This window comes from Rattus norvegicus, chromosome 2, assembly GCF_036323735.1.
Source record: "Rattus norvegicus strain BN/NHsdMcwi chromosome 2, GRCr8, whole genome shotgun sequence".
Taxonomy (NCBI): Eukaryota; Metazoa; Chordata; class Mammalia; order Rodentia; family Muridae; genus Rattus; species Rattus norvegicus.
This window is the reverse complement of record NC_086020.1, coordinates 220,725,827-220,870,005: the sequence shown is the minus strand read 5'-3', so window position 1 is coordinate 220,870,005 and position 144,179 is coordinate 220,725,827. Positions and strand designations below refer to the sequence as shown.

Genomic DNA, 144,179 nt, shown 5'->3' with positions numbered 1-144,179 from the left:
AATTGGATTGGTATTTTGATGGGGATTGCATTGAATCTGTAGATTGCTTTTGGTAAAATGGCCATTTTTACTATATTAATCCTGCCAATCCATGAGCATGGGAGATCTTTCCATCTTCTGAGGTCTTCTTCAATTTCTTTCCTCAGTGTCTTGAAGTTCTTATTGTACAGATCTTTTACTTGCTTGGTTAAAGTCACACCGAGGTACTTTATATTATTTGGGTCTATTATGAAGGGTGTCGTTTCCCTAATTTCTTTCTCGGCTTGTTTCTCTTTTGTATAGAGGAAGGCAACTGATTTATTTGAGTTAATTTTATACCCAGCCACTTTGCTGAAGTTGTTTATCAGCTTTAGTAGTTCTCTGGTGGAACTTTTGGGATCACTTAAATATACTATCATATCATCTGCAAATAGTGATATTTTGACCTCTTCTTTTCCGATCTGTATCCCCTTGATCTCCTTTTGTTGTCTGATTGCTCTGGCTAGAACTTCAAGAACTATATTGAATAAGTAGGGAGAGAGTGGGCAGCCTTGTCTAGTCCCTGATTTTAGTGGGATTGCTTCAGGTTTCTCTCCATTTAGTTTAATGTTAGCAACTGGTTTGCTGTATATGGCTTTTACTATGTTTAGGTAAGGGCCTTGAATTCCTATTCTTTCCAGGACTTTTATCATGAAGGGGTGTTGAATTTTGTCAAATGCTTTCTCAGCATCTAATGAAATGATCATGTGGTTCTGTTCTTTCAGTTTGTTTATATAATGGATCACGTTGATGGTTTTCCGTATATTAAACCATCCCTGCATGCCTGGGATGAAGCCTACTTGATCATGGTGGATGATTGTTTTGATGTGCTCTTGAATTCGGTTTGCCAGAATTTTATTGAGTATTTTTGTGTCGATATTCATAAGGGAAATTGGTCTGAAGTTCTCTTTCTTTGTTGTGTCTTTGTGTGGTTTAGGTATAAGAGTAATTGTGGCTTCATAGAAGGAATTCGGGAGTGATCCATCTGTTTCAATTTTGTGGAATAGTTTGGATAATATTGGTATGAGGTCTTCTATGAAGGTCTGATAGAATTCTGCACTAAACCCGTCTGGACCTGGGCTCTTTTTGGTTGGGAGACCTTTAATGACTGCTTCTATTTCCTTAGGAGTTATGGGGTTGTTTAACTGGTTTATCTGTTCCTGATTTAACTTCGATACCTGGTATCTGTCTAGGAAATTGTCCATTTCCTGAAGATTTTCAAGTTTTGTTGAATATAGGTTTTTATAGTAAGATCTGATGATTTTTGAATTTCCTCTGAATCTGTAGTTATGTCTCCCTTTTCATTTCTGATTTTGTTAATTTGGACGCACTCTCTGTGTCCTCTTGTTAGTCTGGCTAAGGGTTTATCTATCTTGTTGATTTTCTCAAAGAACCAACTTTTGGTTCTGTTGATTCTTTCTATGGTCCTTTTTGTTTCTACTTGGTTGATTTCAGCTCTGAGTTTGATTATTTCCTGCCTTCTACTCCTCCTGGGTGTCTTTGCTTCTTTTTGCTCTAGAGCTTTTAGGTGTGCTGTCAAGCTGCTGACATATGCTCTTTCCTGTTTCTTTCTGCAGGCACTCAGCGCTATGAGTTTTCCTCTTAGCACAGCTTTCATTGTGTCCCATAAATTTGGGTATGTTGTACCTTCATTTTCATTAAATTCTAAAAAGTTTTTAATTTCTTTCTTTATTTCTTCCTTGACCAGGTTATCATTGAGTAGAGCATTGTTCAATTTCCACGTATATGTGGGCATTCTTCCCTTATTGTTATTGAAGACCAGTTTTAGGCCGTGGTGGTCCGATAGCACGCATGGGATTATTTCTATCTTTCTGTACCTGTTGAGGCCCGTTTTTTGACCAATTATATGGTCAATTTTGGAGAAAGTACCATGAGGAGCTGAGAAGAACGTATATCCTTTTGCTTTAGGATAGAATGTTCTATAAATATCCATTAAGTCCATTTGGCTCATGACTTCTCTTAGTCTGTCGACATCTCTGTTTAATTTCTGTTTCCATGATCTGTCCATTGATGAGAGTGGGGTGTTGAAATCTCCCACTATTATTGTGTGAGGTGCAATGTGTGTTTTGAGCTTTAGTAAGGTTTCTTTTACATATGTAGGTGCCCTTGTATTTGGGGCATAGATATTTAGGATTGAGAGTTCATCTTGGTGGATTTTTCCTTTGATGAATATGAAGTGTCCTTCCTTATCTTTTTTGATGACTTTTAGTTGAAAATTGATTTTATTTGATATTAGAATGGCTACTCCATCTTGCTTCTTCTGACCATTTGCTTGGAAAGTTGTTTTCCAGCCTTTTACTCTGAGGTAGTGTCTGTCTTTGTCTCTGAGGTGTGTTTCCTGTAGGCAGCAGAATGCAGGGTCCTCGTTGCCTATCCAGTTTGTTAATCTATTTCTTTTTATTGGGGAGTTGAGGCCATTGATGTTGAGAGATATTAAGGAATAGTGATTATTGCTTCCCTTTATATTCATATTTGGATGTGAGGTTATGTTTGTGTGCTTTCATTCTCTTTGTTTTGTTGCCAAGATGATTAGTTTCTTGCTTCTTCTAGGGTATAGCTTGCCTCCTTATGTTGGGCTTTACCATTTATTATCCTTTGTAGTGCTGGATTTGTAGAAAGATATTGTGTAAATTTGGTTTTGTCATGGAATATCTTGGTTTCTCCATCTATGTTAATTGAGAGTTTTGCAGGATACAGTAACCTGGGCTGGCATTTGTGTTCTCTTAGGGTCTGTATGACATCAGTCCAGGATCTTCTGGCCTTCATAGTTTCTGGCGAGAAGTCTGGTGTGATTCTGATAGGTCTGCCTTTATATGTTACTTGACCTTTTTCCCTTACTGCTTTTAATATTCTTTCTTTATTTTGTGCGTTTGGCGTTTTGACAATTATGTGACGGGAGGTGTTTCTTTTCTGGTCCAATCTATTTGGAGTTCTGTAGGCTTCTTGTATGTCTATGGGTATCTCTTTTTTTAGGTTAGGGAAGTTTTCTTCTATGATTTTGTTGAAGATATTTACTGGTCCTTTGAGCTGGGAGTCTTCACTCTCTTCTATACCTATTATCCTTAGGTTTGATCTTCTCATTGAGTCCTGGATTTCCTGTATGTTTTGGACCAGTAGCTTTTTCTGCTTTACATTATCTTTGACAGTTGAGTCAATGATTTCTATGGAATCTTCTGCTCCTGAGATTCTCTCTTCCATCTCTTGTATTCTGTTGGTGAAGCTTGTATCTACAGCTCCTTGTCTCTTCTTTTGGTTTTCTATATCCAGGGTTGTTTCCATGTGTTCTTTCTTGATTGCTTCTATTTCCATTTTTAATTCCTTCAACTGTTTGATTGTGTTTTCCTGGAATTCTTTCAGGGATTTTTGCGATTCCTCTCTGTAGGCTTCTACTTGTTTATTAATGTTTTCCTGTGTTTCCCTAAGGGAGTTCTTCACGTCTTTCTTGAAGTCCTCCAGCATCATGATCAAATATGATTTTGAAACTAGATCTTGCTTTTCTGGTGTGTTTGGATATTCCATGTTTGTTTTGGTGGGAGAATTGTGCTCCGATGATGCCATGTAGTCTTGGTTTCTGTTGCTTGGGTTCCTGCGCTTGCCTCTCGCCATCAGATTATCTCTAGTGTTACTTTGTTCTGCTATTTCTGACAGTGGCTAGACTCTCCTATAAGCCTGTGTGTCAGGAGTGCTGTAGACCTGTTTTCCTCTCTTTCAGTCAGTTATGGGGACAGAGTGTTCTGCTTTCGGGCGTGTAGTTTTTCCTCTCTACAGGTCTTCAGTTGTTCCTGTGGGCCTGTGTCTTGAGTTCACCAGGCAGCTTTCTTGCAGCAGAAAAATTGGTCTTACCTGTGGTCCCGAGGCTCAAGTTCGCTTGTGGGGTGCTGCCCACCGGCTCTCTGCAGCGGCAGCAACCAGGAAGATATGCGCCGCCCCTTCCGGGAGCTTCAGTGCACCAGGGTTCCAGATGGCCTTTGGTGTTTTTTTCTCTGGCGTCCGAGATGTGTGTGCAGAGAGCAGTCTCTTTTGGTTTTCCAGGCTTGTCTGCCTCTCTGAAGGTTTAGCTCTCCCTCCCACGGTATTTGGGTGCAGAGAACTGTTTATCCGGTCTGTTTCCTTCAGGTTCCGGCGGTGTCTCAGGCAGGGGTCCTGCCGCTCCTGGGCCCTCCCCCACGGGAGCCCAGAGGCCTTATACAGTTTCCTCTTGGGCCAGGGATGTGGGCAGGGGTGGGCAGTGTTGGTGGTCTCTTCCGCTCTGCAGCCTCAGGAGTGCCCACCTGACCAGGCAGTTGGGTCTCTCTCTCACGGGGTCTGGGAGCAGAGAGCTGCTGCAGGCCGGGATCCGCGGGTGTGGGACTTCCGGTAAACACAGGACATGCCCGGTCCTAGAGGAATTCTGCCTCTGTGTGTCCCGAGCTCACCAGGCAGCTTTCTTGCAGCAGAAAAGTTGGTCTTACCTGTGGTCCCGAGGCTCAAGTTCGCTCGTGGGGTGCTGCCCACGGGCTCTCTCGAAAATTTTCTTTCTATATTATGCTTGCTTGCTATTCTAAGAGATCTCTGTCCATGTCCTGCTTGCTTGAGTGCGTGTGTCTCTGTGTCTGTCTGTTCTCCAAGCCCTAAAAACATTATCCTAAAAACATTCCCAGAATAGCACATCTCTTATCAATCAAGTCATTTACTCCAGAGTTCCTTTTGATTATCTTATGAATCAACATCCCATGACCCCAGCCCTTTGGTTCTCAGGTGGCAGCAAGCACACACCTTTTTTCTTAACATTGCAAAAGAATTCAGAGATTGCACAGATGATAAACTAGTTTTGTGTGGAACCCTGCCCTGAAATTACCATTTCTACACACCTGGGCCTAACTTCACTCTATCCTAGGCTGACCTTGAACTCAGGAATCAGCCTGCTTTTGTATCTTTCTGACAAGCTGGCTCTTAGTATAGCTGCCTTTGTTCCTTTAAGTTCAGGCACTTCAGAATTTATATTGCACCCTTATATTTTGCATAGTTGAGAAATTATATATACATTTGAACTCATGAATTTAGAGCTCTTTCCCATAACCCTAAGGGCTGTCCTTAAGGTCCCCGAATTTGCCATTTTTTGGAGACATTAGCCACACCTTCGATTCCTGAACTTGTGCTATCTCAGATTATCCTGGGGTCATTAGCATTAACGGGGACATTCCTCAGAGGAATGTAAAGTATGTGCATTATTATACAAACAAGCCTCATGCTCACCGCAGCCATCCACATTCCTGAAGGCTCACACAGGAGCCCTGTCCCAGGGGCAGGAAACAAGTCCCTCTGTCACCACATGGCCTTGCTGGGCACAGGGTGTCTCAGGGTTTCTGTGAATGTGTTTCTCTGCCGAAATGTCTATAGGTGGTTTTTATTGGCTGTAGTAGACACTGCCAAAACCAGGATGTTTAAATAGTTAAGCCGAGAGGGAAATGGCTTGGGAGAAAGACAATGCCAGCTAGCCAGTTTATTGAGAAGCATTGTATGGACTGGATCCCATGGTGAGATGGAGCTGGCTGGGCTGTGGGAGTGATTAAAGCAGGACTGTCTCCCAGCTGTTGCCCTGGCACTGCAAATACAGATGTGGTAATCATTGGCTTAGTTTCAGCTCTGCCAGATGATTGCAAGGCACTTTTTTTTTTTTTTTTTTTTTTTTTGGCAAATAGGCTGGAGAGATCAGAGATCAGGGAACAGAGTCATTCCTTCTCTGTGTCCTCTTAATTGTTGCTACTGAGATATCCAGGACCTGTGCTTCCAGGTCTCAGTCCTCCTTGTTACCCACGGCCTTTCATGAAGATCCTTATATCATCCCTTTGCCTGGACTAAGACTCCAGTAAGCATAGTTAGTGCACTCATCTGACTTCAGACATGTGGGCCATCTGGAAAAGGTGCCTTGCAATCATCTGGCTGTGCTAGAACTAAGCCCAAGATTACCACATCTATATTTAGTGACTCCCTAATCACAGAATCAATGAGTTTGCCTTCCCATCGCAAAGCTGGATAATCCCTCTCATTCCTGTTGAACATCTCACGTGCCTCAAAGAGCAGTTACTCCTAACGAGCAAGGTGAGACTCAGAGGTCTGTGCATGCTTTGGGAAGATGAGTGGAGGGTTCCCGGAAGTTATGGCTCAGGTCAATCACTGTGGGGTAGGTGGGGGTGGTGGTAAAGCTGTTTCCTTAACACAACTAAGTGAGGACTCAAGGGTTCGTTCTTGGTAGTAATTGTTCTAACTCTAAAAGACAGACACCTGGAACCCAAACTAATAGTAAGGCATACTAAGAGTGCTAAGGAATGAGTGAAACTGGGGACAGAAAGAAAAGATACAGGCGGGTAGACGGTTGTGTTAACCTGTGTTGGCTAACCAAAATGTCTTGGCTGTGGAACGTTAAATCCAAAGTGCTTCTGACAGGATGGTGTTTTGAATGCTTGTTCCCTAGGTGTAGTGCTATTTGGGGAGGAACCTTTGAAAGTGTGGCCCAGCTGGAGGAGGAAGGTCAGTGGGGGTGGACTCGAAGTTATATTCAACCCCTGCTTCCTGCTTCCTGATGTGTCATGTGAAAGCCTTCACTATATACTTACATCACCACAAACCCAGTTGTCATGGGGGTCTTCCACTCCGTGATGAGTGAACCCTCCGAAACTAGGAGCCAAGCCAACTCTTCCTTTCCACGAAATTACATGTCAGGTATTTTGATCACAGTGATTTTAAGTGTAACTAACACACAGTCCACGGGCATATTAGGCCATTGTGCTTTTTCTCCCTTAGCAGCCTACACAGGACCTCTCATGTCTATGAATGCTAGCTCACAACGAGGTAGCTTCCAGCTCAGTTCTAGGTTGATTTCTCCCTAAGCGAAGTCTTCAGCAATAGGGTCTTACCATTGAGTTCTGGTAGGCAACCAAGAGGCCTGGCTACAGCAAGTATTGTTTTGGGAGTCTCTCAAGTCTCCCTGGCCAACAAGTTATGGGAAGGTGTCTCCATATCAACACTATGACTTCTTGTCAACATTATCCACTCGTATACAGTGTTTCCATTCAATTAAAAAATTCTATAGTTGGCTTATAAAGTAGTAAGTTTCTTTTCGCCTTCTCACACATCTTTAGCTGTGGTTACCTCACCCTCCCTCCCGCTCCACCTCCCAACCTCATTCTTCCCAGACTCCTGAAATCCTATTGTTTTTTAAAACTTTCTTACGCCTACAGTTTCTCTTCTCTACTGTCATAGTGCATTATTTAAATGTCCCTACCCCAAAGCCCCAGTTCTCAAATGTCCTGATGCTACCACCCTTTAATACATTTTCTCATGCTGGACTGACCATAAAATTATCTCACTGCTACTTCATAACTGTGATTTTTGCCACTGTTACGAATCATGTCAGATATTCTGGTGTGCAGGATTTCTGATACGTAACCCTGAAGGGGTCATGACCCACAGATTGAGACCTGCTGCCCTTAAGGCTCTTTAACTCCCAACCTCCACTTTTTTTCTTGCTTGTAGCCTCGATAGAGGGGCACTTCAAATTAAGTAAAGAAATCTAAAAGTTCAAAGCCATGTCCACTTATGGTACAGAGGCTGTACAAAGGGATGCTGTAAAAGTGTCTCCTTGCAGGGTTCTAGTCCATCTGGAAACAGTTACTACGCTACTACGCTGGTTCTAACTGCTAAGACGAGTCACAGCTGAGGGTACTGGAGCTAATCCTGATAGGGTCAGCAAAGACCGCTCTGAAGACGTGAAGTGAATGAAGAGCAGGAGGAAGAGGAAAAGGAAGAGGAAGAGGCGGAGATAGAAGCCTGGAGATTCATGAAGGTCCTGATGCAGAATGGAGAAAAGGAGGGAGAATGGAGGAGGGGCAGCTGCCTCCTTGGAAGAGCTGAAGAGGTACTGGGTTGAGTGGGAAAGGCTGAGCTCTGTAACTGGAGACTGGTGTGAGTTTCATGGCACCGGCGCTTTCTCCACCAAGCCATCTCCTCAGTGTCTGAATAAAGACAGTAGCAGAAATTGCATGTTTCGCAGCCACTATTAAGAAGGGAAATTTCTGGAAGGATTGAAGGAAATGAAGAGGATGGCAACCTCATAGGAAATCCAACAGTGTCAACTAACCAGACCCCTGGGAACTCCCAGAGACTGAGCCACCAACCGAAGAACATGAATGGGCTGGTCTGAAATCCCCTCCCCCCAACCCCCGCACATGTGTAGCAGAGGGCTGCTTTGTCTGGCTTCAGTGGGAGAGGACACACTTAATCCTGTGTGTGTTCATAGGGGGACAACATTTAGGATAGAAATGAATTAAATAATCAATAAAAAAGATAACAAGGAAATTTCTCAGATTACAAAAGTCCAAACTTCCCTGATAATCTCAGTGATGATAACCAGTCAGTGGGTGTCAACTGGGCTGAACTTACCAATGAAGATCAGAGTTCAAATCCCCAACACCCACATAGAAACCACCCAGCAAGAGAGCCTAGCACATTGGGCATAAAGACAGTGGATGCCTGGAGTAAGCTGGCTCTTAGACTAGCTGGAACTGGTCAGCTCCCTAAACTCTGCCTCAAAAATAAAAACATGGCACTTGATCAAAGGAGATATCCATGGACATGCAAATACACACTTGTACCCCGCCCCCACTGCATGAACTTACATACAAACACAAGAGTCACACATGCGCACAGCACACACACCCACAAAATGTTGTAAAAAAGTGTGTGTGGTGGGGGGAGGGAGTTACTCTTTCTGTAATGTAAAACTGCGTCTAGGCACAAACGCCTGCCGGGCGGAAGGACAGATGCTAGCAAACTTCGCTAACTGGAAGTTAATCCGAGGCTCATAGACGCGCTCTTGTCTCACTTCCCAAAAGGCATCTTACACACACACCGCACACGTCGCTCTCCTAAGGACTGCGCTGGCTTCCTAAGCAACACAACTTTCCTTATTTAGTCTGCTGTAACCCAGGCAAGGGTTGCCAATGTGGAATGAGTCCACCATATACTGCTTTTGAGCAGCCAAGAAGGGTATGGCTCCCTATCATATATTCACAAATGGATGGTTTAATACAGGAACTGGAATTAATTAATGCCTGCTGTAGAAAAGTCAATTTTGCTGCAATCATTTAATCTTATCATCCATTCCCCCCACCCCCACCCCCGCAAACTTCTGGGAAATCCCCAGAGTGATCTATTGAACCATAAATGTAAATTTAATTATAATTTACAAGAAAATAAGCCTCAGGCATATTTTTATAGGTTTGGTCTTCTCCAGCCAGTTCTCACAGCGGGGAAGGGGGAAGGGGAGTTCTTTTGGAGAAGCCATTCTGATTCCCTTCCACACTTCAGAATACGTGAAGGAATTTGGAGAAACCTTGCATTTAGTGGTGCCCTTTTACCAATTTTTCTTATAAAAATATTGTAACTGCTGCAGCAAACATGGGAACAAGAGGCGCTTGGCTTTGGTTCAAGCTATCAATTATGAACATTGTTAAATGGAAGCCACACAGACACAGGCAAGCCTGTGGTCTCTGGGTAGTGAGCTATAGTATCTTGTACTCATAGATTTTGGCATTCACATATATTTCTAAGACCACAAACAGCTGTGGCCTTCCAGGAAAGGAAAAAAAAAAAAAAAAAAAAAAAACCACGAACGATGTGAGTGTTCTTCCTGCCAAAAACGATGTTGGGTTGGGTGGCTCTGTAAGAGCAAGAACGGCCAGCCCAGGGTTGACTGCTTTGCAGCTGTCTGGGTATCAGTTTGAAGAATGTGCTTGAGAGATATTTAGAAGTTATGGTCTCTTCTAAATTGCATTGGAAATTTAACCATCCCTCCAAGTGCTCTGTGAGCAGTGAGCTCTGTGGGAGCTCCTGGACGTCTAAATGGAGTGGTGAAGAGGGCATGGGATATGCCAAAGGCAAGTCAAATTTCTTGGGTTCTGCTCAAGAGTGGCTGGGTAAGGCAATACTAAGTAACACTCACTGACAGCTAAAAACTGCCAAATACCGAGATCCTTACTTATTTATGAGTAAGATGCTGTTACCGTCCACGTCTGATTGATAAGTAAATCGGGACAGCGAGAAGTAGCACAGCCTACTAGGTTCAAGGGTACATGCAGAAGGAATTTGTAGGCAAAGTCATACTAAACTCTTTTCCAATAAGTGAATCTGTCCACTCTGTTTCATAGCTTGTCTTTTTGGGTAAAAGTCAAGGTGGGGCTGGCTGTTTCTGAGTCCCCAGTTATGTTTCTAGAGTCTCTATTTGATTTTGTTTGAATCTGTGCCAGCTGAAAAGGACCAAAGTAGGGCGTACAGGTAAGAAAGTTGGCTGAACTTGACCTCAAGTGAGTCTCTGCCTGTGGGGATTAATAGAGGCAGGTGTGCTCCAGCCCGGAGAAAGAACTGGGGTCATTATTCTCCTCATGGGTAATTGAGAGATGAGGAATGTGACAGACGGAGGTGAGGTACTTAACTGGGAACACAGAAAATGGTCCGAAAGGAGTTTAAAGGGAATGCAGGACTCAAGCTGGCAAGAACAGAGTCCTTTAAAGCCACTCATGCCTGTTAACGTGAAGAAGCTGGCCAAAAGGGACACTTGAAAAAAGCAGCAGCACAAGTCTCTGGTAACAAGGTGTTCACTGACAACAAGGCAAAGCCAAACAGGAAGCTCCCTTCTCGAAGTTTCATTCTGCCACAAGTGAGGTGGCCAGGGCTGTGGGGGAGCGGCCATGACAAGATGGCAGCCAAAGGAACTTGACACAGATTTATGACCTGAGAGCAGAACCCATACCTCGGTGGAAGGCAAGAGGCTGACACTTACAAACGACCAAGAACTTTGGGGCTTTGTCAGCTGGATAAATCAGGCAAGTCCTGCCTGGGTCCATCAGGAAACTATCACTACACCCTACAGTATGGAAATAGCCTTGTGGTAATTGATTTACATTTCAACTCCTTCCTTCCTTAAAAGTCCCCTTTATGAGAGTTTCATGTAGCCCACATGTGCCTCAAACTCCTTCTATAGATGAAGCTGACCTTAAACTCCTGGTCGTCTTATTTCCACATTAGATCCCCTTTATATCCCATTACAGATATTCACCCTCATGTCCAGCTCGAGTACACGAAATATTTCATTTATTTAAAACTTTAAATTAGGGCTGGAGAGATGGCTCACAGTTAAGAGCACAGACTGCTCTTCCAGAGGTCATGAGTTCAATTCCCAGCAACCACATGGTGGCTCACAACCATCTGTAATGAGATCTGATGCCCTCTTCTGGTGTGTCTGAAGACAGCTATGGTATATATGTATATATATATATATATATAATCTTTGAAAAAAACTTTAAATTAATTCCTTTTTATAACTTGTAAAAAATGTGTGTGTGTGTGTGTGTGTGTGTGTGTGTGTGTGAGAGTGTGTCTGTGAGTGTCTGTAAACATTTGTGTGTGTGTCGGGGTGGGAGGGGGTGGGTATATGTGCATGTGTGTGTGCCTGTGTGTGTGTGCCTGTGCCTGTGTGTGTGTGTGTGTGTGTGTGTGTGTGTGTGAACCAGAAGAGGCAGAGTCAGGTCCTTCAGAGCTATAGTTACAGGCATTTGCAGGTAATGCACACACTAACTTATTACATACATGCTAGGATCCGAACCCTGGTCTTCGTGATTGCAGAGCAGAGTGCTCTTAACTGCTGAGCCATTTCTCCACTCCAAAGTGCCTACTTTAGAAATTAATTTTAAACCTCACCGCTATAAGAACCAAGTATGGGTGCTTTAGATTTCCAGGCACATAAATATTTATTGACTGAATAAATCAGTGTTTGCCCTTGCTGAGACTATCCTCTCATTGTTCTTTCTGCTTTATGTAGAATAAAATATTAAAATTATGATCAAACACTTCTTTTAAATTATTTAACTGAAGTGTAATTAAACAACTGTCACGAGCATTTGCAGGATGCTGTGCGGTGGGCTTCGTGAAATTTCTCTGAAGCCTGACCTGCTTTTGTAATGGCGAAAGAACACGTTTGGAGCCTCGAGCTTTACCTGCACCTGATTGTACAATTAGATCTCTGCCCTTCTAGTCGGCTCAGTGTGTTAACTGGGGATAAAGTGGTCTTGTAGGAATTGATCGGGAATATTGCAGAAGGGGAGGGAGATGCAAAGCTCTTTGGTGATCTTACTCTGTGTTTTTGGTACAACTGCTGACTGAAATAGGGATTTCAGCACGCAGACACATATAGGGGCTTCAGTCTTGGAAATATCCCTATTTTCAACCTGATGATGTATTTCAATGAAGACGGTGTCAAAAATATGAGTAATTTAGAGTTGTAGGAAATATTCACATTTTGCCACTGAAGGAAGCTTTTGGTCTTTGGAGGAAATGGTTGGGTCTGGGCTTTGGGCCTGCAAAGCACAGGAAATCCTGCTAGGCTAAGAAGAAAAACAGAAGTTGTCCCAGGCTGCCGAGGACATGGCGAGAAACTGTGGAAGCCATGCTCTCAGACAGGAGAATCCGAGAAGTCAAGCACCGGCAAGGACTCCACTTGGGTCAAACACGTTGAATACAGAGAAATCATTCATCAAAATGACGGAAGAGTCACAGAAACAAATCCAGGACTCATGAGCATTTACGGTGGCTGCGTTCAAACCTGGAAACTGGTTATGTCAGCAGAGTCAGAGCCTTGCCCATCCTGTGTGTATGACTGCAGGTCAGACTGGTGGGGTGGCACTGGGCAGTGGTTCTCTTATCTGTGGTCTGATATCCTGCATATCAGATATTTACATTATAGTTCACAACAGCATCAAAATGACAGTTATGAAGTAGCAGCAAAATAGTTTTATGGTTGGGTGTCATCGTGGCATGAGAACTGTATTAAAGATTGAGTCTAACTGCATTTGGAAGGTTGAGAACTACTACTCTACGGTAGGGAATGGTTTCTTTTGGTTAGATCTTGGTTCTTTTTTTTTTTTTTTTTTTTTTCGGAGCTGGGGACCGAACCCAGGGCCTTGCGCTTCCTAGGTAAGCGCTCTACCACTGAGCTAAATCCCCAGCCCCTTTTGGTTAGATCTTAATGCACAGGAAGTCTAGGTAATACATATGGGGAAAGGAAAGGCACAACACTAAGCTTGTGCTTCATCTTTTAAGGACACAAATGATTGAGGAAGTCGTCAAAACAGATACTAAGACTCTAGGGAGGATGTCAGGAGGAACTGACACACGGCAAAGGCAAGGTAGCGAAGTCAAGTTTATAAGGAGAGAGTTGGGGTTGGGGATTTAGCTCAGTGGTAGAGCGCTTGCCTAGGAAGCGCAAGGCCCTGGGTTCGGTCCCCAGCTCCGAAGGGGAAAAAAAAAAAAAAAAAGGAGAGAGTTGTTCCCACTGACCTGTGGGAACGGGCCTCCCAGCATGGGCACCGAAGCACACAGTGTGCCTCCAGGTAGAAGCAGCCCAGGCACCTAGGAATCACCTCCAGTGTTCTTATAAAATCTCTATGCCTGTATCCCATTCAATTCTCATTAATAGGCAATGCCAGGGAACAGAGAAATTAGCTAAATGATACCATGAGCTGACAGAAAAGCCCAGAATGGTGAACTCTCTTAGGAACAAGCTATTTTTGAAAAAAAATCTCTGCAAATGGAAAAAAGGGGAAATGTTGAAGCCGGGTGTGGTGCTGCCCCCTTGTCACCCCAACACTGAGACAGGATCACAAGTTCAAGGCCAGCTGGGAACTAAAGAGACAGACAGGCCTCTTGGGGATAGCCATAGGCTTCATTTTAAATTTTTGTTTCATGTGTGTGTGTGTGTAAGTGTGTGTGAATGTGTGAGTGTGTGTGTGTGAGTGTGTGTGTGAATGTGTGTGAATGTGTGTGTGAATGTGTGTGTATGTGTGTGTGAATATGTGTGTATGTGTGAGTGTGTGTGAATGTGTATGTGTGTATGTGTGTGTGAATGTGTGTGTATATGTGTGTATGTGTGAGTGTGTGTGAATGTGTGTGTGTGAATGTGTATATGTGTGTGAATGTGTGCATGTGTGTGTGAATGTGTGTGTGAATGTGTGTGTGAATGTGTGTGTATATGTGAATGTGTGTGTGAATGTTTGTGTGTGTATATGTGTGTATGTGTGAGTGTGTGTGAATGTTTGTGTGTGTATATGTGTGTATGTGTGAGTGTGTGTGAATGTGTGTGAATGTGTATATGTGTGTGTGAATGTGTGTGTGTGAATGTGTGCATGTGTGTGTGAATGTGTGTGTGTGAATGTGTATATGTGTGTGTGAATGTGTGTGTGTGTGAATGTGTGTGTGTGTGAATGTGTGTGTGAATGTGTGTGTATATGTGTGTATGTGTGAGTGTGTGTGAATGTGTGTGTGTGAATGTGTGCATGTGTGTGTGAATGTGTGTGTGTATGTTTGTGTGTGTATGTGTGTTTGTGTGTACTTGTTCCACAGCACGTGTGGAGAGTAGAGAACAACTTCTGAGAGTTTTCTCCTTTCACAATGTGTCTGTCCTGGAGACTCTAGTAACGATGGAAGGGTTGTGGGACGTGGCTATATCCATCTCTCCAGGTCAATTATAGACTTTTAAAACGCGTATAGGATGCTACATGATAGAAACTACTACGTTTGCAAACTTTTATAACATCAATAGCATGGTTATATAACAAGGAGAAAATGTCTCTGGAGGAAAATGCTTTTGAAGTGCTTAATGGTAGAATGTCATGCCTGAAGTTTGCTTCAAAATAAATATGGTAGGAGAATTAGTCATGGAGTATGACGGTGCTGTGCTCTACTCTGGCCATGCTCTCTACCCTTTCATTTCCTAAAACTCTCCCGATAGAAGGTTTGATTGCTGGCTGATAACAATACAGTTACTAATCGGACTATCAGGAGCATTTAAAAATGCAGTGGCTATGTCACGTTGCCCTCTATGCACAGGTAGCTTTTAGTGTGCACCGTTTAGTGAAAGCTGGAATAATTTTTGGATGTAAGATATGGTTTTCTTGACAATTAAACTTTATGTAGTGAAGGGGGGGGAGAGAGAGAGAGAGAGAGAGAGAGAGAGAGAGAGAGAGAGAGATATGGAAACATAATATTCTGTTTGCGCTGAGTATTGGACTGTGGGCTGTAGGCTGGACGCTAACGAAGGCTAAGCTCTAGTGACTCGTTGCCTGGGGCCAGCTATTACCATGGATAGTGCAGGAGTAGAAAGTGCACGGAGATCTTAGAGGAAATGTATGTCTGTCAGAGAGGAGCTTCATATATCTCCACAAGTTAGCGCCAACCGCCTGAAGAAAGCTCCATGAACGGCTCGCTGGCTCTGTGTGGATAAAAGCAATTCCTCGGCCGAGACCAGGGACAGTTTTCTTCCCATGGTTTCCTTACAGATGCTTAAAAATGGAAGATTAGCAGGTAGTGTGCGTCAAATCATACTTCTAAGTCACAGGCTTGGACGACAGGTGCATGTTTACCTAGCATTTTATAGGAGAAATCCCGGCTGGGATGCTTTGAAAATAATCATCTTCAGGGACTTGGCTATATCCAGGGGGGGGTCAAGTTTCTTTCAGCAGAAAGCAGAAAGCCTGTGTAGGAAGGATGCAAATGCAAATGCTCTCTCTTTCTCTCTTTCCCCCCTCCCTCCCCCTCCCTCTCTCCCTCCCTCTCTCTCCCTCTTTCCCTCCCTCCCGCCCCCTCCCTCTTTCCCTCCCTCCCTCTCCCCTTCTCCCCCTCCCTCTCCCCTTCTCCCTCCCTCCATGTCTCTCTCTCCCTCTCTCCCTCCCTCTTTCCCTCTCTCCCTCCCTCTCTCTCCCTCTTTCCCTCCCTCCCTCTCCCCTTCTCCCCCTCCCTCTCCCCTTCTCCCTCCCTCCATGTCTCTCTCTCCCTCTCTCCCTCCCTCTTTCCCTCTCTCCCTCCCTCTCTCTCCCTCTTTCCCTCCCTCTCTCCCTCTCCCCTTCTCCCCCTCCCTCTCCCCTTCTCCCTCCCTCCATGTCTCTCTCTCCCTCTCTCCCTCTCTCCCTCCCTCTTTCCCTCTCTCCCTTTCTCCCTCCCTCCCGCTGTCTCCTCATCTCCTTTCTTTTGTTCCCCCTAGGTTTGACGTCGTCGGTATCCTGCAGGTTGCTCACTGGGTATCGCAGAGTCTGACCTTCAACTCCCAGCAGTCCTGCAGCTTGACTTCCAGGCATGGATAAAAGTCCTGTTCTTGACAAACTTGCCCCATGAAGAGCACGCTAAAGTGGGATGGACACCCATTTCACTTTAAATCCGGGTGTTTAAATGTGTACAATGGCCTGGTTATTATAAATTGTGTTGTGCAGAAGTTTAAGCTACATAATACAGACGTTACTCTCTGTCGCCTTAAACATTCTTTTTTTTTTTTTTGCTTCACAATATTAATGTTAGAGGTGAGCCTATAGTGAAAATAAATAAATAATAAATAATAAATAAATAAATGATCATCCTGGGGCAAGTTAGAAAGATGTCAGTCAGTAGTGGACATTCTCGGAAGCCTCTTTTCCCCCCTCAAAGGTCTTGGCTTCTTTTTTGTGGATGAATGTACAAAACCAAACACTATACCACCCGCACTGAAATATGGTATAATTATTGAAACGTATTTGTGTATTGACACCTACATCTGATTCTCTAAGTTCTGACTATAGTTCCTATTTTGAACAAAGGATGGGTGGGGACTTTATTGGTGGATGTTTGGGGTATCATTGCTTGGAGTAAGTTGTAACAGCTGGAGAAGAGAAAGAAACAATAGGAGAGGTGACGATATTGACCAGCATTCATTCTTCCAGCAGTTCCAGGTATCGACAGCTATGATAAGGCCCTGCAGGTATTCTCTATGTCAGTCCTCTACCCAGTCAAACCATCCTTTGCATAAATGAAAAACTGAGTCCCAGAATGGTCAAATACCTACAGAGTTCTCCAGACCTACACTCTCAAGCCTGAAAGAGGGCGCTTGTCAATCCCAGACACTGCTCCACAGGAAATGGTGACTTTCCCAATAGGATAAGAAATGCTAATATGCAGAGGTCCCAAACACAGTTCTGCTGTCTAGAAGTGAACATTGTGAGGCTGGGGAGATGGCTAAGTCAGGGGAGCACTCCCGTGCAAGCCTGGGGACATTCGTTTGATCCCCGGCACGCACACACAATTAGCTAGGTGGGGTGGATCCCAGGGGCTCACTGGTCACAGCAAGCTCAGGGCATCTGTGAGATATCTCATCTCAAAATAGAGGGTGGCCAACTGGTGGGGAAGCAGTCATGGCCCTTAGCTTCCAGCTGCATTGCACATACACAAAGAACCAACAGGTGAGTCCTTACAATGGAAAACCACAAGGCCTCTCCTCCCTACACTTGGGCATGAAGAAGCTAGAGATCTACTGTGGCATGTATTGTATTCATAACCGCATATTAATATCCCTTAATTCTTCTAGCAAATCTTTAGTTCTCTACCTGTCCCTAGAAGTCTGGAGTAAAATGGACATGCTAGAACAGACAACCAATGCTGTTTCCTGTGGTAACAAGGTCACAGATGAGGGGCGTCTACTCTGCATACTCCAGCCAGGGAATGGGGCGCATGTGATGGCTCTGAGGAACAAATTCAATCTCAGTAATTGTCTGCTTGAGCTTTTAACTCAAAAAGCCAACCCCCCACTGCAAGGGTTGGACTTGTATGGGACTAAGTATGTTTTCACTCTATGATGTTCCTGTGCCTGTGTGTGCCTGTGCCATCTATGTGCATGTGAATGTAGGTACACACAGGTGACAGAGTCAGATCCCTCTGGACTGCAGTTATAGGCAGGTATAAGTCACCTGATTCAGGTGCTGGTAGTCAAATCCAGGTCTGATAGAAGAACAGTGCATGCTCTTAACTGCCGAACCATCTCTTTCTCTAGCCTCTACACTGTGCTTTTCTAAGAATTACAGCAGGGATTGGGAGTGCTTCCTATTGACCCTGGTAGACTGGAATCTCCTGTTTTGAGGAGGAATGGTTTGGTCCTTGGGGAGAAATCATTGCTTCTTTCAAGCTTCAGTTTGGATATACTACACTCCAAGGATCAGCTTCGAGTTGGTCTTATCTCTTGGTTGGAGGGGGTGGGGGAGGAGCCTGGTGGGCTTCAGTCTTTGGCCTCCCACTGAGCTATGTACTCCAAACCAATCCATGCCTTAACTCCTGGAGTCTGAGTGTTATAGACTCTCTCTCCTCTCTCTCTCTCTCTCTCCCTCTCCCTCTCCCTCTCCCTCTCTCTCTCTCTCTCTCTCTCTCTCTCTCTCTCTCTCTCTCTCTCTCTCTCTCTCGTAGTCTGGGTGATTTCAGTCAGTCTCAGAAATGTCTCTACCTATGATAAAGGTAACCTGAGTGGGAGAGCTGGGGCTTTGAGGAAAGGAGCCATAGACAAGGCCCCATTAGGGCAGGTGTAGGGAGCTGAAGAACTAGGTCCGTGAGCTCTACCCAGGAAAACCTCTGACCAGGAGTGGAATAGAGACCCCCCCCCCCCAACTCCTCCAAGAGAGAAGGAGGAGCTTCCTCACAGAACATCTAATCACAGGGAAGCCACAGCTTATGTCACTGCAGAGCCAAGGCAGAGGTGACTGATGGAGAGAAGCAGCTGCTGCTGGCTGGGAACCTGGCTCTGTGGAGAGGTTTCCAGGGCCACGAGAAAAATGCAATAACAGGCTTAACAAAGACTGGAGGAGGACACCTGATCGCCTGCAAGTCAGCGACCTTTCTTCTGGTGACTTCTAGAGTTAGATGGCAAATGTCAGGGGTATCTGTGGGACCACACACCAGCCTCGGAGGCTAGTGGCTCCCAGTCAGGTTACATACAGTGAACGGATGAGTTGGTAGGGTTGCTTAAGTCGGTATGAAAAGTCAATTTATTTATGTTTTACTGATTTTATTATTTGATAACTCAGTGGAAATCATAATTGCTTCTCTCTTGGAGACCGAGTGCTCATTTTACAAAAATGCTGATATTTTAAAGCAACTCATGTATAACTACGAGCTATGAGCCAGAGGATGCAGGGAACATTTTCTTTCTCCTCACAAGGATATTGGCTGCCTCAAACACCCACAGGAGTTTTCATGAATAAAACATAGCAAAGCAACAGCCTGGGCACACTCAGTGGCAGCGGCAGCGGTGGGGGGGGTAGTTTCCCCGGTAGTATGAAAGGAATTAGTGTAGTCGGTAAGAAAGAAAGCTGTGTGTGAAACCCAGGGCTTCCACCCAGGGAGGCCGAAGATAGCAGAGATGACAGAATCCTAGTGTGAGAGGCAGGCCTGAGTCAGGAGGAGGCTGCCACGTGGATTTAACCCTTCGACTTCGTAGTGTGTCACGTGATCTCTTCCATAAAGAACTGGACTCCGTAATTACATAATAATAGAGTAAAATCCCAGAGGCACCCACCTCCAGCCAAGGGCAATTTAAAGATGTAAAGGGACTATAGCAAGGAGCATTTGGTTATGATTGATACCTGAACTGATCAACTTAGGAAGAAGGAAGGTTAGTTCTGGTGCTTGTGGAGGCTGTAGTCTGGGACTGGCTGGTCTGCTGCTGTAGGAAGAAGCAACAGAGACGTAAAAGTCCAGTCAGTCCAAACCAGAAATACAGACAGAGAAGGAAAGCTGGTATTTCTGTGTGTTCCGTAGAATACAAGCCCACGCCCATTCACACACGCCTGTGTTTAGTCGCGTCTGTCAATCTGGTGTCAGAAACAGACATCACCCAAAGAAAGCCTCAGTACAGATGTGTGAAGTCTGGGGAGACACCGGCACAGCAGGCCACTACCGCCGTTTCGGTGACTGTAACTGATCTGATCATTGGTGTAGGCTGTCCACTGTGACCACTGCCTTAAGATACCAAACCAAAGTTCTGAAACAAAACCTGAGCCCACCCTAGTGCCTCACTCCAGTAAAGTGGTGTTGTGATCTCTCAGATTCTGAGTATGATTATTTCACAGCGTTAGGCCACTGCACTATCTATAGCTAGGCAGCGGTAACCTTTATATACTTTCGCTTGGTGTACTAATTTCTGAAACCTGTTTCTTCAGACACATCCGAACAGGAATTATATGTTCATATCTGGCTATCTTCTTACTCCCTCTTTTTATTCGAATAAAAATACTTTATATAATATGCACATACCCCTCATCAACCCCCAGTTAAGAAAGTACATTTAACAGGTGATAGCCGGAATTAAAAAGTTCTATCTTAATGATACATTTAGATATAAGGTGAATGGCATCCTCTGGCTGTGGAAAACCTCCACAGACATCAGGGTCTTGGGTTCAAAACATTAATGCCTTAGAGCAAGGTTCCAAAGAGCCATGAAGGATGACATAAACCACTGAACCACTAACTGCATGCCAGCAGTGGTTGAGCACCCAGCCTTCGACAGGTTAGAGTACCTTAGGGTCAGGGGTGCCTGACCTGGACTGTCCACTGAGGCCTTACTAAGGACATGCTGCCCACTCTCAATGTTTTCTCCAACCTATCGTGCCCTGAAACGTTACTCAGCCTAGTGCCCAGTAGGGGATTGTTTTATTCATTTATATTCAACTTCTTTTCAAATGAATGGCTACGGCAAAATCGCAGTGTCTGAGGGGACTGTATCTCCAGTCCCACCTCCCCCACAGTGGTTTTAACTGGGAGTCTTTCATCCGTCTCAGTAAAACTTCATGAAGAGACGTAAGGCACGGGAGCCGTGTCATCTGTAAGACGTCGTAACCAGGATAGGCATTCTGGAGGAGTCACGCACCTTGTGGAATCGACATCCCCGTGTTCGTAGTCCTTGAGTGTCATCAGTGGGCTGCCAGGGAAAGCAAGTTCAGTGTTAGCCACTCGTGTATCCTAGCAACACATGGTTTATTGGAATGATTTTCCAGAGAATTCTGGAAAGTCCTCTTTGGACGGCTCCAGACCAGACGAAAAACAAAGACAAACATACAAAACCAGAAACAGTTTTAAATCAAAAGTTATGATGACTTTATTTTAAATCTTAATACACCAAAAATATTTTTCAATGTTGTGAGATAAGCACTTGAAAATAAGAATTCCAACACTGCTGTGATTCGCTGTGAGGCTTGAGAGTGAATTTTCCCTCTGGATATGAATCTAGGGCCTAAGAAGCAGAATGCCAGTCATTTTCAGAGTAGCAGTGAGCAAAGCCCAGCCCGATCATGCTCAGACCCACACTTAACTGAAACACATTCACACTAGTAGGAGGCACCGCCAGGCGACATCTTGATCATTGTCAACCAGGAGAACCAAAGGCTTGAGCGCCATCAAGCACTGGGGAAATAATATTGTTCAGATGCTAGTGAGTCAGGCTCTTTCTAACGAGTCCTAACTGGGTTGCAAACGTGGTTGCAATCTGATCCAACAGACCAATCAGCTAAGTATACTCCAGGAAAACTCGACTATAATAATGCTGTTGTTTTGTGGGTGGGCATGGACAACTGGTGAGTGACACAGAAAATACCTGGATTTGGCTTTGTCTGACTTGCAATCGGAGTACAGTTTCCAAGACCGCCCCCACCCCAAAACAACCTAGATGGCTCTGCACCACCAGAATAACTGTAGGAAACGATTGCTAGAAAATAGAAACGTGGGTATCTACCGCTCTGAGAACCCTAACTTTCCAAGTATCTGGGGGATGGGGACAGTACTGGGTTACACGACAGACTTTTGGGTTTTCTGGGACTGCTCCGAGTAGGTGAACGTCAACTGGCCCTTTCACCTGTGGCTCCTGCTTTTATGGCTCATGCACGGTTATAAGCACAGCCTGTCCCAACAGGCACTGAGAATTCTCTACAGGTACCGACATCTGCTTTGGGTCACTATCAGGTACAGAGGACGGTGGCTCAAATGACCGACTAGGATGCAGAGCTTCATACTGTGTGTTCAGACCAAACGGGGCACCCTTGCTTCATGAGTTGCCACTCCGATATGCAGAAGTAACATAGGATTATGTTGTGAATCCTCACTCAAATCACTTTCTGACGGCAGGGATCTCAGGCACCAGAAATGGGTGCTGGATATAAGAACAGGGACAGAATCATCTTAAGCAGTAGGTCACATGACCACAGACTCTATTGCTGTCCCAAACTGATAGCAAACTATTTATTATCAAAACAAAGACTGGACAAAGGATGCACTGGAAGGCTAGAAAGCTCTGGGCTGCCCTCCAGCACTGACACCGTCACAGCTTTTCAGAACCATGTCTAGACATCGATCCTGCCGATGCACTCAAAGCTTGGAACACAAGGGGTGGGGGTCTACTTCGTCTCCGTTCTCCTAGGAACTCACTTGACACAGGCCATCCAATAGTCAAGGACCCGTTACCTATGCCTGGAAAAGGCTCTCAGAAAAAGGGCTGACTCAGTTTCTGTACCTTGTATTTCCTGAGCAAAAGCTCCTTCTATCAGAACAAGATAGCAAGTAACCAGACACTCTCAGGTAACTGAGCAGCCTGGGAATATAGCCAGACTTCTGGAACATTCTACCCCAGTATAATAGTGCTTTGTAACTCTGTGACAGGCTTATCTTACCATGAAGATATAAAACAAACAAACAAACAAACAAAAAACAATCTGTGGTTATCTTCTCTGGAAGTGTTCTCCTAGGCTCCTGTAGATATTCCACCCACATGAAGCTTCTGACTGAGCTACATTGGTAAGTGGACCAATCGGTCTCATTTTATAAATAAAGACAGCCAGAGGACTAGTAAACGTGCTTTCTCCTACAGCAATCCACTTGTTGTCCAGTCCCTTCCAGTCTTGACTTTCTACAGTGCAGAAGCATAGAGCTATGGAAGCTGGCGGGGAGAAACACTGCTTGAAATATGCTGTAATTTTAAATCAATACTTTGGCCTGGCATTGGAGTATAAATACAATAAATAAATAATAAGGATAGCTGTTATTTTCTCACAAGTGACACTAGAAGGTCCAGATTTTAAAAAAACAAAAAACAAAAAAAACCTCCTACTGTGTGAATGGAGTGATTCTCACTAGAATTTCATTGCAAAACTCACACATTTGAGTTGATGCTCAGACCTAGTGAACGCAACTGCATTTGTATGAAATCTCGGATTCGTGTTCATTCAATCCAGGAATTAAGTTTTCACCACACCGGGATTGGAATGCAGTGAGAAGAAATCTTCGATAGAAAGGTAATCTATTGCAGCATAGTGGGGCAGCTACAAAAACTTGCTTGCCCGGAATGTTCACCGACAGTAGCACTATCTACGTGGCAGTCAAATTCCCTGGCAGGTTTCAGATGTGTCATAGGCCAGTGGTCCAGCCTCGTATCTTGATATAATCAGAGCAGCTAAGCTGATATGTTAAAAACCGTGTGCTGAGCCTATATCAGAATTCTGTTTTTTGTTTATTTTTTTTTTTTAAAAAACATGTGGCTTTTTTCTTCCCATGATGAACACTGGAATTGCCTGTAGCCATAGTTAGCTGGTTTAGAAACTATTCATTATATATTCATCCTGCGAATGAAAAGTCTTAAGTTATTTTACAAGTGAGGAGAGCGAGAAGCAAGCATTGAGATTAAAGTGCTTTGGAAGCATAGCTTAGTCTCTCTCTTTTTTTTAAAAGTTTATGCTTATGATTTCCATATGGTAACCTGTATTCTATGATAAATATCTGAATTAAACTGAGCCAACCAGATGAGCCTCGGGCTGGCCTTTTGATTTAGACTCAAGTCAACTGGTAATGTGGCCCTCTTGGTTCATTATCTTGTTCACTTTCTTCTATAAGGCAAGGGGAAGGTTTATTATTGTACACTACTGTGCATTTACAAAGCTCGAAAGGAACAAGTGTGTCCTAAGACTCCGCTGGACGGAGCGGCTTCTGGACTTTCTTAACTTCTACCCTCATGGCAGAACATCCCTCCAGCCACGACTCATTTCATCAGCCGCCACACAATATTAGCATGGATACCACAGCTGACTCCAGCCCCTGCTTGGCTCTCTCCCCTGGCCTTTCAGTCACGACTCGATCTGCACGGATTCCTTGCTCACCCTTGATCCCATTCCCGCCGAACAGAATCAAATTTATTCTTTCCCGATTCCACACGTAAACAAGCCACACGAAAAACACCCATGCCACCTCTCACGGAAAGGCTGAGCAGCTGTTTCATGAAGGACAGCACAGTTAAAGCTAAAATAATATAAAAATAATTTGAGGAAAAAAAATCCCTTTTACTGTACACTCTCAAGTAAGATAGGTGATAGCTTCTGCTAGCCAAAAATTGTGTTACTACTGATCCGAGCTCTACAACTCTGTGTACCTCACAGTTCTGTGCGTATGTGGCTACACGTCTAATCTACGCAGTGTAGTAGCCTAATTGTTCCTCTAGTTTGCCTAATCATTAAACTACTTAACCAATTAGAATACTATTATGTCACATTGAACAACTTTATGTAATTGCATCTTTGAAATATTAGGAACATCGACACATTTATTTGGCTTGTAAAGGACTGAAATATTACAGATAACATTGTCTAGCTTTCTTCTTCTTTTCTTTCTTTCTTTTTTTTTTTTTTTAAGAATATGGCTCTTAATACATTGACTTTCTGAGTTCCCAAGTGAAAGTCACTTTAAAAATTTTTTATGAAGCTTACTTGAAGCATAGAGGTTCTCTCTCTTCTGATTTGGTCAAATATATGTCAGGTGTTTGACAGCACTTAGAACTTAACTTAGGGTTTAATCTACGCAGGCCCTTTGTGGTCAGCTATTTCAACCTATTATGAAGTGTTTGTTGAAGCTTCTCACTAAGCCAGCAGAGGGCACTTCTCACGCCTCTGCATTGCTGAAGGGAGCGAATGCAGAGGCTGCAGAAACACAGTGTTTACCCCAAATGCAGAGCCCTGCGGATCTGTTTTTGAAAGTCACAAAAATATAGAAAACACAGACTGGGTCATAGGACCTCATTTAGAAAGCCAGGACTATGTGTGAGGTCAAACGGGGAAGGAGGCGAACATGCCATCTGTGTATTGGATGAATCTTCAGTTCTGGTCTCTTCTGATAGTCCTTCCAGCTCCAGGGACGATGGGCTGAGTTTTGTTATAGATAGTACAAGATTCCATTTTCAAGCCAACCAGTCGAGCTTCTTTCTTTTCAATTCCGTATTTACTCCCCCATCCTAAAGTTTGGGGTAATTGAACAACGGCTGCTTCAATTCTCACCGAAGAGCAGAAATAACAGCTGTCAGTGTGATGCTTCAACTGCAGGGTTAGCTATGGGCCGCCTTCTCGGGATTTGGGCTGCATGGTTTTCTTTCTCCCAGAAATAAAGTATCACGGAAGAACTGTCCTCTGCTCCGTTGTAGCAAACGAACAAGCCCGAGGCTGTGCAGTGAAGGGGAAGGTATCTACCTTTTTGACTTTCAGTTACAGTAAAAAGAATTAAGACATCTTTTGTCAAGGAGTTACAAGCTAACTTCTTTAAAAGGCTTAGGTTTTTGCAAAAGCATTGCTGTCCTAGATAGAAACCCTGTCGCTTACCGTTTATCTTTTCTACCAGCTCTGGTTTCCTGTGGAAAAGATTGTGTGTGTGTGTGTGTGTGTGTGTGTGTGTGTGTGTGTGTATGTGTGTGTGTGTGTGTGTATGTGTGTGTGTGTGTGTGTCCGCATGCGCGTGGGTGTGCTCACACAGTTTGAAAAGGGGAAACTCCTTTATCCTTAGAGAAAAACAAAACAAAACAAAACAAAAAACTCTGAATAGATCTCCCCCCTCTTCCTGCAGTGTTTTGCTTGCTGTCCACTAATCTCCTTGCCCATGGCTGCCTTGGCTTCTAGTGTGTTCTAGAGTTGACAGGTAAGAGGGAAGGGGGTCCCTCAGCAGCAGTGCTCTCAGTGAGTCCTCACCCAAAAAGGATCATAAACTTACAACCTAATCTTCACTCCCAAGCTGCCTTGGGCTTAGCGTTTGCTCATAATGTTTTGTTTTGTTTTAGCTGCACCATATGTGATTCCTTGTGCCATTTTCTTTTTGTCTATTATTTTTCGTGATGACCCTGAGCTATGTCTTCCTCCTCAGCTCTGACACTACTCGGCCTTCGTCGCTTTCTTCACTTTGCCGATGTAGGCCTCAAAGAAGAAATGGCAGAAGAGCAGAAGGTAGCTGAGGTACATGAGTGAGGACCAGAAGATGTTCTGAAAGTGGGAGTAGCACTGGTCATTGTCATGCTGCATCCAGTTGAAGACCAGGTAGTTAATGACACAGCCCATCAGCATCTGAGTGATCTGGGACAACGTGATGAACATGGCAAACTTCCGGGAGACCCGGAAACCCGCAGCCCGCAAGGCGTAGTAAGAGTACATGACGGCGTGTACGCCATAGTTCATAGTCATGAACCAACCACCCCCAGCTACCATGTCTTTGTAGGAGTACCAAGAGTACAGGAGCACAGTGATGTGGTGGTACCAGTGCAGGAAGATCAGCTTCTGCTTCCTCAGAATGATGAATATCGTATCACCTGGAAGACAAGGAGTGGAACAAAGCTACGTGAGTGAGGACCAAGGCTGGCTCTAAGGAGTAGAGCAGACATCTTGAACAAGCAAGACGGGCTACTCTTCAATATCGTCAACAGAACATTGTATCAGCTTCTGATCTGAAAAATGGACATTACCAACCAGATTCAACCATCCATAACAGGAAAAATGACCAGAAGAGGGACAGGCGACTGGTCTCAGCAAGCAAAACCAGGTGGCAGACTGAAGTACAAACTCAAGTGCCCAACAAAAACACTCCGAGATTTCATGACAGACAAACGGAACCAGTACAACCCAAGGCTTACCCCTCACACACTTGGTGAATGGCCTGGAGTTCTTGGTACAGACAAGGCCAAGTAATGCTGGACCTTGGGAAGCTTCAAGGTTCTGATGGCTGTGGTAGCGTCAATACAGACATTCACCAACAAGTATTATTTACTTCCCTACTGAATTATTAAACCCAATAACTTTGTTTGCTTAGAACTAAAAGCCAAGTTGCCAGTTTCTCAGCCTATTGAAAGCCTCTGCTCTCTTGTGAGATGCTGAATTTTATTATGTCTATAATGACAGAAGGCAATGACCACTCTCGTGTGTATCTTTAAGGGCCAAACTCTCCTGGACACTAAACTATACCACTCTGTGCCTTCCTTTCCTCTCCAGACTACAATGTAGACACAACACTTCTAGCTGATCTTTGTTAGTAGTGGAAGGATGGTGGAAGTCTAAGGAATTTCATGTTCAAAACTAATTTAGTCAGTTCTAATCAAGATGGGTCTTAATGAGTCTCTTAACATTCATTAAAATATCAATTTGATACAATACCCAATTGTAGTAAAAGCAATTTGCTGTAATATTATAAGCACTTCATCCTGCCTAACTCTTTAAATATCATCCTATCATATCGACCTTTTTTTTTTTCTCTTTTTTTTTTTTTCAGAGCTGGGGACCGAACCCAGGGCCTTGCGCTTGCTAGGCAAGTGCTCTACCACTGAGCTAAATCCCCAACCCCGCATGACGACCTTCTTACTTAACAAGACAGACAGCGTGGAAATGCAAGCAGGACCTGCAGTACTGAAATACTCTGTGTTTTCTCCTGTCTGTATGCTTGAGTGTTTCAGTAGGCCTGATTACTTTGGGAGGAAAGCAAGAATGGGAGAACAATCTGTCATGAAATCTTGAAAGCAATATCCATCTAAATTTACACTGAGTCTTGTTCAGAACTCATGTTCAGGATGGCAGAAGCTGAGGATAACTATCCCCATAGTTATCAACATACATACATACATACATACATGCATGCATACATACATACATACATACATACATACATACATACATACAACCCTGAGGTTCCGGAAGGGCCAACCACGACTCCGTGGACTTGGCTATTACAATTAAATGATAATTTAATTGTAACAGTCTGATGAAACAGTCCAGAATCACTTTCCATTTTCCTGAGTCATGCCAAAACATGGAGTTTGTAGGTACGGCCGAAGCTACAGAGTGACTAAGACATACACGATACCCCAAAGACTGAGAAGGGCTTGATGTTGGCCAACCAATCTTTCTTGAGCAAATATGCCTTGCTATGGAATTGGTACTGGCCAAGTCTAGACATAGGGCTTTGATTTCTTGACGGTATCTGCTTTGTCATTTATCTTTGTTACTTCTGACTCAGGATCAGATGTTGATGGCGATTCCTATAACCCCTGGCTCAGTTATTTTCAGCCAAGAGGCAGCTAGCAGACAAGACACGGTGTTTCTTGTACCCAAGATCTCTGTGTGCCTATGGTGAGGTCAATAGCTACTTTTCTCCCAAGGCAATCACGGCCACCAAGAGATGCACTGATCCAAGTCAGCGTATGTGGCTTGTCACGGACGGCTGAGCTCCTCTTGGAAGAGTTAGCTGAAGAGCTGCCTGGTAGGCACTTCAAAACAACAATGCGCTCAACTGAGCAAGGGCCCAGCCTGACTCACAGCAGATGTTTCCGAGTTTCAACAAAAGCAAATCTCAGCAGGTTTTACTAGGATCCAAACAGTAGGCACTGACCTCTTGGCATGAAGAGGAGAGGGCCAGCCCTTTTGCTCTCTCTCACTAGCAGAGTGGAGTCCTTTAAATCCACTGAAACAAGTTCACTGTTTCCACTGGAATGGAGAAACCTTATTGCCATCACTAGGAGTTTAGTCATGAGGAGTCAGTGGGGGAGTGAGTTTAGTTTCAGTTGGGAGAAGATACAAAGTTCCAGAAATGGACAGTGTTATGGTTACGCCAGGATGTGAACATTATGCTTGCTTAACCCCCAAGGGAAGGGAAGAGACTAGTGAAAACTATAGGTGTGTGCTTTCGAGGAATAGAAAGTTTCACAGTTGAACTCTATGGTGTGTGTGTGTGTGTGTGTGTGTGTGTGTGTGTGTGTGTGTCTGTACCTTTCTCTTTGGTGTTCATAAAGGACTCCATAATTCTTAGAACATACAAAGGCAGAGAAGGTAGGATCTAAGGATAAGAAAACTTAAAAGTAATTCTAATGAAGAGACTTTCTTATCAAATGATAATGGTAAGACTTACTAACTGCAAAAGGAGTTAATTTAACCTTTAAAACACACAGGCAAACACTCTGTAAGTGCCAACTGTTTGGATTTTTTGACCTGTGACACTCAGCAGCTGACCCCAGAGACAAGGCCACTCTGTTCCATGTGGTTAAATTAAGAAAGGGTAGCCAGATCTTAAGATCCTTCCATGAAGGATTCTGACTTCCGTGAGGTTACATGAAGGATCTGGAACTGTATGGCAAATGTCACCACACTAGGCTCAGTAGAGAACTGTTAGCATAGAGTTTCTACATGTTAGTCAAGGTGAACAACTTCAACAAGAAATGTGAGGGCCTATGATGGAATTCTCAGAACTCATAAAAAAGCTGGATGCGTAGAGCCAGCGAGCGTCTAAGGGATTAGACGGAGACAGGCACAGGGCCAGCGAGCATGGTGTACACTCTAGGAAAACACTGTAGCCCTGGCTGTCCTGGAACATACTCTGTAGAGTAGGCTGTTCTTGAACTCAGAGACCCTCCTGCCTCTGCCTCCTGAGTGCTGGGATGAAAGGCATGCGCCACCCCCTCCCTGAGACCTTAATTCTAATGGTGCAAGTTAAGAACTGAACAAGCAAGGCTGGCCTCCATCCTCCAAATGGGCATTATGTCATGTATATACCCACATCCTACACACCCCCCCCCCACACGAATGTGCAAACACACCCCCACAGTCACACAACATGTCCTGGGGCTTGATCTGTACTTACCATATTGTAAGTACAATTGTAAAAATCTGGGTAAAATAGATTTGCATACATCCCAATGGTAGGTGCATTCACTGACTGACTGAATCTATGTCAATACATCTTATTCTCAATTTGTGTTCATGGTGCTCCATGTGTTATGTGCCTACCACGTGTACACGCCCCATTGTTTACCTAGTCAATCTGGATCACGCAGAGACCCGGGATCATATTCTGATCCTCATAGGAAAGGTCTTCAGAGAGATCTTTTGGCTCTCTTTCTTAGTCTTTGACCTCGGAAGACAGCCATCAATCCAACTGCCAGCTATTCATAGGCGGTGGACTTATAGCACATTGTGACACGTGGCTCAGCTGCTCCCCAACACACTGGAGAGAACTTGTATCTACATGGATGTGTGACCTCGAACTGTGAGGTGCTCACAAAACACCACGGTCAGAACAGATCGAAGAAGTCTCCTGATAAACCTACACCCTCTCGCCTCTGGCTAAAGGAGAGAAAAAACAATGAACCTTCTAACTCCACAATTCAATTTAATTTCACTAAAGCCATATAATTATTAATCTTGGATTGGAGGTATTAGGAATCCCAGATAGAAGAGCGACCTGTCTTCCTCAAGAAGAACACACACCAGTTTGTGAGCTAGCGGCTGTTAGGTCTTCACTCAGACCCCCGCCCTCCCAGTGGATTCCTTACTCTGGCAATAAGGACAGATATTAGAAAACTGTGCTCACAACAGGTCCATGACATAAGCTGCCAATGCTTCAGCAAACCTAATTTCGAGACCACCAAACGGTGAGGAGAATCTGGTGAGCAGAATCTAAGCAGAGCGAGAATTTCTCGCAGGTGTCCTACATTCACTTTCCCTAGGGCCAGACTCAGGGGTGAGTAAACCAAGCAGCAGAAGTCAACAGTTAGTGTCCGACAATGAGAACGACACGAGCCCTTGAAGGGAAGCTTGATCTCCCAGTCTGGATCTTGGCTGTGGAGATAAATGCTTGCTTATCTCCGTGACTTGGAAACCATGGCCCCGTCTTTTTCTCCGATTTTAACGTTAGCTCAGCTGTTAATGGGCCTTAGCGAAGAGAGCGTGTGTTATTTTATAAATCCCCGAGAGTGGCCTATTTTTAGTATTGCTAGGAAATTGGCATTTGAAAACTCCTTTTCTATCAATATACATAACGTGCGGTGACTTAAAACGGAGCGAGCAAAGGGGTGGGAGAGAGTCGGTCAAATTTTTAAAGTTCAAGCATTCTAGCTTTTCGGCAACCAGCAAAGACAGACCTACACGTTGTACGTTTCTTTGTCCATTCTTAGTAAGTCCTGTGCATGTGGAGCTGCAATGGAGGTGGGTGTGGGTGTGGGTGTGGGTGTGGGTGTGGGGGTGGAAACAGAAGCAGACACTCACCTAGTTCGGGTGCTTTGCTGAGCACAAACGCGTAAGCCCAGAATTTGCTGACAGGTCCGTTGTAAAAACTCTGGTCACAAACTGACTGCTTCAGGCCTTTGGTCATCAAAATGTACAGCATGTAAGCACCAGTTCGAAGAGCACCGAATATACTTTCGAAAGGAAGAGGAAAAAAAAATAAAGAAAAGAAACACCAGTCAGGGGACCAATTTCACTGTTGACATTAACCTTTGTTATGGTCTGAGTATCAATTAACCCCCATTCATCTCATTCTTCTGAACCCTCCGTCCCCAGCGGATGGTCTGTTGGAAGGTGCTGGGACATTTACAAGGTAAAGCTCCTGCCGAGACAAAGCATGCCACTGGACATGGCTCTGAAGCTCTATGGCCTGGTCATAGTTCCTGTCTTCTCTGTCACCGGACTGTGATGGATCATGACCAGCTACCCGAGGTTCCTCCTGCCACATCTCCCTCCCCCAAATGATGTGCTGTATAACTAAAACAGCCATTCTTTTTTTTTTAAAGATTAACTTATTTATTCTATATAAGTACACTGTAGCTGTCTTCAGACGCCCCAAAAGAGGTCATCAGATCTCATTATAGATGGTTGTGAGACACCATGCAGTTGCTGGGATTTGAACTCAGGACCTCTGGAAGAACAGTCAGTGCTCTTAACCCCTGAGCCATCTCTCCAGCCCTAATACAGCCATAGTTAAAGGAGCTAGCACAACTCTTGGTACTTTGCTTTGAAGACTGTTTGCCCTCATCTGTGTTCTGGAATGAGGTCTTGGAAATTTAGAGCCAGTTCTCACTAGGATTTCATGTGGACCTATTTCCTCCTGGGAACTAGTTCGCTGACAGGAGACAGAAGAGCTGTATGTCCTTGGTGTTACCTCAGCTCTGTCTGCATCCAGTCACTTTTCAAGTCCCACTGGCTCTTATTGAAAGCCCATTAGTGTCTTTAAGCTAACTCTCCCTCCACATCTGGACCCGATTCCTTGGCTCTTGCTGCAGGGATCCAAGCTGCTGGGCCTGTCCATGTCCTCTGGTTCTGTCATCATCTGTGTCTATACTAGGAGAACCTTCTAGACTTATTTCTACTACCAGTCTGGTGAAGAAGAGCTCAGTATTCACCCAACTGTGTACACAAACTACCAACACTGTTCTTCGTCTGATATGCTTCCCTTCACACAGTCACAGATGTTTCATAAAAGTGCCAAAAAGGGGAAAGCTTACTGACAATATACACATAAAACAAACAAAACCCCCCTTCAACCAGGACCTGATGAGGAAACAGGAGCATTTTGGAACATACGCAATACTGTAACTGGAAACATTAAAGCACTTGGCAGTTGGAGCAAGGAGATGCGATTGTGAGTGAACCCTTTAGGTGTGTGACCCAGGGAGAGATGTGTCGGCCTCCCCTTCTCCTCGCCATAGGATACCATAGTCTCCCAGAAGTCAGTGGGAGCTACGTGAATGATCCACTGTGGGACGAAGTGGCATCCTCACCAGGTTGGGTAATGGAATTTTCCAAGAGGAGATACAGAAACACTTTCTCTGTGGAAGAGTTTCAAGTCACTCCGCTATCAGACCATCAACTTTGTCCACTACATACATAGAACAAAACGTTGATTTTGCTGAGATTTAAGGAAATTAAATCGACTTCCCCATTACTGTCTAAATCAGGACTGGAAGCATCATCTCTAAGGACAGTGTCCCTCATTACAATAGATACTGTGACTTCTTCGTTATTGATGCAATTTATCCTTCCGTGGCCCTCTGCACCCAGCTGCCCCTCCCGACTCCTGACCGGGAATCACATGATTCTGAATGGCTTCTTTACCGCTCACCTTCACCTCCCGATGTTCTGCTCTGTGTGCCAGCACGGCTGGGTACGGCCCGTTCTCTGCCTCAGGGCTTTTTGAGTACTCTTCCCTCTGGAAGCTTATTGGTATTTACCCCAAGGCTGGCTCCTGGTCCCTTTCAAATCTCGAATAGGTATTATTATCTCCTGGTGAGGATGCCTCCACATTTAGATTCTACAGCCCTAACGTAGAGACAGTGGTCTGGATTTCACCGGACAAGTTGCATAATGGAAATTTTCATTCCTGACTCAACTCCCTCTCCTTTTGCTTCCCTTAGATGATGGTTCAGCTTTAATATGCAAGGTTCCAACTTTTCCAAATTAAGGTTTTTACATCTTAGACACTCTGATGTTTTGGAAGAAACACAGATGTCCCATCCATCCAATGTCTGGTTGTCTGAGGAAGAGTCAAATCTCCCCCTTCATACTAAGAGTCTTGTTCAAGGTGTCCCAGTCTTCTAAGAACATCAAACACCTTATGTAGAGTTTAGGAGCAATCTTGAGTATATAAGCCAGTTTTAGCACCCCCATTTTCCTCAGGAGCGGTCTGTTAGAGTACATGTGGCCAGTCCTAGCCAATGTGATGGGTTGGGAAAGGTTTCTTTGTTCTCTAATAGGCATTGTTTGAAAATTCAGTGGGCATTTTGCAGCTATGAGGACAAAGTCCAGCCAGGACAGCAAAACAGGTGGTGTGGATGTGGCTGAGGTGGTGAATAAATTGCATTTCAGAAACCAATCTCGCTAAGTCATTTGGAAACTTTCTTCCTATTACCTGCAGCCCAAAGCCCTAGGTAAATCCAACACACGGGTGTGACTTTCAATTGACTTGTTTCTTTAACACTTGGTGCCGTTCACCTTTGTGGGTCAAAAGTGCAGGTAGTCATGGGTACTGCTGGAACAGTGTATACTGTACACACGATGCTTATCTCGCATCCTATACCAATAGAGGGACTGTCAGTGACTTCTGCAAAGTCTAAAGCAAGTGTGTGGTACTCTTCAAAACACATCGGCTACATCTGGGACTTTTCTGTGTGAGTCTATTTTGTAAACCATAACCTTCCCCATCATACCCAGCCCATCAGACATACCCGAAACCCATGTGGCCCAGAGATGTTTCTCTACTGTAGTGCTGTCCGATTGACTGCAAGTGGGCAGAGCAGATCCAAAACAGTCTTCCAAACTTTGGAGGTCACTGTAATTTATTACTTATTGTTGATTGTTCTTAAACTTACACCCCTCGGTTGTTAAATGTTTGGCGCAATGGTTTTGATGGGTTCTGGGAGACTTCCTGTGTAGGGTAGGCATGTGGCCAACTCTAGCCAATGTAGTGTGAGAGCTGCTTCGGGTTTCTTTCCTCCTAGTGTGTATTGTCTGGAAATTCGGCAGACATTTTGCTGGCATTTCGGTTGGGGGTAAATAGTTATTCACAGGGTTGAGGGTTAGAGCCTGGGAAAAACCACCGCAGAGAATCTTTTGCATCACGATGACCCACAATACTGCAACCAAGTATACAGCACAAATTATTGTCTCATATTTGGACGTAAGCCTCATTCCCTGAGCTCTGAACAACAAGGCTGCCTCAGAACTGAGGACAGTGGCACTTTTGAGGGGCCATGTCAATGCCAACCATTAGGCCCATGCATTCATGGGCAAAGGCGCATTGTTGGGCTCTGACAATGCTACTGTTGGGCAGCATCGTAGGGCTGCTCAGCCAGGGGGGTTCATCATCTGTGGGAAGCCACCAGCTCTGCTTCTGCCACATCTCAGCCATGTGTGCTTTGGATCAGGTGGCTCTTGGACCAGCGTCGTGCCATGACACATTACTAAAACATACTTTAAGGCGAGACCTCTTTCGTCTCTAAGTTGTGTTACTTCTACAGGCAGTGTGACAGACATAGCTGCGAGAGTGCAGTTTTGGTTACGTTGACCATGCTTCTCTGGTAGGCTTGACAGGCCTGTCCCTCACCGGGACACACCACTGGGTCCTTTTTGTAAAGAAACACTCTATTCACACCCGAGGCTTAAGTTTGAGTCTTCTGAGCTTACGGAGGAGTTGATAGGAATTGTTTTATTTGCCCCCTTCCCGGAGAGCTTCTGGTGGCCGGCAGGGCTTGCTCTGAGAGCACACTGCTGAGGGGCCTCTGGCCCAGGGGATAAGCAGGGACGGGGATAGGGACAGAGGACAGAGGACAGGGGCGGTGGGTGGGCTGACTGAGAAGGGGACCAACTGGGCAGGGGATGGATACTCTATACCTAGTTGGCCCAGACTCCCCACTTTCTCATCCAGATTGCAAACCCCATGTCTGCCAGAATTTCACAATCTGTGTCAGCCAGCAAGTTCATAATTGGACAGACACGAGCATTTTCCAAGGAACGTCTTGGAAGAAAGATTGTTGGCAGGGGAAAGCAGCTAATTCTTGTGCATGGTTTCTTTAATCAGCTGACAAAAGACTCTTCTGAGGGAGGGGCAGGTGAGCTGAGAGTCTGGGCAATGGTGGGTATTGTGGCCAGAGAAGCACCACAGACAGGCCTTTTCCGCTGCCATCCTATACTTAGCTGGTGCTAGTTCTGAAGGCATACATTTCTTACAGAGTTTAGTTCGGTTTTTAACAGTAATGGGAGAGCAGAGTGCTTTGGGAGGGTGTAGTGGGTGTCTCTGCTCTTCCCTCAGCAACCGAAAGCGTAACTGCAAGGAGGAGGTCGGCCAACTGTCCTGCTCAGCTAAGGGGCTACCTCTGGTCTCCTGATACGGAGTAAGGAAGTGTGTTTTGAATTTCCACAGGAGACACTAGGCATAGCTAGAGACACTAAGTTGGGAAGGAAACAGCCCACCGGCTGTCAAGAGAACCCTATACTCCAGGCCTATACATTCAGTATTGCCTGAAAAAAAAAAGGTGTATCACACCGACATTTTCAAAAACTCTACTTAAATGGGTGGCTGCTTACCCCGATAAACATAAACAACATGCACTGAGGCTTGGGTGGCTTTCAGTGTGAGGAAATGTTAATATGATAATCACCCTGTGTATTAGTCACAAACCAGCACTGGGATTGTTGGAGAAATCCCGATGCATTTACTGAGCCACCAACTATCTAACTATCAGCAAGGGTCAGATACTGAAGTACAAATGCAGAGGGCAAACCTCTAACATCCCGGAGGGGACACAGACACGTGAAACCCCTCCCTCCCCACACTCACATCGTAAGACAATTTCATTACCCAATCCTGGACACAATTGTACTCTTGGTGCAGACCTTGGGAGATTTTACACACACACACACACACACACACACACACACACACACACACACAAAAGTAATTGTGCAATCTATATCCCTATGTATCTGTCTGTCCATCTGTCCGTCCATCTATCCATCCATCCATTCATCCATACAAAAGAAACTGCACCAGAGTTACAATTACTTTCATAATAGTTGTCTGAAATTTTGTCAGTTGCTAAAACATGACAATGGCTGACCCAGCATAGCAGCTCTTTAGAAACACAGGAGAGGCCAATGATACTTCTGATAACAAAATCTGAGCTGACATTGTTCTTCGACTCAGACAATACCTATAGTAGGACAAGTACCCAACGATTCCAGAACAGGATAAAACAAAACCAAAAAGACAACCGCCACCCAGCAACCGCTGTCATGCATTTACAGAAGGAGAGGATCCAGACTGCAGAGGTCGGGTGCCATCAGGTCATCTCCACACCCCTGTCATCTCCACCAAAGGTACACAGCTCAAGGGCTGAAGCCTTCCACTCAGTAGAGAATGTCAAACTTTAGGGGACGATTGTTTCTATTTTGTTTACCCTTTGCTAAACCGTTGTTCGACAACACAGCAATCCAACTGTTCATTAAGCCAGCAGCTAACCTGAGATACTTGGTTACTTACTCTGTCCTTCCACTATGTGTATATAATTTTATTTAGCTCTGACTACTGAGAAGTATTTCTATAGGTTTTATGTATTAGTTTAAAATTTTATCTTATTACTTTATGTGTATGTTTAGCTTGTTGTATGTCTGTGATGTATTGGCCTGTAGTACCCATGGAGGCCAGAAGGGGGTGTTGCATTCCCCTGGGACTGAAGTTAAGACTGGGAATTTGGGTTGGAGAAATGGCTCAGTGGTTAGAGCACTGACAGCTCATCCGGAGGTCCTGAGTACGATTCCCAGCAACCACATGGTGGCTCACAACCATCTGTAACGAGATTTGATGCCCTCTTCTGGTGCATCTGAACACAGCTAACCGTGTACTCATATACATTAAATAAATAAATCACACACACACACACAGACACACACAGACACACAGACACAGACACAGACACAGACACAGACACACACACACACACACACACACACACACACACACACACACACAGACTAGAGATTCAATCTGAATCCTATGGACCAACACAGCTCTTAGCCACTGAGCCATCTCTCCAGCCTCTTGATTCATTTATATCTCCTTGGAATATTAAACCAGATACTTCAATTAGAAACTTGGAAAATCTCCCAAATACAGTGGCTCAAAAGGTCTAGTGAACTGTATGTGAGACGAATCATAGCTGCCATGGCACAAATACCTGGACCCCAGAGTTCAACAGGACCCTCTTCTTCCCCCCAGAAGGTTCTGGAAAGTTAACTTCACAGTCTCATTGTTTCCTGTCGTCTTTTTAGACCAGTTTTATTTTTGTCACATACAAAGTGAGAGATTTCTCTGTATGGAGAAACTCTGATTTCTAATGTTTATAATGTTTACTTCATATTAAGTCCTTGGGATTCATCTTTAGTTTGAAAACAACAAAAATGAAAAAGATTGCTTTGGAATTTTCGCATTACACAGACATTACTCCCTGAAGACCAACAGCCCCGCAACAGGACAGGCATGAGTAACTGGAAATGAAGACAGTTGATGAGGAAAGTGCGGGGTGGAAAAGTTTACGAGGAGGAGGAAGTCTAACATGTGACGCTGGAATTGGGAAGTAGCTTTCGGTTCACTTTCACTTGTAGTGACATCTGAGAGTGAGTGATGAGTAGCACATAACCACTTAATGCACTTCTAGGCTAAGCAAATGTCACGTGTGGTGGTATGGATTCCACTGGTCCTGAAGGCTTCAGGCAGGGGAAAGTCTCAGTGCATAGAGGCTTTGTAAACAGCTTCTTATGTGCCCCAGAAGACACGCACTCCGGTGGGTATGAGTGTACACGCTCTGTCTCCATTCACAACACCCCCTTGGTAAGTCAGTGACCTCCTGCTTTGGACAGCTCTGACTATGTCTGATAGCATGGAGCTGGCTTTGAGTCAACCTCTGATATGTGCGTTTAATTCTCTTGTAAATGCAAGCGACTTTTTTTTCCCAAATAAAAAAAAAAGGTTTAAGGGGTTGAGTGTTGTTTAAATAATATAACTCCCTGTCGCCCAGTGACCTGACGTGTTAAATACAGCCAAGCAGGTCCTTACATCTGGAGTGGACGACTTGAAAATGACCCACTTGTTTCAAGAACCTGGCAAAATACTGACACTCTGGGGCCAACTTGGAATGAGCAGCTTGATAAAAAACAGCCTTGCAGAGTGCAGAGCGGGAGGCAAGGAGAAATTAGGATAACCCTGAGGGCATCCGGTACCACGGTGGGCATCCATTATCAGCCGATACAGGAATAGATGGACGGCTGTAGGATCTGATGCCTCGGTTTAGGATGCATGTTTTCAAGTGCACCAGGATCATTACTGAAACTACTATTGCATCTCCCTACGAGTCACATGGGTTTCTATCTGCCTAGTACAATGATGGCTTCCGTCCCCTCAGGACCCATAGGGAAAGTGCCAAGCTCTCCTTCGGTTTAAGCCCTAGCAGAAGCTCAGCTCTGGCTGGCTCAAACTTGACTCTGCAAACTTCTCCGGATGTCTCTCACATGTGAGCCACTAGATGATGCAAGCCCCTAGCTCCATGAGACATTATCGTCTCTACTTTACAGGCAAAGACACGGACAGCAAGGGGCTTGTAAGCCAGCCCTTGGACTCCCAGTTCCTATGTAGCAGACACTTCCACCTACAGCCCAGAGCTCAGAGCTGCTTCTGAAAACTCACCAGAGTCACTTAGGGGAGTGGCTCTCAGTTTGTCTGATAAGAAAATCTGCAAGCCCTAAAAACAATTTCAATGCCCAGAACAAAGAAAGCTCACACCAAGAGGTTTAGCCCTTCGTCTTGGGAGCAACGACTGGTTCTAACTCTAAGCTAAGATCATTCTGGAGATGCTCCTCTTTAAGATACCATCTTGCCTGTCGTCTTGCTCCGTGAATCTGTGCGTGAAGCTACGTCAGTAATCAATGGAGGGAGTCACCCAGCTATGAGCCACGGACATCCAAGTTAGAACGTGAAAACTCAGAGAGTTCTTGTTAAACTTTCCAAAGCCAGTGTCTTCTGATGGGTGGGCTTCCTCTGACACACAGTGCCACCTGACCCATTTCTAAGAAGGTTTGCCCAGGCCTAAGAGATATTTTCAATTTCCTAAGGGAAGAACAATATGCAGGTGTCTGAATTTTTATAATGAGAACAACAAACAAAACTCTACCATTAGTGACTGGGTGTTAGAGAACCCGCGTTCTGTGAACCAGAAAGAAGCTGAAATGAATGAGTGTACGCTGAGGCCAAAACAAAAACCAAACCAAACCAACCACACAAAATAAAACAAACCAAACCAAACAAAAAACCCAAACCAAAACAACGACAACAAAAAACCTCATGGGAACCACGAAAACGGTTAGTCATCCTGTTTCCCCAGAAAACTTAGCTCCTCAGGAACACGCATGGTGTTTGGAATGGGAGCAGATTATTAGAGCAGAGGTAATTCCAGTGCCGATAGCCCTGCTCCATCGACACAACTGGACAGGCGTTCCTGGGCTTACACGGCTGCAGGAGGAAACTGAATCCTTCTAGGAGATGATTAATGACAATCTCGTGGGGAGAGTCCCTGAAGCATGCTACAGAACATTACGTTCAGAGGAGGAGGAAGGAAAGGAGGAGGAGGTGATTCGAGGTCACTGTGGTGCTCAGTTTCTCACATCCTTAAAACGAGCGGGCTGTGGATGTCCTTCAGGGCCAGCTCCAGTCTTCCATGAGCTTGTACTAGAGCTTCGAGGAAAGGAGGGGCCATAAATCATTAACTCTCTGCTCCTTCACACATCCAGTGTCTTCCTTTGGGTACATTAATCTAAAGGCCCACCAGATCTAGATCACCCTTTAAAACAGCACAGCAATTCCTTCAGAAATCGTCCTTGTCAGCACACAATTGAATCACTAGTATCATGAGCCTATCAAAGAAGGGGAAGTCAATAGCTGATCACTCCACAAATATTGAGTATAGACGATCACTGGATAGAAGGCTGTATCTTCATTGGAGAAAAGTTTAGTTTTGCTTTCTCTCATATTTAAGTATTTTTACTGGGTGGGGCATGTCTGCAAAATATTCATCCACTTGTGAACATAAATAGTTAAATGCCTTTCTCTGTCACTGACTGCCACAGATTACTCCCAGGGTCCAGACACAACAAGCTACCTCAAGGTAACAAATCACATTCCTTTTAGAGGGAACGGAGCTTCAATCTTAGACCCATAAGTAGAACTCCTTTCCTCAGGTAACCTCTCAGTCTTAATTTTCCCTCTAGGGTCATCCATTTTATTTCTCTTGGCAAACTCATGAGTTAACACATGAAGCCAGGCACCCACTCACACGAGAAACCTTGGGGTGGGGATTTTTATTTACTAAGCAATTGACCAAGAAGTTATCTGGAAAGAGATGATAGGAAAAGATATTTCTTCTTAAATTATATCATTAGCTGATTAAAAAATAGACAGGTATGTACAGAAGTACAAGTATATTGGGTGCTTTTTGGTTTTTGTTTTGATTTTATTTTTTGGTTTTATTGATTGATTGATTGATTTTTGGTTATCCTGACACAAACTGGAGTCATCTGAGAAAATGCCCCCACCACATTGGCCCATAGATAAGCCTGTGTGGCACTTTCTTGACTGATTTTTGATGTGGTAGGGCCCCGCCCACTGTGGATGGCTTTTCTTCCTTGGGCAATGATCCTAGGGTGTAGAAAAAGCGAACTGAGCAAGCTTGTTGTCCACCCTAGTTCCTGCCTCTGGAAGTTTCGCTCCGACTTCCATCACACATCAACCGTGACCCGAGACTCGTATGACGAAATAAAACTTTTTCTCCCCAGTTGCTTTTGACCAGAATGTTTTACCAAAGCAACAAAAACCGCCCTGAGCAAGCACGATTGTTTCCTGGGTCTGGCAAGCAGTGTGTCAGAGGAACATAATTAGAAGGCCAAGGGCCAGTCCCGCCATCACCTTTACATCGGAAACAAAGAACTGTTCATACCTAGCTCAGTTCACCACCTTTGGATGGGAAAGACAGGTTGACCCGTTGGCCTGTATAACTGACTCACTAGAATCTGGCAGACATCCTTCAGAGCTCCGTGTCTGCAGGATTAGAGGGGATGCGGAGACATTGCCAATAAAAAGCCTTTGTACTTTTATCTTTAACAATCACGGGGATAGACGTGGGTGGAGATAGACAGCCTTGAGGTTAAGGGCATTGGTGCTCTTCTAGAAGACCGGAGATCACTTCCTAGCACCCACAAGTTGGCCCATCACTGTCTGTAACTCCAGTTCCAGGGATCTGACTTTCTTCTTCTGACTTTCTCGGACACCAGGCACACATAATAAAAATACATAAACAGGATTTTCCTTCTAACTGAAACTCATTATTAGTTTTTCAACTGCGAAGTGTACACGGATGGAGCTCAGAAGAGTTACCCTTCAAATGCAAAGCCCTTACAGCAGTTGTCCCTGGCTGAGGCACAGGCGCCATCTCCAAGAGACAATCAGCAGAGCTGGTCCCGTGGCACGTTCAGCACTGAACTTGTAGATGACGGCGAGTTCCCAACGTTATTGCTCCAGAATGCTGGCACAGCCCCGCTGCCATTTGTGAATGGCCATTGCCATCCCTGGCATCCTAAACTTCAAGACTTCCCTTTTGTTAGGTGGCCTGGCTATTTTTGCTTGTTGGCACTTAAAACCCCAAATCAAAGCCTTTCATTGGTCTGTATGAGGGTCTGGAAGAACTCGCAACCCTGATGGAATCACAGAGTGATTTTGAAAAAGAAAACCAGTGCACACCACGGGCACATCTTAAGTGCTTAATAGGTCTATTTAAGAAGAAGAAAAAATAGCTTGGGCCCATCAATCTCACTAAGGTCAGGCGGGGCATTTCCTGGGCATTCAGAGGATGTCTGGGCTTTTCTTCATGCACTGTACTTCTGAAGGTCAATCTGTGGATTTCCACGACAGCTTGGGTACTTTTCCTAGAGGCACCAATGGACACTTTACCTCTTTAGTGAGGAGGTCTGCCTCTGCCTGGCTCCTCAGACTACAGCCTGGCTCAGCATTCAGTCAGTGCCACACCAGACATGTGGCCTCCTATCAGAAAACGGTCAGTGCTGTCGAGAAGGGGGTTAGCCTAGACCCTTGGTGTGCGGGCGGAGGGGACGTGAAATGGAAGGAAGTGCTTAGGAGACCATATGGCTGTCACCCTAAAAGGTGAAGACACACGACTACATAATTCAGCAACCTCACCCGGGGCCTGTAGTTTATCCGTAAGAACTAAAAACGAAACCTTAAAAAGTTTAAAAACCTTTAAAAAGTTTTCTTCACACACGTGTTCCAGCAACATTATTCATAACAGCCAGGAGGTGGGAGTAACCCAAGTGTCTGTCAGAGGGCGAATGGATAGCGAAATGTGATGTTGAAATGATGTATTAAAGAGCCACAGCGAGAAACAGTGGGGACGTTGTGCTAAGTGAAATAAGCCCACCACAAAAAGACAGACACAACTCAATTAGATTGTGGAGTAAGCCAAGCAGGTACAGACGGAGGAAGGACAGTGGTGACTTCTTGGGGGCACGGGGCTAGGGAGGTGGAAATGGAGAGTTACCGTTTAATTAGGGCTGGAGAGAAGATGGCTCAGCAGTTAAGAGCACTGACTGCTCTTCCAGAGGTCCTGAGTTCAATTTCCAGCAACCACATGGTGGCTCCCAACCATCTGTAATGGGATCTGATGCCCTCTTCTGGTGTCTGAAGACAGCTACAGTGTACTCACATATAATAAATAAATGAATCTTAAAAAACAAAAACAAAAAAACAACTTCTAAACCTGATTGGACAACACAGTGAACACACTTGGTACACAGACAAAAGTGACTGAGATTAAAAAAAAGTAAGTAAAAAGCAAGATTAGAAATGGGCCTTTAGACACCTCCAAGTCTAAATTCCTGTGCTTTGAGGTCTTACTTCCAAAAAACCAAGTTAAGTGAATTCCTTGATCAATGACATTTACGATGCTAAGGAGAAAAAAAGAGGAAAAAAAGTTCAATTGTGAGCTAAAAGTATTGGCCAGTCTGTGCTACATAGCAAGACTTTTGTCCAAACATCGCCCACCCTCCCAGAGCCTCCCCCCAATTAGTAGCACATGCTTTTGAGAAAAATGCTCAAGTGGCTTCCTGAGGTTAATCAAAAGCTCCAACAATGAGGAGACGGAAGTCTGAACCTTGTAGATCGAAGCTCCGACCGGCACAGGGCGGGCCACAGAGCCAGGGCACTCAGGCCAGCATACAGCGAGCAGCCCGTCACAGCCAGCCTCCTGCAAGGGGATCGTGGGAGAAACTGCTGGATCATGACTCTGCACCTCAATCTACAGGTCAGCTAATGGGCAACAGTGAGGAATTTGAGATAGGTACTAAGAAGAAGAGAAACGCCGTGGATGTCACGAGACCGGGTTGGCTAAGGACAGACCTGTCTCAGTAATATGTATAGTTATGAGAGCTGGACCAAGTTTGCAGGATGCACATAGACGCAGCCATCATCATCGACAGACAACAATGACAACATCATCTCAAACTAATGAAGCTTTCCCTTTTCAGGCAGCTCCGTGTAAATGCCCTAACCAGTTAACCTGAACTGAATTGTCACTCAAGAATTTACTGTCCTACCTGGAAGAGCTAGAGAGCACACAGGTAACTGTCTATAAAACTCTGGCTTAAGTGGATCGCTTCTCTCTGGGTTTATTCGTAGAAAAACTTATTCTACCCTTATCCCATGCTAGGTTCTCCTTAGTATCCTAGAAGGAATCTCTTTTACCAAGTCTATATTCTGCTGGGGTCAACTAAGGCACGCGCACGCGCGCGCGCACACACACACACACACACACATATGAGGGAGAGAGGGGGGGAGGGGGAGGGAGAGAGGGGGGAGGGGGAGGGAGAGAGGGGGGGAGGGGGAGGGAGAGAGGGGGGGAGGGGGAGGGAGGGAGGGAGGGAGAAGAAGGGGGGAAGGATAGAGTAACTTAATGATTTCCTGTAGTGGTTAAATATCTCAGGAATGACAAAACGTGTCAGGGCAAGCTGCTGAGATGAGACACCAGGGAGGTGACAGATGAGCTGATAATGGATCCGTGAGAAGGAGCCTGTCCTTCCACAGCCTTGATATGAACACACAGACCAGCCTCACAGCAGAAGAGATGGGGATGCCAGTCCAAGGCCAAGAAGGCTGGCTGTGCGGGGACAGGGATGAGATGCAGCTTCAGCCTCTCGGACTGTACGGCCACAGCCTGTAGCTAGAGCTTCTGAAGATTTTATAAGCCATACTAATTAGCAGCAATAAAAATCATTTACTCAGTAGCACCGCAGAGCGCTGTCTGGCGTTGAGCAGGACAGGGATAGGAAACGCTTTATGCTTTCAGACACCGTGCAGGCTGCCACGTGGAGAAAGACCATGGCATGGAGCAATAAACCCCACATTGTTAACATACACAATTGCGGGTTTTTAATAAAGAACATTTATTCTTATTATGTAACAGAGTGACTGAAGAGAACATTTAGAAAGGGTTAGCTCTCTCATTCCTAAGGACGCTGGGAGCTGTAAATGGTAATGAGACATGAAAGAAAGACAAATTTGTGATGCCTTTTTAGCAGCTCTCTGAAACACTGTCGTGGGTGTCAGCAAGGAAGGAAAGACTAAAGGTCACCGGCCTAAGCAATAAGTGTCTTACGATAAAGAGGAACTAATTTAATTATTAACTTATTTCCTACTGATTAATTAACTTACAAGGAATGCTTTACAAGTTGACCAAGAGCATTTAAAAATAAATAAAGGGGTTGGGGATTTAGCTCAGTGGCAGAGCACTTGCCTAGCAACCGCAAGGCCCTGGGTTCGGTCCCCAGCTCCGAAAAAAAGAAAAGGAAAAAAAAAATAAATAAAAATAAGGCTTTCCAGAGCATACTGAGTGGGAGGCAAGACAAACTGAAAGAAAATGTAAACTGAGATGAAGCAGGGATTCGGGGATGGTGTCCCTCTCAGGGAGCCACTAGAGAGATGAGCCTTGCTCTAGGCTTGCCTGTCTCTACTGGTACTGCCAAGATGGCATTAGGCCAACCAGGAAGCTGGCTGAAAAGAACCACTCCCTGAAGTGAGAGTCGACCAGAAAAGTGCTGTTATCTCAGGAGAAGGTGTGTACTTAATAGTCCACAGAGGGGAGGCAGAATGGCTGTAGAGAGGTCAGACTACAAACAGGAGGCTTAGGAACACAGACGAGCATGCCAAGTGGGCCAGAGGTCCAGTCAGACTGTGCTGGAGCACAGCAGGCCACACTGGGCTTCATGTCTTGACCTGGACGCCGAAAGGAGATGTTAAGGATGTGGAGCCCAGATGTTAGCCCCTCAAATGACATGGACTCGTGACAGAATAAACTGTCACGGTGACAATAAATGCAGATGTTTAGGCTTGGTCACCAGGGGTTCCAAGGTGACAGGCTTGAAGGGAGAACCCAGAAAACACAGCTTTTAATTAACATTCAGATGCTGTTATGTAAATGGCCCCCAAATCAGGGTTTGAGAAACCCTGTCTATAGCCTTTCTGACTTAGTTCCTTTCTGTAGCACTCTGCCAGCAGGCCACACGCCCAGCCCATGGTCCTCTCTGGCAGGATCTCCTTAGTCTCTCACGGTTTAGCCCTCTTCAAAACTCTGGCCCTCCAATTATGTAAAGAATGTGGAACCGAGCAAACAGCCCTCTCAGGTCAGACCGTGTTGGGTGTGTACATGTCACACAAATCACAACATCCTGAAAATACTCCTATATACAATAATCTGTATAGGCTCATGCATACAATTTGATGAAACGTGTACTCCTACACGTAAGCTATATTCAAGAAAAAAATCCCAAAGCTGAGCTGTAATCGTGCCACAAAGAAGCAGCGTTTGAAGTTTCTCCCAGTTGTTCATTGTCACCTTGGCAATTATGTTGATCAGGAAAGCGGTAAGCCGCCAGTGTGACTTATGGGATGAATCCTGGGCCTACGGTGGCCCGGTGGCCCAAGTGCTCTAGTACACGGAGCCACACTGACAACCTGATCTGTTGCCTTCCCCCCAACACACACACCGACAACCTGATTGCTCCCCCCACCCCCCACCGGCAGTCCTCAAACTTGCAATCCTCCTGCCTCTGCCTCCCTAGCCCTGGCACTGCACTACTACTCAGTCCAGTTGGACAATGACAACTGGTGAACCTCGGTAACGCTACCCATGTCACTATTAAGTGGTAATGCTAAAACAACCATCAGAGTCACACTTTCAAATTAAAAAAACAAAACAAAACAAAACACCTTAGGATAGAAAATTACTGTTAACATATATTTGCTGTGTTTGGAATTATGTTTCGAAACATGAAGTTTCACGGAGATCTATTTGTTCTGACAATCCCAGTTTTGCCTTCATTCCTATGGAAAAATCAATCTTGAGCTACAGCAGTTCAGAAACCCTTGACTCTTCTGACGTATCGGAAGACCTTGCCTGGCATAGCTAGAGGTTGCAAGCCTAGTCAGTATATTCTTTGGAGGTTGGTTGCAGGATGGCGTGGCTGAAAAACCTGACATACATAAATTCATTGTTAGAAAGTTCCAGGAGGGCCTGTAATTTCTCTGTTTGGAACAGAGGAGAGCTGTTCGTTTTAAACTAGGCTAAAACAAGTTTTGGAACAGCAAACATTTCCCATTAAATATGGAGGATGCCTTCCTCCCTCAGCTCCCGCGCTGCCTCAGTGCAGCGGCTGGCTCGGCCTTTCCTCGAGCGTATGAGCGAGCGTACGTTCTACAGAAGGGTGGAGTGGGCTCTGAGCTGTCAGTGCTGCAATGCGGCTTCACAACCACACGCTCACCCCGTGTGCGCCTCCACTCAGGTCCATGTCTTCTCCGGCCCCTCCAGTAAGAGATCAGAGTCACCCAAACAGCTGGACAATTTACCAGTGCAAAAGCAATTATTTTCACTTTTGGACTTGATCCAAAACAGGAAACAACAGAGGACTCTCCTGGAACATTCCCAGGCCAGCTGCTCGCAACACTCCTCGTTCTGCAAAATAATGTCTGAACGGATTTCTTAGCGTGCACCTGTCACTGTGCTCGCACAGTTCCTTAACCACATCTACATTTTTGTGTGATTTCATGATTTTTTTTTTTGAGACAGGGTCCTCCTGTGTTGCCCAAGGTGGCCCAGAACTCTCTATTTTCCTTCCTGGTGCTATCGGCAAGTGCACACCACTACACTGGACTCAGAGCTATGGGTTTGCATAAAGAAATGATAATTTGCAGCTTTTGGTGGGTGGGATGAAGGAAAAAATAATCTTTGAAAAGTAGTCTTTTTCTTAAGATGTGGTTCCCACTACAAAATACTTGTAAACAGAAAGAATTCTGGTGACTTTGTTTTGTTAGAAGACACATTTTTAAAGCTTAATTTTAAATGATTTATTATTTTTATTTATATATGTGAACTTATGTGAATGCCGTGGGCACGGCTACATATATACAGTGCCCACAGAAGCCAGAGGGCATCAGACCCCTGGATCTCTTAACTACATCTCATTTCTCTAGCCCCTAAAGATTTCTTCTTCTATGCTCAGTAATTAGACTCAAATAGATAGTCTCTCCTTTTATCAGTTCCCTGCCCTTTGGAGCAAAAGTGATACACGTATTGATTATTAAACATAAATCTACTTAAGGGTTTATAGAACATATCATATTAAGAAAACCAGAACTAGAGCACAGGGCAACTAAGATGATCCCAACCATCATCAGTCTGAAAACCTCCAGCCTCCTGTGGCATTTCCCATCAAAGGGACTAGTGGAGCTGTGTATAGAATGTCCTAATCCAAGGCAACAGACCACGGGGCTCTCATTAGGGTGCAGCAGCTGTGTACTTCATGGGAGTCAAAAGGAAATGTAGAGTAATTCTATCAAAAAGCTGACCACAACAACCGCCTAGAGAGCCTGGGGGATGTCTGGCATAGACGCCCCACAATTTGTTAGCTAGAACTTTTTTTGCCAGTTCCGTTTTCCTTGTGAAGAGACCCACGCTAATCTTTTTTTTATTCTGCTATTCACTTCCCCTTCTTTCCAGGAGTTATTTTATAAACTCAGCTTAGGATAAAATGCTTGGAGGAGGATCAACAGTGAAAACAGGTTCAGTGTTCCCTTTGAACACCCATGAAAACAGAGTATGTGAAGGCAGCCACATCGCCCACCTAGATGCAGTCTATAAGCCTGGAATGGATTTCTAGAGAGAGTTTCAGAAATGCAGGCTAACGTCAAACTTCTTTTTTTTTTTTTTTTTAGATTTATTTATTGATTGATTTAATGTATGAGCACACTGTCACTATCTTCAGACACACCAGAAGAGGGCATCAGATCCCATTGCAGATGGTTGTGAGCCACCATGTGATTGCTGGGAGTTGAACTCAGGACCTCTGGAAGAGCAGTTAAGTGCACTTGACCACTCAGCCATCTCTCCAGCCCTGTCAAACTTCTAAAGTTTCTACTTTAACTTATGGGTGACGTGAGCGGAGAATTAAGACCATAATGCTAATTGGTTGATCCGTGGTTAATGAGAACTTCTGAGCACACAGACCACTGTCAGAGAAAGCCACTCTTTAAAGAATCAGGACGCTGAGTTATATGTATTACAGGAAGAGTCTGTCTTTTTTGTTTGTTTGTTTGTTTGTTTGTTTTGTTTTTGAGACAGGGTTTCTCTGTGTAGCCTAGGCTGTCCTGTAACTAGCCCTGTAGACCATCTTGGCCTTGAACTCAGATATCACCTGCCTCTGCCTCCCAAGTGCACCTTGGCCACCACCAGTGAAAGTCTTTCTTGTAATTCAAGGCCATGACCATGGCACACCTTTTTCCTAGTCAATCTGTTACTGTTGGTCCACATTAAGATTACAGTCTCGAAGGTGACATCACACAAAGCTCCCCCTTAATTCTGTGTGATGTAATCTGTGCCCCTGATGTCCACACTCGACCCATAAGGATGCCACATACTTAACTGCCAGATGTGTTGTGCCCTCAGTTACACATGGAAGCCAGGTGTTACTGCACATGTCATGTCTTTCTGGGGAAGCAGCTGGAGATGCAGAAGAAAGGGGTGACATCACTCTTGTAGGCAGGACCAGAGGAGGGGGTTCCTCTGGAGACCCTGAAGCAAGCTAGCATCCCTGATTGAGAGCTGACTTTAGATCTCATTCAGTTTGTAGCCCTACCTTAGTATTTGAACGTGAAAGGGACAACAGTAAACATCTTACCAGGGCAGGTGGAAGGAAGTCCAGTGAAATAGTCATAGGTCAGGCAGAGGTCAGGAAGCAGACAGAGGCATTTAAGCTGAGATACTGAGCTATGAGATTATGCTTTTTCCTTGACTTTGCATAATCTGGAACTATCGACTAAAGGGGCTGTGCTGCCAAAAGAACACAGACACACAGACATACACACGTCACATTAGAGGACACTCGTGTGCAATTTCTTTAATCTTGTGATGAAAATGAGTTTGCTCTCAGAAACAACACCTCGAGCCTGGGAAAGCTCTGACACTTTAGATGGGTCCTCTTAGCTCATCTCTCCTGTTCTGAAGCATTGGGATTAACATGAAGTTAAATGCCTTCAGAGAACCCAGACACCGACCCTTATAAGTAAGATAACTCTTAATATCTTATGGTTCCTAATGCCTTCAGACCATTAGGAATTCTATTAGGAGAATAGCAATGAATTCAGTGGGGGTTGTCTGGGTACTACAGCTTCAAGGAGGTACAATTTAGTTTTCAGTGAGAATAAGAAGTGGTCGGACAGCCTGCATCCATTTTTCCCTTGTGAATTTTCTGCTCCAAATGGTAGGCAACGAGATTGCTATTAGCTAAGCAAATCCATCCCCTGGTAGTGCTGGCAAAACCAATTGCTAGCAGCAAGGGAAAAACCTCCTGCTTCTGAGGTCATAGCCAAGGCAAGGGGACCCAGGTACCTACCCATACCACAGTATCAGCCCAAACAGTCACGCACGGAGTATTGGGAATGTAGAGAGAGACAGGTCGAAAGCTTTCAAGAAAGAGCTTGAAAGCACGAAAGAACAGGCTCGCTGGTGGTCTGCAAGTATGTCTCATATGGGAGATTTCAGAAGGAGAAATTTCAGTGATGTAACAAGAGACCCACTGGGTGTGCAAGCAATGTTTCTATACAGCAAGGATCCCACCATTCCGCCATGGTCTTCCACTCACATCCATACCTTGAAGACGTGTGGGCTCCTGGAAGAAGGAAGGCTCATTCCTCAGAACTGCAGCTACTTCTTTGTTTCTAAGAGAAATCTCCTCAGTAGGAATATCTAGCAACCACCCATGCTGTTCCCTTTAATGTTTTCCTCTGCTAATCAACAGATAACTGTGGTTGCTTCAGACTAAGAATGGCTGTCGTCAGTGTCACCCGGAACATTTCAGATTACAGAATCCGGCAGTTTCAGAAAAATTCACTCCTTTGGTGTGAGGGGCTTCTGAAGAAATTCAAGTTCTTGACCTACACCCTCCACCACGTACACACACGCCCCCACCGCCCCATCCCCCACACGTGCACACCCCCACCCCCACATACTCACACCCACCCCCACATACAAACACACACACACACACACACACACACACACACACACACAATATACACCATCCCATGCAAAATTGTAGCAAACAAGAGCCTTGACAGATTACTGAGGTAACACGCGAAATTTATAAGCATCATAATCTGTAGCTTAATCCTTAATTCAAAACAATCACTACTGAATGATACAGTTGTAAGTTCATGTAATCTCCTTTAGAAAAGGCAGGCTACTTCCGCCCAGTTGGGATGCCCCAAGGTGCTGTTCATGATTCGGCGAGAGATACAGAGCACCTTGCGAGGTGTGCTGCCTCATATCAGTACAGAACTCGTGTCTTTGCCCAAACTGAAAAGTTTAAGTCGTGACAAAAGATTCCTGGAAGAACATTCATCTATTAAGAGTAGATATCTGTGCGTGATGAGATTTAAGACGGTATATGTGCTTTTCTTTTTCCTGATTATTTTTTGTTTGTTTTCATGAACAAAGACTACTTCTAAAACTAGAAATTAAATTTTCAAAAGCTACCATATAATTACAAAAGCAGAGCTGCTGTGACGACTGGACAGTGCTCCTGGTGATAGGTCAGCAAAGGCTGTGAACCTGTCATCTACCTGCAAAACACGGAGAGCCTATAGCCAGAAGCTGTTCTCTGTGAAGAAACAACCCTGCTGTGTGGGGGTTTGTGCGTATCCAAGTCTACAGCAGGAGAACAACCTGAGGGTCAGCGCTCATCACAAGACAGCAACCTGTTCGCAGAGGTGCTTGTGACCAGGCCGGAGCCTGTGTGCGGACGGCAGAGCAGAAGTCCTCCTGTGTTCTCTTCAGTAAACCCCTCCTATAACAGCTGGGAAACCACGAACATATCCTACCACAAGACCAAACTACAAATTTACTTAATTAATCTAATAACTACTTCCTTGGAAACACTCAACAACTCTTTTGTTTCTAGATTCCATCGGTCGTATCCCCTTTTAGAAAGAAATGTAAAACGGTTGTTAGTAAGTCACCTTCCTTAATCTCCTTTACTCATTTTAGAAAAGGAACATTTAACACCTACGTGGGCTCTGAAGGGGGGGAAAAAGCAAGTTACTCTTCAGACAAGACATTGGTGTGTTTAGTTATGAAAACGTTAGCAGATGTCTTCCTGCAGGCAGATATCCAGAAGTGGGGGTGCTGACTAAGCAGAGGGGTTAATGTATCAATGGCAGTGGGTTCTTTGGCTAGGCTGTGTTGGGCATTTATACTTATCATCTGCTGTTTATATCACCCAGATACTTCATCTCTGTTTGCACAGATGTTAGGCATCAGTCTGTGACTTAACATCTGACACACCCCATGTGTGTCAGGTAACACGGCTCCTGTGTTCTTCTCCCTCACCTTGACTGTTCGATGCTCCAGGAATGGACTGACAAAAATCTGATTCAACGAAGGAAACTTTTCTACATTCAACCTTCAAAAAAGGACAAGTATAGTATATCTGCTTTGTTCTGAATAAGAACAAAGGAAGAAAGTTTAAATTTTGCAAACACTATGTCCACTGAAACCAGGCTCTCATTACTGAAATTTGGCTTTTTTTAAAACCCCGGTAAATAGTAGGTATTTAATAATTAAAACATGTCTCCAAAATATGTCCTCACGGCATCATTTTCTAGTTCCTCTTCACACACTTTTATAAATATTTAAATCAATGATATACAGATGTTATTGTTAATGAATAAACTTTGAATGTACATTATTGAGCAATATTTATTTTTAAACACAACTCTACAGCTTACTTTGTTATTCCAACCATATTACATACTTCAGGTTACGGGAAAGATGAATTCGGGGTTGGGGATTTAGCTCAGTGGTAGAGCGCTTGCCTAGGAAGCGCAAGGCCCTGGGTTCGGTCCCCAGCTCCAAAAAAAAGAACCAAAAAAAAAAAAAAGGGGGGGGGGGAAGATGAATTCACTTTAGATTACTGGTTTGATTAAAAATGGCCCCCAGGGGTCCATAAACAGTGGCACAATTCAGGTGTGTCCTTGATGGGAAGGTGTGCATTGTTGGAGGTGTACCACTGGACGGGGGCTTTGAGGTTTCAGATGCCTAAGCCAGGCCCAGGGCCTCTCTTCCTGCTGCCTGCTGGTCTGTCTGCAGGACTCTCAGCTACCTCCCCAGCTGTAAGCCAGCTCCAATTAAATGTTTTCCTTTATAAGAGTTGCCATGGCCATGGTATATCTTCACAGCAGTGGAAACCCTAACTAAGACACTTGTAAAGGTAACATTCTTATAGAAAATGTGGTCAAATATTAAACATGAATATAGTAAGCCAACTTATGACACGCAGGGTTCAAGGGAGTCAAGTCAGGCAAAGTGCAGGCCAGGGACAACTCTATGGGATGAATTATACAGAGCAAAGTATTTCCTCATAGGGTGCGTTAGAGGGGGAGGGAGGGGAAGAGAAGGCAGGGAAATCTGGAGGGTTAATGAAAACACGCAGACCTCATTTTGGTCCAGGTTTTTATAAACAAACTATAAAAAGGAAGCTGTAAGTCAAATAGAAAAATTCGAAGATTTAACAAAGATGTTAATTTAGGCGAGGAAATAGCCCTGCTCTTTTAGCTCTCACAGAATTGCTTTGGCCCGTATTATTTCCAAATTTGGGGATAGGAGGAGAGTTAGGTATAGAGAAGAAAGGAAACCCACCGAAAGCTGAGTATGTGTTAAGCAGGGTGCTGGGTGCATGGATCATCACTGTACTTTAATCTGTTTATGTGTCACAGAACAGCAAAGGGAAAGGATTTGGGAGAATACTGGAAAAAAAAAAAAACCAAACAATTTTTCAAAAAATCCTCTTAGAATATAGAGGACATCCCTCCCCCTGGTCCAATTTCAAAATTCTGTAAGTAAAACGTGCTTGGTTATAGGGAAGTAACAAAATACAGAGAAACACAAATGGAAATGCTACTCTTGTGGTTTCTTAGAGACTCACAACCTGACAGGAAAAGAACTGGAAGTCTTCAGCAACAGACCCAAGCGCAGGCTCTTCAAATCCCAGGCCTCCCCAAATCCAGCGAAATAAAAAATGGACCCCACAGTGATAAGCAGTTGGGGTTCCCACGTGGACAGCCAGCATCGCGGAATGTGCGACTGCTGGAGCTCCATGGGAAAATCCTCTTCCCGAGTGACTCTAACGAGCTTTAGGTGACTAATGAGGCTTTTAATGGTACCATCCATCTTTCCTTACTTAGTGCTAGAAAAGTTATCCTATCATTCCAAAAAACATAAAGACAGTTGTAAAAGGTGACAGAGACGTGCTTTGTCTTGGATCCCCCATCCCCCCCATCCTACCCCCACTGGCCCTTCTCCTCAACTGAGTCACAAACTTTGATGGCTTTGAAAAGCAAATCACGGAACAGGACAAGTGACTTTGATAGCTCAGTTGGTGAATTCTGGCACCGGCCTGGATTCCAGCTGTGTGCTAATCAGACTGCGATGGCTGACATCATCAAATATTAAAAAAACAAAGGAATGTGTCTGCCTGCGGGTTGACAGAAGTCCTTGGAGAGGCTAGGCATCACAGCGTCTGTGTTGGGTTCTGCCAGGCACACTGGAGAAACTTGTAAGCCATGCGAGCGCAGGGGAGCATGGGGGATGAGAGTGGGCGGGGCTTTGGGGGATGCAGAGCGATGACGCTCTCTGGTGTAGTGATGTCTATACGCGCACACCCAGTGCCATCTTTAGATTAAGTACTCGTAACAGCTCACTCATGACCCCGAGTCCTGATCTCCAATGGACTTCACAACTTACTTGTGTCTTTTGGGATTTTATATTCGTATTTAGGCAACTGGAATTACTGAATGGCAACTTCGATAGCAAAAGAAACCGCCCAAGACTTCACCCAAAAGAAGACAGAGCACACCAGAGTCAATGTGACCAGAACAAAGCCATTTCTCTGCATGTGACTTTATGTTCACAGTGAATTAAAAAAAAAACAAAAAACAAAAAACAAAAAACAAAAACCGATCAGATGCAAGGGTTGCTTCCTCTTGGCAGACCCGAGTGTCCTGAGGGAATGAAAGCAACCTACCTGAAGACCGCAAGAGTCAGTGACCAGAGCACGAGCGGCTTCCGCAGTTCAAACTTGGCCCGCTTGTTCATCAGATGCCGACCACCAAATATAAAGGCAGCGTACAGCGCAGAAAACAGGAAAGATTTCTTCCTATGGAGAAAAAGACGGACACAAACCCTGTGAGACAACAGTTCTGAAATACCTCTCTCAACAGCTTGTCTGTCTTTACCAACGGCATTTTCTCGAGTATACGCCCCACTTCAATGGAAAAATCAGTCTCCTTGGAGACATGGCCTGTTGGCAGACTCCTCCTGCGGTTGCCAACAGGACTCAGGGAACACCGCTCAGGGTAGACAGATGTTCTTTTCAGGCTCCAAAATCAAAAGTTTCAACATAGCACCAAAGGACAAAGAGTGACCATTTCACTGAAGGAATTGTCTTTATTCTTTTTAGATAAATGAATCTAAAGTAGAGTCATGGTTTTGGTAGAAGGCGAGTATTAACTTGTGATATTACCATTAATAAAAATGCATAACTGTCAGACACCTCACACACACCGCACACACCCCTCAATTTAAGCATGTCTCTGACATAGCCATGGGCAGCACCACTGGTTCTCTTCAGGTGAGTTGTACAATGTACTCTTTACCCACCTGACTAAGGATCCTGGACTGATCAGATTAAAACCAGCTTGAGGGACACAAAATCACATACAAGTATGTATAAAAAAATCATATTTGAACAACTAGTATAAAAGAGCAGTTGTAACAAAAAATCAAAATGCTAGGTTCAATATTAGATACACACTGAGATGTATTTAGGAATGAGATAACGTACCTTAGAGTTGTTTTAAAATACCCCAGGAAACAAACAAAAGGTAGACACAAAGGAGGATGGAGGCTGGGTTCATCATCTCTACCCCCTTCTCTCTTACAAACACACAGAAACCTCTTTACCCACCGAAAGACGTAAAAATATTTCACAGTTTATAATACTCCAGGACTGGAGAGATGGCTCAGTGGTTAGAGCACCGACTGCTCTCCCAGAGGTCCTGAGTTCAAATCCCAGCAACCACATGATGGCTCACGACCACCTGTAATGAGATCTGATGCCCTCTTCTGGTGTGTCTGAAGACAGCTATAGTGCACTTATATAGAATAAATAAAATAAAATCTTCTAAAAAACCATTCCATAGTAAATAGTTTAAATGGATGATTAGATTGGAAAATAAACGTGTAAACATTTGGAGCCTATGTAAGGACATCGTAGGAGGGTGGTCATCGTCGGAGTTCCATCACAGCACGGCAGAAGTTCAATTTTTGGTGGGGGCTGTTAGATAGGTCAGCAAGGTACCAGGACCCCCAAGTTCCCACTAACTACTGATTTGTTACTGTACAGTTTCGTGATGCCGTGCAGAGAAAGAGTGAGACAATGAGGGGGTTGGGATGGGGACTTCAGGAGCCTGGCAAATAGTTTAAAGCACACTTCTAGAGATAGAAACCCATCTCTTAGAATGGGTATTCCCAAGGCAACTAACTAGACTGAGAGGAAAATGGTGGAATAAACTGCAAGCTATAGCATGGAAACCAAAATATGCTAGAGAGCGGAGCATGTAAAATGCTTCATAAATTAGTCCTCTGATTGTTGGCATTTACTATTTACTCAGGAGACAGCGCCCCTTACGTACACCTACTTGCTGAGCCGCACCTTGTGAACCTGATTCCAGGAATCAACCAAATGTAACCCAACCACACCAAAAGTGCCAGCTGAGAAGACAGGCCTGGCACAAAGCAGGCTCTGACTGAACACATGATGACAATCTCATGCTATCAAAGCTATTTTTAAACAGGGCAAACAACGGCACATTGATACCAGAGGGTCCTCAGTAGACACTGAACAGATGGGAAGTTGGGGACACTGAAAGAAAAAAAAATTTATTTCCCCGGCAGTGTATTTTAAAACGTCTGAAGAAAAAACTATTCAGAAATAGATCATGGCACATTTTCCTCCTCTGACAAATATTTTTCCCTCAAACACAAAGTGAAAAAAAATAAGGCAATTTTATGGAAAGAAATAACCAGGCTGTTATTCAAGAGGTTACTCTCGTCCGTAAAACATACACATGACTGTATTTTTTGACTCTAAAATCTCCCAGGGGTGTGGTATTAGATCACATAGAATGAGACGCTGCTGTTTCTACACGCATTTGAAGATACATAAAACATGTAACGCTCACACATAAGCAATGACTTTCTAAAGGAAAAGGAGAAATGGAACCCTGCTGTTAATGCAGGCAATGGCAGCGGTAGACAGCATGATTCTTTTCTTCTTAATTAGAAAGGTAAAGGGTTAACAAGTTACTGCACGACGCCTTTCTTTACCTAGGAATTCTCTTGTGTGGACACCGCACTGAAAGGCCCTATCTCCCAATCCTAATGACCTCACCTTCTGCTAAAGTACTACATCCATTTTAGAGAAAAAGGAAAGTTTAGAGCTGAAGTAGCCCTGAGGCTTGCCCGTTCTTCTCAGTAAACTTCAGCTGAAAGGGGGGTTGGATCTCCACGTGCTGACTCCTAGGTAAGAAGGGCTCCTTGGGTGACCACTGAATAACTGAGCAGAACAGTTTTATGGGGAAAGCCCCAAGGCACACACCATCAATGCTCCAACTGCTGAATCCCCCAGATCTGTCAAACGTTCGTCCACATCCTCCCAGTTTCCTTGAGAATGCTCAATACATTCCCTGGGGATGACTTCATTTTTTTTTTTTTTAAAAAAAAAAGATGTATTTTCATTCGACATGTCTGAGTGCTTGCTTGCATACACGCATGTGCACCCCATGCACGCCTGCTGTCTGAAGGGGCCAGAGCAGGTCATAGAGTCCCCCGGAACAGGAGTTACAGAGAATTGGGAGCAGTCAAGTGGGTATTCAGAACTGAACCTGGATCCTCTGCAAGAGCAGCGAGGGCTTTCAATCGCTGAGTCATCTCTCCCAGCCCTCAGCATTATTTCTTAGCCACAAGCCCTGGTTTCGGATGCATGGATTGAATCTCTTGTAATCATATGACCACCATAATCTTGTAATCAATAAAATGATGTCATATCATTCTAAGTCAGCCAGAGGAAAATGTACTTCAAGGACCAAAGAGAACATTCCTTTAAAAACCTTCCATAATTTCAGGCCTGTTAGCAACCCTAACATCTAAATAGAGAAGGGAAGATCAGGAGCTTCAGCTGTTTAGCAAGTTTGAAGCCAGCCTTAGCTGTGGGAGACCATTTATCTGAGGAAATTATCAGTCAACAGCTAGGACCTCCAAGGGAAACAGACCATGGCCCAGAACCGGAGAATTATAAGGAAACTTACAAGTAGAGTCTAGGGAGAGGCCACGCCCCTCTTCCACAGTGGAGGGAGTAAGAAGGGTCTTGGTATTAGTAGCTCACAGTCACTGTATACACTGGTCAAGACCACTCTAAACAGTCGTGGTTAATACCAAAATGGTCGGGAGTCAGAAACAGATTGTCTCAGGCTCTGTGTGAGTCCCAGACAGTCAGCAATGAGGAAGCCATCGGCTTAAGAGCCACTGCACCTCCAGGCATCTTCTACTTTGGTGAAATGCAAGTCATGCTTTGGATGAGTTTGAGTTAAATGGGGTTTTTCCATAAAGAACAAAATCATGGCACTTGCAAGGAGAATGAATTAAACTGGGTGTCTTAATAACAAGCAAAAGAAGCAGATTCAGAAAGACAAGTGGAGAGTGCTCCCTCTCACATGTGAAAGTCGGATGAAAGAAGAAAGCAAGGAGGGAGGAGGAGGGGGGGAAGAGGATGAGGGAGGAGGAGAGGGAAGGATGAGGGAGGAGGAGAGGAGGAGGGGGATGAGGAGGAGGGGAGGAGGAGGGGGATGAGGAGGAGGGGGAGGAGGGGGAGGAAGGGGGAGGAGGGGGAGGAGAAAGAGGAAGAGGAAGGAGGAAGAGGAGGACGAAGCTTGACAGCAGATAGGAGACTATTTGGTGAGTGGCCAGCAGGAGGAAGGAGGGTGATGGAAGGGATGTGATTCAAAGTACATTACCTGTGTGTGTGAAAACACAGAGTAAAAAGCTTAAGACTCCCTCGGTAGGAGAGCCACCCACTGAAGTATTAACACATGCTTCAAAAAGTATAACTACTTTCCCACTGTGTGGAAGGTTTGGCAATCTGGGCCACTGAACTGGCTTGGAATAGGTCTTCCAGCCTGTACCTCTGTGGTAAAGGTTCAACTGAAGTCAGGTTGAGCGAGTCAGGCTGAAGTCAGGTGACCGGTGGCTGGCCTACTATTATTTAGGGCGGATTAATGCCCTGAAACTTCAATAGGACTCCAACAATTCTCCATTTTCCTGTAGGCATCCAGGGATGGGAAGAATGGGGTTACTACAATGCTTGACTATCAGATATTAGTAATTTCTAGGTAGCGCAGAGTTACTCTGCTTAATAAACCTTAATGTTCATCATACCACACAGCCCTTACTCACGGGAATTTAATAAGTACTCTCCGGGTGGTGAAACCAGCTGATACTAGGCACCGAACCAAATAAGAGTTAGGCAAACAAAACAAAACAAAACAATCTCTAGCGTGGGGCCTGAGAAGACAAGTCAACAGGTGAGGCTATGAGTTCGAGTCTCCAGCAGCCATGTAAAAAGCCTCTCATGGTCATGTGTGCCTAGAACACCGGCACTGCTGGGCTCAGAAAGGAGATCTCAAGAGCTCTCTGGTTAGTCAGCCTACTGGGAAACGTCTGGTCCAGTGAGAAACAATTCTCAGGAACAAAACCAAAAATCAACCAAATAGCAGAGCCACAAGAAATAATATGGAGAACGACACAAAATAGCACTCTCTTCTGGCCTCTGCAGTGGGGACACAGGCACTGGCATGCATGCACACATGTGGGCGTAACATGTGCACACACCCCTAGTGTGTATGGCTATGTCGGGCCTGGGTTTTTATTTCTTTTAACATGCAGAAACTTTTTGTCCCTTATCCTTCCATCATCAATAGTGAAAGTGAACAATAATGAAATTAGTCTGTAACTAGTAATAATCAGTGTCTATAACTAGTCATGATCAGTGTCTATAACTAGTAATAATAAGTGTCCATAACTAGTAATAATCAGTGTCTATAACTAGTAATAATAAGTGTCTATAACTAGTAATGATCAGTGTCTATAACTAGTAATAGTGTCTATAACTAGTAATGATCCGTGTCTATAACTAGTAGTCATCAATTAAGCAGCTGCTTACAGATTGGGGTTTCCCTACAACACTACTTTATCCCTAATCACTCCTGGAGGATTAGGCTCACCAGAATAACGGAACACCTTGCATAAATCCAAACGCATTTTAAAAAAGACCTCGTGCGATGCCTCTGAAACCAGTACTTAGCCTGCACCTCAGTGCTCACACTGAAAATCTGACAGCTACAGGGCCCTCCTCCAAGAGTTCTTTCATTGATGTTCCAATGAAAGAACTTCTGATGTGGGTGCTATTTCGACACAGGATAAGGACTAATGAGAGGCGGTCTGAGCGCCTTCCTTGGTCTCTTATGTTGTGCCTAAATGGCTTGTTTATGGCTGCCATGCCTGTCCAAAGTATGAAGAAAAAAAATCTGTGGAAGTGAAAACCAATGTCAGAGGAGAATAGAGGAGAGACCTCTGCACCTCCCAGTTCAGTTGATATAAAAAAAGGGTCTACACTGGCTGGGCATTGTGGGGCATGCATCTAATCCCAGCTCTTAGGAAGCAGAGACAGGAGGATCTCCGTGAGTTCAAGGCCAGCCTGGTCTATAGAGTCCTGGTCCAGGACTCTTGTCTCAAAGAGGTAAAATTAAATCAAATCAAAACAGAAAGACAGGGTTTACACTACAAGGGAATCCAAGATGTCTCCAGTTCAGATGCTGGCTCATGCTTTGGCGCAGTCTGGAAAGTAGGGATCCTGGAAAGCAAAGCGGACAGCACTTGGCTTTGGTTGTCAAGGTGTTTCGGATTAGGTAAGAAGATAAAAACGATCTTTTCTTGAGATAAGTTCTCAGGCTGTACTCTTGATGTTCCAGGGATGGGTGAAGTCTGTCACATTTTGGCAAATTCTAAGATTTCCAAAACAATTTCTTTTCCTATGGAAGGGATCAGAATTTCCTCAGTAGTTTTGTTAAGTGTTTTAACATGCTTTGAAATCCTGAAAAATAAAGTTTGTGAATAAACAGAAATATACCTGGGATTAATAGAGGCTTGGAGATGAGAAGGCGAAGCTGGTAAACTAACAAAAAGGGCGGTGTTCTCGTCGTTCGGTTTTGACCCGAGAACCTCAGGAATGTGTGATCTCTGAGCTACTTTGGGTGCAAACGCCTCTCTCTCACTCAGCCCCCTTCCCCAGGTGCTAATTTGGAGATCACAGGTTTTCCTTATGTATTTCTTTAAGGTGAGAAAACCATGGTTTTGGAATTCAGTTTTTCTCTTTTAAAGCAGGCCAAAGCATAATTACATTCGGTGAAACTAACATCACCACAGGCATCTTCCCACTAAGGTCTAGACCTCGTAGGCGCAGACCTGGCACAAGGCTGCCCATGTCGGCAAACAATGCTTCCTATTCACCACATTTTAAAGAAGGAAAATGGGGTGCCTGGTTATACCTGGAAACAGGACCAGAGTGGGAGAGTGTGCAATCAGATATAACAGTCCTCAGTCAAAATCGAAGCAGGAGGTTCGAGTACCAGCATCCTGGTAAAAAGCCAGTCACAGGGGTGCATCCAAGGACATGAAGCTCTCTGACTAGCCAAACTAGCCTACGTGGTGAACTCTAGGCTAGTGAGAGACCATGACTCAAAAAAAAGGTGGTCAGCTCCTGTACAATGATTCCTGAAGTTGACCTCTGACTTGCACAGGTACACATGCACAGGAATTAGCGCACGCCTGTACACACACCCTCAACAAACCAATAAAATTAGACCAATCAACCAAATAAACTACTCCAAATCCAGCATCACTCATCCTTCCTTTGTGGATTAATAAGCCTGTCCAAGATACTATTTTAGAGTAAAATTTAAAAGTCTGCTTCCTTGACAGGAGTGGCAACTTATAGGCCTTTAGTCCTAGCGTGTGGGAGGCAGAGGCAGGTGGATCTCTGTGAGGTGACATAGTTGGGGCCTGAGAAATGGCCCACCAGTTAAGAGACCTTATTGCTCTTGTAGAAACCTGGGCTCAGTTTCCAGCATGCCTTATAAACCCCTGTAACTCCAGCTCCAACAGATCTGACAACTGTCCTAACTGCACATACACTCACCTAGGTGTACGAACATACACATAAAAAGTAATACATTTAAAAGAACGAACTAGATTTGCCGGAGAGCTAGAGACCACAACTGGACGTGCACCGCAAGCTACAAAGTAAAGTTAAGGATGGGAACCGTGTTTCCAGTGTTTCCATGGTGACCTCTAGTTGAGTGAATGCACCCATCACTGACTTTTCCCTTGATTAAAAACTCAGGAGGAAAAGGGAGATGCCGTGAGAAAACACAGCAAATGCTATTTCTAGGGCGGAGAGGAAACGGTTCTACAGCCATGACAATGATTATCTCACAGTGGGAAATTAAGCTTGAGCAAAAAAAGTAGCCATGCGTTTGAAGCTAACAAACTGAAAAATGACTTAAGCATTGTTTTTAACCAGAGATTGTGGCCCATTAAACCAGGAAAGGAATATGGATTTGATTTCTCTTGAAAATAATGGCAAAGTTTTTACTCAGATATCCATATTGCTCCTTCAAAATCCGAACACACATCCCCACAACGGAAACCATTACTGTGCGCAAGTAACACAAAGTACAGAAATATGGGAAAAAAATTCCTAACAACAGACATCTTCACTCTCAATAGTAATTAAAAGCCTTTGACTCTTACGCTTAAAAGCAAACGAAATCTGAAAGCGCACTCCTTCGGCAACATAGTTGGATTGGATTAGCTTCAAAGAATATCGGTGGTTGAGACAAGAGTTTTTAATATTATGGTATGGAGGTTACAAGTTTGAACTAAGTCTCTTGTGGCTAAAGTCAAGGGGGCCAAAATGGCTGCTTCCTCCTGGTGGCTCCATACAGAGACTGTTTTCCCGCCCTTCACAACACAGAGGCCCTGGGCTTTTGTTACCTCACCTTCATCTTCCAAGCATACTGTCCCCCAAGCCACACTGTCAACTTCTCTGACTCTTGTCCTTTGGCTCCCTTTCCAGGGCTCTTGCAATTACTACGGGCCTATGAGATCATCTATGACCACAGCCAAGAAAGGTGTTCCGATCTCAAGGGCCCACGAGGTTTGACTGGCTCCATTTATTCCTTATCCATCTCCCCATCTCAAGTCTCCTAACCTCTGCACAACTGCAGAGTCTCTGACAGAAAGTAAAGGGAAGCAGTCACAGGGATGCAGGGCTAACCCACGCACACCTCTGAGGAGCTCTTACTCAGTTTGCCATGGAGACCCTTGAGTTCACCTACAGACTTCTCCACTAACACCAAGGACAATAGGAGGTGATACTTTTTGTCCCTAGGAAGACATGTGATGACATTATACATCTTCAGTTAAGTGGAAGGTGGTGCCCAGCTCCTAGTATGTGGATGGGGGCTTGGCGGGGTGACACTGAGTTTCAGCCATCCACCGCAGAACGTGACCCAACACCAAGTCTCAATGGTGCTGAGATGGGGAAGCTCTGGATAAGAAAAAAAAAAAAAAAAAAAAAAAAAAACCAAACAAACAAACAAACAAAACCTAAGAAAGATACTAAGAGAAATTAGAAAGCTTAAAGACATCTTGCTGAACTCAGAAACAGCCTCACAAATATGCTTACTGCTGGGATGGTACAGCCTGATGCCCTGCCGGGATGGTACAGCCTGATGCTCTGTTAAGCTCAACTCCCTTTACCGTACCGTATTACTCTAAGCATCCTACATCCAGCAAGGCCTTAGCCAGCAGTCCCAGCTAAAACTGGCAGCCAACACAGGCCCCACATTTCTCCCTTCATCCTTTGAGGACTTCACTAGTCTCACAGAGATGGGACACTGGTCCAGCTGGCCATGAAGGCTTTAGGTTCAATCATCCAGACCGTTGGAGTGCCGCAAGCCTCCTCTACCTGGAGGAGCACCGAAGGCGCGTTTGAAAATGCATCTGCAGACAGGAAAGAAGAGGGTATAGACACCGCCACCGAGGACACCCCCTCGCTCATCCCACACGCGTTCAACTTCTTACAGCCGAGCTCCAAGTTGTCACGATGCTTTTACGTTCCCACCAGCTCAGTCTTCACAAGGTAACTGCACAAAAAGGCAATCTTGACCCAGGAGGGAGCGATTGTTCCTAACCCTCCGCTCCTCGGGTCTGCGTCGTCAGCATGGGAATGATGTCAGGTTCAAGACAAGTCGATCTGATAAGAAGGTTTCTGTGGGAATCGCTCCGTTTCTTAAGGGCCGGAATTGTGAAGAAACTAGGTATTGGCTGTGATGAACAAATTCAAGGTCGTATAAGTGGGAGAAAGAATGACTCAGCCTGTTACATCTCCTCAAAGGCTTTGGCTCTATGTTAGCAGTGTTGCAGGCAGACTTTCCCTCAATAATACAAACAGTTGAGTGTGCCTGGTGGCCATTCCCTCTGTCTGCACCCTGGTCATCGGTTTCTCACGGGGGAACCAGAGCGAGGCCTGCCAGCCAGTGTTCCCAGCCGGCTCAAGCCTTTTATCTTCATAGTTTAGGCGACTTTTATCTTTATATCTATTTCCACATCATTTTCCACAAAGACTTTAGTGTGCCCCCCTCCTTTATTTATAACTTCAAAACCAAGAGGGAAAAAAAAGATACAAAGGCATCCTGGGGGGCGAAATTCCTAACAAGAAAAACGTCAAGATCACTCAGAAAATAAGCACTCATCCATTTCTTTTGAGTATGAAAGACTTTGTTTATCTGTCGGTCTCTGTTGATGGTTAGTTTGTGAGACAGCCCTGAGACGGTCCACGAGTATCTTTTTCATTGGCAAGTCAGGTGATGTTTGGGGCATGGGGAGTGTGTAGTCTGGATGGATTCCTCAGTGTGGCTTCAAAGAAAAAGTTCTCAAAACTCCAGTTCTGACGGCTCTGGCTGTTTCCCCCAAGGCAGTCTCAGAAGAAAAAATGGTCAAGCACAGGGAAACTCAGTCTCTTTTCCCGGGAGAACTGGAAGGCTGATGTCCTCACATTCCCAGGGGCATCCTCTTTAGGTACACACACTGCCAGGATGTGTCAGCCACCAACTGGCACCCACACGTGCTCACTGCATCGCTACAGCAGAGGACAATTTTGCAAAGTCAGCTCTCTCCTTCCACCTGGCTTCCAGGGGTCAATCTCAGGGTACATGTAACTCAGCAAGCTCCTTAATTCACTGAGCCATCTCACCAGCCCCCAGTTTTTGGCTTTAAGACGGCAAAGCACGGTGGGAACCCCTTTTTTTTTTCTCTAAGAAAGTGTATCTTCCCTTGAGCTGTGTTCAGTTCAGCTATTGTTAAGACAATTAAATTTTCACAGGGAGAAAAATAATACAAGAAAAAAGAAAACCTGGAAAGTAGTGTCCCTTTGCAGGCCTCTGCATGCTTTAAGTCACCAACTGACAACTGTCTTTCCAGAGGTTCTCCACCCATATTGACAGACAGAGTTCCTTGACCACTTAAGGACGGGATGTAATATAAGATGTTTGAGAGGCAGGGGAGTGAGTATCTCAACAGGTAAGTACCTGCTGGATAAGTAAGAGGACTGAGTTTCTGGATCTTTAGCACCAACATCCTGGTGAGTCGTAGCTGTCTTCCTTAATTTTGAATACCCAGGGTCTTACATCAGAGCTTCCCAGAAGTGCCTCTCTATTATATGAATGAATACGTAACATTTTGGATATTTAACAGATGTCGTGTTGCTGGGTATGACAGGCCATACCATTGGTCCTAGAACTCACGACACAGAGCAGGTGGTTCTATGAGTCTGAAGCCAACCTGGTCTACAGTGTGGGTTCCAGGCCAACCACGCCTACACAGGAAGACCCTCTTTCTAAAATAAAACCTTGCACCAGGGGACATATTTTAAGGAAAAAGAAAATATATTAGTGGGTGGGATAAGTTATGCTGGCTATGAGTCTGTGCTTCGAACGTACGAATTTCTAAATCTAGATAGCTTTAATAAAAAAAAAAACAAAAAACAAAAAAAAACCCTCGATTTTATGGCTTTCCTCTTCCCAGGTGCTAAGTGTCCAGCAAGTTCCTGTTAACTCCCTTAGCTTTTTGTTTTGTTTTTAACATTTGTGGCAAGCTTGCCGTGGCTTTGCAGGCAGGTTTCTGCTTCAACAGCTCAGTTGGGCAAGGCTGGAAAACAGCATCTATGTGCCCACTCCTCTGGGGCCTAGCACCACCTACCATTTTCTAAGTGTGACTATTAAAGTCAGCAAAGCAACGTGGACAGGAAGGACTGACATCCGAGCTGTGAATGCACGACCTGTCCTCCTCTGGGTCCTCCTCCTCCTCAGCCAGCAAACTCAAAAGGGCACTGAACTAAGCAGAACATATCGTGCTTTGGTAAGCAAGGGTTGGCCAATATCAAAGCCTATTATTCCGATCAGCCTGAGAGTGAACGGTGTGATACTGTACCACAGGGATTGGAATATTTTGTTCAAAGAAATTTGTGGGGGTTGGAGGAGCAGCGCTGGCTCAAGGTAAAATAAAAGCACGGACTGGATGGATGGCTTGGGCTGGGCTTGCAGAGGCCACAGTGGAAGGCAGGAATGCACTCTCAAAAGTTGTCCTTGGACCTCCACACACATGGCAAGGCGGCATGCACAACCCCACACTCGCATGCACAAACACCACACAAAGGCAGACGGACAGCACCCTCTCCCCCAACACGCACAACGGAAAAGAAATTCAGTGCAAAAGTCACAAGATTCTGAGCTCAGTTGAAAGCGGCCACTTAAAGACATTACTGAGAAAGGGACATGCTAAATAAAGGGACTCTTACTAGCCTTCTCCAGAAGGTGTTTCTGAAGAAAAAAAAGCTTTCTCCTTGTACATATCTAATTCTGTACTGAGCGGCAGTAAGGAAGAGAGTCATAAATATCCAGCCGGTTGATTCAATCAGAAGTTAAAAGACCATGACGTGCTGGTAATTATCCACGTGCATTATTTGCACAAACATTATTTGTTAGGTCCCGAAAGCTAAACGGCAAACTTCTCATTCTTTTCACCACCAATCAGAAGTACCGTTGATCCCTTTCAGAGTAGAGGGCCGAGTTACCACATCTAAATGTTATAAGGGTGGCTTCTCTGCCTTGCGGTGACAGGTGGAGGGCTTCTCACGAAGTGTCTATCCCTGGCCTCTGCCTCTTTGGTATCTATTAGTTGTGGGTATCAAGCTGGAGGACCACAGGCATGGCACCATCATCTAACTATTGGCCAGAGCTTAGCCCTCATTCTACAGAACTGCTGTGGGGTGAACTCAACTGAAACCTCAGCAAATACCAGCTTTGTGACTGGAAGAAGCGCTTCACCCTTTGGCCATTAGTAAACTCATGCTATTAGGTTTTTAATGTCTGCCCTTTTTGCCCATGTGCTCCCATAGATCCTTCTATGGAAGGAAGTCGGAAGGGCTATAAAAGTAACTCAGGTCATACGACCAAAGAACTCTGGAGTTAGGGTCTCTGGTCTACAAATGCCCTCTTTGTGCTCGCTGGGGCTGAGAAGGGCTGAGAACTGAAGAGTGGTAACCCAGTGTTTCAGCCTCGCCAGCCGTCCAGGAGCCGACCTTGTCACAGGGCAGAGTGATCTGGATATGTGGTGACTAGCTAGCGAGACGGCTCGACAAGTAAAGGCACTTGCCTCTAAGCTGGCCACCTGATCTTTTCCTTCTCTGTTGCTCTTGGTTTACTGAGGCAATCTCTCACTGGAACTGGATGGACCTCAGTGGTTTAGCTGGCCAAACTAGCGAGTTTGACCTCAGGCTTCCCTCTCTCTATTTCCCCAGCACTGGCAATGACAGGACACTGCCATGCCCACTCAACTTTTATATGTGGGAGCCGGGGATTTGAACTCTGCCCGTCATGGTTGCTCGGCAACTACTTTATACCTAGCTGTGTCTTCCTAAGTTCAGGTTTGGCTTTGGAGGAGAAACCTGAGTGGAAAGAACGATACACAGTCAACATTTGGCTTCCACACGTACTCGGGTATACACGAGTCCCTCCCCTGCTCCCAGCAAGGAAGGACTGGCTCTTTAAGAAAGCTGCCAAGATAATTTCTTAATTAGACAAGAGACTGACTGTAGGCACATTGATCTGGCTTCACTAGCAAGCTGGTTTTAGGCAAGCGTGAGTCTTGACAAGGATGAGGAAATGGATTTTGAGTTTTCTTGGTGAGTCAGCAGGGAGCAGAGCACTCAGGTGGCTCGTACAGCAAACTTGCTCTAGCGCATGCTCAGAGAGAAGCTTGTCAGACACTGCAGAAACGAAAACCACCAGAAGAAGCCATTCAGTGAGAACAAATGAAACACGCACGACTTTTAATCTAAAAAAGTAAAGCTAGTAAAGCCACTTCCGGCTTTTTACGTGGATGACGGGGCTCTAACTCAGCTCCCCGGACTTGCTCACAATGGCAGACACCTAATGGCCGAGCTATCTCTCTCACCCATGTTCCCACTTTCTAAGTGCCTTTCCCTTCAGTATTTTTCCATAATGGCCTACCCTACAAAAGAGCCTCCCTGGATGTTAATAATACAGATGTCCTAGCTTTAAATAATGAGACTGTACCACAAATCAAAATCAACTGTAGTCTATAATAAAGTTAAACATTACTATTATCTATATAAAAAGAATGAATAAAAATGAAGATGAAAGACTGAATTAAAATGAACAGTGTTGGGGGGCAGGGTTGGTTGTAGATGTAGAACTCTCAGCTACTTCTTCAGCTCATGTCTGCCTGCACGACACCACGCTTTCTGCTATGATGGTGGCAGAAACCTCTGAACTGTAAGCCAGCCCCAATTAAATGCTTTCCTTTTGTAAGAGTTGCCACAGTCATAGCAACAGAAACCCTAACTAAGACAGCTCCAGTGGACCATGCAAAGTTCTGTTTAAATCCAAGCAGTTCAAAGTCAGATGGCTCTACGTCCCAGAAGCCTGGCTTTGGATTTGTGGTATCACTTGGGGATGAAACAGAAGACAAAAGCCTGAACTAATCTTACAGGAGAAGCTAGGTTTACCAGCAGTGGCTGAGGCTGAGGTGAACAGGGTAAGTAAGTGCCATGGTTACAGTCTCAGGTCAGCACACTGCAGGTGGGAAGTACATCAGTGCAGTGGATCAAATAAATGCTCCACAGAGGTGTAAGTGAATAAGGTTCGCACATGCTTTCTGCAAACGTCGCCTCCATATTTATCGATGAGCACTGGGCATTCGGTCAAGGCGGACGCTTCCGCGTTTGTTTTGGGGTTTAATCCTGGGTCAGACATCCCCACCCTGTGTGTCTGGTTTCTAGACTGGGCAACAAAGCACAAAGTCCTCTGCAACCTGGAGATGTGTTTTAGAAGATCCGAGAAAGGCTGGACTGATGAGATGGCGTAAACATGAGACTGGTGAGCAAGGTAACCCACTTGGGGCCTCCAGCATAAGACCAATTTTTTTTTCATAAAAAGAGTATCCTCTTCCACTATAGACAGATCTACCCAAGGGAAGGATTATAAATGTGTCTTTTGACATGGAATTGTACTTTGTAAAAGGTCGAGCATGTTTTCCTCCCAGAAGAGAAAGTAAATACCTGTGAATAGCAAATATTAGCACTGTCTTCTGTATTTCCTTGGGGACACACAACTGCTGGAAGGAAGTCTCTTCCTTCTTGCCAGCTAAATAAGGGTGTTCAGAAGTCCTCGACTCTTGTAAGAGACACCACATCACCAGGACGGACAATAGACCTTGATCTGCCCTGTAAGATGATCCCAATGGGAAGCTAGTGGTAGTAGGCAGGCTCGATGAGGGCCTCTTCATCTTGATTCAATGTCCCCCCCCATGTTTCAGCCTTGCTTTTTCCTCCTAGTGACAACAGAGACAGCCCAATGCTATAGCAATGACTACTTAGGCAGATGTGGCTGATTGGCATGACTCCAAGAAAAGCGTCTGAAAACGCGTCCACACCAGGGGCACACCCTATTTGGAGCCTGGGTCCTCTGCTCCTCTACCTCGGCTTGATTAAGACCTGCTCCCGACAGTAGTCATCTTGAACTGTGAGTCAACACTCTCGGGAAAGACAGAGTGAGACACAAGGGAGCTATTACTGATACCATCAATGAGGTTTCAAGGTCTACATTAGGTTACTCGGACTTGTGATTGAAACACACCTTGTGAAGGAAATCCCCACCTTCTAATCAAGGCCTGGCTTCTTGACTCTTCATTACGACCAGAACAACATAAACATAACACCCTGTCCAAACTAGGAATGGTATAAAGAATTCTGTAGAAATCACATACACGTGCTCATACACACACACCCCTGCACAATAACATCTAAATAGCCTCCTTCTATCAAAACACTGACCTGACCTAACGTACGAAAAGGAACAAGAAAACAGAATTCAAAACTGCACATATTTCCTAACCATCTTGGACTCAATCAGGCCATAAGTTAGTCTACTCACTGGCAGATTAGACTCAACTAAGAAAAGCCCAGGATGTAACCTCTGTTGCCCCGCCACCACCAAGGAAAAAGGAAAGGACAAAGGCCCCAGGAAAATCCCCTTGGGGAAATTAAAGTAACACAGTAGTAAGTAATCTTCAAATCAACCAATGGTTTGGGCATCACCCATCTTGGCAGCTACTGGATAGTTTGCTTGAAGTAACATTGTATCGTGTGGGCTGGGGCATCAATCCCTTCACATACTTACTGAGGCGTGACCTGTCTGGAATTCTCTAGGCGTCTTAGGACGGCTTACATGAACTTCATGTGTAATCACCTCAAGGTATCAAAGGCAGCATGCTTGTGTCTGTACATGAACCGCACACATATAAATATAGGCGGGTGTGCATTTCCATTCACACAGGATAAAGACTGTCAGCAGCCGGACTCCCACTTCTGCACAGGAACTCTGTCTGCAGTTTGGTTTTATCGGTATTTGTTCAATATAACAGAAGCTTCCCAGCTCATTAACACCTACATCTGCACCTTGGACAGTGAAGCAAAGATCACGAGACACTTAGAAAATGTCGGCCAAAGCATCGCTCCCGTCCCCCTGGGCAACTCTGGGCTTTGCACTGAGTCTTAGCTTCTGTGAGCATTGTGAGACAGCGCGCTTAGCAAAGCAGTTCTTGTGTGCATTATTTTTCACCTGAACTATTCGAATTGTTTGTTTATGTCGATCAAAACCGGCTATGGGATTTCCAAATCCCCCACGTCACTTTAGATAGGCGATCTTTTCTCTGAGAGCTGCCTGTTTTGTAAACATGATGCATACTTTTAGAATTATCAGCAGCAAATCCAGCTTACTGCAGTGGGCGTGAGGCACACAACAATATGATGAATGGATGCAATAGACTTACTTTATTTGTTATAAAAATATTCATTAAATACCCATTTAGTAAGTGTTACCTTAGAAGATGGGTGCAGTCTTCCAAACACACAAACACATAGCAACACATACAACAACCCTGGCAAACAGGAGACAGAAACGAAAAGATCAAGACTTCAAAGCCAGCCTTACACATGAAACACACAGACACACACACACACACACACACACACACACACACACACACACACCCCAGCAGGCCAGCATTCTATGCGTTCTATTACTGTTTTCCTTGGTGTAAATTTGGTCTGATTTCTCAATAAAGTTCCTCAACTTCTCATCCACTTTGTGACAATCTCTGGTGTTTCTGCATTTTACACGAGGACAAATGCAACATACTCTGGGTTTTCACAGTGAGGCTCAGTCAGTCCTGCAGCGCCAATACCGCTTCTCAACAGAATCCATACAATTTTAGGATTGCCTGTAATAAAAAGTCCACTCCTTATTGAATAAGTTACATAAAGCTCTTTTAGAAACACGTAAGAAGCAATAAAGAAAATTCATCTGTCTTCTTCTAAGCAAGGCGGGACTATGAACAGATATGATCCAGTTTGAAATAAAGTTAGAGACGCAAACGCCCCAGGTTATGACTATTGATTCTGTTTTCCCATGAACAGCTTTCTGCAAGGCCACCATTCCCTTAATTATTCTGTCTGTGCCCGATGGCCAAGTGAGCATGACCCTTGGGACAGCTGGCTCGGGACCAGTCAAGGTTTTCTGAGTTCATATCACCTTTATATTTCAAGCCTTTAAGTATTTCTTCTTAAAGTCCCCAAGTGTCTCTTCCTCAAACCATTTTTTTTTTGGTTTGTTCGTTTTGGTTTTTTTTGTTTTTGTTTTTGAGGCTAAATTAACAAATGCCTCTCCTGTACCACCACACAGAGCCTCAAAGTTGGGGTAGAAGGAAGAGGAAGGTGGAAATCAAGGGAAATGAAGACCTGGCAAGGAACGTGACCCCACACGTTCCAGTGTTTTCTGGGACTGTCAGCTAAAGAGCCATGAAACCAGGCAACTGCAGAATTAGCCCCCCACCCCCACCCCGAGTCCCCTTTCTTGCTGGAAGGCCAAGGGCACCATGACATTAAGTAGCTAAAGACATCAGAGCTGAGAAAGGAAATTAGTAACTCTGGAAATCTTAAATATATCCCTCCTCATATACAGATCTGTCAACAAATAAAACCTAATCGTTCTTATTTCCTTAGAAGACTAGAAGTCAAGAGAACTTCAGACTTTAGAGTTTATAGGAACAACTGTGAGTTCTAGAAAGAACTAGACATCAATAATTCCGACTTGGATCCAGGATTAAAATAACCTTTCAAAAAAGCAGTGACCGGGATGACCAGACAGTCACTGCAATTTTTTAACCATAGATTTTTTTTCCCTTTAACCCTGTAATGACAGTTCACGGTTCACAAAATACTTTAGCACAACACAGATTTTCTTGACAACAGAATTTCACTCTTATAGAACACAGTAACCTTCCTTTTTGTGATTACTCCCTATTACGTTCATTACCCTGGCTAACACGCACCGGGTTAACATGCTGAGGTCAAAGTCACTCAGACATGGAGCCAACTGACCTTTCACCCAGAAAAGCCTCACTCTGGAACACCAGCAGCCCTGGCTTTACAAGCAAACACTTCAGAATTTATGTTCCCATCAAATCCATCTAAATGAAAAGGGTAGAGCCAAGCCAGTACTAACAGATTCCTCTAACTTACTGATAGAATCTGGGGAACTCTCACCTATAATTCTGACACTAAATTTCCTTGACAACACACACGTGTTTCATGCCAATACAACAACACTTTTTGTCGTGCTAGCAGAGCTGCCCAGAACTCCTAGACAGTTGTATTCAGGAACGATGACTCTGAGTTCTGACGAGGTTGGGAATTAGTGGAAGCCCATATCATTGTTATGAGGCAACATTATAGCCTTTTACGAGTAAGATCACAAAATGGACCCATTAATGACTAATGCATTACAGACCAGGGTTCAAAGCCAGACGCATTCTGTTGTTGGAAATATGTAATCTCAATCAGAGGTTTCTGCCCCTCCAATTATCATTCAATTCCCAGATAAAAGGCACAAAACCTTTATATTTATAACGAGCCTTTACAGCCCCAGAGCAGGCAAGTATCTACCCTCTACACTATCGTGTCTACTTTCCTGCCATTAACTACGAGATATGACTTGCCATGTTCCGCCTGGGCCTGCCCTCATGGTCAGTTCTCCTTCCTTCATGGTGCCTTCTCTCTCCACCTGCACTCTCTTCCTCCCTTATGGTCCTCCTCAGACCCCCAGGCCAGGAACTAAAACGCTGCCTACCTCTCTTCCGCTGGGTTATAGGCTGTTGGCATCTTTATTCAACCAATAGTCTTAAGTTAATGAACAAGGCTACAAAGTATCACTTGGTGTGTGTGAGGTTCTCCTCATCCCTGTGGCAACCAGATCTCTGAGGTGTGTTAACAATGCAGGTCATAGCAAAGGACTGAATCTCAACAAGTTCTTTATTCTTCCGGCAGCTTCTGCTTAAAACCTTACGTAGAGACTTCCGGTTCCCTACGGCTTAGGTTCAGCAACATAGCTTAAGGAGGCTGTCTGTCTTTCCGGAACGGCATGGGTCACCTTCATCACAGCCAACTGAAAGACCGCTCACAAGACCGGGCCACTAACACTTCCTTCCTGAGGAAAGGGAGGGCTCATGCAGTGCATGTGGTGGCATGCGAGAGACATGTGGCTCATGAGACGGTGGTGGTAGGAGCATGACTCCCAGGTTTAATGGCTGCTGGGGGTGTTAATAGGTAGTACTTGTCTTTCATAGTGGAGACGCCTATAAATTGCCTACTCAAGTAACCCCCGACCCATGTTCCTGTAAGTAACCTCAATTAAACTCATTCGGGACTTTCGGTCAATGGCTGGTGCCTTAGCTGGGATGAGAACGGGTGTACTTGCTAAGAAAACATAATGCCACTGCTACTTGCTGTCACTTAACTGTGATATTTCTTCACTAAGGGATCCACTTCTAAGTTTTAGAAACTTAACTGTCAAGCACCATTCAAAGGACAACCCCTCTCTTCCTTGCAGCATGGGTTTCTGCTGTCTTCTGTTTTAGTCTACAAATACTTCCAGAAATGTAGCACCTTGCCAGGCCCTATTTGAGGGTTGGCTACATGGTGCTGAACAAGACTGGTCACTGACACGAGCCTCACAGAGCTTGTTCTGGTGACTAGGAGAGGCCGGTATTATGCAACGGACAAATAAAAGTAACCCATCAATAAATTATTCATCAGCAAAGCACACAAGGTTCTGTGTATGATGTGGGAAGGCTTCAACAGAATGGAAATGTCTCGCCAAGAAATGGCATCACAGAAGACAGCCTCGATGGAAGGAAGAGGTCCACGGAGAAGAGAATGTATTCCAGAGAACCTGAAGACCAGAATTCATCTTTATCAGGAGCTGAAAACAGCCATCGCGTGGTGATGGGATGGCACACGGTCCACACTGTGCTGAACTCCTGATTCTGAACCATGGTTCAGAATAACTGAACCATTGTGAGCCCAGCACCATCACAGATCAAGCGTGTTAGTATTACCAGCACTTCAGTAAAGGATATCAGGAACTAATGACATCGTCATAGCTCCTGATGCAGACACACGACTGATGAGTACGGTACATCCCTCCTACAGAAACTGGGGCTGCTAAGTTTTATCTCAAGGCAATTATCACGCTTAAATTTTAAGAGAAACAGTGAGACTATGGCTAGGTTGGTTTTTGAGGATGTGCATATTAATTAAGGAAAGAACAAAATGAAATTATCTTCTACACCGGCTGTTTAAATTAGTCCTTGAAAAAAAAATGGAATCCAAGAATATTCACTGGAAGGGACCCAGCATATTTTTATTTGAAAACTGGTTGTGTTTCTGCCCCTTTGGAGACCTTGTCTGTCAGTACGTCACTCTCCTGGGGCAGGCATACGTTGACAGCGATGGCAGCTTAGGTGACTCCGAAGCTACCCCTTTGTCTATTTGGATGATCTTTCTGTTAAGGCTGGGGCATACATTTTGTATGCACACATATCAATTTTTTTTTCCATGCTCTTCTGGACACAGACTTTCCCTCCTCTGTCTACTTTGTCCTTTGGAATTTGGTCTACAAGCAAAGGGGGGAAAATCTGTTACAAAAAAAACACCACTTCTCCTATCAAAAGAGTGTTTCTGACTTAGAATTGTGTGTGCGTCCAGATTCATGCGGCTGTGTGCACATCTATACACATACATGTGTTCATGTCTGTTCTGAGGCCAGAAGTCAATGTTCCACGTGTTCCTTAATTCCTCTCTACATCACTTTTTTGGAGCAGGGTCCCTCACTGGAAACATGGAGTTTGATTTGGCTAGACTGGCCACCAAGGGCTGGGTCCTCCCCTCTCTTTTTCCCCAGGACTAAGGATCCAAATTCAGTCCTCATGACATGTGGTGGGCATTTTATTGATGGCCGCCCGTCCAGGCCCTTGGTTTACAATTGTAAGGCAGAGGTTAGCTTTGCTGGGCTAGGCTTCCCCTTCCCCCGTAAGGACCATAGCCTAGCTCTGTTCGCCTTCCCTGGTCTGCTTCAAACATTCTCACCAACCAACAAGCTGCAAGAAACCTGGGGTCGCCTCCCTTGCAGGCTGTCTCACTCCCCTACTTGATTGTAACTGATTTTGCAATCTCTATGTGATAGATGGCTGTGTCCCGTCATAACCCTTCCCTCGCAGGAAACCTTACATAACCCATCCTTTAGGCTGCTCACTGAACTTTCAGTGCTGGCCCTGTCAGGTACGCTTGGCATTCCCCACTGTTCTCACGCAACCACCATCCAGGATTCATGCACCACACATCCCTCCAGCACACGCTGCTGCACTGACTCCTGTGTGTCCTTCTTCCACAGCTGGCTTTCAGCCCTTTGCTCTCTGGGTCACTTGTGACCAGGACAAGCAGACAGCCTCAGAACTAACTCATCTTTCACAGAAATGTAGTGATTAGGGGAAACACCAACACTGCCTCCGACTTCCCCCTCTGTGGCTTTTCCACCATCTGGTTCTATCTTTCTGATTCCGTGCACACCATTCAAACCCCATTCTCTCCGTGGTCACTCAAACGGCTGCAGCAGTACCGGTTGTCTGAAGAAGTGACCTTAATAAACCACAGTTGTCACCAAGCCTTTTTTTTTAATGGTGGCACTAGGATCTCTTGGGAGCGCTGACGAAATGCTAATGCCTTTTGGGTGTCACAGCACAGTGGGTAGGCAGTCTGACACCAAAAAAGGAAACTTGATAAAATTACAGAAGCTCTTTGCTTCTTATCTAATTTCCTCGTGGGCAAAATGTCTCCCTCTTCATTCTGGTATAATGAAATTATTGATTCTAAAATGAGTAGTTCTCCTGCCTGAATGGGATGTTTCCTGATTGAATCCCCCAAATGCTGTTGCCCTCTACTGTGAACCGGTTTTGAAATATTTTCGATGTGTTTTCTTCACAAGGAAAAGTTACCACATCCCCACAGAGGTATCCTTTCGTCTATGACAGGCAGGTGGGAAACAGAGCGGGTAGTTTGCACCTCCCTTCAACCCAAGGACAGGATCTCTGGACCCCAAAGAATTTCATCCTCCCAAGGAACGATAATTTTTGGTATGTGCCGTTTAGACTGTGGATGTGAATGTCGGAATTTCCTCCTTGTCTATTGTATTTTAAGACCTCACTTTTCAGCCGTGTGCTTTCGCTTGATTTAGCAGGCTGTAAAAGTGTATCCTCCCTGGTTCAAAACAAGCTCGGAGCTTCTATGGTTTCTGGCAGAGAAGCTGCAGATGAGGGTGTGGGAGCTTATATTTACTGTCTCCTCCAGCCCGTGTTTAACAGTGACATTAGACTGGGCTTTGACACTCAAAAGAAAAATCAATCGACACATGTGTTTCCTGAGACTATTAAATGGTACTCTGGGATTTAAAAGTGCATTACTCCTTTTTGTTAACCTAAAATAGTAAATTTTTTTTAAAAGATAAAATCCAATGCCGTTTGGATTACGGATCGAAGGTGCTAACTGATAACATTCATTCACCGAGAGGATGACTGCCCAGCCAGTTCGGCGGCAGCAGTGGATTCCCACTGACTTGTAACCGGGTGGACAGTGAGTACAGACGTGGAAGGGGTCTGATGTCTTACTGCAAAGCTGATCTTGCTCCGTATCTGTCAACTATCATCCACCCATGGGTCTTCAGTTTCTGAGGTGTGGTGAACTTCATCCATCCTGGATATCCTGCCCTTTACCAAGGTTTAGCAATATCACACACAGGGTCAATGGAAATCTGCCCGGTTTCTTTAAAGTAGTGGTTCCCGATCTTCCGATGTCTTTAATACAGCTCCTCATGTTGCTGTGACCCCAGCCGTAACATGATTTTCACTGCTACTTCGTAAGTGTAATTTCATTACTGTTTCTGAGTTGTACCATAAATAAATATCTGTGATTTCCAATGGACTTAGGCAACCCCAAAAAGGTCACTACTCATAGGTTGAGAACCATTGCTTTAAAAGACATTGCCAACAGGCTGGAGGGATGCCACAGGCTGGTCTTCCAGAGGACCAGGGTTCGATGCCCAGTTCCCGTATGGCAGTTCATAATCGCCTGAAACTCCAGTCCTAAATGCCTTCCTCTGGCTTCTATGGACATCAGACACACAGTGGTACAAACATACATTCTGGTAAAGCACCCATACACATAGTAATAAAGAAAAGTGTTTAAAATAAACAAATCTCAAAAAAAAAATTAAAGAAACTGGCATAGTTAGCTTTGCTTCTGTTCTAGACAGAATTGACAGATGCAACTTACTTCTCCAGGTGGGCCCGCCAGCACTGTAGCCGCTGACCACTAGGGCTGTCAGTCTCTACAGTTGGTCTACCTAAGGAAGCTGTGATAATTCGATTGGAGGGATGAATAATTAATGTAACAACCAGAAAATCCAATTAACCTGTTCTCTCTCAATAATCGAACTGGTTCTTCCTCCCTAGGACAGATCGTGGCATTCACTTAACCGTGAGTGAGCAGGTGGCATGATTACTGACTCCAGGCTAATTTTTTAAACCATTTAATGTCCCAATGACTGAGAGATTGGTTGGCTGGTCACCACTTCCCCCAACACTGTCATCTACTGATTTTTCAGTATAAACTATCTTTTTTTCTACTTTTTTTCTTTTTTTCGGAGCTGGGAACCGAACCCAGGGCCTTGCGCTTACTAGGCAAGCGCTCTACCGCTGAGATAAATCCCCAACTCCATAAACTATCTTTTAATTATGGGCATACCTTCTCAAAAGTTATTAATTATATCAACACAAAATCTCTTTAACTTAATGGTTTTCTGACTATTTCTCATATAGATGACCCACCAATTTCTTTCAGAGTACATGAAACGACTTATCTCTTTCCAAGTTCCTTACACCCTTAGATCTAGTAAGTTGGTAGCACTGGGGAGAGGGGGTAGTTAAAAGTGACTCCAACTCCAGGGTGATTCAATAGCTCTGGCCTCTATGCCCATACACAGACACACACAGACATACATAGCTTCAAAAAAAATTCTTTAAAGTGAAAAAGTTAATATCTCTCTACCATTGTCTTAGTTCGAGTTTCTATTACTGCAAGGAAACACCATGACCAAAAAAGCAAATCGGGGAAGAAAGATTTATTCAGCTCACACTTCCATATCGGCTGTTCATCGCCAAAGGAAGTCAAGTCAGGAACTCAAGCATGGTTGGAACCTGGGGGCACGAGCTGATGCAGAGGCCATGGAGGAGAGATGCTTTCTGGCTTGCTTCCCCTGGCTTGCTCAGCTTGTTCTCTTATAAAACCCAGGACCACCAGCCCAGGGATGGCACCACCCACAATGGGCTGGGTCCTCTCTCCTTGATCACTGAGAAAAATGCCTTACAGCTGGATCTCATGGAGGCATTTCCTCAACTGAAGCTCCTTCCTCTCTGATGACTCTAACTCGTGTTCCAAGTTAACACAAAACCAGCCGGTACAACCACGTAGGAAGTAGGCTGATACTCAATTTTTGATGAGTACACGAAGAACATTAGGATTTGACATGGGATCATCCCTAACATATAAAAATAACCTCTTCCATGGTGCTAGGTTCAGAAGGTGTCTCAGCCGTGTCTGCTCCAATACATGGAGACTTTTATATTAAGTAAGTTCCTCCACTGTGGTTTTTTTTATTATTATCCTATTATTTTATGTGCATGAGTGTTTTGTCTGCATGTGTGTGCATGTATCACCTGTGTCTGCCTATGTCTGGTGGATGTTGGAAGAGGACAGATTCCTGGAACTGGAGTTACACATGGTTGTGGAGTACATGTAGGTGCTGGGAACTGAACTTGGATCTTCTCAAAGGGCAGCAAATGCCCCTGCCCCTCTCCCTTTCATTGTTGTTTATTTTCATGGTTAAACTCTTCCCTAAAAACTATGTCTGCTTCATTCTTCTGGTGTTCTGTTCCTTTGTGAGTCTCTTGTTCTCCAGGGAAACCAGGAAACACTGCAGGGTTGGAAACATGTTCATGCAACACAGACAAGCGGATTGATGACCACCCAGGAGCTCCTTGACTCTCATGAGCCTCAGCTTAGGGACAAAAATTTATATTTTTGTATAGGAAAAAAAAATCACTAAAAGTTGTAAGGCAGATTATTCATTTATGAGCATCATTTAAGAATGGTACTAGGAGATAAGGAAGAGACTGTAGCCACTATAGAAATTGGGAGATGTTTGGGAAATCTCTGGGCTGTTTCCCAAGCTTCATCTAACACTTTGCCAAGGCAATAGTGAGGATTTCAAACATGTTGTATGCTTCCTGACTGCCCAAAGTCTCACAACTCAGTTACAGCTTCAACCCAGGGGATGCTGGATGATCAGTTGCCTCTCTGCCAAGAGATGTGTGAAAACAGAAAACGTACCCTATGTAGAAAACAGGGAATGGTACAGTTAGTTAACTCTCGAAATGGAGCCTTCCAGAGAAAGAACCCTGCATACATGATGTTGGTACTAAGAAATGACCCGAGGAATGGTCCACTGTGGGAATAAGTTGATTGTCAGCCTACATACAACTTCTTAAGCAAATGGCACCAACAAATGCCCCAGTAACCGAGATCACAACAGTGCCCAAAGTATGTTTCCTCTTCTAGAGATCTATTGAAAGAAATATTTCCCTATGTTGTGGGACAGGGTCTCTTGTAGTGGGCTTGCTCTCAAACACACTATATAGGTAAAGATGTCCTCGAACTCCTGATTCTCCTGGGGACGACTTTGAACTTCTGATCACACTGTCTCCACTTCCTGAAGGCTGGGATGACTTAATGATTTTTTTAAAAGGATTTATTTATTTATTTAATGTATGTAGGTACACTGACGCTGTCTTCAGACACACCAGAAAAGGGCATCAGATCTCCTTACAGATGGTTGTGAACCACTAAGTGGTGGCTGGAAATTGAACTCAGGACCTCTGGAAGAGCAGTCAGTGCTTTTAACCACTGAGCCATCTCTCCAGCCCAACCTAATGATTTAATGATGAAGATTTTATGGTGTATATACAACAAGCACATGCAGCTTATCTAACTCAGGACTTCATGTAACCTGGGTAAGTCCTTGACCAACTCCAACCCTGATCTGCCTCTGAAGACTTTTGACACATATTATAGGTCTTTTATTTTATTAGTTCAATTTAAAATACAATATTTGCATCCGTGGAATGGCTTTAAATTTTTAGTTTATATAGAAACACCCACCCTAAAAATGTCTTTTCAAATTGGAAAAAAAGGATGAAGATAACAGCTCCCTGTCAACATCCAAGGAAAGACTCTGTGTTTCTTTCTACAAACTTCCTGCGGATCCACATTTCATGGGATTCCCTATGGCTATTCAGATACACACTAAAATCTTATTGGCACTGCAATTAAAGAATTTGTCTTCCATCTTAAAAAACCAAGGGGCTGGGGATTATAGCTCAGTGGTAGAGCGCTTACCTAGGAAGCACAAGGCCCTGGGTTCGGTCCCCAGCTCCGAAAAAAAGAACCAAAAAAAAAAAAAAAAAACAAAAAAAAAAACCAAAACCACACACACGCAGTAACAGGAGCGAGTCACTTTCACCCATCATAATATGAGAGAAGTCTTGAAAAAAAATATAAACCAAGGAACTAACAAAGCAATTTGATAGTACAATATTGACTCTGTCAGTGTGGTGGTTTGAATATGCTTGGCCCAGGGAATGGCGCTATTAGGAGGTGTGGCCTTGTTGGAGTAGGTGTGGCCATGGAGGAAGTGAGTCACTGAGGGTGTGGGCTTTGAGACCCTCCTCCTAGCTACCCAAGACAGTCTTTTGTTTCCCTTCAGAACAAGATGTAGAACTCTCCGTTCCTCCAGGGCTATGCCTGCCTGGATGCTGCCATGCTTCCTGCCTTGATGATAATGGACTGAACCTCTGAACCTGTAAGCCAGCCCCAAATTAAAAGTTATTCTTATAAGAGTCGCCTGGGTCATGGTGTCTGTTCACAGCAATGGAAACCCTGAGACACACAGGGACATTTTCTAGGGCACAGTAGATAAGAGCAAGTATCGTCATCATGTATTTCTGTGGGACCCACCCACAGAACCAGGTATGCCCGCATTTTATGTAGATAGCCTCAAAAGGAATGGAGAGCCATGGGGAGTAGCTATGAATACTTCCCACAGAAAAGCTCTCTTCTACTGTTAAACCAAAATATTTGGCTCACTGCTTAAGAACGTAGTTATATAGTGTACTATACTGGTATAAAGATCTGGTCTGCCCACCTCTGTCTGAACTCTGTGATGAGTAAGATTCATGGGAATGCAGTTTTTCCTAGCTCAACATGGCGATAGTCATCAGAATGCTTGGTAACTCAAGAAGTCCTTCCTCAGCACTCCTCCTGCTCTGTGCAGAAAGAATGTGATGGAAGACACAATGAACTCGGATGGAGGCAGTCATTCTCTTGTTAGAGTGCAACCCAAGGATGACCATCACCACTCAAAAGCCCATTCCTTACTGACAGTGTTTTGTTTTTTTTTTTTTTTTTTGTTTTTTTTTTTTTTTTTGGTATCTTTTTCTTTTGGGGGTGGGGTGGGGTAGGGGGACCGGTCAACATGACATAAGCTGGAGACAGCCAAGAAGAAGAAATCTCAATTGAGAAAAATGCCTCCATCCACTTACTTTATCAACTTGATGATTAATATGGGTGGGGCCTAATGCAATATGGGTGGTACCAACCCCAGGCAGGTGGGTGGTCCTGGGCTGTGCAACAGCAGGCTATGCAAGTCAAAAGGAATAAGCCAATAAGCAGCGCCCCTCTATGGTCTGTTCCTGCCTCCAGGTTGGCGCCTTGAGTCCCTGCCCTTGGTTTCTCCTCAGGATGGACTGTAAACAGATAGCTCGGGCCAAATGAACCTTTTCTTCCCTAGTTACTTTTGATCAAGGTGTTTACCACCCGCAAAATCAGACTAATAGCATTAACAACTCTTTCAACAGACTCCATTGGCTTGAAAAGCTGAACTAATTACAAGTGGAGCAATTGTATCACTGTGAAGAGGAAGCCTAACAACAAACATACGGTTAAAGATGGAGGAGAGGCCAGCACTTAAGAAGATTTAATTTAAAAGACAAAAGCCATGGACTGCTGAAAGCCTTTCTTCCTGTCCTGTCATCCAGATGCCAGCCACCCTTCTCCTGCCTCCATCTAAACTGCCTTGCTCAGGACAAGTTCAGAGAAGTGTGTGATGGCCATGACAGGGTCTTAGAAGGCTGGTGCTCAGCGTGCTACAATGTAGCCACAGAGATGCTGACTTGGGTGGTCCAGGGTGGAGGTGAATTGTCTTTCTGATGGTGGTGAGCAGGACAGGCTGACACGTGTGCAGGGATGAATCAAGGGAGGGACAGGCTGCATGAAGAGAAACAGGACCCAGCTCTTGGTTAACTGGACTGGCAGAAATAAAGGAGAACAAACCCAGCCAGTGGCCTGGGGCAATTCTCCCCAGCTCCATACTCTCTCAACCTCTAATTTATAGGACGAGACACCCAAATGTACTGGATACCCAGGCAGGAGGCTGCTGGTCAGTAGTGCTCTCCTTAGGAAATGGCTTTTTTAATCAAGACCAGTTGGCCCTTGAGTTGTAGACCAGTCTATCCACATTGAGTGGCAAACCAGCACAATGCTGGAATGGCACACCATTATTATTAAATATGGGATGTGGCTTTAGGAATAAAAACAGGTGTGGGTTTGAATTCTTTCCTGACCTCAAATTCCATCACTGACCTTGGAGGATTTGTCTAAAACAGAGATGAATGATACCTCAGACTTGTCAAGCCTGTGATGTGGAGCAATCGGAAGGGAGAGACTGACAAATAGGCTGGCTGCTCGCTCTCGAGATATTTTGAAGTGGCTATTAATTTCCTCCTACCTCTTCCTAAGACCTAAGCCGTCTGTCTGCGTGAACGGTGCGAGCAAGGCAGAAGTAATTGATACACAAATGAATGGATTCTTTGTCAAAAACCTACAGGCTTAGGTCTTAAGCCTTCTTAATTTTCTTTAAAGCAAGTACATCATGAGACCAAAAAAGCACTCTGTGTGTTGAAAAATAGAAATTTAAACAGAAGCAACTCTTCCTTTTTTCGGCACCATATTTCAAGGCATTTTGAAATAACCCTGACGATGCAAATGATAGAACTCCCTTCACAAATCTGTTACACCCAGGTTCACACAGCCTTCTCATCGCCTGGCCCGCCAAACTTCAACAGAAGTGCCACCAGAAATGAACTTTTCCCAGTTTGGGATTCTTTGCACCAATCGACCTAGACTTGTTCAATGTGGTTTTTAATCCAATTGATGTCTGAATGCACTGGCTACAACGAAATGCAAGCCATTGGTTTGTGTATCAATTATTTCTGGTGTGCTTGCATTTATGTGTCACTATTTCCTGGCACTGTGACAGACACCTTTAATTCATCTGTCTCCATCAGCCGCTTCCTGAAATGATTTATCAACAGTCCATAAAAGAAAATTAATCCTGATTTATATTTTTAAACCCCCTTTAAAAGGGGCTTACAATTTCCCCCCTATTATCCTATGTATCTGGGTTGTTTGCCTTCATGGATGTCTGTGTAGCATGTGTGAGCTTGCCCAAGGAGATCAGATGACAACATGCAATCCCCGAGAACTGGAATTACATACAGACAGTTATGGTGCTGGGAATCGAACCCTAGTCCTCCAGAAGAGCAGCCAGTTCTCTTAACCACCAAGTCCTCTCTCCAGAAGTGGATATTTAACAGAATATTTAAAATTTATGTTGACATTGTTTAAATTATTTTGGATCCTCTGAGTCAAAAAGATCCTTGCATTATTTGGTGATTGTGTGTATGTGCACACACACCAGCATGTTTGTAAGACAAAGTCATTCTTGAAGTCATTGAAGGCGTCATTCTTCAAAGGCTGTCCACTTTATTTTTTGCGACAGTCTCTCGCTGGCTAACGTTCCCCGATTAAGCTCTACCTAATCTAAGAGTTCCAGAAACACTCCAGTCTCTTCACATCCTCTACTTCCTCCTCTTCCACAGTGCTGGAATGACAAGCATGTGCTACCATTCCTTGCTTCTTCTCTGTGGGATCTATCACAATGTCCTCATGCTGGCCAAGCAAGCAGTTGACCTACCACGCTATCTCCCCAGTCCTGAATGTCTGTATCTCTTTATGTCCTAAGGTCCTGATGACTGGAGCCTGGGAAGTACTCTAGTATCACTAATGCACAAAGAAGCCAGCAATAAGATCAGCACTGGGGTGTGACCAAGACAGTAGATACGCGTGGGTGTGTCGAGCCTATGTATAATTATTACCAAAAGGATCACAACTAATTAGAACAGTAATGGAATGGTTTTACATGCTGACTCATTATGAGTCAGTCTCAAGGTACTTGATGTCAGAAGAGAACGGGGCTTGCAAGAATATGGTTATTACTAAACAAACCAACCCTTTTTCCTTCGGAGCCAACGCTGCATTTACTTTATGCAACAAGAGATCTTGTGTCCGTTTGCTTTTTAAATTTCTTTTTTTTAAATATTTATTTTTACATATATGAGTACACTGTAGCTGTCTTCAGACACACCAGAAGAGGGCATCAGATCCCATTACAGAGGGTCGTGAGCTGCCGTGTGGTTGCTGGGATTTGAACTCGGGACCTCTGGAAGAGCAGTCAGTGCTCTTCACCACTGAGCCATCTCTCCAGCCCTTTTTAGAAATTTCTTGATGTCATTTATTATTATTGTATGTCTATATAATATGGGTCTAAGTGAGTGTGGGTGTGTCCACCGCAGTGTATGTATGTGGAAGCTAGGAGAAATTTTGGAAGCTAGCTCGTTCCCTGTAGGTTCCAGGGATCAAACTGAAGCCAGAAGGCTTGCATGGCAGGTACTTTTACCTGCTGAGTCAGCTTACCAGACCAAGTTCTCACATTTAAATGCCCGCCTCTGCCACTCACTAGCTATATGGTTTGGGAGGAACTATTTAGTTTTCCATTTTCTTTCGGTTTCCTCATTAGTAAAAAGGAGATCTGGAAAATGCCTTGTGGTTTATGACAGTTTCTGTTAAGGTTAACTTACCTAGGGCTACCCAGGACACACTTAGTTATCAGTCAACGACTGCGGAAGCTGTGACGGTTAGCAATCGCATGTCAACATTACTGCTTTGGTGAGAGAAAGGAGATTTTTACCGCAGGGTATAATATTCCCACGAGAAGTGTCTATCTCCAAACGAAGCTACTAACTGTCACAGGGCTCTCCTACCCTTGCTTCTACCCTCCATGTATTTTCAGAGGCTAGTAGTAGTCCTAGCTAGGTTAGCTTATAAGAAAATTTCCAGTTGAATGTGGGTACATAGGACTATATCACCTTAGGATACAGGGGGCTAAGTCAGAGAAAGCCTGGGTTCAAGGCAGATAGAACTACTGAACAGTTCCCCAAGAACTGTCCCAACAAGAAGGTTGTCTCTTTCCACCTCCTTGTTACCACCTTATCCGTCCTTTTTTGGAGAAAGTTCACTGAGCATATTAACAGTGGGAGAGCTACTGAGAGAAACCCTTAAAGGGGTCTATGACTTAGCTTCCTGGCATATTTTAGCTGCTATTGTTAATTGTTATGTCTCTAAAACCTGCATTCATCTGCACCTTACCTCTCTGGCACCTTTCTCTCATTTTACAAAGAGTATGGGTCCTCTCAGGCAGGTAAAGAAAGTATTCAAGAAAACACCAGAAAAGTCATGCCTCACCTTCCTGCCAGGCCGTGCCACTCAACCCCAGGGTGCCCTGCATTCGAGGTGACTGAACCCAGGAAGCCAGCATGCCATTGGTTTAAGTTAGAATTTAGATGTGGTCTAGGCTGGGTCCTGTCTGAGATCCTGCAGGCTGTGCAGTCCTGCTGTTGCTGCATGGTTCTCTCTCTGTAAGGAAGGCTGGGACTACTGGATCACCTCAGTATGACTGTGTATGTGAGAGCATGTGACTACTCCAGCACACCTCTGTGCATATTGCAGACAGCTAAAAATAGTCCACAGGGTTTTAGATGACAAAGGGGCCTCTCTGCTCTCTCCTAGAAATGCTATTTCAAAAGGAACATTTGACTCTTCCCAAAACTTTACTGTTTGAAATTTCCAAAATTAACCTTTTTTCCCCCTTGCAAAATGAGGATGTACAACCCTTGGTCAACCTGGTGTTTGAATGCTCCTGTGGTTAGAAGTAAGAAGTGCACAGCCTTGTATTTCCTCAACCCAGGTTGCAGGTAGAAAGCAGCAGCAACTGACAGACAGAAGGAAGCGACTTCAGTCAGAATGCAGGCCAGGACAACCTCTACCATCATGGTAAAGGTTTTCAAACTCCACAATAAGGCGGAGAAAGGAATTGTATTTTAAGACTGTAGCAAGCACAGCATCCTGTCAGGAGGCTCTGGATTCTTTTCCCTCTTTGTTTGTTGTTCTGATACAGTGTTCCTCTATATAACTGGTTGGCGGTTCAGGAACTAGCTCTATAGACCAAGCAGACCTCAATCTCAGCGCGCTGGGATTCAAGGTGTGCACCACCACCTCTCAGTGTGACTTAGTTTCCTGCTGAAAGTATTTACAGTAACAGCACTTCTTATTTATTATTACTTCTTAGCCTATCTTGAGAGTTTGTTTTGTTTGTTTTTTTTGGGAGGGTGTTTTGAGATTGGGAGTCTGGCTCCTTTCTAGCCCAGGTTGCCCTAGAGTGCACAGGGTACATCAGGCAGGCCTCAACTTGAAGTGACTACCCTGCTTCTTCCTCTCAAATGCTGAGACTTGGGACACGTATCACACCCAACTCTCTTTACAAGCTTTCAACTTTAATACTGTGTGAATATTTAATAGCTAGTTATAAGCCTCCATTGATAGTGGGACAAATTAAGATCTTTTTTGTTACAGAAGATGAGAAATTCACTCACTGATAAAAATCAAGAGTGTGATCAGATATAGAAGGAAAGGCTACATCCTTAACTAAGTAAATAGATAATCTCTTAAGATTTATAAACTATAAACTGACACATTTTGTCCTCAGGTAAATCACATTCTTAACATAGTTTTCAAATGCCATGTTCCCATTCAAATCAGAAATATTATAATCTAGAAAAAGGTTGTTTTAATTTAATAAGTTATATATTTTTAAATGTTAATACTTAAAAGTGCTATGATCTTAAAATTTTTAAGAATTTAAATCTGGCCTCACAGAGTAGAGCAGAGCTTACAGTTCTTTGTTTAAAGCAAGGTCCTCCAGAGGCATCCACAGACATTCCTGAAATAACTCTCAGAGGGACTCGTGGGCTTTTCTTTCTGTGGAACTTCTTTCTCACTGCAGATGTAAGCGGCTTTCAGAGGCTCAGCTGGCCCTGCTGACCTAACAGCGTTCTTGACCTTACCCACACGGGAACAGAAATGGAGCTTTCTCCCCACTTTTCTAGCAAAGTGCAGACCTTAATAAAAGTCTAATAAAAATAACAGTCGCAGTCTCAGTCCTTGGCAAGCTGAGGCAGGAGGATGAAGGGTGAGGATAGTCTGGGCTAACAATGAGGCTAATCCAAAAGCAACAAAACCTCTTTCGCTCAGTGACAGCCTTAGGAAGTTTGAAAAGTACAGGCCCGACGTTGATCACTAGTAATTTCTAAATGCCAACTTTAAGGTGTCCTTTAACTCATCCTGAAATTAGTTTTTAGCTATCTTCCATCAAATGCCAATGGGTCCCACTGAGACTGAGAAGAAACCCTGGTACCACAGGAAAAGGCAGTGTAGGTGTTGTGGTCTGGATGCAACATGGCCGGCCCTCTCCTGATCCTGTCTCCAGGCCGTTCACTGGATAGACTCTCCCTTCAACTGTAAACCAAGATACACACTTCCTCCTTTAGGTTGCTTCTTTATAGGTGTTTGATCACAGCAAAGGAGAAATGAGACTACCACACCAGGACACAAAGCAGGTCTGGGGCATCCCTCTCTGCCTTGGACTCTTGTCCATATGTCCACACGGAGAAGGAATGCTATGCTTGCTATAAAGCCAGAGAAAACCATGGAAGCACGGAGTAAGAGCTTTCTAGAGAGAGCAGACAAGGCCCTGTGACAATTATTTATTCTGTGACCGAGGCCCCCACTTCCGATGAAACCATCCCTTTCTTGACATTACTGTGAACGTTAGTATAGTCGAAGCCTCTTAAGCATTTGGCATATTCTTGCTTAGCTCCAACATGATTTTATTTTTAGCAAATATGGGGTACAACTAGTAATACTTCTTAAAAGTTCCATAAAAATATAATTTTGTAGTATACACTTACCATATAGGAAAAACAAAAACAAAACCCTTTCACTTAAAACTTTCAGGTTACCAGTTATGTTGTTTTTTCTAGACTGAAATCATGACTGTGACTTTAAACGTCTTCTCACGTTTATACACGTTCATCCAATTGTGATTACGGGTTATAGCGCTAGAGACTGGGAGCATGGTAGCTTGCCTAGTCTACAGCCAAACACGAATAAGAAAACATTTGTTTTTGTGCCTCCCTGGAGTCTACCAAAATTCAACTACACCCTACTGCAAAGTGAGTATTCTACAAGATTAAAGTTTGTATCATAAACTTAGTAATTTGTTCCACAAATTTCAGGGTTTAGTTATGCCCCTGGATTTTGTTGCAATATTTACTTTTACTCTAACACAATCCCATTCTTTCCAGATAGAAGAGTCCCAAATTACCTAGTTCATATATCCCACAGCCTGATTCACAGACAGCTCAACATGTCATGCTAGAATGGCTACACATTGCAAGGGCATTTACAGCAATTGCGTAAATGTCTACACAGGTAAATCGGTCCTCATTTCTATTATTTCTTTAGTAACTGGTTCTCATCACATACCCAAGGATCGCCCCTTGGCAGAGATTTGAAGATTTTGGTCTTGGCGGCTAGAAAACCTTCCAGGAAACTTCCAGGTAAGAAGCACAAATCGCTATTCTAAATGGTGGCTGTTACAAAGAGTGTAGGAATAATAGTCATTATTAGAAAGTTGTTCGGCTGGTGAGATGGCTCAGAGCATAAAGGTGCTTGCCGCCAAGGCTGAAGACCTGAGTTCAATTCCTAGCACCCACATGGTGGAAAGAGAACTAATCCTAACAAGTTGTCCTCTGGCCTCTACACATACGTGGGGGCGTGTGTGTATGTGTGTGTGTGTGCACAAATAAAAAAACATAAGATTTTTCAAAAAGCTGCCATACAAACAGTCCCTTAGATTAGTGCCTCAGCTGACAGAACGCCAACTACCCAACTACGGCTGCCTTGCTCTGAACGCCTATTCAATGCTAGAAAGGCAGAATTAAAATGGATTCCTGAGGTACACTCGGGAGTCAGAGGCGAAGCCCCAGGCTAGCAGAAGCTATGTGACAGACAATCCTATCTCTTTCAAAACATAAACAAAAGAGCAAGGGACAACCTCAAAGCTGTAAGACAGCAAGGCTAAGGAGTGGTCGGTCACCCTGACTAAACAAAGACCAGGTAGTCCTGATGACCCTGACAGGGATGGGTAAGATATAAAACATTCAATAAATTAAAATATCTTCTGGAACGGGAGGTTTTGAAGCGAGGGATTAGATAACAAGTGAACTACAGGAAGTGATCCTCCACAAAGGGCTGCGGTATGGAGATGAACCGCTAAGGGCTTCCCCAAGGACATTCCATGCTTGACTGGCATTAGGCCTTCATCTACCGGCTATTCCATGGACATTAGCAGGAATTCAGGGCCCAGTGGTAAGAGAGCCCAGGCTTCTTTCAGGACTGAGCAGTTAATATTTAGGGGGAAATTTCTTTTAAGCAAAAAATAAGATTAATCAATGTCTGCCCACACCACAAAATATCGTGTTTTGTTGTTGTTCTTTGGGGGTTTTGTTGTTTTAAATAAGAGAACTAGATACAACGGATTAAGAAAAAGAAAAATAGGTTCGGTCCCCAGCTCCGAAAAAAAGAACCAAAAAAAAAAAAAAAAAAAAAAAAGAAAAAGAAAAATATTTCTGAGAATGGAAGTGAGGTAGAGGGCCAGGACACGTGTGACCTCAAAAGTCACTGCCCTGAAAGTCCTGGGTCATTTATATACACAGGGCCCGCCTCCCCCTCTCTGCTCCCTCACCACAGGGACGGGGCTGACACTACACTACGTTACATGCAGGTAGGAGGTATTACCTGTCTTTCTGCCCGCCTTCTTTCTTAATGCTAATCTGGACGCCTCTTATTCCAAGCCCTAGTCTCCTGCCACAGCAGCGCAGAGCAGAATCCACTTGTGACTCAGACCTGAGTGTCTTGGTTAACTCCACAAGGGCCTCTGGAGCATGACAAAGCGATCGGCGTCACCTAAGGCTATGGTGGTCTTTCATCTGTTAATGCAGGGGCTGAGCGTGAGGAGAACGCCCTCTGAAGGGAATGACCTCACCCATCCTAACTCTTCCTCCCTGTAGGGTAAAGCACCCAAGTCCCTGTGCCCATAGCAAAGACATCCAAAGGCAGCGTACCCTTTCCTGAGCGGGAACTCAGGACACTTCTCGAGTGGGATTCACCCCCATGCATACACTCATGGTTCTGGGAGGGCTCTCTTCCTGTAAAGTATCATTTCCCTCTCAGTGTCATCTCCATCAGCGATCTCACACAGCACACGTGACAACCAGGCAACTACTTCTCGGACTCTGGCAAATCCTGGATTCCCGTGTTGTTACAGAAAAGACCTTCAGGATGAGCCAAGGTGAAGCAGAAGTGGAATTTATTAAATGAGGTTTTCATAGAGACATAAAGCACAAGAGGAGAGAGAGGAGGGGAGGGAGGGAGGGAGGGAGGGAGGGAGGGAGGGGGAGAGAGAGAGAGAGAGAGAGAGAGAGAGAGAGAGAGAGAGAGAGAGGGGAACACTCAGGAAGAAAGACACACCCCAGGACATGGGAATGGGCTCCTCATAGTACTTACCCATGGATTTTTCTTTAAGTAAACAAAGTTATTCTGCAGCCATAATGTCCCTTTCTCCTGGTAAATGGCTAAATTTGCTTGTGGCTAATAAAAGTCATAGAAAAACTAACAGAAGATGCTACTTACTGACTGGTGACAGCTGAGAGAACCTAGCCAATTATCTTGTAAATGTATGTCTAGATGTGGAAGTATAAATGAAGATTAGAGGTTGGTTTTGAACACAGTCCACCTTGGTTTTTGGTGTTGTTGTTTTGTTTTTAGTATATGTGCTGCCGAAGCGAGCACTACTTTGGCTTTTTTGAGCCAGGATCTACCACTGAACTTGGGACTGAGAACTCACCCTCTGGCTAGTCTGGCTGGTCTGAGTCTGCTGGTATCAACACACGCTCAGATCTAAACTCAGGCACTCAGAATTGTGTGTGAGGCACTTTACTGACTCAGCCTCCCAAGACCCTAAGGCACTTTTGACAGATCTGCAGAGGCAGGTAAGGAAAGGCCAGTTAATACTGTGAGGCCCTTAAGCAAGGACATGACCTAGCAAAGACCAGACAAGAAGGTGATCCTCAAGACAAGCCTCAAGACGCTACCCACTGTTAAAGAACCACGACCTGTACTTATTTTCTTCATAGCTCACTGCTCCAAACAGAAGGGTCCACAGGAGTCTAAGAAGTTAAAATTCAATGTACAGAATGCGAGACAAGACTACCTAGCACTATTCTATATTGAGCAGCACGTGCTAAGTATATACAATAATTGGAGAAGTAAAAGAAATTACCGAATACCCTGAAATAAATTTAAGATATCTGTCTCCCTTTAAAGCAGTGGTTCTCCATCTTCCTAGCGCTGGGACCCTATAATGCAGTTCTTCATTTTGTTGCTACTCCAGAACTGTAATTTTGCTACTGTTGTGAGTTGTGAGGTAAAATATCTGAAATACAGGACATCTGATATGTGACCTCTGCAAAGGGGTCGCGACCCACAGGTTGAGAACAATGCTGTAAGGCCAAACCAATACCAACAAACAGGAGCCACTGGACAACCATTTTGAACATCCTAAAAGAATCAGAGTTCCTGGGGCAGACAACAAAACCTGGTGAGCACTACACATGCTGCAACAGATGAAATACTTTGTCTCATCACATTAAGTAAATCATTACAAGCGTGGGAAATAGGAAACAAATACTTCTAAAGTTGAGAGTGTACTGGAGAAATGATTTATCTAGGAACAGGAAGGACCAAGAAGATACACTTAAATGGTAACTAAGTGTGCCATTACTTTATAATAAACACAAGGGTAAAGCAAAGTTCGTGGGTATAAGAGGTGGTGGTTTGGAGGAAAATGGCCTGGCTCAGGTTTGAGTAAGCAGTTACCAGTTGGTGGAACTGTTTGGGAAGCATTAGGAGGCGTGGCCTTGTTGGAGGAGGCGTGGCCTTGTTGGAGGAGGCGTGGCCTTGTTGGAGGAGGCGTGGCCTTGTTGGAGGAGGCGTGGCCTTGTTGGAGGAGGCGTGGCCTTGTTGGAGGAGGCGTGGCCTTGTTGGAGGAGGCGTGGCCTTGTTGGAGGAGGCGTGGCCTTGTTGGAGGAGGCGTGTCACTGAGTTGATGTTTCAAAAGTCATGCCCACTTAGCTCTTTCTCTGTCCCATGCTGAAGATCAAGATGGAAGTTCTCGCCTACTGCTCCAGCACTAAGCCTGCCTGCTGCTTGCCTAGATGAACATGAACTCTGTCTGCAACAGTGAGCCCCAAACTAAATGTTTTCTATAAGTTGGCTTCCTCGTAGTGCTTTGTCACTAAGTTGGGAAAAAGCAAGCAAGCAAGCAAGCAAGCAAGCAAGCAAACAAACAAAAACACAGTATCCAGTCAGTCAACTAAGTCTAAATGTATCACTCAAAAAAAACCTGCCAATGGGGTTGGGGATTTAGCTCAGTGGTAGAGAGCTTCTCCGAAAAAAAGAAAAAGGAAAAAAAAAAACCTGCTAATTTTCTTGCACTTAGAGTCAATTAAGAGCACTTGGCATATGTTATTTCTAAGTCAACCATAGTATACATCCATATTCTACTTTCTGTCATGGACGAGTTCATCTTCTCAGTCAGTACACTTTACCCATCAGCACAGAGGGCTACAGTGGGTCATCATATTCACAGTCTGTAACCTAACAGCACCATTTTAAATTATCACACACAAAGATAACTAAGCAAGACCCGAAACTATTTTTGTAGCATTGGACCAAGCTACACCTTTTTTTCAAACACCCTAGTTTATTAAGATAGGAACACATCTTTGGCAAAGAAAAACTCCATCCTTATCAAGGTTAAGAACCAGAGGAAAGGTCAGAACCATCCTCAAAAAACAACAAGGAAGTTGGGAAATCTGACTCATCATGACTCACAATTCTAGCCTGTTAGAATAGAATACTAAATATACTTAGCACAGCTTTTTTTTTTCTTTTTAAATCTACTTTGATCACTTTGGGAAATACTTGGGGGTCTAGAGTATCTCCTCTCCTTTAGTTGTAAAATTAAAAGTCATTATGTGTAAGAGAAGCATAGTAAGAATATCGGAATGCTGAACAGCTACGAAAGAGAATTTTCAATGCTGCCGGGGAGATGGCTTGAGTTGGTGAAGTGCTTGCCACCCAAGCAGGACGAGCTGAGCTCAAATCCCCACCACCTTCACAAAGCCCAAGCCTAGTTGCCTGCAACTGCAACACTGGCCAGCCTAGCTCTCACTGAGCTCTCTGTTCAGTGAGAAACCCTGTCTCAAAGAATCAAATGGAGCCCATTCAAGTAAGATACCCAATGTCAACTTCTGGCCTCTACACTTATACACACACCCAGACCTGCTCCCCCTACTCCCACTCCCACATAACCTTTCCATTATGTATTAGCAAACTTCCACGAAGGACTCACCACATACTCATTATTAGGGCCTCGTCAGGTAATTCAGAAACATCTTCATGGAATTGATAATATAAGGAGATGATCAGCCAATGATACACGAGGGGGAGAATAAAAATAATGCTGTGACCTCCTTCTCTGCTTCATTATACTCGAAGAAATTGGCTTTCCAGTTTTAATTAGTAAGTTTAAATTTTTTAACTACAAAACCTCCACGTGGATATTTTTAAATCAAAAGTAACAGTGTAAAGTAAAAGCTCGCCTTACTTTTCTCTCAATTCCATTCCTCCAACTTGCACAGTACTTGTGTATATTAATAGATACATGTTCAGATAGGAAAACCTCGACAAATCACTGGGGATCTTGGCATCTGCTACATACCCTGACATATTTCTGAAACCCTTCTTGCCAACACTTGAAACTGGTATTTTTAACAAGTAGAAAACCCAAAAAGCCCTTGAAACAGTGAAGGAGTTCACACTTCCACCAACAGCATTTTCCTGGAACATTGAGATTGCTCAAAAATTTTAGTGTCTAAAAACCTAAAATAACTGTAATTTTATTTCTTCAGTTATGAGTGTAGTTAAGCACTTTTTTTTTTATAGGCCTGTTACAAAAAGAATGACTGAGTAACATTCTTTTTGTGATCCTCCTATTCAGGTCTTTGTTACCCATCTTTTTCTTATGAATCTGCAAAACCTCCTAACATTACAGGTACCTTATAAGAAAAAAAAAAAAACCCTCAAGTTTGTTTGATATCATTAAGAAATATCCGAGAATGAATGTGTTCATTACACACATGTGTACCCAAGACACAGGTGCTTGCAAACATAGGAAATGCTAGCCTTTGCTGCTTAACTGTGCAACCTGAAGAACTTTCCTCAAAGTACCTTGCATTCACTCACTTTTTACAGTTAAATGGTGTTCCATTGCTCAGTGTGTCGTGCTTTCGAGGGCCTTACCCTGTAACACCGTGGGGCAATAAACTCCCTCACACTACATCCTTCTAGACATATGGGTAAGCGTGGACGTAGTAGGCATAATAGAAGTTCTCTGAGGAAGACTACAGCCATCAGCTGCCTCTCGAGCATCATGACTGCCTGGCCTTTCTCCAAGTGCTGAGTGAACTGGCCTGCCAACTCTATGCAGACTCTTCTCCCGCTTGACCCTCACTCAACGTGTGTCTTTAACTGAATATTAAAAATCCTGAGAAACCATGTCTCCCTCCCAACCCGCCTCCCCCTTCCCACATAGCTCTCCCCATGAACACACCAATGGCCACAGCAGATGCATAAACTACAAGTCAGGGCATCATGTTTCACACTACTGGTCTATCTCTTGCTACTGAAAGGAACGCTTCATGAAACCAAAGATCAGTAACCTGCATGACTCTGCCATTTTACAATCTCCGCTAACATCAACTTCACAGCATTAAAGCTTCTATAGCTAGCCTAGGAAGCTATCCTCCAGCCTATAACAACCCTGAAAAACAATGGCTTTCTCAGGTATGTTGTTACAATGTGCACCACTTTTTTACTCACAGCACCCCCACTCCCACCTGTGGAGAACTTAGGAAAGAAAATGGCAAACTGCTGTAGAAGGAGTGAGCAGAGAAAGGAAACCAAGACCCTCACTGATGCACCTGGGGTTTGAATGGTTGCTTTTCTACTTGGTGAGTTTAGAAGTCATTGCTTCCTCTGAAAGGACTAGTCAAAGGAAGAAATAGAATTCCTTATTCACACAAAGGATAATACTGTTATTGAGAGAAAGCCATTCCTTTTTTGTAGGAGGGGTAGGAATACATCTATAATACACACTCGAGATGGAGGGCAATTTGACAATACTGGGTAACATTCCCAGTGCAACCCAAACCTTTGTGTATCTACAAATACACACACACACACACACACACACACACACACACACACACACACATATACACGGCTACATGTAAGTAGATAAATATGGTTATTTGCAATAACAAATACCTGCTTAATAGAGTATACAACTTCAGAAGCAGAAGTAAAATGGATGTGTATAAAATACAATTGAATTGCATCCTTAAGTAAAGACAGGGTAGTATGGAGCACTGTGTTTTGCAGGATACCATCATTCACGACGACGATGATGATGATAGTGGTGATAGTGTTGGTGATGGTGGTGATTATTTATTTTTCAAGGTGGGGTTTCTCTGTGTAGCTCTGGCTGTCCTAGAACTCACTCTGTAGACCAGGCTGGCCTCGAACTCAAAGACCTGCCTCTCCTGTCTCTTGAGTGCTGGGGTTAAGGGCCTGTGTCACCAAGCCCATCTTTACTCACCCTCCCTACAAAAATCAATAATCATGGCTTTGTCCAAGTGACTCTCAGCCACGCAGAGTCAAAACTGGAGCTCCCTGACCCCCATCACAGCTGCAGTGGAACAAGGCAGGGCTCTGCCTCCCGTCTCAGTGGTCACTGCAGCAAGAACTCATCCTCTCACCTAATGTTCAGGCTTCGATTTAATGTCCCATTTTGTCTTCTTTTTTTAATTTACCAACTAAGCTGTGCCTGTGGTTAGGGCAGAAGGACTTGTACCTTAGCTCAAGGAGGCTGTGATGTACCTCGAAGAGGAACTGTGCATGAACTAAGCCCTCTTAGGCATGAGAGCTCAATGATAATGAATCGACAGCACCTACTGAATACAACATCCCTAAGGCAGCGCTATGATCAACCATCTGTCAAAACGCCATGCCCAAGGGCTGGACAGGTGGCTCAGTGGTCAGGAACAATCGGTGGCTTGCTTCCCATCACCCACATGAAGGCTCATAAGCACCCATAGCCCCAATTCAAATTTTGTCATCTCTGAAAGCACGGGCAGCTGCATTGTACAGAGGCATATGTGGAAACAGAACAGCTACACACATAAAAATAAATTAAAAAAGAAACCTGTTTCCAGAGGCTCTCAGCAACCTGACTATTTAGCTACCTGGCGTGAGTCCTGAATGTATTTGTAATTTGCGTTGTCTCTAGAAAGTTATTCAACGATCCTCAGGGACAGGTACCATGTGGCTCAGGAAAGGAGTGTCACCCCTCATACTCAACATCAACTACATGCTGTTGTGCAAATTTTAAATTATTTCTATGTCTAGTTTTCATTCCATGAAGTAGATTAAGGGAAAAAAAATCGAAAGTTAAACAGAACGCTCGCAGGCGAATACTGAACAAAGGCTTCTTTTTTTTTTTTTTTGGTTCTTTTTTTTTTTTTTTTTCCCGGAGCTGGGGACCGAACCCAGGGCCTTGCGCTTGCTAGGCAAGCGCTCTACCACTGAGCTAAATCCCCAACCCCAAGAACAAAGGCTTCTTAAGAGACTATCCAGGGACAAACCGACCTTAAAAGAGTAGAACGACAAATATGAAAACTTGACTCTCTTGACTATAATATAGCTAGTGTGAAGGGCCCTAACGCATTATCTTGGCGCGTCTTTGGGCCTACGGTGGTATATTCCTGGTGTTGCAGGTCACATCCCTGCTGTGTCCCATCGTCCTCCAGAGGGCAAGCCTGCAGTGACCCACAAAGCTCCACCTTGAAAGGAAACCATCACCCTTCTCTTCCAGCAAGTAGGAAGATGGTGAGCTGCTATCTGGACACAGCATCTGTCTATATTTCAAAACAAGAGGGCTCTGCCAGGAGAAACTGGCAAAGGGACAACTAACTCCCTTATTACTACAAGAATATTTTCAAGGCTTTGTGACACCCAAGTAAGTCATCAGGGACACCTACACAGACAAGAAATGCCCCTTCAGTACGATTTCTCCATCCAAAGGCAGATGGGATCTGGCGAGGTGAGGGAGATGAAAATCTGCTCGCTCACTGTTGCCTCAGGAACCGGCTCCACATCTGCGCGCGCAGCAGCTTGGATGAGTACCAACGTGCGCCTGCCCCCTTGCTTAAGAACACCGGGATGGGCAGCACTTATCCGGGTGGGCGAGGGTCGGCCCCCGAACAAGATGGAGATCAAACTCCAGTGGTACACAACATAAGGGATTTTACTATATTTTGAGCTTGCACGCCAAGCCCTTGATTGATATCTACTACTTAGTGAGTTTCAGTTACCCGCCTCCGAGTAGCCAATGAGAGCCAATGAGATCCTTAGTCAAGGGAGGAAGCCGGAGTCATGGGGGGTGGGGGGGAGGTTAACTTACATCGAGGTAGTAAACGGGAACTAAATGTTCAGTGCCTAAGAACACACAAGAGAAGCACAGCATCCTGTGAGAACAGCCAATCAACTTAGGTAAAAATAACTCCCATCCATATTGAGAACACGCAAACTCAAAAATATGACTTATGCATGCAATGAATATCTGAGAAACGTTACAAAACAGCACGGGGAGCCGGTGTTTACAGTAGCTCAGGGGAAGCCCATGATTTACTGGGTCTCATCTGGTTCCTCCTCTCTTACAGCCTGGACTCTGCCATGGTCTTCTCAAAGATGGAGATCCTTTAGTGCAATAATTCTCAACCTTCCTAATGCTGTGGTGACCCCCAACCATAAAATTATTTTTGTCTCTACCTCATAACTATAATTTTGCTACTTTTATGGATCTGATATGAGACTCCTAAGAAAAGGTCATTAGAGGGGCTGGGGATTTAGCTCAGTGGTAGAGCGCTTACCTAGGAAGCGCAAGGCCCTGGGTTCGGTCCCCAGCTCCGAAAAAAAAAAAAGAACCAAAAAAAAAAAAAGAAAAGGTCATTAGACGCCCCGAAGGGCTTGCCACACACAGGTTGATACAATGGCCCTTTTAGAGGCCCCTCCTGACCTGTTCACAGCTCTCACCTTTTGCCTGTTTAATAGCTTTGACACCATGGCAGAATCACCTATGAACGACAACAGCATCCGGCCAGCATGCCTCTAGAAACATCGTACTGGGTCAGTGAAACTCTGCAGCTGTGGCCAAAGGCAGTGCACAGTAGATGGATGATGGCTAAGTCTTATCAGGAATATAAAAACAGCTAGAGCCTATCAAGTACTAACCATAAGTGGTTATGAGAAAAGTGCCCAAAACAAAGTATAACCTGAAGAATTAGGAGTGCAAACACAAAGTTCCAGACTACCAGAGAACCCGAAAAGACTTTATGAGGTGGCAGCACGAATAAGGAAGGGTGACAGGTATTCCAGGAGACATGCTGGCAGGTGAGCTGGCCAGAGCCCTAAGCTGGATTATGAGGAAGAGCCTCTAAGGCCTAAACGAGGAGCTGAAGCCAGAACATGAGGAGTCTTTCATATCAGGATGGGAAACGGGACCCACTGTGACAGTAATTTGGCAGCAATGAAAATCCTGGACAGGGTGGTGACATGGTGTGACATTCTGGCACCCTTTAGTTAAAAGCACTGTCAGCTGCTATGCAGAGAGCAAGGTGAGGCTACCAGGGTTTCTGACGTTCCTATCAGTAGAGCTATTGTCTACAGAGGAACCAGAAAGTGTCTGATGCTGTGTAAGCCATCGGCACACCTTAACCTGTGAAATTCTTACCCTGGCCCCATTTGATTATCCAGTTTTCTGGTTAATCTTAGAAATGAAAAAGCCCATTCACTGGAAGAGCATAGGCTCATGTTCACAGACCTATTAGTGTCAAAGACAGACCTGTGTAAGAACCCATAAGCCCCATTCTTTTAATAAGTTCAGGGTAAGGAAAGCGGAGGCCACAGCCTTCTTAGAAAAGGAAAGCTGAAGAATTCTGAGCAAGGTGGTTACATGAACGTTATCACCCAACTCGAGCTCCACAAATCAACTGTAAGTTCTGGGAAGATGAACTGAAAGCGGGCAGCATGGAAGGATTGCTGAAACGTGACGCTGTTGCCGTGCATGGCCTTTGTGTATTTAGACTTCAAAATACCCACCCAAAGAGTGACAGACACAAAGCCTGTGAGGCAGGTTTTGTTTGACCTCTATTTTGCCAAAAGAGAATTGGCTTCAACTTGTTGGACAAGTCAAACAGCTTGTGTGCTGGACACTTGCAAGCAGCAATTGGCCAGGAGACAGCCTCTGCCATTCTCCTTCACATAAAAGCAAACGGGGGAGGAAAACAATACCGTGAAACCCATTTTGGAGGAGCCATTTCATAGGCTCAGACAAGAAAGTCTGTACCAATCATCCCCTATGTATTCAAATTTACAGAAGACGAAGCCACTTCAGCCATCCTGTCCCTTCTTGATCCGTAGGTTCCCATCTGTCTACCTTATCTCCCCCCACTTCCTTAGGCTGGTTTCCAGACTGCTGCTAGCTCTACACTCGCTCAGGTCCCCAACTTTACCCTTCCCAATAAACACTTGTAACCCTCAGTCAAGTCTGGATGGCTCTCCTCTCGGCAGCTGCCGATCAACCCAGCATTTTAATGGCGCTGCAAAAATCAGAAAGAGCACAGATGAGCTCGTCCAGCTCACCGAGGCGTGAGAAGGCTGCACATCAGCCGCATTCTCTGACACATGTGGTGCTGCTGAGTGGGCCGGGGAGCTACAGTGGGTTGGGCAGGCAGCTCTGATCGGTCACACACCCCATGTAGGGCAGGAGTGAGCTAATCTATCCGCTGGATTACAGGCTAACAAAGATACCGCATTCCTGCCAGGATTATCAGGATTTACCAAATGAGGTATGTGGAAATCATCAGGTCTAACACCTGCTTTGGAAAACAGAACATTTACCCAGGAAAAACCCAAGAGTAAATTCTCCAAGACAGCACCTTGTTGGCAGCCTGTATCCTTGCCTCTACCGGAGAAAGTGGGAGGGCAGGGTTCTCTTCAGCTGGCAAGATCACTTCAATTTAGGCTTCCCTAGATTCCCAAGAAACAAATACAGCATGTGTCAAAAGTTTAGCAAAAAAAAAAAAAGAAGAAGAAGAAAAAAGAAAAAAAAAGAAAAAGAAAAAGAATAGCCTAGCCCAGAGCCGATCTTAGGTGCAGATACCAGCAGCACTGACTGTTCCTCAGGCACTGAAGGTTAATTTCCAACCTGCTATCAGCTGAGATCGCCGGAAGGTTGCTCAAGCCCATATTAGCCCCTGGACTGCATGTTCTTTGACATTTTCATCTCTAACTTGCCCGAGTCTTTCTCTAATACCTTGGTTTGTCCTTTACGCCTGGGAAAGCACTTAGCCCCCTCCAGCAGTCATTAGACGTTGCTTTTTGGAGATAATAAGAATGCTCTTAAAAATCTGCTCTTCTGGGTTTCTTTTTCTTTTCTTTTTTTTTTTTGCACACTGCCACCATATCTCAGTGTGGTTAGCCCTCCTGCTTCTAGCACACGGCAGTACTCCATGACAGTACCTCCAGTGTCCACTTGGTTACTCTAACCATATGAGTCCCTGCCTCTTAGTCGCCTACAAAGCCCATGGCCTGGAGTGGCCAGTAGTTGCTGTAGGTCAGCGACCAACCTGTATTTTGCATGCACACTTTTCCTTTCTGGATAGACAGTAGCCCAAGTTGAAATAGTTAAGCCGACCTTGCCTGTCTCTCGTAATAGCCAGTTACTCCGGTCATTCCGTGGTCACCAGCTGGCTGACCCGAAGGATTGTTTGCACAACCTCCCTACACACGGCTGCTGTGGGCCAACACTCTGAACTAGGAAGAGTATGTGGTGCACTGATTTACTCTGAGACCCCTGACAATGTGTAAACATTAGTCGTGTGAGATAATCACAATTAGAATATGGTATGAGTGTAGACACTGTGTAAATCCTAACCCTAGGCTAACTATACTTTATGTCAAAGAACATTTGTATATTTGTAACTATATTTGTATGTTTGTATATTGTGTGCACATGTGCTCTATAAGTTGACATTTATTGTATTACACCTGCTGTAGGCTTGTTCCCATTTTAGAGTGTCAATTTCCTGTCAAAATAGCAAGATTTTAATGGTTATATAAGGGCCCACTGAAGGATCAGGAACCGGGGGAAACCCTATCAGCATATATTTTATTATATAGTTTTTCTTCATCAAGAACACGCGCAAAATAGCTTTCATGGGACCAAATGTCTCTCAAGTTATCCTGACGGTTTGTATAAAACTCCTGCAAGGCCTTTGGGGGCCAACAAGTATCTGACCATTTAAGGAGGGCTCCCCTGTGCTGTTTAGGGCTGCTACTTCAGATTTAGTGCTTGGAAGGGCTAGTTAGGGAGGGTGTGTTATCTATGACTCACGTTTTAGTAGAAACTTTGCATTCGTGTTGCTTTGAGTGCAACCAGAATTTAGGTAACATAAAAGGAATCATTTGAAGAAAACATTAGCAGTCTTCAAAGAATGAATAGGCATTCTGACCTGATTTTCCCTTGGGTATTCATACTGGTCTGAATTAACAGACAACTGATAGAGGTAAACAGATGTCTTCAAATCCTGATTATCTCATGTATTTTCTCTGAGCTGAACCTTCTTCAACAAAAATGCATTTCTGAAGAGATGGTTTTCCATGATGTCCCAAGTATGTGCCAAAGTCTTACACCAAAGGAAGAAATGGGGGGCCATCTGTTTGGAGATGGGGGCCATCCATTTGGAGATGGGGGCCATCCATTTGGAGATGCCCCCAGACCGGGTTTGAAACCTGGCTCACTGACTAGCAATGCACGACATTCTGCCAGTTTACCTCTGACCCTATCCTGTTTTCAAGACTCAATCAGAGAGACCAACCTTCACAAAACCCAACGTGGCATACTGTCCCCTAGGTAGGCACAGGGTAAGCTCTCCGTAATCAGATCTTATCTTTGGTAAATGCCCAAGCCAAGTCCCTAACTAAGCATTTCGAGCAGACACAATCCAGTTTCCTTCCATCTTCATAAAAGAACGAAGAACTCACTGCCTATCCGGAATGAGCCACCTCCCTCCCCAGATCGGGAGGAAAACAATTGTTCTCATCTCATTCTTACCTCCTGTAATGATGTTTTCTGACCTCCGACTTTAAAAGCAGGCTTTAATTATTTAAATTCGAAAGGGGACAAGGACTTGCCTTTCCAGTGTCCTGTGGAAAAGTATTTTAGGGTGAAAGTTGCCATTATAAATGTAGATGGAACTCTGTTTTATTCTTGGTTTTCTCGTGGCCTTGAGAATGGTTAAGCAAGAGCTCCAACTCTGGGGCCCGTCCTCTGTCCCACAAAACTTAAACTGAGGATATGACTTTCCACCAGTGGAGTCCAACCTCGTTGTCACCTCAAGAAGACAGACTTAAAATTTCATAGCTCCGGGTGGGTATGACCAAGATACAGGCATGAAGTGGTCAAAAAAATAGTAAGAGGTATTTTTTTAAAACCTTGTGGTACTTTTGCATGTGTGTACTCATGGTCACTTGTCAGGCTCGAGGCAGGGGAACATCTCCAACTTGATGGCACATGCTCATTGAGGTCAAGCAAGATGGCGATCTCTCAATGCCCTCCGTACTAGATACATTAAAACAAGTACCCTTTCCTCAGTTTTGTTGGTTACAATATTTTCCCTTAAAGTGGCCCCGAAGACTAAAATGCTGTACAATACTCTTAAGCACAAAAATGAGACACGCTTTCTAAGTATATGGGTACGCTATTGCTGCCTCAGAAGAGCGCATCAGATCGTGTTTTCAGATGGTTGTGAGCCACCATGCGATTGCTGGGAATTGAACTCAGGACCCCTGAAAGAACAGCAAGTGCTTTTAACTGCTGAGCCATCTCTCTAGCCTGAGACATGTTTTCTAAAGAAATGCATTCATTACATGAGCTGCTTTGTCACATGAGGTGGTGGCAGTGAATGGTTGAGATATATATATATATACACATACATACAGGAAGGTGTCTTTAGCACGAGCACACATAAAATAAGGTTACATATTGACCAATCAGTCAACTGTTTGACCATAAACCTACCTTTATATCCCCTCTGGGAGCAATGTTTTAGGGTTCCCCATGCACTGAACTAACATACAGGTTTGAGAAGAAAGACCAAGGTCCACCTGCACACCTGTGCACTGAAATAGTTCCTCCGACCTACTTTCTCCACCTACACAGAACAGACTGCAGGGTGGGACTTAGAGAGGCTCAACCAGCCTGAGACGGGCATGAAAAGGAAGCAAGGCTGTGTGGTGTCTGCAGACCAGTTTTCTGGGACTGTGAGTCTCAGGGCAGCAATAACTGCCTCATGTCCTGCCCCTGACAACACCCAGGGCTGGCACTGATCGGTACCACCCACGGCTAACACCCACCGATAGCCAATACTAGGACATTCAGTCTACATACCCTGAAAAACTGTAACAGGAAACTTAATTCCACCTGAGGATGGGACTAATTCCTGACCTGATCTCATGATATACAGCAGGCTATCCATAATGTAATTCTCCTGTTATTAAACAGTCCCAAGTCAGTCAGCATTCTGCCAAAACAACTCTCAAACTATGAAAAAAAACCAAATGCTTCCTTAAGTTATACTTATGCTTGGGGATTCGGGGGCGGAAATGAAGCCGTGGGAGGGACGGCACAGGCTGGGAGTCCCTGTATGTCAGGAGGCTAAAGTAGGAAGACACAAAATTGAGACCAGCCTGGGCCACATGGTGAAACTCTGGATCAAAATGTGAAACAAGTAAAAATAAAGTTCATCGCTTGCAATGTAGTTTCTAAAAAGACTTAAGGGGATGTAAAGCCATTCCGATATTTTGAATCTACATTTCCGTAATGAGCTCTACATTGACCAGGCTGTCATTGTTGACAGCGGCTTTCTCCTGACTAGACCTGGTTGAAACTTTAATGTGGAAGAAGGACCACAAGGCTCTGCTGACAGGTCTCGAGGGTGCCACAGGATGACCTGCTAATTTGACCAAGGTACATGAAGTTGAGCAGGGACTTAGCCTTTCTAGAGTGGCTCGTGGAGGCATTCCGCCAAAATACGCCCATGACCCCAGCAGCAAGGAGCACAAAGCTACTGTGACCATGGCTTTTATAGACCAGGCTAGTAGAGAAATCAGGAAAAAGCTTCAGAGGCCAGAGGGACAAAAGGATAAGCGGTTGTGGATTTAGTACAGGTTGCTGAGAAAGTCTACCATAACCGGGAGACAGAGGAGAAGGAGCAGAGAAAGAGAAAGGAAGATGAAAGGGAGATGAGAAAAGAAAAGTGACAGGAAAGGAATTTACAGAGAATCTTAGCTACAGTAGTTAGGGAAAGCAGAGAAGAGAGACTCCAACCAAAGAAAGACAGAAAACCTCTTGAAAAGGACCATGCATGCTGTGAGGAGAGGGGCCAGTGGGCCCACCCGAGAGTGCCCTGACAAACGGAACTGGGGGCAGGAAATCCCAGATCTTGGGAAAAGCTCCCCCAAAAGGGAAGGTGTTAGCCCTGGGGGAAGACAGCGACTAGGGAGGATGGGGTCCGGACCCCCTCCCTGAGCCCACAGTAACCTTGAAAGTGGAGGGGAAACCCAATTCTTGGTGGATACTGGGGCTCAACACTCAGTCCTCCAAGCTGATGGGCCAATCTCCAGCAAACAAAACAAAACAAACAAAAAACATGCATCCAAGGGGCCACTAGGACTTTGGTGGAAGTGGCAGAGATGGGTAAAGCAAAATGCCATCCCCCTGTGGTGGTAGAACTTAAGGCGCAGGCTACTTTTGTGTCTTGAGAAGCACAAAAAGCTCCTCCAGCTTGGATGTTTCGTAAGTGCCGTTCAGCCTGGAACACCCTGCTCCTGCCAGTTAAGAATCCTGGCACTAATGATTATCACCCAGTCCAGGACTTAAGAGAGGTAAACCGTCAAGCGGCTAACATCCACCCTACTATGCCTGACCCTACACTCTGTTAAGTTCTTTGCCACCTTCGGAATTTGGTAACCCATTTTAGACTTGAAAGACCCAGAAGTTGGAGCCACTGGTCAGCTGACATGGATTACATTCTCCATCAGTTGGGCTCAATCCGGCCACTTTGCTGCCCGATCCCAACCTGGAGCCACCACAGCACGAGTGTCAAGAAATACTGGCGGAAGTCCATGGGTGAAGGAAAGACTTCTCCGATCGACCCCTGCCAGGAGCCGAGGCTACCCGGTTTAGACAGGAGCAGTTTTCTCCATGAAGGTCAGAGATGAGTGGGTGCTGCCATGGTGGACGACACAATGTCATCTGGGATGGCTGAACCTCTACCTCTGGGCACAGATAACAGGTACGCCTTTGCCAAAGCCCACGTCCACGGGGCTATATAGCAAGAGAGAGAGGACTGCTCACATCAGAGGGAAAAGGAATAAGAAACAAGCGGGACATCTTGGATCTCTTAAATGCCCTGATGAAGCCAGAAACTGTGAGTATTATTCATTTCATTGCCCAGGACATCAGAAGGGAAGAGACTCAGTGGCCCGGGGCAATAACCAGGCAGATCGAGTGGCTCAAGAAGTGGCTATGCAGGAGCCTATCCTGGTTATGGGCCTGCAAGGTACAGCCTCTGGGAACTGGGATTGGACTAAGGGATGCCCTCACTTAGAATATACAGCAGAAGAAAAGGCCCAAATTGCTAGCTACCCCACCAACTATTACTTAGAGGAGGAAGGACAATGGCACACTCAAGAGGGGAAAACTATACTCCCCAGAGAACAAGCAAAAGAGTCACTAGGCCAAATGCATAAATGGACTCATTCAGGGGATAGCAAGCTCATCCAAGCAGTCAAGGGATCTAAGGTATATGTAACAGACCTTAGGTTTGTAGCCAGAGAGACAGTAGAACAGTGTAAGGTACACCAGCCAGTGAACACTCGTGCAGCAAAAAAACTAACAGGACAAGAGACCTACCTAGGGGAGAACGACCTGGGGTATAATGGGAGGTCAATTTCACAGAGGTTAAGCCAGGAAAATATGGTAACGAATACCTCCTAGTATGTGTAGATACTTTCTCTGGATGGGTTGCGGCTTTCCCTACAAGCATGATCGCCCAGTGGTACCTCTGGATTTTGATTCCTTCCCCCATCCTGTGCAACTCCTACGCAGGGCCCGTCTGTCAAACCTGGACTGTGGTTTCCACTGGACTTGGCGATGAGGTCGCCTCCCTGACGGCCTCCAGACCCCTCAACCCCTGGTGGCCTGACCTCACTTTCAACCTCTGCCAGCTGGCGGAGGGACTTGACTTGTGGGACATCCTGACCCATGATGGGAGCGCTAACGGAAGCAAACTGCCCATGGGCTGGGGGGTGGGGCTCAGGGACACCACGGCTATAGACTGTGCATCCCCTGCACAGAGGCATGACCTGTGGAGGACCCCCATTTACGTGTGCCCTCATGATGGAAGAAGCCTGGCAGAAGTTCACCAATGTGGGGGTCCAGACCAGTTTTATTACGCTGCCTGGGGGATGCGAGACTACAGGAGACACCTACTGGAACCCCTCCTCCTCTTGGGACTTGATCATGGTAAACAAAAATTAATGACTGGGGGGCCGTACCAGGGGGACCAAGGGTATTGGAACAGGCCCCCGTGCAAACGCCACCTGTAACCCAATAATAATCAGATTCACTCAGGCAAAGAACGGGATGGCTAAAGAGAAAAACCTGGGGACTCAGGTTGTTCAAATTGGGGTATGACGATGGTCAAGGTAAGAGAAGGTCTACCCAAACGGAAGAGAGAAAGAGAACAGAGTTAGGGCTGGTTGTGAGTCTTGGTTTAACTGGCTAACCACCCTCATATCCACCTTGTTAGGACCCCTAATTGCTCTCCTGCTATTGTTGACCTTTGGACCCTGCATATTGAACAAGTTTATAGCCTTCATAAAAGAGAGAATAGGTGTAGTATAGCTGTTGGTCTTGCGCCAGCAACATGAGACCCTGAGGACAGGACCTGAAGAATATGAGTTAGTCACCAGAGACCCCCGATTGTAGTTCCAAGATTGGAGCTTGTACAAGAAAAAGGGGGGAATGAAGGACTCTAGGGGCTTTTGCAGCCTTATACCAACCCATCTCAGGTCAAGGCTAGGCCAGGTTCCAGCTTCCCGCCTCAATTTGCATCAATCTGTGTCTCAGTGTCTCACTGAGGGGGTGAGGTGGGGTGTATGTGAGGGGTGGGGTGGGGGTGTCTCTAAGTAAGTACCACTGACCAAGTGTCGGGTCTTACACACTGGCCACAAGGATTGAGGCCAGGGGAGTTGTGGGGGGAAGAATGGTTGAACTTGGAGTTAGAAGAGAGCAAGAGCGAGAGAGGAGAGGGCAAATGTTTGGACTACATAGGGAGGAACCTCTGGGGGAAGGGTAGCCCAGCCCCTGGGCTGAAAAGTTCAAGGTTCAGGACAGGGTATACCAGATAGGGAGTGAGGGATGCTGGGAGAACCAGGAGGCCATGTCTGCCTTGAGATGCACCCTATCCCTTGTCCTGAAGTTGAAACCAATTAACACTGTTGTATACCAATACAACCGATATATTAAATAACACTATAATAGAATGATTTGATAGTTTTAAATGAAAAAAAAAAAAAAAACAGGAGGTAGGGAGAGATTCCAGGGTCCCAGAATAGAAAAAAAACAAAAAACAAAACCCAATCACTGATTCTGAGTGTAATTCCCATGACATCAAAGGTCAATGGAATTAAAAAGAAAGTCCAACTTTACAATCGCTTCCTCATAGGAACTGCAGGCCAGGGTCTTCTGGAATGCAGAAATGGTTCCTGTCCCAGCAATTCGGAGGGTTGGCTTCACAGGATTTAAGCGTCTCTCTCCCACTTCCATTAGGGATGCACTTTGTATTCTCTCTTTGTAGAGATTTAAGAGTAAATCACATTCAACGCCACTAACAACTCAATACTTGCACATTTTTAAGCGTATTCTCTAAGAAGTGCGTGATGAACAGGGTTTATTTCAGTCTAAAGGGACTTCCTTTTCCTCAGAGTGGATGCACTGGCTAACACAGTCGGAGTTCATCTTGCCCCTGCCTCCCCATGCTAACACAGACACTGCTGGACCATGTGTCTTGGGGTCATCGGTGCCTTTGTTAAGGGTGGGGAAAGAAATCCCAGGCTCTTTGCCATCAAAGGGTCCACAAGGTGTGATCCAGGTTTGGTGGCAGGGATAACCGTTCTGTAAGAAGGCCAACGCTGGGCTGGAGAGATGAGTGGTTAGAGCACTGACTGCTCTGCCAGGTCCCGAGTTCAAATCCCAGCAACCACATGGTGGCTCACAACCATCTGTAATGGGATCTGATGCCCTCTTCTGGTGTGTCTGAAGACGGCTACTTGTACATAATAAGTCTTTCAAAGAAGAAGAAGAAGGACAAAGCCTTGTATAAGGTTCTTACTACCTGTTGGGGGCCAGCAACATGGCTCAGCAAAAAAGTACCTGCCACCAAGCAAGGACGATTCTCTGTATGGTCCCCAGGACCCACATAGTGGAAGAAAAGAACCAACTCCTACAAGCTATCCTCTGACCTACACACACACACACACACACACACACACACACACACACACACACCAAACAAACATGACCAAGATGCTGCTTTAGAAGTTCCTCGGGTTGGGGATTTAGCTCAGTGGTAGAGCGCTTGCCTAACAAGCGCAAGGCCCTGGGTTCGGTCCCCAGCTCCAAAAGAAAAGAAAAAAAAAAAAAAAAAAGAAGAGACAACTTTCTCATTTCTTCCTTTCTGTTTGAAAGCTGGTCAGAAGCTTGGCGACATGGGACGGCAGCCATCTTGTAACTATGCAGGAAAAACTGCTTATAGGTTAAAGGTGACAGAAGGCAATTCCAATAGAACCTAGAATTTGACATGACAATTCAGTGACCAATGGCTTATGAACGCAAACTAGTAAAAGCATTATCATTTTCTGGGCCTTAAAATCCTGTTACCTACAGTCGGAGCAGCTCGGAAGTCCTCGATTAGCTCATTTTGCACAGAAACTGAGAAAGAACCACCAAGGAGGTCATAGTACTGAAAAAAAATATTAAGAGAAAGGAAGTTGGAAAGACAAGGAAAACGAAGGGAACATGGTGAGGAGGGGGTAGTTCATGCCCAGCGTCTGGTTAAAGTTTCTAAAACAGCTTAAAGTCATGAATTTTGATAACTAACAAAACTCTTGGGAAGATTGCCTACAGAGATAATACTCCTTTTTAAAATAAAAAGATATTTCAAATAAAAACGTCAAAGCAACGGTGAATCATGCATGTTAAGGCCTAAGTATATACAAACTTTACCCTCCCCTTCGCTAGCTATAAACTGGAAATTTCTGAACAATCTCAGACCAGGAACTTTGTTTACAGTCAAATTGTTTAACTTCCTTGTGACTTACAGTAAAAACGTCTCTAAACGTTGATCAATTTTATCTTCCCAAATTGCAATCCTTCCTATCCAGTGTGCCTCAAAGAAAAAAAAAAATCAGTCTAGAATCTCATTTACTTAAAAAGAGAGTGTGGGCAACATGATTCTAAACACACACACACACACACACACACACACACACACCCCTAGTTCCTCAAAAACGCTCTGAAGAACATCATTTCAGAAGCCACCAACATCTTCCGTATAGGTGTTATTGAGACCTGGGCATGGTAGTGCACACCTTTAATCCTAGCTCTCAGGAGACAGAGGCAGGTAGGTGGTCAGACAGCCTGGTCTGACCCTGAAAAACGCTCGACGTGGTAGTGCACATCTTTGATCCCATCACTCCAGGCAGAGGCTGGCATTATCTGAGAACCAGGCCAGCCAAGACTACACAAACTCAAAACAAAGCCAGGGTCACGGAGTGAACCCAAGGTCAAAACCCCTGGCTTCACCTGCGTGGAGTCTTGAAAGAAAACTTCCCTAACTACCATAATCAGGAGTATGGAGCTGTGACTTGATCTCAACGTTGACAAAATTTTGTACTCCAAAGATCACAGTTAAATCCTTGAGGTCAGGTGTGGAGGGGTGGGGGGAGTACGGTGTCCTGGGTGTGTTTTTTGTTGTTTAATCTCCCGTCCAGCCAGCCTAGAACTTGCTAGTAGCGGAAGATAATCATAAATCCCTGATCTTCCTGCCTCTACCACCCTCGATTTATGCGGTCCCACGAACTGACCCCAGAGCTATGCTCAAACAGGGAATAATTCTACTGAATTACATACATCTCCAGCCCAGAGTTAGAACCTTAGAAATGCTACAGTTCAGAGAAGCTCCACATTCTTAAAGAATTACTTATGTTAGGGATGAGTACATTGTTGCTCTGAGGGCATCGGATCCCAGATGGCTGGGAGCCACCATGTGGTTGTGGGGGATTTGAACTCAGGACCTCTGGAAGAGCAGTCAGTGCTCTTAACCACTGAGCCACCTCTCCACCACCCCCCGAAGCTCCACATTCTTAAAGTTCTTTTCTTTCTCCATCCTTTTTAAGAAAGACGGGGCTTGGGATAGAAACCCACCCTGATAACTAGAGTCTCGAAAACAGACAAGCAAAAGAGATGGATCGAATGTTTTAAAAATATTTATCCTAAAATATAAGAACTATCTTGGTGGTAACTATTTTTTTGCTTAATTATATTTTCCAAATCTTCTCTAATGTATTATCTTGTTTTCAGGCCTATTCTTAACAAAAAGTATTAAATGGTAACAGTTTATTTCTTTCGAAAGGTCTGTGGGCTCAGTCAAGTGAGAGGGTGGGATGGCTCAGTGGTTAGGCGCTCTAGCTGACTTATTAGGCATGTCCTCATAGTACCATACATAGGCATGCCACTGTACTTCATGTTCACCGAATTGTCCTAGAACTTGGTGAACTGCAGAAAACACCCATCTGTCAGTGAAAATAATAGGTCACTGGGGGGAGTGGGGCACGGGAGGGTGTGAGGGAAGGAGATCACATTGGCAGCTCTGGCAGAGGATCCAGGCAGGATTCCCAGCACCCAACCTACAACCAACCACCGGGAATCCCAATTCCGAGGGATCTCAGTGGTCTAAGGACACCAGGCACACATATGTTGCAGTCATGCATACTGTCAAAATACCCAAACACACAAAAATAAAATACAATAATGTAAAAATAGTTGTCTGGAGGAACACACATCTTTTCTCTAACAATTTAAAACATAGTACTCCTTGCACTTAAACAGAAAAAAAAAAGTGTGTCTATCTATATAATTCTAGAGTAAAACAATATATATACACAAATGTAAATTTGCAAGTTTTTATTTCAGAAAGTTGAGTATGTGTCCTGAGTGGCTAAGGCCAGCTGAACACCCAGGAAAACATAAGTAACACAAGGCATCGTAACTCTTATCTCAGAGGACAGCTGCACTGCCAATGTTCCTGGATAACGCACTTCGACAAGACTTATGGAGCTGTTATACGGTTAACTACCTAAAGACAACACAGGATCTGTTACAACACACCCAGACATCATAAACTGCAAACCCAGAACAAACCAAGTTCCTTCCATTGTGTAACCTCAGTCCTGAGGCAGGCTTCACCTTGCACCTACTTGTGACTTCCTGTAATCCACTGAGACACATTAGATACACTCAACCTCACAGTTTCCTAGTGCCTTCAGCAGGGCTGGGGTCAGGGCGCTTATATATGCCTAGTCCCCACAAAAGCTTTAGTCAGAGGACAGATAAACTCATAGGTCCCAGGCGGGGCTTCCTCTTCCTTATTCCGATAATTCTAAAAAACTAGTGGAAACTTTCGTTTGATCTGTTAAGCGTCCCATCCTGGGTGTGTCATTTCATCCTTGTAATGCAAACAAACAAACAAACAAACAAACAAACAAAAACAGCAAAAACAAAAACAAAAAACAAAAACCCTAAAACCAAAACAAAATGAAACCCTAGGCTTGCCTGAATTCTCCACAGAGAGTAACAAAGCTAAGCCACAGGACCCGCTCGGTGAGCTCACCACACTCTAACATCCAAACTCGAGGTTTGCATCCACAGATGCTAGACTCAGGGTATAAACCCCGTCCTCAGTGACGTTTATTTATAATCACAATACCCATCTTAAATGGCAACAGTACTGAAACTTATTTTTTAAAATGAAAGCAGCTTAATCTTACTCGGTTGAAATTGTGAAAAGCCCAGAAGGCTTCAGCCCTACACAAAGAACTAAATAAAGCAACCAAAGAAAGAAAAGGAACGCTGTGCACAGGAGTCGTGGTCTCCTCTGGGGAAGAAAGAGTACAGCAATTGGCTGCCCAATACCAAGTGGTCAGTCCTGAAAACACACAGGGAACATCGCATAGACGGAACAGGTTGTATCTAGGTAGTTAGGAATACGCAAACACATATAGATACATGGGTGTAACAATTTTTTTAAAAAGTCATGAATTTGAAAGAAAGCAAGAGGGAAAGGTTCGGAGGAAGGGAAGAGATGGGGGAAAAGATGTAATTATATTGTGATTAGATAGATAGATAGATAGATAGATAGATAGATAGATAGATAGATAGATAGATAATAGACAGACAGACAGATAGAAGAAACTAGCTGGAAGTGACTTTATTCCTTTAATCCCAGTACTACAGAGGCAGAGGCAGGTGGCTCTCCAGGTTGAGGCCAGCCTGGTCTACAGAGCTAGGTCTAGGAAAACCAGGGCTACATAGAGAAACCCTGTCTGAAAAAGAGAAAGAAAGAATCAAACAAGATAATTTTTTTTTAAACTCTGCATGGAAGGTTTTAAAGAGGTAGAGAGAGGGCAGGAGGCCTTTCTCTTCTGTTGGGAGCTGTGCCTACATCTTCAGAAATCACCCTAGTTAGAAAAGTTTGATTTTAACAAGTGGTAGTTTTAATACTGACAAATGTAAAGACGTGTGGCTCTAGAACACGAAGCAACACGTAGTTTTCATGGTTTGTTCTGGGGTAGCTAATTGTTAAAAAAAAGTGAACGTTAACAATGAATTTCTATAATAAGAAAGTTTCCCTTAAAATTACTTGAAAGAGAAGCCTGCCCTTTCTTTTAATAACATAAAAGAACTTACAGTGTTGAGCAGATTAAATGACTAAAGTACTACAGGATACATTAGCCTGTGAGGAAACAACGTTTTAATGCTATTCTTAAAAAGCCAAGTCTACTATGCCCGGAACATTAATTATCGTAATTCAATTAGTATATGAATCATTAGCTTAGTAATTCACCTTAATAAATCCACAGCATTTGTTTTTGACAACAAATCTATACTGAAACAGCGTTCTCCTTTCTAATCGACAGCTTGCTTTTTTCCACTCAAGAGTGTTTAACTCGGGGCTGGAGAGATGGCTCAGAGGTTAAGAGCACTGACTGCTCTTCCAGAGGTCCTGAGTTCAATTCCCAGTAACCACATGGTGGCTCACAGCCATCTATAATGAGATCCAATGTCCTCTTCTGGTGTGTCTGAAGACAGCAACAGTGTACTTATATAAATAAAATAAATCTTTTAAAAAAAGTGTTTAACTCGGTATGCAATTTAATAATGGTATCTCATCTTTCTGAGTGCCGCTAGCTCCTTTCAGGTTTTTAGAAAGCGAACCCAGATGACTTTAGAGCAGCTTTCTGAAGTGTCTCTTTTCCTCTCCCGCCATCTTGTTTCTTGGCATGACCACTAGACAGCCAAAGACTAGGATGGAAAGGCGAGTCCTGGACTGAGAAAACTTCCTGGCTAGCTCAGTCAGATGAAAAGCAGAACAAACAACAACCTTACTTTCTGTACTCTCCGAAGCGACACTCCATCTCTCCCTAAGGGGTTCGAGGAGTCTAGAAGCAAGCGGATGTCAGAACAACGCCTAGAACAATTTTCTCTACCAAGCAGTCCCACGAGGAAGCTGAGCCCGTTGCTCCGCCCAGACCACACCGCCTGGGATCCATACCCTGGGACAAACCTGCCATCCACAAACAGCCATCACTTCAGCAACAAGACCTTTTATTTTAGCTGCCCTAGATCCGGCCTAGACGCCCTTCAGTGAGGCAGAGTTGCTAATAAGCTATCCCAGGAATGTGTGCAGCATGTTGCCAGGTGCCACAAGGTCCCTTGGCTAATTATGGGATTCATGCTTTCTCTCTAGGGAGAGGTTTATGTATAATCTTTCAGCTCGATTAGATTAGATAATTCTATCCCTAGGGGGCCTTAGCCCCACTAGATCCACTCCTGAGTCGGTGCATAAAAATATTAAGGTTAATTAATATCTTTTAACCTTCTCTCTTAAAGAATAACGTCCTTTCCTACAAAAACAAAAAAATAAAATGAGGAGTAGTAAATTCTTACTAGAGAAAGACCTTGAATATAACCCCAAACTATGGCCTCCCCTCTACCTTAACTCCTAGTCCAAGAAGCACAGTTAGTGGGATGAAGACTGGAATTCATTAGCCCTCTCAAACTGTGCGCCTCTACTCAACTGTAGGCTGGCCTTAATGCTAACTTTAAAATGTGTTCACTTCAAAGCATACAGTCAAACTGTCTGTTACCACAGACACCTTTCAATGTCTTTGAGTTCAAGGGCAGCCTGGTCTACAAAGAAAGTTCTGGGACAGCCAGAGCTACACAGAAAAACTCTCAATGCCTTGAAGAAAATACAATATAAAAACAAAAATGGTCACCTGAGTGAGACACACTAGATGCTATACAGACACACAGAGATTTCTTGTAAATGTAAACTTTCTTTACAAAAACAGCCTTCCACCAACCAGTACCCCCTGCACATTAGAGTTTATCCTTCCACCCTGTTTCTAGGGGAAACTAAAAAGAACGACTCCTCTCCCAAATTAGCAAGCATCTCTTAAAAGTTACACACTCATGACTAACTTTAAGTCTTTTCATCGTAAAAATAAGACCAGCTAACACAATTAAGACGTGCATTTTCAAGACACTGGTCAGCCTTCTACAACTCACTGAGGAAATAAAAAAGCTGTATTAGAGAACAATCAGATACATCTGAATTCGAGAAGAGAGCCCTCGGCATGGCCGCATAGATCCAAACTTCTAGTCATACACAACATGCACAACACGCGTAACTACTGATAAATACTGTGGCTGGCACAGACTTACTAGGGGAGGAAACAGTAATCTTTTTATGAATCAAGTGAGAGCAAACCACAAGGAAAAAGCAAAAGGAATATTGACAGGCTGGGAGGAGAGCAGCCACAGCAGGTAACTTTAATAAGGTCACGGAGGTCGAAGAGCCTCTCAAAACATAAACAATGGGAAGCCACTGTGTGTTTTAAAAGCACAGGGATGATAAGATCGGCAGGTAATAATGCTAAGGACTAAAGAGAAGGAGGCAGGTGACTAACAGAAGAAAGGGCAGTGGTGGAAGGCTAGAGGGTGCTCAGAGAAAGGAAACTGGACAGAGATCACACAAGACTTGGCTGGGATCTGAGGTTACAAGAGGAGCAGCCCAGAGTTTGGCCTTAGATGAGGAGTTGAGTCTGAAATCCAGGGTTTAGGGACCCAGCCTCAAAGAAGACAGGACAGCACCAAGTTACAGGGATCAGAGCTTCTCCATTCACCAGAGTCCTCCACAGACCTAAAATACCTGAGTATGCAAAATGATGCCTGCTCTACACAAGAGTTCAAGGACTGCCAGGGCGAAACAGAGAAACCTGCTCTCGGTGGAAGGGGGCAGACGGCTGCAACTAAAGACAACGCTAGTGGTTCGCTGGAGACAGGATGCTTACGTTTTCTAGAATTTCATAGGCAGTAGTTTTGGGAAAGTCTCCAATATTTCTTCCTCTAGGCAAGTCTAATACAGGCTCCCTCATTGAATGTAACTATCAATTTTTCATAAGCTTCAATAAAGTTAGTATCCTAATAAAAAGTATTTAATTGTTTAAACCCTTCAAAACACTTATTCTCCAGTGTAGCTGTCTGGGAGACTTACTGGTGATTAAGCTCATCCCACCCCTGAACTCTGGCTGGCTGGTTCAACTCAGCTATTCTGGCCCAAACTCCTCCCCAAGCTGACTGATACCAATTGACTTCTCTCGGCTTCTGAATGAACTGCTCTGCTTGGAAAAACTGCCTCTGAACTTCAGGAACCCAACTGCATGAACTCAGAGGTGAAGTCAACTCCACTGTCCTGCACTCACTGCACACTGCCTTACAACTGACTCTCCCTGTGCTGCATTTAAATAGCTTTTCTTTCCGGTGCTATTGTCATGAGAGTTGGGCGTATCCTATCTGACTCATTCGGTCAAACTTTTCTCGGAGTCCTTTGCCACTCGATTAGATGTCACTTTCAAATATGTCTGCTTCCTTCTACAAACTAATTTTACCTGAAAGGTGTGTACTAAGGGTATGTCTGCTTTCCAGCCAAAGGGATTAAAGGGGTGTGGCTTGTCTGCATTCCACTGGATCACACAGACCTAGGTTTTTGGATGTGATCCCTTGCCAGAGTGGCCATGTTGCTGGATTAAAATTCCTCTACAAATCCCAAAGATGCCCAACATTTTTAAAATGTCTATGTAGATTACCAGTGGGCTCCCAAGTGACATTTGAGGAACTGCATTAGAAAAGGCTCAGAGAAAGGTCAGAATAGGCATTTGAAAATATGTATTGGTCTTGAACAAGTTTAGTTAGAATAGAACCATAAAAGACGGGTAGCTTTTAAATCAATATGTAATAAAAAGATCCTAAAGGAATGAAAGCCACCCAGAGAGGAATGGACTGAAAGCCATCTAAGGAAGTTCTCTATTTCGGAACCTGGACCATCACGTCGAGAATAAAGCTATTGCTGGGGATATGGTTCAGAGCGGAGCACTGGCCTAGCATCTATGAATCTGATACAGGAAGAGTGTGTGTGTGCTTAAAAAAGAAAAAAGAATGAAGAATTGCTTTACTCTGTATTAAGACCATAAATACCAAGGATTTAAATCCCTCCATCTGAGAAGGACTTTACTGTGGAACTGCCCATAGAAACAACCTACGGATAATATAAACATTAGCTAACACAGGCTCCCACTTAGCTGCAAGGCACGCCACTAAGGGTTCCACTAAGGCCACCAGGCAAAACCCTACCTGAACAGACAGAAGAAACACCCTTGTCCCCTGACTCTGCATGCACAGCAAAGGAAACCAATAGGGGATAATGTGGAATTTCAAGTTCATTAACAAAACAGTCGGGCCTCGGCCACCAAAAATAGAAGGTTCTCTGAACAATCACCAAACATTTCATGAAAGCACAAACCGTCCCCAAATGTTCAGTCACTATCACTTCACTGACCAGCAGAGCAATTGTACCTTTGGTGTAACACAGAGGAAGGCTGCATGCATTTGACACGTAAGTGACTGCAGTGACCCCAGGTCCTCTATGAAAATATACCATCGATTCATCTATCAATTGGCTGTCCTTCATCTTCATCATTAGGTGGGATCACAGAAAAAGCACCGATTCTCAAAGTACTTCAAAATGCGCCCAGGAAAGGCTTCTGATGACACTGCATTAATATTATTAATATTTTCTCTTGCCAAGATCTGGAGTGCAGATTTCTTCAGGTGCAGTTGAAACCATGTTCCCTTCTCATCCCTCAGGACCCTACCCACTGGCACCTATCAGCTTGCAGGATTGACACGCAGCCATCTTGGGGGTTACCTCATAAATTGTATTATAATTCCAGAGACTCCCTCTTCTCACCTGAACCCACAGAGTCAACAATGGGGGCGACTGTAAATCGTGTAATAAAAAATGTATGGGCTAGGCAGGGTGCTGGAGATCGAACGCACTTGCTCGTAGGTTTCATTCTGACAGCCTGCAGACAGCTGACTTCATTGTATCACCTTCCCCAAGTGGAAGTCAAAGAGGAGTAGCAAAGAACATCTCCAGCTTGGAGCAGAGATTACCAGGCTTCTATAAGATAGAGCAAGAACCTAAACCCAGCCACCTTGAATCTGCAGGCTGAGCACTCACCACTGTACTATCCTACCATAAGAAATGCTTGCCGAACACCCCCCCACCCCCCAAAACCTGCAAAGTGAGTTCAACAGTAAGAAAGCGCAACACTGGCAGGAAGCTAAAGATACAACTTCTCTCTATATGCACTTGAAGGATGAATCTAATACCTTTCTTCGGGCAACCACAAATGTTTCGATTGATTTGATACAAAATGAGTCTTTTTGTCTTTTCGGAATACACTAAATTGTCCGCTTCTCTTTCTTTCTGTCATGGAACGCACTATGTAAATCAGGCTGGCCTTGAACTCAAAGCTCTGCCTCTCAAGTGTTGGGATTAAAGGCGTGGGCCAATACCCAGCCACTAAACTGGTTCTAATTTGCTCCCAACTATGTAATTAGTGCAGTAGAGACCACACTAATCCTCCCAGAGAAGAAAGTATGAGGTCATGTTGGACAACATGCTAATCTTTTTAACACGATGTACGGTACACAACTAGCGAGGTGGAAAAGACAGGAGGAAACCATTTACAAGGACACAAAAGAACACAAACAGAAACGGAATCTCTGAGGCCACCAGAGATTTAGATGAGAGTTAAATGACAATGGGATGTCTTCATTTGTCCACAATCAACTTATCAAAGGTGTTTAACATGACATCATCTGCTGGGGACAGCATACAATGACAGGGACTGCCAGCAGTAGGCCGGGATGGAGACATCTCAGTAGCCCGCAGCAGCTCTTTGTAAAAAGCTGTTGTTCCCATTTCTCCTAACCTTAGCCCCCGACAACGGCTGCATAGATTTCATTTGTGCATGACTGCCTTTCAGTTGGCCTTGGTGTGCATAATTATTCTATTATATCTGACTTTCCTACTTCTTTCTCCTTCTGCTCTGGTGGATTCTATGAAACTAGATGTTCCTTGATGCAATGATTCTTAAAGAATTGGAAATTGGGGCATAGGGGCACAGCACAGCCCTAATGGCCCAGGTGCATGCCCTGTGTTCTCATCTTGGAAACAATGTAATGACTGCACAATGGTAGTTCCAGATTAGTGCTTGACTTGCAAAGAAAGTTTGAAGAAATTATTAGAAAATGAATTAGAGCCAACACTGGGACCCTAAGAAAGGAAAAAGTTATTGAAGTTAGGAATTAAGTTTTATATAACATTTGAGAGTGGTTGCTGGATAAGGAAGTATAGAATATATAAAATTATATACTAGTAAACTAAGTAAAAATACTGGGACTCTTACGAGAGTCATTGTGTGCAAGGAAGAGAGAGCTAGCGGACGGAACCACTGAGTTAAGGGTTAACTTGATTCTTTCTGGACACTGCCTGGCAGCTTTGCCCATGTCATTTATCATTAGAGCTTCACAGGAAAATGCAAGTAGCTGACCTCGGGGCTCTCAGCTCTGAAGTATAATAAGTTAAAAGTGAAAGTTTAAATAATGATAAGTTTGCAATTATTATTATTTTGGCCACATGCCTGGGAATAGGGGAAGCGTGAAACATTCCCAAAGGGAACAACTGTACTTCTTAATTCTTTGTGGGATGTGGTTGCTCTTTTGAATTTGATTTGGCAATGATTATACAACGTCTTTTTTCTTCCTGCTTTTGGATTATCAATAAAAGACTGGGGCAAGAGAAAGGCTAGAGAGCATGAGAGAACATGTGAAGAGTGAGTGAAGAGGGAATGTGAGGTGTGTATGAAGATTGTGTGCGAGAATGAAAGGGTAATGAACAGAGGTGTGCGTGAGTGTGGGAGTTCGAGAAAAGAAAAGCGCAATAAAAAAGCAGAGTGCACAAGCGATGAGAGAGAGAGAGAGAGAGAGAGAGAGAGAGAGAGAGAGAGAGAGGAGACTTTAAGCCTTGAAATTGCCTGTCGGTTTGTACCCAAAGAGTAGTCTGTGTATATTTGTTATGCGCCCTCCAGATATCCCTGCTTCCAGTTGAGAACTCCGACCCTGTGTCGAGGCTGGACCCCGGCAATCATCTTTACTGGTGAGTCTAAATACTGCCCTGTCACAAGTCTAGATTCTGCCCATCCTGGCCAGAGTATAAATCCATCCAACTTCTCTCATTATCAGCCATGCTGTGAACAGCATAATCTTTGAAATTAAAACTTAACACTTCTCCGAAAGAAGTCACGGAGTAAACAAATGAACATTTAAAGACGCTCATCATCACCTTGGGGCTAGAGCAAGGGCTCAGCGGTCAAGGACACTTCCTGCTCCTGAAGTCAATCCAAGTTTATCCCAAGTTTAGTTCCCAGCATCCATACAGTGGTTGGCAAACACCTATAGGTCCAGCCCCTGGAATCCTACACTCTTTCTGACGCCTGAGGGCACCAGGCACACACACAGTACACATATATGCAAGCAAACATTCATAAAACAAAAATAAATGTAAAGATATTTATATTTATAACAAAATACTCAAAGTCTAACATTCTACCTGATAAGAATGTTCCCTAAGCTGGGAGTGCTCAGAAGGCAGAGGCAGGTGTCTCTGTGAGTTCCTGGCCAGCATGGTTTACATAGCAAGTTTTCGGACAGCCAGAGCTAGGCAGGAGACCATGGCTCAAAATAACAAAAAACCAAAATTGGGGGTGGGGGAGGGAAAGGGGTGCTTACCTACAAGAAGGCAAACAGGAAGTAGCCACTGTTAAAGCTTAAATAAGACACAACAAAATCTATTATGTAAAAGCAAAACAGCAGCATAGAAAGATGTCGAGAGATCGTAAGACCATGCCAATGTCAGGCACCTGTGTCACCAAATGCCTTAGTGGCCACAGAAGCCTTGTGAAGAGAACTGGAATGTATGGAAAGAGCAGGGGTTACTTTTAAGTAAGAAATGAAAATGTCTTTTCCCCCTGGCTCTTTTTTTTTTTTTATAATTTTTTTATGTTTCCTATAACAAGTACTTTTGTGGCATTAGAACTGGGAAAAAGTTTCAAAAAGAAAATGAAAGCTGTTTTTTAAGCGTCCATACTGTAGGAAGTCCGGCAGTTCCTAGGCTTTTTTTTTTTTCTTTTTCTTTTCTTTTTTTTCAGAGCTGGGGACCGAACCCAGGGCCTTGCGCTTGCTAGGCAAGCGCTCTACCACTGAGCTAAATCCCCAACCCCCACTTCCTAGGTTCTAACTGTGCTTCTATCAGCAGATCAGATTGGAACCAGCAACTAAAACCTGTCCCAGGAGAGCATGACTGCGGGCATCCCCTGTAGGGTCTAGAACCACGCTCAGTGTAAGAAACAAAGAACACCGTGAAGACCAAAGCTTAAGAGACGTTCCAAATCTCGGTGCCAGTATTTTAGATGAAACTGTCAATGTCCTATAATTCAAGTATCATTAAAGGTGGTAAAACTCGGGAACCAGTAATATTCGCTAAAAATGCGTACAGTGATTAAAGTAATTTACACGGCTTATGGCCACTGCACACAGTAAATTGGACAAGGGCTTTCCGCAGTTATTCTGGCTGTGTTTGGGAATCCACTTAAAGCAGGTTAAGGTAAGAGACACTTGAAGACCACTGACTAAAACCACAGGAATGTTTGGGGGGCAGCTACGGTTTCATGTGTATTGTTGTATTAACTGAATACTTAATAATATTTAAGCCATAGGACAATTGGGCCTGTACGACTTCCTCCCCCATTCAAGCCTTAGGTAGGCCTAAAGGCTGTTTTATCTACTTGTCCCTACCGGCAAATCACACACAGTGACTGTTTCTTTTTATATAAAGCAGTATGCTTTTGGTAGAAAATAAATAAATAAATAAATAAATAAATAAATAAATAAATAAATAAATGAATAATGTGGTATGAGTTTGGTGCAGGGATTAATCATTGCTCTTAAAATCTCAGAAAAGGAACATTGTAATCAATAAGTAATCAATAAGTAGTAAGAGGCATTATCATCCTTGCACTGAATCGAAGAAAATCTATTCTACCTTCTTAGACCCTTAACTTTATACCTGGATGTCATAAAGTTGAGAGGAAGTTGCTGAAGTTGACGTGCAAGGTACTTTTCCTTGTAAAATGCCTTCTATTGAACTTCTGACCGTGTTAGGGACAGCTACCCCGGTTCCTCTGTAGTTACGTTACCCAGGGGCTTTGATAGAGTCTCCACAAAGGATTTTTTTTTTAAGTTTTGGAGACAAATCTTTTCATCAGTGTTGTTTTCATTAGGCCCCAGGGTCCAAACAAGACCCTGAAATCCCAACCTCAAAGCATTCAGTTCCACTGCCTGACCTTCACCTGAAAGTCCATTCCTCCCTGGACAGAAACTAAATTCCTGGCCCAAGAGACAGAAAACAATAAACAAAAAACTCGAGGATGCTAATAATTATTAACAACGACAGCAAAACACCCCAGCAGTAACTGGGTGAAATATTAGGATAAATGGCCAAGTATCACAGTCTTAATACTTATTAAGATCACAGCATTGCCCTTTGTTCTTTCCATGTTCATTTTGAAATTGTCTTGCCATGTAGCCTTGCAGGCCTGGAGCTCACTCTAGGACCGGGCTAGCGTCGAACTCACAGAGATCCACCTGACTCTGCCTCCCAAGTGCTGGATTTATGCAAGTGCCTGAGCTAGCCTCTGACATTGTAAATTTTACTAGGACATAGCTTACTGAAAATGTTAGCAGTCTGTTTAACTCAGAAAGTTCTTGTAGAAGTTTTTCTTTAAAAAATGGACATCAAGTCTTCATTATTTCTGAAGTTACGTTTAGCATTTGCTGTGTACATGCGTGGTCACGAGCACACACAGAATCTTCTAACAAAGACAAACGTCGAATGGGCACCTCTCAACCACCTGTACACAGTCCTCAAAGAACAGCATTCCGATAATCCAAAGAAGTAACATTCATTCAGACATTCAACTTCCTAGCTCAGAAAAAAACAAGGACAGACGTTAAAAGAAGTAAGGATTGAACTAAGACATCCGAAACTTCTCTTTATGAAAGAAACTTCTCTTTATGAAATAAATGCCTTTTGTAAGCTGGAGAGGTCAGCACTTGCTAAAAGCTTACATGAGATAGAACTCCAATTCCAGGGGATCCAATGTCTCCTGTCTTCCATGGCCACTTGCAAACACACGATTCACATAAGTAAAAGTGAACGAGTTTTAAAGAAATATCTCTCAAAGGGCTAGAGAGATGCTTAATGATTAAGAGGAACACACTGGTTGCTTTTCCTGAGGGCCCAGCAGACACACAGTGGCTCACAACCATTTGCAACTCGGGGTCTAGGGATGCCTTCCTTCTGATCCTCAAGGGCACCAGACAAGTGGTACAAAGACATTCATTCAGGCAAAAACACCGTACACATGAAAAAGAAATTTTTTTAAAGAAAAATAGTTTGAGGAAATGGAGCTATATTTCACTTAAAATGTGATCATAAATCTCATGTATGAAATGCATGTCTATGATATGTTCCCTGTATCCTTGCAATTAACTTTCCACACAACTTCAGAAAGAATGCCTGAAGCTCGAAGCTTTGAAAGCAAACATCTGAGAGACACCAGTGGCTGTCCATCAGTCTGCTAATTAGCATGCATAATTTAACTCGGCAACTGACCTAATACATTCTGCACAGTTGTCTTAGCTGCTTTACTGGTTTTTTTTCCCCCTTGGGTTCAAAGTGAAGCCTTAAAAGTCAAATGTAACAGTGGATGACCAGTTACACCAAGGGGTCCCTAAAAGGACTGGTGGTTCCGATGCACAAAGAATAAAGGTCCAGGAAATCAGCTGGGGCTAAAGGGGTTCACACCTGTAGTTCTAGCATGGAGGCAGGAGGATTTCGAGTTCCAGCTGAGCTTGGCTTTTTTTTTTTTTTAAATATACCCAACCTGTCTTAAAAACAAGACAAAACGTTGAAGACTAAAAATCACCCATGCTCAACATCAAAACATAGAAACAAAGCAGGTTAAATGCACAGACTCCAGCCTGTGCCTTTGGGTGCTCTTGTATAAAAAGATTTACCAAATTCCTAGTCTCTTACCCTGTGGCTGGACACTTTTAAAAGGCCTGTTTATTTGTAAAATTTATTACTGAAGAGTAAATACGAGAAGAGACACTTTTAAAAGGACTTATCTGAATAATATGCAAACATTACATATCTGCACCGGCCTCAACGTAATATAGGTAAATGTAGTCCTTCCTGGCCAAGGATGGCTTCATGCAGACTCCATTCGGTTGTCGACATGAATCATGGGTAACTTTTCTAAGTAAATGCCTGAGTTCACCCGACAAAGATGATACTGGGAAACAACTAGGAGCTGGCAGATGGCCCTGAAGGGGTAAACAAAGGCTAGGTCGAGTCAAGCCTGATGCACTGGCGTCTGACTCCTCATAATAAAGCACAGCACAGCTCACTGTCCTTCCGTGAGAATGAAGGATATCACCAAGGCAAATGATTCCGGAAAACCAATTTCAGAAAACGCTTGGACCTAACTTCACCGAGATCGCTGAACGGGATGGATGGTTGATTTGCTGTAATATCGATCCACTCTGCATTTTACTTTGCGAGCTAATGACTAAGAGGGTGGGTTATTTCTTCCTACGTTTAAAGGTCTTCTTCCCTCTTGTAACTTTTCCAATTTCTTGGGTTGAGTCTTCTTTCAAGGAAACATATGAAGAGACTGTTGGATGCAGACCGTAGGGTAAATTCTAATGTGTATCATGACACCTTTATAATCAAAGGCAACCAATTTTCGAGAAGAAAAAAAAAACTACAGATATAACAAAAAGCCTTATGCAAACAAACAAACAAAAAAACCAGCAAAGGGGTTGGGGATTTGGCTCAGTGGTAGAGCGCTTACCTAGGAAGCTTACTTAGGAAGGTCCTGGGTTCGGTCCCCAGCCCCGGAAAAAAAAAAGAAAAAAGAAAAAAAAACAGCAAAAAAACAAAAATAAAAATCCAAACAACCCCCCTTGGCCCCCATAGACTAACACGAACATACAGGTAGGTAACGGATTAATAAAGTAATCTGCATTAAGCTGGCTCTCATCCCTGGGACCCTGAACAAGGAAAGACATATGAATACTTGAGAGATACTTGGAAGTTCAGGTCCAAGTTCCCACATAACTTTTTATTACTTCCTAGATTACAATAGGCTTGATTCCTTCTCTACGATACAGAGCTTCTATCTCTTAACGTATATGAACTTGTACCCTGAAGTTCACTGGAAAGGCTGTCAGTCCCTTAGACCTCCCTACCAGTCATTTTGCTAGCATGAGGTGTGATTCTTCAAAATAATTAACAATTACATATAGAATTAAATATATTGTCTTGATAACCGATCCAAATTCAGGTAATGTTAATAATCACCCGGTAAAATTCTAGCCTATTCTGTACACACCATGGATGCCACAGTTTCCCAGCATTTCCCTCAGATGTATGCAGCCAAGTTACATGGAAAAATTTTGCAGCAATTCAGAGCTGCTCTCCCTACAGGATAAACAGCCTAAATCTATCCATTCGAGAAAAAAAAATGTGAACTGCTGACACAGGTTTATAATGCTCTAGAATGCTGACATGCTACGCCATATTACTTTTTCAACTTCATACATAAGGATGTCGAGACACAATGTAGCTCCCTTTAAAGTCCCCTTTTCCCCTTCAGTAAAAATAAATTTGTGAGTTAAAAGTGTTTCCTCTGTTGGGTAGTATTTCATTCTGAAATTTGTCTCATAACCCTAGAATACAGAACAAAACGTGAAAAACAATAAGAAGCCTTCTAGAAATCACCGCGGGAGGAGAGGAGAAAGTCAGAAAAAATATACAAAGCACTCAAAGCTGGATGTGTGGAGGATGCCAGGAGAGGGGGGAGGGGCTCGTGAGAGTCTAGGCAAGCCCTTTGATGATGTCACCCCACATACATAATGTTACAGCAGTCAGCACAGGCCTCCTGCTTTCCTATTGGTGAACAGCGTGTCAGCCGACATCAGAAGATAATCATCATTGGCCAGGCAATTACAACCGGAGCAACTAGCATCCACTGTCTTAGCACAAACCTGGCAGGCTGCAGGAGAGGAGAAGGCACAGCCTGCTTTCCTTCTCAACGAAGTTTATGTCTTCTCTCCAGCCTTTCTGACTTTGCTCCCTCGCTTGCAGCATTTACCGATTGAGTACCTTGTGAGCGAGCACAAGTACTGGCCAGCCAGGTCATAAAAGAACAAAACGTCTATATGGATACTATTAAATCTCAAGGGGTTTCCAGTCTGAAACTGGAACTCCAAAATGTTATTTGGGGCTAAAAGGCAGGCAGTTTTCTCTACCTGATGTTAGAAACTGCACCAGATAATATTACCCAAGATATTTTTAACTGGGAAGCAGTTTCAAGAAAATCACACAGGGATTCTCCAAAGGAATACATATTTACCACTTTGCAGGAAAATTGTAATTGCAGTCTATTCTATAATGAAACTATTTGCTACAAAAGTAAAGTCTACACTGTTTCATATCTAAGCCAGTGAGTATCAGGTTAAACTAAGAAAGCAACAATAAACTTCAGGAGTTTGTCTCAGCCTAGCCAGCAGGAGTTTACACCTAAGACTACTCGAGACCTGGGGCCCCATCCCATGAATGGATGCTGAAGGAACTAAGGTAAGAAAGCATTGTAGGATTGGTTTTTTACCAACTCCTTATTCTGAGTGCTCCTAAATGAGGCTAGTTCCTATATACAGACTAGTGTAATGTAAGGCACCATGCCTGGCTCGCCCACTCCCAGATCTCAGCAGTGGTCAGATGCTGTGGTAACTCAGCTCACTAGAGATTTGTTACAATTAGCAGCTTTGTTTAGATTAGGTCTACCAGATTTTTAAAGAACAGTTGCAAATAAGTTCTCAAAAGACAGGGAGCGCACAGGCTTATCTGCATGTTTCTCTTTCAGAAGCTATTTGAAACCATTCTAAGTGACTAGATCAGGTGAAGATGAGACTTCATGGTTTTCAAGCCCCTCAACTCCCCTCTCAAGAGGGTATATACAAGCTTTTATGATGGCATTCCCGCCTAATGACATGAGAAGAGAACCTTCATTTTGACCAAGACATCTTGGTTGCTGGGGTTTGGGAGAGCGGGTAGGAAAGTTCTAAAATCAGGCTGTGAGGGGACTAGATAATGAAGTAGAAAGGGAACGTGGCTAGGATCAGCAAGGAAGGGACAGGCCTTTCCACTGTAATAAGCAATCCAAAAATATAACGCCAAGGATCAAAAGACCGAAAGGACATACATTCTACAGCGTGACTAGAATAGCATTCAAAACTCTAGCCAAGCATGCTGAACCTCAGGCAGGGATATGAACAGGTAGTGCTGGCGGCAAAACGAACGTTTTAATCGCTGGACTTTGCAAGCATCTGCCACGTATAAAGCACGTTACAAAATGCTTTGCAAACTCAAGACGGGGAAAAAAGACCAGAACCTTGCCCTCATCAGCCTGTGATGCGCTAAGAGACACACACACGTGTAAATATCCACCTTTAAAATAAGAAATAAAAATAATAAGTAAAATAAAATAACGAAAATGCTTTGTCAGGAAGAACAAAAGTACTGTTCAAGAGCTAATAAGCAGTGGTCAAATAGTAACAAGAGAAAAGAAATTAGTGTATTTGGGATATTTCCAGTCCCAATGAGGACCATGGACCTGCCTAGTTCTGACGGCGACTGTCACTTAATTGAGTGTCTGGAGAAAGAGGCGGGAAATGGTCCTGGGGCAGGCACAGAAAGTAGCCTTAAGGAAAAAAACGGGGTGGGGGTGGGGGGCAACAAACAGAGACAGTATGCACCAGGGTGGTGCAGCAGCGAGGGCGGGCAGTGAGTGCCATGCGCCTGCAGAGGCTGGGAAAGCCTACTCCGGAATGGCAGGCCCAACCGGGAGGCAGCAAGCTAGAGACAGCATGTTAGGAAACGCGAGCAGCGGGCTACTAGAGGAAGGCAGAGAAAGGCAGGCTAGAGCCCTGCAAGGGACGGTGACAAACAGTCTCAGAGAAGACCGGAGCCCTAGGCTGGCAAGCTGAGCTCAGGTCACCGCCCTCCAAACCCCTAGCGGAAGTGCACCTCCAAGCCCCCTGAACGCCAGCCCGAGGGGGCTGGGCTTCCTGCAGCGCTCCGGCGTCCCAATGGCCGCCCCCTTACAGGGCGATCCAGACTCCCCGCGGGTGCAATCCCGCCCCGGACCCGGGCCTGCGCCCTCGGCCTCGGCTTCCTGGAGGACGCGGGCGACCGCACCAAGGTGGCTCTGGGGTTCGGGGCTTCAGGCAGGCAGCCGCCATGCTACAGCCCAAACTCGCGCGCCCCGGAGTCTTGGCTCCGCCCGGTCGCCGCCGTAAACCGCCCAGGGGCCCAACTCGCAAGCTGAAGGCCAAGGGTGGGCGCGCGCCCGGCGGGCGGGAAGGGGCGGGAGCCGCCAGCTCCGGACCCGGCTGGGGAAGGCGAACTCCCGGCCTCCGCCTCCCGCAACTCCCCGGGCGGCTGCCACCACCCGCCCCAGCCCGGGAGCGCCGGCGTCTCCGGTTTCCCATTGATGAATGGAGGGAGGGAAGGCAGGTCGCGAGCGCCCTCGCACGCGGCAGCGGAACCTCCCCGAGTCCGGAAGCCCCCCGAGGGCCGGCCGCTGCGCAGAGGGGGTGGTGGGGTGGGGGTGGGGAGGTCGTGGGGCTCGCACTAAACCAGAGGGAAAGGTCTCCAACACTGCTCAGTCTACGGGAAGGAGGGAGCTCCCTTCTTAAATATTGCAAGGTGACACTGGATCGCCTCCCACACAGGGATTTTTTTTCAAGACTGACAGGAGGAACTCAGTAAACAAGATGTTTTCCAGCATTCGAAGTTCTGGGGAAAGACCTCCAAGACTGCCGGGCAAGAGCCTCCTAGTACCTAAACTGGCGCTCCGCACAGACAAGCGTGTCCAAAAGGCGTTTCCTTTACACAGAAACTTAATAATGGCGTGGCTCCACTTGCTCCGGTTCATTCATTTTTATTGCAGTTTTCATTGTCCCCTCCTCCCCGATGTCTTTATGAAACCGGAAAGTAATCTGAGTGGGGAAGGGGTCCAGGACCCTTGGGCATCTATGGCTGGAGGCGGCAGTCAAGGGAGGGCAGTAAAGTGGAAGAACTACAAGGAGAAAGGAAGGACACGAGGGATGGGGAGAGGGAAAGGACCAGAGAGAGGCGGGCTGAAGAGGGTTAAAGGGAGAGAAGACCCGGTCCTCCCTCCACAGCCTTGCACGCTCCAGTTGCGGGAGGCCAAGCAGAACCCCCAAATCTAAGCGAAAGCAGGGAGACAGACAGCACAGGTGGGGTAGCTGGATTGTAACATGCCTCCGTCCTCCGTAAATCATTCCAAGTACACATATTATACGTTCTACGTTATATAATCTACACAAAGATGCCCGCGTGGCCGCAGCTCACACAGGGCACCCCCAAAACACACGCTTCATGCAGCCTCAGAGTCTCCTGCAGACATGAGACCCTAGAACTCCGCGATCTGCTGGCTACCGCCGGCAATCCATCGCTCCGCTCACGCTCAGACTGGGAATACCGACATTAATGCACTCCCGGGGACAGTATCACGCGAAAGCATCACCTACCAGTTTTCCTGCATCCATTGGATGGCTTCATTCTCGTTGAACTGCTTCTCGAATTCATATTCTTGTAAAGTCAACACTGACATGTTCATTGGGGCTGATCTTCGGAGTCGCTACGTGTTCTCTATACAAAATAAAAAAATCTGTAAAGAGCCTTTTATTTTGAGTGCTCTCCTGTCTGCTTCCCCCACCCACCCCCCTAGGTATTGCCCCGCCGTCAGTCTCCTGGCCGATCTCTCTCCCAGCCTCAGCTACATCCAGGGTTGAGCATTGCCTGCGCCTCGGCTCCCAGCTCCTAGCTCAGGGGCTCTCCTCCCAGCGTCCGCATCCACCGTAGGAGGAAATGAATGCCTTGCGGTCTTAGTGCCCGCACGTTTGTCCATCACGCTTTTTACTCGTCTACAGGGAAATCTCCTCCCCCTCGTGCGATCCGGAAAATTAACCCTTTGCGCGAGAGGGCGCAGAAGAGCAAGACCTCCCCTCGCCCTGGGGGACAGTTTTGTTTACAAGAAGGTGGTCAGTGGACTGGGGGAAGGGCGCCAAGAGGGAGGAAGTGGCCTTGAGGTCATCCATCAGCCCATTTACCACCTCGTGGGCCTCCCTGCCTGGCCTTTGAATGAAGTTTCAGCGTGCGAGGCGCAGCCGGGAGGCCCGTGGACCCGAAATCTTGGCGAGTAAACGATTGGGAAATAGTAGAACCTGCCAGGCCTCTGGCATGAGAACTCCAGGCAAATGAATGAGAGGGTCACGTCGTACGAGCTCTCTCCTCACCCCCTCGACCCCGCAGCACTTTCTGAGACCACCTCTACCGGGCAGCTTAGGCGTGGATTTACCTTGACCACAGGGCCAGGTGGCCCGCGGAACCTTAAGGTCGTGTGCAGATAGGATCCTGAGGAAGATGACTTGGGAAGTCAAGGGTGACTGGAAGGCAGACGTGGAAGGGCAAGAAAGAGTTAGATGGAGGGTTTGGCTACCTGGAGGGGATATTATTGAACAATGGAGGAAAGGAATTTAGCATACAGAATTAGACCTACTGGTCTAATACCAAAACCTGTATGAGTTACTTTAGTTCTGCCTTATTCTTGTGAAATTAGGAAGAACAAATTAATGTAGGAGAGGGGTGAACGTAATGCTGATCCCGCTGAACACCAGCTCACAGCAATATCGTTTTAACCTTACCTTTCCCAAACACTCCTCTTATTTTCCCGGGAATGGTATTTTCATTTCCTAAAGGAAGAACGAAGTGAGAGCAATATGGCAACCTACTAGTTTATATTTTTAAAGTTTGTGATTTTTCAAGATGGATTTTTTTTATCTTGTTTTTTTTTTTTTTTTGGTTCTTTTTTTCGGAGCTGGGGTCGGAACCCAGGGCCTTGCGCTTCCTAGGTAAGCGCTCTACCACTGAGCTAAGTCCCCAACCCTTTTTTTTTTTTTTTTTTAAATGTTTTTGGTTTTTCTGTGTAGCCCTGGTTGTCCTGGAACTGGTTCTGTAGACCAGGCTGGTTTCAGACTCAGAGATCCGCCTGCCTCTTCCTCACTCACAAGTTCTGGGATAAAGGCCTGAGCCACCACAGCCCAGCTAATAACCTACTTAGTTTAAAAATATGTACATTAGAACCAGAAAGAAATTATCCTCTATGGTGTACATTTCCCCACATACCAACTAAAATGAAGAGTAAGCACTTCATTCAGAGTTAGATTAATCCCAGCAAGACATTGGAGGCTGAGGCAGGAAGATTGGTGCTAGTAAAATTGCCAGAAATTCAAGGTGAGACTGAACTTCACAGTGACATCCTTGCCCCACCCCCCAGTCTAAAGCGGGGGACAGGGGAGAGAATACCCCTAATCCTAATACAATCTGGAGTCAAAAGCATGTGGATCTTTGTGAGTTTGAGACTAGCCTGGTCTAGTAACAAGATCCGGGTCAGCCAGGGATACAGAATGACGCCTGGAGTTTTTATGTCATTGGATTTTTGTCTTTTTGAGACAGGGTTCTCTGAGTATCCCTGGCTATCCTGGAAATTGCTCTGTAGACCAATGTCGCCTCCAACTCCTAGATCTGCCTGCCTCTGCCCCCCTGGTGCTGGAATTAAAGGGGTGTTGCCATCACTTTGGGAAAAATGGCTCAGCATGAGGACTCAAGTTCAGATTCCTAGAACCTACAAAAGGCTAGCTAAGGGTAGCTTCTGCCTGTAAGGCTATCCTTGAGGCTGAGACAGGAAGTTCCTGATGCTTGCTGGTCAGCCAGGCAAATGTAAAATAGGAGCTTTGAGATCAGTAGACCTTGTCTCTAAAATGAAGAGGGAGTCGTCTTGAGAATGGCACACTCCATTGTAGCTCTGGCCTCGGCCACATGCACCTGCTCCCCTGCACAAGGAAGCAACCCTGCCTACACACACACACACACACACACACACACACAGAGAGAGAGAGAGAGAGAGAGAGAGAGAGAGAGAGAGAGGACACAGACATACAGAGTAAATAAATAAATCAGCATTAAAAGAAATCCTGTAGAGTATTACATCAGGCAGAGGTCTGGTTGATGATTAGGGCATTAGTGTCCCCTGACAAACCTCAAAGATTCCATGTAAAGATTCCCTTATCTCTTTGGGTAGGGATTGCTCTTACAGGGCCATGTGTCAGGTCACCCTGAATGACTTTGAAGAAGGCCCAAGACTGAACACTTGGCAAAATCAGTCTGAAAGGTGGAGGTGGCTGATGAAAGAAAGACTTCAGCCTAATGCCAGGGCCTGAGCCATCTTGCTTGTTGGTAAAGTGATTGGATGATTGAGTGAGGGAGACACCAGAAGAGTGGGAAAAGGAACTAAAGCCAGGCTCGGCCAATGTAATCCCAGCCCTAGGAAGGCAGAGGCCAGATCACCACTAGCCTGAGGCCTGCCTGGTCTACAAGCAGAGAGAGCTTCAGGCCAGCAAGGTTTATGTAATATATAGTGATTCGAATGCCCCTGTAGGTTTGGCCTTTGGAGTGCTTGGTCCCCAGTTGGTGGTGTTGTTTCGGGGAGTCTTAGGATCCTGGCCTTGTTGGGGCAGTGTGTTCCTGGAGGTCTGCTTTGAAAGTTTAAAGACTCTGTACCACTTCAACTTCTCTTTGCTCTTTGCCCAACTTCGATGATGTAAGCTTCCAGCTGCTGCCTACTGTTGAGAGTTTCTAGAGTGAAACACAAAGATTAAAATTAAACAGCATACTGCACAGAACCAGGAATGCCCTATCGACACAGATAGGTGCCCTAACATAGAGCCACCCACCTGCTACAGTTTTACGGGGACCAAATGCAAAAGCCCTGTGATACTGATAAAGGGGGTAGAGGGTTCGCACATAGCTTTTGTTTTTGTTTGTTTTTCGAGATACTGGTTTCACCCAGTAACCCTGGCTTTCCTGGAGCTCACTCTGTACACCAAGCCGGCCTGAAACTCACAGCGACCCACCTGCCTCTGCCTCCTGAGGGCTGGGATTAAAGGCCTGCATCACCACCCCTTGGCTCACATAGCAGTTTCTAGTCAGAATAAGATATAAACGGTACCTGGTCTCCAAAAATGAAAGCAATTGATTACTTTGAATTTGCAGGATTGAGGATGAAATGCTGTCAGGTTATTGATAAAGAATATATTATAGGACCAGGAGTGTCATATCAACCAGTGCCCTAACAGAGCCACCCACCCGTGGGTGATATGACTGGAGAATGGAGAGGTCCTAACCTTGGGACCTAAATGAACTAAGATATTGAGATCTCATCTAACTACGATGCAGCGGTGGGGGGTGGGCAGAGGCACTGAAAGCATGTTCAGATGAGGAAGGATCTTGTGTGGTTTTAATATTCATTTTGAGGATGGTTTCACTCAAATACATAAACTTGCCTTGAAGTCGTGATCCTCCTGCCCGGGCGGTGGTAACACGGACCTTTAATCCCAGCACTGGAAGACAGATCTCTGAGTTCAAGGCCACCCTGGTCTACAGAGGGAGTTCTAGAACAGTCAGGGCTACACAGAAATTGTGCCTTGAAAAGAACAAAGCAAAACAAAACAAAACAAAACAAAACAAAACAAAACAAAACAAAAAAAAAAAGAAGAAGCCGGGATCTTCCTGCCTCAGTTTACAGAGTAGCTAAGGTCACAGGTGTACACCATCGGGCCTAGCTTCCGCTGCATGTGTAAGGAAGATGAAGACGTGACACAGGCCTGGTGTGAGAGTCACGGGGTAATAATGCCAGCCTTCCAGAGAGTAAGATGAGAGGAGCATACATTCAAGGCAAGCCTGAGGTACAGACACAAGCAAATTCTTGTACAGCTTGCAGCCTAGATGACACAGACAGACCCCGTCTGGATAGAAAGAAAGATGGGGGCAGGGTGACCTACTGTGCGTATTCTTTTTTTTTTTTTCTAAAGAAAACCCCCAGATTTGCCAAGTGTGATGGTATATATATGCCTGCAATCTTAGCCCTGGGGAGTAAGAGACGGAAGGATCAGAAATTCCAGACAGGTAATTTCAGTTACCTAGTGAGCTTGGGGGCTAACCTGTGCTACTCGCAACAAACAAAAGCCACAGTGATTTGCTGTGGCTTTACATATTTGGTGCAGAGCAGGAAGCAGACTGTCTATCGGAGTTCTTATGTAACGTTCCCACTGTTTATTTTGCTTCACTACTTGAATTGTCCAAAGTACTTGTATTTCATTTAAAAAAAAATCAACAGAAATTAGTTGGGCAGTAGAGAAAATAATGAGACACTTATCTACCTAAAAAAGAAACACCAAAAGCTTTTATATGTAACATAATTTTAGGAATAAAACATTTAAAATGGTCGTGCTTGTTTGTTTTTGTTTGTTACAGGGCAGGATTTCTACATTCAACAGCCCTAACTGTCCTGGAACTTACTTTGTAGACCAGGCTGGTCTTGAACTCATAGAGATCCGCCCACCTCTGCTTCCCAAAGTGCTGGGATTAAAGGAGTGCGCCACCACAGTCTGGTGTTTTCCAGACTTATTTAACATTCCAAGGCCAGCAAGGTTTTTGTAATATATAGTGTTTTGAATAAGACTGCCCCCTGTAGGTTTGGCCATTGGAGTGCTTGGTCCCCAGTGGGTGGGAAACATGGAAAAGGATGCTGGGAGAAAGCCCAGAGTGCGAGTAAGAATCATTATGAAAAGCTTTCTTGTGTGTTCGTTCCTAACACATAACTAGATGACTGGTTAATATTGAATATGCGTAGCTGGTGTCCAACATAACTGGCAGATTATAGTTGGCATTAAAGTTTTAAAAACTGAACCTGGGGCTGGAGAGATGGCTTAGTGGTTAAGAGCACAGTTTGTTTTTCCAGAGGTCCTGAGTTCAATCCCCAACAACCAGATTCATGGTGGCTCACAACCATCTATAGTGTGATCTGATGCCCTCTTCTGGCGTCTAGGTGTATATGCAGATGGAGCCCTTGTGTACATTAAATAAACAAATACATCTTTAAAAAAGAAAATTGAACCTATTTATTTTCTTGAAAATATTAAGCTGTTATTATTTTGTGAGTGGTTCATGGTGTGTGTGTGTGTGTGTGTGTGTGTGTGTGTGTGTGTGTGTGTGTGTGTGTGTGTGTGTAGGTCTGAGGGCAACTTTGAGGAGTCAGTTCTTTCCTTTCACCCTTACTTTGGTCCCAGGAATTGGGCTTGAGCACTGATTGCTTTTGCCGGCTATGCAACCTCACCAGCCCATCGAAATTCTCTGAAATTCTCTGTACACACACACACACACACACACACACACACACACACACACACACACACAGAGGCTGTTCCACAAAAGATTCAGAATTTAGTCTCATCTCTATTACATACCTAGCTTTTTGACCTTAGGGAACATAAATGAATTCTTTAATTTCCATATCTATATCTTAAGAAAGACGAAACGGGAGGTTGGGGATTTAACTCAGTAGTAGAGCGCTTGCCTAGGAAGCACAAGGCCCTGGGTTCGGTCCCCAGCTCCGAAAAAAAGAACCAAAAAAAAAAAAAAAGAAAGAAAGAAAGAAAGATGAAACGGAACTCAGAGGGATGGTGTTGCTGCTAGCTCAGACTTTATCTAGCACAGGAGTACATTTTAATGTGCATATGTTGCACCTGGGAACTTCTAACAAGGAACCAAGCTGGGCGACTTGGCATCTCAGAGCAACCCACGCTTTTCCTCCCTCTGACTTTGCTTCCCTGGCATCCTCTGCTTGGAATCTCCTTCCCTCTTGACTCTGCCTCCCATTTCTGCCTGTAGATTCAGTCCATTTTGTGGGTTCCTCCGAGGTACACTTTACCCAAAGCCTTCCCTGGTCACAAAGACCTCCTTCTTTTGGTTCCTAAACTCGTGAAGTTTTTGTTGGCACAGCTCTTCTGGATTCAGCTGTCGCCACTCTTGACTCATTTGGCCTATGTCGGACATTATGGGTTTGCTTGCATATAATATGACCTCTGATTGAGACATTATCTAAGGATGCCTGGCTATGGCTAAGCTAAACAAGAGAAATTTGCCAAAGATACGTGTTTAATGTGGGTTGAAGAGTCGGGGTGTTGTAGGGAAACTACGGGTATATTCAGAAAGTTAAGGGTTTCCAAGGTGGTGAGGAGAGTTCCATATGGTTTGAAACAATCCTCTTTGGTTACAGGACTCAGTAAGTAGGTGACATGAGTCTATGGTTGAATAAGCCCTTACTGGGCAGATGTCCTCACGTTCATGTTTTCTGTGTCAAGTTGCCGTGGGCTTTGTAGAAGGCTGCACACATAGTGGCAGTTCTTGTGCACAGACGCATGTGTGGAGGTTTCCTTCCTTCGCAACCTGCCTCCTTCTGCTTATTTTTGCTAGACGGTGACACAAGTGACTCCATTCTGCTTCCTACCGCTTTCAAACCACAAACATGGCAGATGAATGGGATAAAAAGTCGAGAACCTCCAAGTCTGAGATCAAGGGTCAGTGGGGTGGTTTCCCTCTGGAGCCTGTGTTAGGGAACCATCCCATTCCTGACTCCTAACATTTGGTGGCTGCCAGCCATCTGGTATTCCTGCCTTATTGACACTGTCTTGTCTTCAGATTTAGCTTCTCCATCTCCACGTGTCACCTTCTCCTATCCTTTATAGTCTTGTGCTTGTTGGGTAATTCTTTTGCAGTTATGTCTGCAGTGGCTTTCCTCTAAATAAGGCAACATTCTTATTGCAGTAAAACTACAACCCAATCCATCGGTTATAGCTTTGCAGGATCCCTCCTTCCTTCTGGTTTCTGCTTATGAATGATTCCAGTGTCATTCCAACATGGTGACACATAGCAGCATTCCTAAGAACTCTCAGCTCTTTAGTTATAAAGTCAGAAGTTGAGTTTGGACACTCCTGTACACATGATTCCTCCTCCCTTTCCCCATCCAGAGAACATGCCTGGTGATCCCCAAAGAGGCAACTCCCCTTACTTTAGACAACTGAACATAGTCTACCTGTGTTTCTTTCCTATTCATATTGTTCAGGGGACCATTGGCCAACCGGACATTTCTAAAGAGGCTATCTTTTTGGGGAGGGGGAATTTTTTCCCTTTATTTTCTTCTTCCTTTTTTGGTTTGTTTATTTGTTTTCCAAACAGAGTTTCTTTGTGTATATAGTCCTGGCTGTCCTGGAACCCACTCTGTAGACCAGGCTGGCCCAGAACTAGGATTAGGGCATATGTCAACATGCCCAACTAAGAGGTTTTCTTTTTTAACTCTGTGTAGGGCTGGTCTCTGTTGCCCTAGAGTAGCTTCTACATTTAATTTAACTCTGGGACTGTGATAGTCAACAAATAGGCTTATTAGAGGCCACAAAATTTTTGCTAGAGAATAAGATATTTTTAAGTCATGTGGCAGAGAACTAGATGTCTTAAATAAATAAAAAATATCTATAAATTGAGAAGACATTTTTTTTATCATCCCAACAAATGAATAAAAAGAAAAATGTTAAAACAGCATCTTAAACCTGACAGTGGGGCCACACACCCTTAATCCCAGCACTCAGGAAGCAGAAGCAGAAGCAGGAGAATCTCTGTGACTTAGAAGCCAGCCTGGTCTACGGAGAGAGTTTCAGGACAGCCAGGGCTACATGGAGAAACCCTGTCTTGAAAAACAAAAACAAAAGTCTCCAGTGAGATAATCATTAAAGAAAATACATATTAACCTTAAGAGAAACAATAAAAATGTTATATGTCCTGTCTAATATACCTTCTACATTGACTTTAAGTATTATTTAGACATTTTTGTAACAACTTCATGAGGGAAAACTTTTTATTTTATTTTTTTTAAAGATTTATTTATTTATTATATATAAGTACACTGTAGCTGTCTTCAGACACACCAGAAGAGGGCATCAGATCTCTTTACAGATGGTTGTGAGCCACCATGTGGTTGCTGGAAATTGAACTCAGGACCTCTGGAAGAGTAGTCGGGTGCTCTTAACCACTGAGCCATCTCTCCAGCCCGAGGGAAGACTTTTTAAAAGACGTTTTATTTTATTCCTTTGACAATTTTGTGTGCACGGCGTACATTGTATCACATGTCTGCACGTGCACCAGGCATGTGCCTGGTACCCAGGGAGATCAGAAGAAGGTGTAGGATCCCCCAGAAGAAGAATTACAGATGGTCGTGACCAGCCATGTTGTTTCCGGGAACCAAAACCTCACCTTTTGCAGACGTAGTGAGCGCTCCTAACTTCTGAGTCCTTTCTCCAGTCCCAAGATAAGGCTTTTGATTTCCATTTAATAGGTGAGAAAAGAAGCTTGAGAATGATAAGAATTGTCCAGTTTTCTGCCTGCTTGGGTCAGGCCTCTAATCTTGATTTGTTTCTTGGGACATCTCTCCAGTCCCCTTGTTTGATATGTCTTGAATTCGTGGCAAAAGTTCATGGGTTGGACACTTAATCCCCAGGGTGGTGGTGTTGAGAGGTGAGGGAGCCTGTAAGAGGCAGGCCTATTGGATTAGATTGTGAGGCCCCATTATGGAGGGGATTAGCGTTGGCTGTGTGTGGAGTGAGCTAGTTTCTCAAAGTGGGTGTTAACAAAATGAGTCTACCTCCCACGCTTAGGCCTTCCTCCAAGCAGCTGTCCCCACCTCTGCCTCTCCACCGAATTGTAACCCATAGGAACGAGGAGGGACTGCCTGGACTTGAAGTGTGAGTGATTTAAAGTTTTCTTTGCTTTATGAATGAAGCTGCTGTGAACATAGATAAGTAGATGTCTTTGTGGTGGGGTGGGTAGGATGCCCTTTGTGTGGATGCCCAAAGTGGGACACCGATGAGAAACTGCCATATTGATTTCCAAAGTGGCTGTACAGGTTTGCTCTCCCAACAGCAATGGAGGGGTGTTTTCCCTTTGCTCCACATCCTCCCCAGTATGAGCTGTCACTTGTGTTATTGATCTTAGCCATTTTGACAGGTGCGAGATAGAATCTCGGAGTCCTTTTGATTTGCATCTCCCTAATGGCTTAAGATGTCAAAACAGTTCTTTAAGTGGTTCTCAGCCATTTGAGATTCCTCTGTTGAGATTTCTGTTTGAATCTGTACCCCATTTTGGCTGTACATTTGGCTCGTTGCTGTCTAGTTTCTTGGGTTCTTTATATATTTGGGATATTAGCCCTCTATCAGCTGTGACGGAAGTGGAGAAAATCTTTCCCTATTCTGTACGTCGCTGTTTTGTCCTATCGACAGTGTACTTTGTCTTGCAAAAGCTTTTCAGTTTCATGAGGTCCCATTTATCAATCGTTGATCTTAGTGCCCGAGTCTGTGTTCTGCTTTGTTCGGGAAGCTGTCTCCTGTGCCAATGTGCTCAAGGCTATTTTCTACCAGGTTCAGTGCATCTGGTTTTCTGTTGAGGTCTTTGATTCACTTGGACTTGAGTTTTGTGCAGGGCAATCGATACGGATCTGTTTGGATTCTTCCACTTCCCACATCTAGTTAGACTGGCACCTTTGTTCAAGAGGTTTTCTTTTTTCCATTGTATATACCTGGCTTCTTTATCAAAAATCATGTGTCCATAGGTGTGTGGAATATGTCTGAATCTTTGATTCAATTCCATTAATAAACTTGTCAGTTTTTATGCCAATTTAAGTTTTTGTAACTATAGCTTTGTGGTACAGAAATCATGGATGGTGAGCCCCTCTGGAAGTTCTTCTATTGTTTTAGCTGTATGTTTTTTCATATGAAGTTGAGAATTGTTTTTCTTTTCTTTTTTTTTTGTTTTTGTTTTTGTTTTTGTTTTTGTTTTTGTTTTTGTTTTTCGGAGCTGAGGATCGAACCCAGGGCCTTGCACTTGCTAGGCAAGTGCTCTACCACTGAGCTAAATTCCCAATCCCGAGAATTGTTTTTCAAGAACTGTAAAGAATTGTGTTGAAATTTTAATGGGGATCGCATTGAATTGACGAATTGCTTTTGGTATAAAATGACCATTTTTACTATATTAATCCCACTGATCCATAAGCATGGGAAATCTTTCCATCTTCTGATATCTTCCTCAATTTCTTTCTTCAAAGACTTGAAGTTCTTGTCATTCAGGTCTTGGATTTTCTTGGTTAGAGTTACCCCCAAGATGTTTTAGATTATGTGTGGCTATCGTGAAGGGTGTTGTGGAGTATTACTCAGCTGTTAAAAAGAGAATAACATCATGAGATGTACAGGCAAATGGGCAGGACTAGAAAAAAAATCATCCTGAGTGAGGCGATTCAGACCCATAAAGCCAAGCATAGAATGTACTCACTTATGAGTGGATATGAGCTGTAAAGCAAAGGGTGATCATTGGACAGCCACAGACGCAGAGACGTTAAGTAACAAGGAGGGCTCAAGCAGGGGATACATGGATCTCCCTGGGAGTGGGAACTAGAATAGATTTTGTGGATGAACTGGAGGCAGGTGGGAATGGGAACAGGAGAAACTACTTGGAGGATGGGGAGAGAGAGAGAGAGAGAGAGAGAGAGAGAGAGAGAGAGAGAGAGAGAGAGAGAGAGAGGAGGAGAGGAGAGAAGAGGAGAGGAGAGAGAGGGAGAGAGAGAACCGAGAGAGTCAACTGGAGTTTGGAGGGCATTTCAAGAGCAAGGTAGAAACGAGTGTGATTGGAACTTCCAGGAATTGATGAAGGTGACTTTAGGGAAAACCAGTATATCTAGGGATACGGAGCCTGAATTGGCCATCTTCTGTAACCTGACAAGGCTTCCAGTGGAGGGATTGAGACACCAACTAAGCGTAAAACTCTCCACCTACCTGTTCTGCCCGTAAGGTGTGCTGGGACAAAGGTGACATAAAACTTGTGAGAGTGGCCAACCAGTGACTGGTCCAACTTGAGATCCAAGCAGTGGAAGGGAGCCCACGTCTGACACTGCCTGGAGGACCAAGAATCGGAGGCTAGATAGTCCAGAGACCAGGCAGCCCAGAGACCTAGGATAGAAGCAAGCAGGACTGGCAAATAAGGAAATAAATTAAATATTTAAAAAAAGTAAAAGTAAAAAGTTGATGAAATGATTCCTATTTATACTCTACTATCCTTGTGGACCGGAGGCTGGGACCATCATCATCATCATCATTGGAGAAGCTTCATCCAGCTGCTGATGGGAGCAGAATTCGAGAACCATGGCCAAACATTAGGTGGAGCTCAGGGAATCCTGAGGAAGAGGGGGGAAGAAGGGTGGTGGTAGGAGGTAGAGTGGTCAAGGACACCGCAAGAAAATGGCTCACAGAATCAACAAACCAGGGCTCACAGGGGCTCGCAGAAACTGAACTGACGATCAGAGAACTGGTATGGGTCTGACCCAAGTCCTCTGCACCTATGGGATGGTTGTGTATCTTGGTGTTCTTATGGACTCCTAACTGTGGGAGAGGGCCTGTCCCTGACTCTTTTGCCTGCTTTTGAAATTTGTTTCCTCCTAGTGGGTTGCCTCGTCCAGCCTTAATATGAGGGGTGTGCCTAGTCTCGTTGCAACGTGATATGCTGTGCTTCGTTGGGAGGCCTGGAATGTCTTCTTCTCAGAAGGAGGAGTCAATGTGTGGGAGAGGGGAGATGGGGTGCAGGGTGGGCCCTGCGAGGAGAGGAAGAAGAGGAAACTGCAGTCAGGATACATCAGGACATATGACAGAAGAATAAATAAAGACATGAAGTTTTCTTCCCTTTCCCCCTTCTTCTCCCCGACTCTGAGCCACTTTTTGTTGTTGAAGCAAGACCTTGCTTGCTCAGGCTGACCCCAAACTCCCGTTCCTTCTGCCCCAGTCTTCCACGTGGTGACGTCACACGTTAACAGTTGTGCTGGCCACCATGCTCAGCTGATCTTTTCTTTTTTTTTTTTTTTCTTTTTTTCGGAGCTGGGGACCGAACCCAGGGCCTTGCGCTTCCTAGGCAAGCGCTCTGCCACTGAGCTAAATCCCCAACCCCTGATCTTTTCTTAATGAAGTACTTGGCTCCATTTGTCACAGGCTGGGGATGTGGTTCAGTTGGTGTCGTGGGTTTAAATGAGAAAGTCTCGGACATCTGAATACTTGGTCACCAGTTGGTGGCGCTGTTTCAGGGAGGTACAGGAGGTGCTGCCCACCTAAAGGAAGTTGTCATGGTCCGGTTCGCTCTCTGC

The 144,179-nt window shown here is 44.6% G+C and overlaps 1 protein-coding gene across 1 annotated transcript; it reads right to left on the bottom strand.

Annotated features, from left to right (window-relative positions):
* Positions 1-24,477: 24,477 nt before the first annotated feature.
* Elovl6 (ELOVL fatty acid elongase 6) lies at positions 24,478-131,911 on the bottom strand. Its single transcript, NM_134383.3, has 5 exons — positions 131,855-131,911; positions 131,584-131,704; positions 55,194-55,325; positions 31,227-31,378; positions 24,478-26,512 (listed from the first exon to the last, which is right to left on the bottom strand). The coding sequence occupies exons 2-5, from the start codon at positions 131,670-131,672 to the stop codon at positions 26,082-26,084; spliced, it is 804 nt and encodes a 267-aa protein (NP_599210.1). The 5' UTR covers positions 131,673-131,704; positions 131,855-131,911; the 3' UTR covers positions 24,478-26,081.
* Between the last annotated feature and the right edge of the window lie 12,268 nt (positions 131,912-144,179).

Bases quoted from the DNA above. Each gene is read 5' to 3' on its own strand.
- Elovl6 (NM_134383.3), bottom strand. From the start codon at position 131,672: ATGAACATGTCAGTGTTGACTTTACAAGAATATGAATTCGAGAAGCAG. The intron at 55,326-131,583 runs GTAGGTGATGCT...TTTTCTCCATAG, and splicing joins CAATGGATGCAGGAAAACTG to GAAGAAATCTTTCCTGTTTT. The intron at 26,513-31,226 runs GTGAGTGTCTGC...CTTGTCTTCCAG, and splicing joins CAGCAAAGCACCCGAACTAG to GTGATACGATATTCATCATT.